This window comes from Prionailurus viverrinus, chromosome B2 (assembly GCF_022837055.1).
Source record: "Prionailurus viverrinus isolate Anna chromosome B2, UM_Priviv_1.0, whole genome shotgun sequence".
Taxonomy (NCBI): Eukaryota; Metazoa; Chordata; class Mammalia; order Carnivora; family Felidae; genus Prionailurus; species Prionailurus viverrinus.
Window position 1 is genome coordinate 20,953,197 of NC_062565.1, and position 144,179 is coordinate 21,097,375.

The window sequence follows — 144,179 nt, forward strand, 5'->3', positions numbered from 1 at the left end:
AGAATGAGACAGGAGACAAAATAAAATTTTGGAAGCTGGAAATGGACCTGTGGTAAATGACTTTGACTTGAAAAGCTGAACACTGAGCAAATGGGGAAAACTGAGAACAACTTGATTTAAGCCCAGAATCCTTAAAACACTCAGGAAATGGCAGCACCATTTCTGAGGTATCTCAGAAACCAGGGGTAAAGGAGATGTGACTCCCATCCTAGGGAGGATGAGGTGAAAGCTGTTTACGAAGCAGTTAATTAAATCCATAGATTCCCTCCCGCATTCCACGACTGCCTCTCCCCCACCGCAGTGTGAGGTGGGAGATCTGTCCTCAGGGGAAGGCAAAGAGAGGTTGTCTGATCTGGGAGACACCAGGTACAGTTAGGGGTGAGGAGACTCTCCTGAAGGGGGAAGATGACGTGAATGTTTACACACTGAGGAATAAGGCAGTTAAAGCCTCTACCTGTGCTAGGCTGGTTAACCAGGCTCTTGCCTCCCAGCAGGATGCTGGACTATCTATTGTGTGTGTGTGTGTGTGTGTGTGTGTGTGAGCACCAAGGCCACAAAACTGGGTCAAGACAGAATTTTTTTGTAAACTATATTGCAGAGATATGGAAGAAAGTATATTCATAAAAGAAGAATGGGATAATATGAAAAAGCTGCATTGAGAGGATTTTTAAAAAGATATTGGAAATTAAGACTTTTCAAAAATGCAAATTCGAGATAAAACTGGAAATCTCCCAGAGCAAAAAGACAAAAAGATGACAAATAAAACACGGAATTGGAGATCCAAGGCAGAAGAGAGGTGAGGGGAACCTCATGAGACAATGAAGAGAGAGCCCAGAATGACAGGTGTGCACCTGGGAGCTTTTGTGAAGATGAAGTTGATAGGATGTTTGATGGAAAGGAACATTTTGGGAAGGGATCTGGACAATTAGCAGAGAGTTTGGGATTGAATTAGTCATAGCCACACAGAAAAGGAGGCAATTTTTTTTTTTTTTTTTTTTTAAAGAAGAAGGGCACCTGGGTGGCTCCGTCGGTTAATGTCCGACTTCAGCTCAGGTTGTGATCTCGCAGTTTGTGGGCTCCAGCCCATTAGGTTCTGTGCTGACAGTTCAGAGCCTGGGGCCTGCTTTGGATTCTGTGTCTCCCTCTCACTCTGCCCCTCTCCCACTCATGCTCTGCCTGTCTCTGTCTCAAAAATAAACATTAAAAAATTTAAAAAAAAAAGAAGAAGATAGTTGTTAATATTGGGGAGGAAGATTTTTCCTATACCTTTTTAGATTCTTTTGGCTGGTCAAAGAATTACATTGGCATGAGATTAACCGGAGAAAATCAAATGTAATTACACTTATATGGTGAATCCATATAAACACTAGAGATTCCAAAGACAGGCAAAATGAGGTATATGTCATCCTGAACTAAGGAGAGGGGGCAGGAGTCTGGGATGAAAGAGTAAATGTTTGATAAGCAAATGTTTGCAGGGCCACTCAGAAACACTGGAACATAAGGAGGAGTTTTAACAGACTTTACTAAATTCCTTCCTTGTCTACTACACCTATTTTATATTATACTGTAGATATCTATGGTGATACTTCCCTTTCTGGAGCAGGTCCTCCATCTAAATTCTTCTAGACAGGGGAAAGGTCAAGGTTCTTCCTGAGCCTTCTGTTTCTTCAAAATACTGAGGCTAAAAGAATCTGCATGCCAAGGAGACACATTTGACGGTGGCAAATTTTGCTCTTCTACATTAATTTGGGGAAGAACTCATAGCTATAATGGTTCAGGATCTGCTCTGAACAGCAGAAGTCCCACTGGCGTAAATACTGAAACTGATGTGAAATACAACTAACTGACCTGGAGACAGGGGAGAAGAAAGGAAGTGTAAATGTGTGGGCTGGGGCTAAGGGAGGATTAGACCTAATTCTCGTCTTTCATAGAAGAAAAATAACTAATGCCTTAGTCTGGAAATGAAGCAATGGTAATACAATCTTGCTAATTGGAGATATAGAGGCAAATACGAAAGAACCAACTAAGAAACAACTAAAAAAACATAGCTGACACCAAAGGAGGAATAATTGGGGAGGGGGGAAGCATGGGGAAAGTGGTCTAAGACTATTTTCTGTGTAACTTGGTGACTTGACTTTTCAAAATAAATAATACATAAACTTGACAAAAAGGAAAACAATGAAATATGGGGATCTATTTGCAAGAGCAAAAAATGTTTACTCTAAACTGAAGCAACTTATTAATATAAAGTTTAGAATTTTTTAAGTAAAGAAAGAATCCACTGGCTAACACCAATGTGAGTCAAATTTCTCACCTTAAGCAGGTGGAATTATTCAATTTCTGTAAGCAATTCATGACACATTTTTGAAAGAATGGTAATACTGACATGAACTATCTGTAGGAAATGCAAGTTGTGCACACAGAAAGCATACTTTCTACCAGTGCTTTTTTTTAAATTTTTTTTTAATGTTTATTTATTTTTGAGACAGAGAGAGACAGCATGAATGGGGGAGGGGCAGAGAGAGAGGGAGACACAGAATCTGAAACGGACTCTGGGCTCTGAGCTGTCAGCACAGAGCCCGACGCAGGGCTCGAACTCACGGACCATGAGATCATGACCTAAGCCGAAGTCGGCCGCTCAACCGACTGAGCCACCCAGGCGCCCCTCTACCAGTGCTTTTTGCAGAACTAAAAGACATCTTTTAAAGGCCAATTTTCATATTTCAGTATATACATAAAATATGATAGCTTTTAGAAGGTTTCAACCTTGGGGGCACCTGGGTGGCTTAGTCACTTGAGCATCCTACTTCGGCTCAGGTCATGATCTCACGGTTTGTGAGTTCGAGCCCCACATCAGCTCGCTGCTGTCAGCACAGAGCCTGCTTTGGATCCTCTGTCCCCCTCTCTCTGCCCCTCTTCCACTTGTGCTCTCCCAAAAATAGAAAATAAATTTAATAAATAAAGAAGTTTCCAACCTTGAAAGAAAACTTCTCCCAGTGGAGGTAAAAACTGATTTCAGGCTTTCAGAGTTAGAAGGGCCAGACCATTTGAACCATGAGTCTCCCAGTCAGGATTTGGGAATCTTATGTCTTTGACCAAACTTTCTTTGAAGAACCTCAGAGCAAGCATGGTATACCAGTCATGCTCCAGAGCAGATGAAACTAAAGCTTTTCTTTTTTCCCTTTGGATACAGGTATTCTCAAGACTTACATGTTGTTTTTTGTTTGTTTGTTTGTTTGTTTTTAATTTTTTTTAACATTTATTTATTTTTGAGACAGGGAGAGACAGAGCATGAACAGGGGAGGGTCAGAGAGAGGGAGACACAGAATCTGAAACAGGCTCCAGGCTCTGAGCTGTCAGCACAGAGCCCGACGTGGGGCTCGAACTCACGGACCGTGAGATCATGACGTGAGCCGAAGTCGGCCGCTTAACCAACTGAGCCACCCAGGCGCCCCAAGACTTACATGTTAAACTGGGTTTTGGATTGATGGTCTCCCCTCCTCACACCCTACATTCATTGCCTTTAGTTCAGAGATGTCCAGTCTACCCCCACCAGCCATATTGTTACCACCTGTCTTTTCTGAGCACAGCCGTCACTCTCTGGCCTCTTCCCTTCCCATCCCCATGCTGCTCCCCACCCCCACACCCTGCAGACACACACCTGGCGTCTGGGACTATTTCTCAGACAAGTTGCTCATGGAACAAGATTGAGAAACTCTTTAAGATGATCTCCTTCCTTCTCCCTTAAACCTGAGACTTCCTCCAGAACCATAAGAATACAGTGCCAGTTCTGGGCTTTGTCTGCCTCCTCATATCCAGACCTGATAACTTTCTAATTCCTTAAGACTTAAAGCTCCCTCCACAAATTCGTAAGGGCTACTTGAAAGTCTCTGAACATCAGCATTCCATGTATGAGCCCAAGGGCCAAGCGCTCTTGTGTTTTCAGGGAGGTTTCATCATTTGGGAAGAAGATCTATGTTCCCTGCATGCCTATGTAAGTGATACATTCTTAAGGAATATCCAAGAGATACAGGGGAAAAAAATAACCAAAGAACTCCATTTCTTTACAATAGAAAATGTTTGAAGAAAGGATGGCCACAGCGTGGGGAAAGTGACCATGCCTGTTTCTTGAGGAGTTTGCACTTTGGAAATGAGACTAGAGATAACATGGCAGACAGAGGGGAGAGATAGAGGTTGCTCTCAGTCCAAACACGCTGGAGTCCTAGAAATGCATTCCTTCCTGGCTGTGGGAGTGAAAATGAGGGTAAGATGGCTGTCCTCTGAGTCAGCACACAGGGGCTTGGCTGGCTTCCGCTGTGTTCTGGAGTGGATTAATTGTGGAGTCTGCTAAACCAAGGCAGCTCCAAGCATTCGAGGGGGGTAGGGTGAGGTAGAATCCCCTACTTGACTGCACTGACCAGCTTGGAGGTTTCTTAGCAATGCTGAGTTCAATGTGTTCCTAAAGGCAACCCAAAGCTTTTCCTTCCCCAAGTGACCAAGGCACACACTGAGCAACATGTCACACGTGATAAGAACACAGAAACGGTTTTATCCAGGAACTGAATACTAACTGAACAACAACATTCTCCATCCTAGAATCCTGCTGGGCCGAACCGGGTCATCTGCAAATTTTGAAGTATCCCACCAAGGCTTGCTCACCTCCTCAAGCCCGATCTAGGCACTGATTCCACAGCCACCTCTCCAGGTGGCTGCCAGCTCAGGACAGGAACACCTTCGGAGTGCAGAGAAGTACATTCCTCCCCGCATAAATGGGTGCAGAGCGGATAACACAGTGTAGGACGGCGGAAGCGCTGACAGTTGTTTTTAGCATTGCTCATCCATCAAAAACTCTGTTGAAACCTACACTCAGTTCCTACCTTTCCTCTTCTTCCTGCCCCAAATGACTAACAATAGGAAGTGAGGCAAAACTTTTAGTGTCGGAATAAATGGGATTTTATTTTTAATGGAATATAAAATGGTTATACTCCCTGTAAACTTTTAAAGTCATCCCATCAGGAGGAAATGGTAAATTATATTACCCTCACTTTAAAATAATAAGTCAAATAATTCCCAACCCTAATAGCTACCTGTCTTAGTCTGTTTGGACTGCTCTAACAGAATACCATAGACAGGGTGTGGCTTATAGGCAATAGACATTTCTCACTGTTCTGGAGGCTGGGAAGTCCAAGATCTAGGTGCCCGCAGATTCAATGTCTGTCCATGGACCGCCATGTTCTCACTGTGTCGTCACGGTAGAAGGGGGCAGGAAGCTCTCTTTTGTAAGGGCACTAATCCCACACATGAGGGCTCTGTGACCTAATCACCTCCCAAAGCCTCCACCTTGTAATATCATCACAATGGGAGTTTGATATTGACATATGAATTTGGGGGGACACAAACATTCAGTCTATGGAACGTTCTTAGAAGAGTCTTACAAGGATTGATTAATTAACTGAGATACTATTAGTTTCTTCCTCTCGGTAGTCCAAAAGAACAGAAACATTTCCTTCAGCAAACCACTGGCATAGGTTTCTATGAAGACTGAATAAGAAGGGACCACTATCCTAACATGGTACCTGATATTTGGGATAATCATTTTGTGATAATCTTTTATTGTTTTGCCATAGTGAAAAAAATAATATATTAGAGTTGTGCATGATTTTAGACTTCATACCACTGTACTGTCTGTGTGATAATCCATCTGTGTGTATTCTTGTACCTCTTTCTTCATTTTTTTTTCTTTTTTTTAAGTTTATTTATTTTGAGAGAGAGCACAGAGAGAGGCAGAGAAAGAGGGAAAGAGAGAGAATCCCAAGCCGGCTCTGTGCTGTCAGTGTAGGCCCGACACGGGGCTCAATCTCACAAACCATGAGATCATGACCTGAGCCAAAACCAAGACTCAGACGCCTAACCAACAGAGCCACCCAGGAACCCCATCTCTTTGTTCACTTTCATGAGTGTCATATTGCATCATATGTGTAAGCCACTTTCCCCATTCTATTGCAGGAAGACATGAAGCTGCTTCTAGTTTAGGGTCATTACAAGCAATGGGTCAGGAACATTCTTATATATGGCTCCAGGAACACAAGTTTCTCTAGGGCAATGCCCTTTGGTAGAACTTTCTGCAATGATGGAAATGTTCTACATCTGTGTTGGCCAATTCAGTGGCCACCAGCCACATGTGGCTATTGGACACTGAAGTATGACCAGTCCCACTGAAGAACTTAATTTTTATTTATTTCATTTTACTTAATTTAAACTTAAATAGTCACCTGCAGCCTAGAGGCAACTATTGGACGGCACAAGTCAAAGAGATATACACAATAGTGGCATTTCATAGTGGTTCAGACCCTTAGCATGTCTGCACATCATTTCCAGAGCTTCCTTGTGGGGAAATAGGTTCAAGAATTCCTTATACTTTTATAAAAAGTTTAGACATTAAGTAGGAAAAAAAGCTTAGGGCGGAGAGCCGCCACCACAGGGCAAAAGCGCCCAAGGTTAGCTAGCGAGACATTATAATGGGATCACAAGTAACTTGTTATACCACCTGCAGGAAATTACTTTCCATCTGGCACCAATATACTATTGTCCTTTGATCACAAACTCCACCTGCCCCCCAGACCCTTTGCTTCTTACACACAAGTTAATGATTACTATCTGATTGTTTTCTTCACATTCACCACATGTGTAAGACACTGAAAGCTCAATAAATACAGAGACGAAACCCCCTGTTTGGGCCTCTTGGTCTCCTCCCGGACATTAGTCTCCCTTGTATTCAATTCTGCGTCTGCTCTCTTGGACAAGAGAGAACTCCAGACTCATAGTCTGCAACACTTCCTAACTGGTTTCCGTGCCATGACCCCTCTGCTTCCCAATCTATTCTGTGCCACGCTGCACTGAATCACCACTTCCGTTAGCTGGTTGCTCCAGCACTGTCACGGTCTGCCTGTGGGATGGGTGCAGGGTATACAACCCTCTGGTACTCAGGTCCATTGTTTCTGGAGTTCCTGAGACTTCAGTGAGGTGATGCATATGATGTCTTTGAGCAGCATACACAGTAAGTGCTCACTAAGTGGTCGCCAACATTACTCTAATGGCTTTACTGATTAAGTCAACATTTCTCCACTCAGAGAAGGCCTTTTCCAACATGGTTCCATCTTACTTCATGTGCCCTCGCTAGGCACACACTGTTGACTGCCTACCCAATGCCATTTCCTCTTTCCCCTTGAGAGAACCCCAAGTGCATCTCAGTAATACATCTTCCTCTGGGTGGTGGCCGTGTGCTTCAGGGGAAGTGGCCCATCCCTAATCCCAAGGGGAGAACCACAATTAGTCCTAGCCATCCTGGACCAGTCATTTGCAGTGCAATGCAATTTGCATGAAAATATGCAAGGAGACCTCTGATAGATGTATTCTTAGCTGATAAAAAGAATAACGGGGAGGGGTGTCCTTTTTTTCTACCTCTGGATATTGTCATGAGAATGCGATTGCTCTGGTGATGGCAGGATAGAGTACCATAAAGAACCGGGTCCTGGATGAAGACCTTGGACTGCCAAGTTATCCAGCCAGGATGGGCCTGCCTCTAAACATGGGTGTAAGATAATGCACTAGCCCTGTTCAGGGCTTCTTTTCAGCAGGTACACACCTGTTGTCATATTTGTTGTCAGCATATTGGAATACGTCTGTGCTGCTTTGTTAATAGCATTGTCCCGAGCCTCCTGAGTGTCTCAGTACCACCCCAGCCCCTCATTCCTCCCCTAGAATTTGCTAGGCTTTCCCTTATCCCTGCAAAATGGGTAAATACTGGCCATAGCAGAGGCCTCCAGGACCCTACTCCATCACCACAGCCAGGGGCCATTCTCGTTATAGTATTAAAATCCATGCTGAAACTGGTATAACGTTAAAAAATCAATTTTGTCTTTATTGTTTACACCACATGGGGCAGGGATTACTGTTACTTGCAACCCAAAGCATGCTAATGGACTCTTTCCTGCCAATCAGAGCAAGCCTTTCTAGGATGGCTCTTTGCCACGTAGCTCAGCTTTTCACCTTCCTACCCCCAAACTAACCCATCCCTTGATCTATTTCCAAGCCATACCCAACCACTCCAATCCGTACAGTTTGCTCCTCACTCCATACGCCTATAGCATATTGCCTATACCACACAATGTGGCTCTTAAAAAGGCTTGCATTATTTCCCAATTGTTCCCTGTAGGAGTACACATGCACGTGTGTGTTTTATTCCATAAGGAAACAGTAACATTAAGGGCAGGAGCTGAAGTATAACCCTTGTCTATCCCCCAGTAGCATAACATCTGTAAGCTTACGATGATATTTAAATTAGAAAAAGAAAGACTCCATGAATAATATGGCTACTGTTGATTCTCATTGGCTATTTATTCACAGGGGGCTTGTTTTTATTTTATATTTTTGGTGGGGGAATGGGCATTTGGAAAATAAATCTAAGGTATACAAGTCAAAATGGACTCTGAGCTCTCAAACCTCCCTTGTGACCTCAGTGCACATTTCATGTGGTCAAAGCCTCTCTAAGAATGCAATATGAAAGATCTATAAACCAGAGCCCAAGGAAGCCTCCAGATAGCGTTTCATTCTGTTGTTCTACTTAAACAAAACAAAACAAAACAAAACCCAACACCACAAAACCCAGAGCAGACTCGCAGGCAGCTAAGAGGCTTGTCAGGGATCTGGGGAACCAACCTTGGAGCAGCCTGGCTGTTCCCCTGGGTCGGCAGTCAAACCATTGCAACTTTGCCCTCAGAACTAGAGCAGAGTGCTGGCAATCACATCTACAGCTTTCTGCTTTCCCCTGGACTTCTTGGAACTGTGACCGAGAGCATCTAAAATCCCTTCAAGAACGGGCACCTGGGTGGCTCAGTCGGTTAAGCATCCGACTTCAGGTTGTGATCTCCCAGTGTGAGGGTTTGAGACCCACATCAGTCTCTCTGCTGTCAGCTTGGACCCTGCTTGGGATCCTCTGTCCCCTTCTCTCTGCCCCTCCCCCACTTGCTTGTGTGCTCTCTAACAATAAACATTAAAAAAAAGATTAAAGTGGGGAGTGGGGGAGAGGGGAAAATGGGTGATGATCATTGCGGGCACTTGTTGGGATGAGCACCAGGTGTTGTATGTAAGCCAATTTGACCATAAATTATATTTATTTAATTTGTATTTATTTATATAAAAATATAAAAAATAAACCATACTCCAACCTAGGGGGAAAAAAAGATTAAAATAAAATAAAATCCCTTCAAGAACAGGCCATGAGAAAGTGGACCTCGTTTCCACATCCAGGGCATAGATTCTGTGAGAGCCCTCCCCTAAGCTGGGGACAACAACCATGGCCAGGAGGAGCCCTGAGGCTCCTTCAAGTGCCTGGATCTCTGAACCTTCCTTGCCAGCTTCAAGGAGATGACCTGATTGATGGAGGGGAGCAGGAACACCAAGAGTGGCTGGAGAGGCCAGACTGCCAAAGCCAAGACTGCCTGATCCTCACCCACCCCCACCCACTTAGGGGGCAAGCCAAGCTGTGTGGGGCTGGCCTCTGTCTGCAGTCTGAATGTCCATAAGCACTGGCTGGGAGACCAGATGGATCCTGCACCACCAATTCACAGGCACTGGGAATCGCCCTCCTCACTGGCCCTTGTTGTCTGCAAACACATGGGTTTCCACTGTGCATGGGCGGTGCCTGGGCTGCCTCCATGTGACCATGGCACACGCCTGGGCAGTGCCCACGCCCGTCCTCCAACGGCAGTATCCAAAGCACCCCTAGTTCATCTGATTCTCCACTCCGCGCCCCCCCCCCCCCCCCCATCTCAAAACACATGGTTGTGGAAAACAGACTCCTGCACTCACTGGGCTGCTGATACCGGCTGGCACGTCACCCATCATGAGGGCCCAGGGGAGGTGGCTGGACCAGAGAGAGTCCACCAGGGCTGGGCCAGGACTCCCTTGGGCTTGAAGATTAGAAGCTGCTGAAATCTCAAACCCGAAATACAGCCATTCAGAGATCTTTTCTGCACTTGCCTTCTTGTCAGGGCTTGTTCTTTCTTTGTTACAAAAATGTTCTCCCTTTGTTAAGATGGTTGAAGGATTTTTTTCCCTTTTTTCTCCAGGACTGCCTTGTCTGCAGCAAGCTGGTCTAGTCAGAGAGCTAGATTTCCACCTTTGTGACACCTTTAGGAACTTGGATTCACTCTGAAGAGCTGTCCCCAGAGAATCCGATCTTCATTGCCCACCCCCTGACTCCAGAGGCAGGAGCATTTAAGCCCACAGTGGCCTATCCCAGGGACTCAGATCCACTCCCCAAGGTCTAAAGGATCTCTGAGAGCTGCTGGGATGGTGAATCCAGCTAATGCTCAGGACTGCTCACTGCCTTTTTGGTGAGGACACTTTCTGCCCTGGCAGGCACAGGCTAAAAGCAGCGAACATAATGTGTACTCATTCGTAAACTGGAGAAGAAACAGTGAAACTAGTTCAGGGTGGAAGGTGAAATCTTAACCAAAAGCGAGCTTTCCAACAAAAGGGAGAGCTACTGGCTTTCTTCCCTTCCACTGAGCTGAGCAATTACATGTGCCAGAACATAGCCATGACCTAAAACAAACAGCCAAAAAGCAAAACCAAAAGACAGCCAAAAGAACCCAACCCATGTCTCTACCGGAGAATCCTAATTAAAACCTGGCCTGCCTGCCCAGAGGAACTCTGGGGTCCCGAGGTGGAGTGACATCCATTGCTCAGTGATTCACAGCCTCAGCCCCACAGCCCACCCTATGGGATGAGCGCACACTCCTTCACCTAACTGGGAAGGCCAGCTTCTCCGAGTCAGGTGCTAGGTGTGGGTGCAAGCTCCCTGAAACAGCTCCACCTTGACCCGGGAGCAGCACACTGAGATCCCATGCCCCACATAGGGAGAGGTTTCCCAACAGGATGAGCAGGTCCTGAGAGCTAACCGACTCCTCCCGCTGTTTTAAGTGAGGGCAGGGCCGGCCCCAGGTAAAACTGTGAAGTCAGTAGTTTGACTTTTGGACTTCTCCACCCTCCCCGTTCTGCAGACTCCTCACTTCCCACCACACCCCTTTGGGCATCCCACTGCCCTCTACCTCATTCAGGTCTGCTCAACAGAAATTAGCCTTTTACAATTTGGGGTGAATATGTCTTGAAATAAAATGCCTCATCTGCTCTTAAAAACTTATTTCCAGGGGCGCCTGGGTGGCTCAGTCAGTTAAGCGTTCGACTTCAGCTCAGGTCATGATCTCGCGGTTCGTGGGTTCGAGCCCCACGTTGGGCTCTGAGCTGGCAGCTCGGAGCCTGGAGTCTGGTTCGGATTCTGTGTCTCCCTCTCTATCTGCCCCTCCCCTGCTCATGCTCTGTCTCTCTCTGTCTCAAAAATAAGACATTAAAAAAAAAATTTTTTTTTTTAATTTATTCCCAGAAGATGGTTGGTTGGTCAGTGATCCCCCCATATGTCAAGGGCTGTGCCATGGACTCCATGACCCCTTGCTCTGGAGTTCTTGGTTTTGAAGTTCCAAATTATCCTGTTTATAAAATAAAACATTCATTTTGGAAGAGGGTGACAGAGCAGTAATGTGGCGCTGCAAGTAAACTTGCATTCAAATTTCCTAGAATTCTGAGGGGAAACCGGCATTGATTATTTCCTACTTGTCAAGCATTGAACTTTCACTGACATTTGATTTCCATACCATCCTCATTTCAAATGAAGGAACAAGTTCAGAAAGTTCAGTTTGCCCATGTTGATCCCGATAGTGAACACTGGAGGTGGAATTAGAACCAGTCAGAATTTGTCTGACTTGTAAGTCCTGTACTTAGGGATGGAAGAGACCTTAGCAACCTCCTGGTCTAGCCTCCTCATTCTGGAGCTGAGGAGAAAAGGGCTTATGTCAAATGGCTTCCCCAAGCTCACTGATCCTCTGCCCAACAGCTCAGGAAATTCAGCCAGGCAACAAGTGTATGTATATATATATATCTGCCCATAGGTTTTTGCTATAATAACTTCTCCCTTCCTCCGAATGGCTTTGCTCTTTTTATTGACAGTATTGCAATGTGCTGCTTACTGAAACCATTTAAAAATTCTTCGTAGATGGGGTATAAATAAAATAAGAAGGAATATCAGATCCTGGACGAGAGTTCAGTTTCTTAATTTAAACGTGGGACCTTTTCAGTTACAGCATGTGGCCATCTACCAACACCTGCATAAGTGTTGACAATACTATACATGAAGTGGCTATCCTACACACACTGCGGCAGTCTTTTAGAACTTCATGTATGCTCCCCTAGTATAGTTCACATTTTCTAAGAAAAATCCTTACCCGGGGCGCCTGGGTGGCGCAGTCGGTTAAGCGTCCGACTTCAGCCAGGTCACGATCTCGCGGTCCGGGAGTTGGAGCCCCGCGTCAGGCTCTGGGCTGATGGCTCAGAGCCTGGAGCCTGTTTCCGATTCTGTGTCTCCCTCTCTCTCTGCCCCTTGCCTGTTCATGCTCTGTCTCTCTCTGTCCCAAAAATAAATAAACGTTGAAAAAAAAATTAAAAAAAAAAAAAAAAAAAAAAAATCCTTACCCTCTATCCTTCATTTTAAATGGAATGGCACCTTTTAGAAACCAAAGGAGAAAAGTGACCAATACTTATTATTTTTTTTTAATAAACATTTATTTTGAACTATGTGACTTACTACATTAATCCTCACTGCAGTATAATGGATACTATTATCTTACAATTTTCAAGCAAATATCCTGCCACACTGTCCTCACCAGCAACAGACTTTAAAACACAATTATGATGGAGGCATCTGGGTGGCTCAGTCAGTTAAGCATCTGACTTTGGCTCAGGTCATGATCTCATGGTTGGTGAGTTTGAGTCCTGCATCAGGCTCTGCGTTGACAGTGCAGAGCCTGCTTTGGATCCTGTCTCCCTCTCTGCCCCTCTCCAGCTCTCACACACACTGTCTCTCAGAAATAAACTTTAAAAAAAGTTAAAAAACAAAAACAATTATGATGGTCCACAAGGGAACCTCAGATTAAACATGGGCATGACTGCCTGGAATATTAATATTACTTGGTGGTCATTTAAAACTTCCCAAAAAAGTTTTTAGCAGGAATTTATTATTAACTAGAAAACAAAATTCACATGGATTTTTTTTTTTTTTTAAGCTAAAACAAGAGATTTGAAAGAAATGTCATGCCTGGAAATAGAGTGGAATGCAGTGTGGGGCCATGCTTTTCTGTCCCAGTGAGTACCTTCAGTAGAAAAGTTTGAGGAGTAAACTAACAAGCTAACAAAATACTGTTAGAAAAAACAAGTATTGGGGCACCTGGGTGGCTCAGTCAGTTAGGCGTCCAACTCTTGATTTCGGCTCAGGTCATGATCTCATGGTTTGTGGGATCGAGCCCCGCATCAGGCTCTGCGCCTGCAGAGTACAGAGCCTGCTTGGGATTCTGTCTCTCTCCCTCTCTCTCTGCTTATCTCCAGCACGTGCACACACACACTCTCTCAAAAATAAACGTTAGGGGCGCCTGGGTGGCGCAGTTGGTTAAGCGTCCGACTTCAGCCAGGTCACGATCTCGCGGTCCGTGAGTTCGAGCCCTGCATCAGGCTCTGGGCTGATGGCTCAGAGCCTGGAGCCTGTTTCCGATTCTGTGTCTCCCTCTCTCTCTGCCCCTCCCCCATTCATGCTCTGTCTCTCTCTGTCCCAAAAATAAATAAACGTTGAAAAAATAAATAAATAAAATAAACATTAAGAAAAAAAGAAAGAAACAAGTATTTAATGCCTCCTTATACTAATTTATTCTTATTTTATTTTATTTTTTTTTTTTTTTAATTTTTTTTTTTCAACGTTTATTTATTTTTGGGACAGAGAGAGACAGAGCATGAACGGGGGAGGGTCAGAGAGAGAGGGAGACACAGAATCAGAAACAGGTTCCAGGCTCTGAGCCATCAGCCCAGAGCCTGACGCGGGGCTCGAACTCACGGACCGCGAGATCGTGACCTGGCTGAAGTCGGACGCTTAACTGACTGCGCCACCCAGGCGCCCCACTAATTTATTCTTAAGAAGCCCCATTTTTCTCTCTTGTATATATTATCTATTATCTATATTTAAGCCAAATGGAATGGCAATTTTACCTTCAGAAGTAATAAATATTCCTGAATATGAAATTTTAAAAACATATTCATATACAAAATTTAGAATTGTCTACCCCACAAAAAATAGGTGCAATTAATTTTAATATATTTTCTTTATACTTATATGTTTAATATATTTATTAAATTATTAAAATATATTTAATATATTTTCCAATATAATGTAGTGCCCCTACCCCTTATCTAGGGGAATATATTCCAAGACCCCTAGTGGATGCCTGAAGCCACAGATACTACCAAACCCTGTATATATAATTTTTTCCTGCACATACACACATAGGATAGTTTAATTTATAAATTAGACACAGTAAGATTGACAAAAACTAATAATGTAGAATAATGATAACGTACTGTGACATAAGTTATGTGAATGTGGTCTCTCTCAAAATATCTTACTGTACTATACTCACCCTTCTTGGGATATTTGATGATAAAATGTCATGTGAGGAGATGAAGCAAGGTGAATGATGTAGGCACTGTGACTTAGTGCTAGGCTGCTGTTGACCTTCTGAGGATATATCAGAAAGAGGATCATCTGCTTCTGGACCACGGTTGACCACAGGTAACTGGAACCACCGGTAAGAGGGAGCTACCGCATGCAAAATATTATCATTGCAACATAGAATCAATATTAAAAAGTGACTAAGTTACTTGACATTCTTTTTTTCATATTAAGTTTTCAGAATCCAGTGTGTATTTTGCACTTTAACGATCCAGCCCAGCCACATGGCAAGGGCTCAGCAGTCACACGTGGCCTGTGGTTACCACCTGATGGCAGCTCTAGAATTCTGAGACCTCATCACTCAAACACTTTCACTTTCTAGAAGAAATTGAGGCCTAGAAAGAGAAAGTGAGTCTCAGCAAGTTAACAGCATGTCAGAGTCCCAATCTAAGGCTCTTCAAACATCTGTTTCTGTGTGACTGTTACTCTTTTCTTGAAGTATGTGTGCTGTTTTCAAGTAAAACAGCTCCTGATTAAATGAACTACAACTTCTGGAAAAATGTTATTGAGTTATTTCTCCAGGAGTTCTTTAAGAGGATTAGTTCAAAGATCTGCCACCAAACATGCATCTGCCAACAGGATCCATTCATTTAATCCTTTTCTAAGGGGAGCGTAGAGATGAACTTGACCAGTGTAGCAGAGTCTAAAAGTTCTGGCGATCAGCAGCCTAAATGGCCATTGATACAGCTTGTAGGACATGTTGATAATCAGAACTCAAGAGCACACCTCCCTCTAGAGGAGCAAACATTATTACAAGGACAATGAACACAAAATTAAAATGGCACACAGTAAGAAAAAGTTGCCTTGAGATTATGATTCATATAAAAAGCAAATCTGCCTTGAATGGTAACTGGCACCTTAAACCCATTTATTGTACCTTGAATAAACAAACTCTTTTAAGAGATGTAATTCTAGCCTGGTCCCTTGGTCTTTTTAAAATCACTGATGTGCTACACTTTTTAAAAATAATGGAATTGTAAAGAAGAAAATCTAAGACTACCTGGTCTGACTCCCTCAATCCACAGATGAAAAATCTCCCCCCAGAGGAAAGTGGCTTACCCACTCCTCCAGCCAAGAGAGAGATTGGGCTAGTGGCTCCTTTAGCCCCTCAAGCAAAGTTTGACAGTGTTTACATGCTGGGGGAGCAGGAGACAAGCTCCCAACATGACTGCCAATGTTGGTACCATTTAATGAAAAACCAGGTTAGGCAAGACCAAATATGTAGTCAACAATCATGCCAATCTCCTGGGGATGGGGTATTCTTTTATGCCCTGTTGAGGGAACTGATCAGGATGGTGCCTCACTGTGGTAGTTTCTGAGCTTCTCAAGTGAGCAGAGGTCTTGTTTAAACTCAGAACCATCCTCTATTTATTTATTTAATTAATTTATTTAGGTTCCATGCCCAACAGGGCTTGAACCCATGACCCTGTGATCAAGACATGCAGGGCGCACCTGGGTGGCTCGGTTGAGCATCCGACTTTCGGCTCAGGTCATGATCTCGCAGTTTGTGGGTTTGAGCCCTGCATCAGGCTCTATGCTGACAGCTCAGAGCCTGGAGCCTGCTTCAGATTGTGTGTGTGTCTCTCTCTCTGCCCCTCCCCTGCTCATGCTCTGTCTCTCTCTGTCTCAAAAATAAACATTTTTTTTAAAAATTAAAAAAAAAAAACAAAACTGAGCTGAGATCAAGAACTAGATGTTTAAGAGGAGGGGCCCAGATGGCAGAGCAGCATGGAAGTTTTCTGTTTCTCTCATCCCTAAAATGTAGCTAGATCAACACCAAACCATCTTGCACACCTAGAAAACTGATCTGAGGATTAACACAACAATCTGCACAACCTGAACCACAGAATTTGGCAGGTAGGTGGCACAGAGAGGTGAACTGGGGGAGAGAGAAGCCATGGAGGGTAGGGAGCTATTTTTGCTTGCAGAGAAAGGACAGACACAGAGGGGAGAGTACTGAAAAAGCACTGCCCCCCAAAGCAGCTGGAGAGAGAGAGAAAGAATGGAAACACCCATAAGGGACTAAACAAGAAAAGGAGAAAGGAGAGGGTTTAAATACCATTAGGACTCTATAAACAGGGCAGCACAGAGTCTGAAACTCTGCAGCTCAATACCTGGCGGAGTCCTAGTGGGAAGGGTGAATCCCCAGGAGCAGATAGTGAGGTCTGAGGGTTCCTCAGGCCATACAGGGAGAGGCAATTCCCCTGCTGAGAGGACATTTAGTAGAGGCTGTGCAGCCATCCCATAGGCAAAGGTTCCAGTGGGCCCCAGAAAAGTGCCATGTTTGCTGGTGTTGGTACAAGGACGTTAAGGGGGAAGATTGACACCAGATGTGTGTTGTGATTTACCATAATCCCTGAAATGCTGCTGCTACAAGATCCCTCGAACTTCTTCTGGGGTGGGCTGGCACCCAGCCACAGTCTCTGGGCATCTGTAGCAGCACAGTTGCACGAACATTCCTCAGGGCGGGCCGGCACCCAGCCGTTGCTCAACGAGACCCTCCCCCAGAGGGTCAGAGTAGGTCAAAGCTGCAGGGCCCTCAGAAGTGAAGGGTTTAGAAACACAGACCCATCTGAGATAATACTCAAGAGGGAGGTGCCACCTGGCAGGCTGATAAGTTGGTCACAGACAGTGTAGAAGTGGGAAGTGGATGGAAGCTAGAGACAAAGGAGAGGTACTTGATTGCCGGTTGGGGAGAGCACAGAGTTCTGATACTAGAGACTAGGTAGCCGGGTGATGACATTTTCACCCCTCTTGCGCATGCACCTACAAGCGTACATGCGTCACAGCAATTCAACCCAGTAAACTAAGCAGCAACATCTAGCAGAGAATGGAGCCGTTACATCAAGCTCTGTCCAGCTGTGCCAACCGTGCTCTAGAGGAACACAAGTCTCTCCGCCTGCTTAGTTTATGAACTATAAAGTACTTCATAGTTTGACTTCTAGGGGAAACTGGATGTAATTTCAATTGTATTTCATTCTGTTCACTGGTCCATCTATTCAATTTTTTGTCTTTTTCTTTTCGTTTCTTATTTGTGAATACATAAAGAGAAACTTATTTTTATTTTCCATTTTTTTTAAACGTTTATTTACTTTTGAGAGAGAGAGACAGACAGACAGAGCACGAGCGGGGGAGGGGCAGAGAAAGAGGGAGACACAGAATCCAAAACAGGCTCCAGGCTCCAAGCTGTCAGCACAGAGCCCGACACGGGGCTCAAACTCACAAACCGTGAGATCATGACCTGAGCCGAAGCCAGACACTCAACCAACTAAGCCACCCAGGTGCCCCTATTTTCCGTTTTATAAAAAGATTTTTATTTAATTTTTTATACTAAATTTATTTGTTTGTAAAATTTTTAATTCTATTTTGCTTTCATCATTTCATTTTATTCTATTTTATTGTATTTTTTTAAATTTCAAACATTTTCCTACTTTTTCTTTTCTTTCCCTTTTTTCTCTATTCTACCAAGTTTCTTTCAACAACCAGACCAAAACACACAGGCGGTAGCATCCTTTGCTTGATTGTTTTGTGTAGTTTTTAATTTTTATTTTATTTTATTAATTCTTTTTCTTCCTCCAAAATGATAAAACGAAGGAATTCACCCCAAAAGAAAGAACAGGAAGAAATGATAACCAGGGACTAAATCAACACAGATACAAGCAAGATGTCTGAACAAGAATTTAGAATCACGATATTAAGAATACTAGCTGTGTTGAAAAAAGTATAGAATCCCTTCCTGCAGAGATAAAAGAAGTAAAATCGAGTCAGGATGAAATTAAAAATGCTATAACTGAGATGCAATCTTGAATGGCTGCCATGGCTGCAAGGATGGATGAAGCAGAGCAGTGAATCAGCAACACAGAGGACAAACTTAAGATGAAGAGAGAGAAACAGGGGTAGAAGGTTTATGTAAGCAAACCAGAGCAGAAAACTTTCCTAATCTGGGGAAAGACACACACATCAAAATCCAGGAAGCACAGAGAACTCCCATTAGATTCAACAAAAACTGACCACTGACAAGGCATATCATAGTCAAATTCACAAAATACACAGACAAGTAAAGAATCATGAAAGCAGCAAGGGGAAAAAAAAGTCCTTAACCTACAAGGGAAGACAGATCAGGTTTGCAGCAGACCTAACCACAGAAACTTGGCAGGCCAGAAAGGAGTGGCAGGATATATTCAATGTGCTGAATCAGAAAGATTTGCAGCCAAGAGTTCTTTACCCAGCAAAGCTGTCATTCAAAATAGAAGAAGAGATAAAGAGTTTCCCAAACAAAAACTAAAGGACTTCATGACCACTAAACTAGCCCTGCAAAAAATTTTAAGGGGGACTCTCTGAGGGGAGAAAAGACAAAACAAAACAAAAAAGACCAAAAGCAATAAAGACTAGAAAGGACCAGACAACACGACCAGAAACTCCAACACTACAGGCAACACAATGGCAGTAAATTCATCATCTTTCAGTATTCACTCTAAATGTCAATGGACTAAACATTCCAATCAAAAGACAAAGGGTAAAAGAATGAATAAGAAACAAGATCCATCTATATGCTGTTTATAAGAGACCCATTTTAGACCTAAAGACACCTTCAGATTGAAAGTAAGGGTATGGAGAACCATCTATCATGCTACTGGTCGAAAGAAAGCTGGAGTAGCCATACTTATATCACACAATCTAGATTTTAAAATAAAGACTATAACAAGAGCTGAAGAAGGGCATTATATCATAATTAAGGGGTCTATCCAGCAAGAAGACCTAACAATTGTAAACATTTATGCCCCCAATGTGAGAGTACCCAAATATATAAATCAATTAATCACAAATATAAAGAAACTCATTGACAACAATACCATAACAGTAAGGGACTTCAACACCCCACTTACAGCAATAGATCATCTAAGCAGAAAATCAACAAGAAAACAATGGCTTTCAATCACACATTGGACAGGATGGACTTAACCAATATATTCAGAACATTTCATCCTAAAGTAGCAGAATACACATTCTTCTCGAGTATACATGGAACATCCTCCAGAACAGAACACATACTGGGACACAAATCAGCCCTCAACAAGTACAAAAAGATTAAGATCATACCATGCACGTTTTCAGATGACAACATTATGAAACTCGAAATCAACCACAAGAAAAAATTTGGAAAGACAACATATACTTGGAGACTAAAGAACATCCTAGCCAATGAATGGGCTAACCAAGAAGTTAAAGGGGAAATTAAAAAGTATATGGAAGTCAATGAAAATGTTAACACCACAGCCCAAAAACTCTGGGACACAGAAGGCAGTCATAAGAAGGAAGTATAGAGCAATCCAGGCCTTCATTAAGAAGGAAAAAAGGTCTCAGATATACAACCTAATCTCACACCTTAAAGAGCTGGGGAAAAAACCAGCAAATAAAACCCCAAACCAGCTGAAGATGGGAAATAATAAAGATTAGAGCAGAAATCAATGCTATCAAAATCAAAAAACCAGTAGAACAGATCAATGAAACCAGGAGCTGGTTCTTGGAAAGAATTAACAAAATTGATAAACCACTAGCCAGTTTGATCAAAAAGAAAAAGGAAGGGACCCAAATAAATACAATGAAGAATGAAAGAGGAGAGATCACAACCAACACCGCAGAAATACAAACAATAATAAGAGAATAAAACGAGCAATTATATGCCAATAAGTTGGGCAAACTGGAAGAAATGGACAATTGCTAGAAACATATAAACTACCAAAACTGAAATAAGAAGAAACAGAAAATTTGAACAGACCCATAACCAGTAAAGAAATTTGTATTAGTAATCAAAAATCTCCCAAAAAAGAAGAGTCCAGGACTGGATGGCTTTCCAGGGGAATTCTACCAAACATTTAAAGAACATTTAAAGAACATTCTTTTGAAGCTGTTCCAAAAAACAGAAATGGAGGGAAAACTGCCAAACCCATTCTATGAAGCCAGCATTATCTTGATTCCAAAACCAGACAAAGACCCCACTAAAAAGGAGAACTACAGACCAATTTCCCTGATGAACATGGATGCAAAAATCCCCAACAAGACACTAGCCAACCAATCCAACAATACATTAAAAGAATTATTCACCACGACCAAGTGGGATCCATACCTCGGATGCAGGGCTGGTTAAATATCCACAAAACAATCAATGTGATACATCACATCAATAAAAGGAAGGACAAGAACCACATGATCCTCTAAAAAGATGGAGAGAAAGCATGTGACAAAATACAGCATCCTTTCTTGATAAAAACTCTCAAGAAAGTAGGGATAGAAGGATCATACCTCAAGACCACAAAAGCCACGTATGAAAGACCCACCACTAATATCCTCAACGGGGAAAAACTGAGAGCTTTCCCCCTAAGGTCAGGAACGTGACAGGGATAGCCACTCTCACCACTGTTATTAAACACAGTATTGGAAGTCCTAGCCTCAGCAATCAGACAACACAAGAGAATAATAGCCATCCAAATCAGCAAGGAGGAAGTCAAACATTCACTCTTTGCAGATGACATGATACTCTATATGGACTGCTAGAATTGATCCATGAATTCAACAAATTCTCAGGATATAAAATCAATGCACAGAAATCTGTTGCATTTCTATACACTGATAATGAAACAACAGAAAGAGAAATCAAGGAATCAATCCCATTTACAATTGCACCAAAAACCATAAAATACCTAGGAATAAACCTAACCAAAGAAGTGAAAAATCTATATGCTGAAAACTTTAGTAAGCTCATGAAAAAACTGAAGACACAAAAAAGTGGAAAAATATTCCATGCTCATGGATTGTAAGAATAAATATTGTTAAAATGTTGATCCTACCCAAAGCAATCTACATATTCAATGCAATATATCAAAATAACACCAGCATTCTTCACAGAGCTAAAACAAACAATCCCAAAATGTGTATGGAACCAGAAAAGACCCCAAATAGCCAAAGCAATCTTGAAAAAGAAAACCAAAGCTGGAGGCATCACAATCCTAGACTTCAAGATGTGTTACAAAAATCACCAGGACAGTATGGTACTGGCACAAAAACAGATACTTAGAACAATGGAACAAAATAGAGAACCCAGAAATGGGCCCACAAATGTATGGCCAACTAATCTTCAACAAAGCAGGAAAGAATATCCAGTGGAATAAACACAGTGTCTTCAGCAAGTGGTGTTGGGACAACTGGACAGCAACATGCAGAAAAATGAACCGGGACCACTTTCTTGGAACTAGAGTGTATTATGTAAGCAAAATTAGAGAAAGACAAATATAACATGATTTCACTCATATGTAGAATTCAAGATACAAAACAGATGAACATAAGGGAAGGGAAGCAAAAATAATATAAAGACAGGGAGGGGGACAAAACATCAGAGACTCAAATACAGACAACAAACAGAGGGTTGCTGGAGGAGTTGTGGGCAGGGGGGTTGGGCTATATGAGTAAGGGGCATTAAGGAAGACACCTGTTGGGATGAGCACTGGGTGTTATACATAGGGGATGAACCACTGGAATCTACTCCTGAAATCATTATTGTACTATATGCTAACTTGGATACAAACTAAAAAAAAAAAAAAAAAAAAAAAGAGTTGGACACTTAAGTGACTAAGCCACCAAGGTACCCCTCAAGTCAGAACCATCTTTTAAAATAAATTTATCTTAAAAACTTTGTCTATTCAGTCTATATTTTAGAAAAGATGATAAAATGTGTAAACACAAACGTTGGTTTCAAAGATTCCCATTGTTACACATTGTGGTGATTGAAGAATTCATCAGTCAATCCAATTTTGGCTGAGCACTTTGGATAATGCTCAAATGGTGTCACATGGTCAAAGTCAAAATATCAATCTGGTTTAAAACCCATGAGTTCCAGGGACGCCTGGGTGGCTCAGTCGGTTAAGCGTCCAACTCTTGATTTCAGTTCAGGTCATGATCCCATGAACCGTGAGAATAAGCCCCAGCGTTGGCTCTGTGCTAACAGTGCAGGAACAGGCTTGGGATTCTCCCCCCACCCGACACCCCCGCCACTCCCCTGCTCTCATGCACACATGTTCTCTCTCAAATAAATATTAAAAACAAAAACCCATCAGTTCCACTGACTTGAGTGCCACAGGGGCAGTGCTATAGCCTACAGACAAAGCTCGGGTCAGCCACTTTAAAGTGGACACCGCTGGTCAGGGTAGGGCTAGAGAGGGTACAAAGAAGTCCACATCAACTTCTACTTTTCATTGTTATGAACATGAGGGGTGCATCCAATTGATGTAATACCCTCATTTTTGTTTAAGGAACACAACCTATCATTCACTTAAATATTTATGGAGCATTTACTATGTTTCAGACAGCATTCTAGGTGCTGGGATACAAAACTGAACAAAGGTAAAAATCCTTGCCCTTATGAAGCTTACATTCTAATCAGAGTTTTGGAAGTGAGCGAAGACACGTGATATACAGAAGTAAATTCAATATCCAAGTAAGTGAGTTAGAAGAGCTCTAGAAAAATAGTGCAAAGGTAATAAAGAATGTAGGGGCCTCAGGGAAGTGGGCAGACAGCCATGCCAAACAGTGGTTAGGACAGGGCACTCAGAAGGTGGCATCATATTTTAAAACAAGGATCAGGTTCAGCAGAACTAAAGGTTCCATCAGCCTTTGTTCTTTATACAGGTTCTCCAACTGCACCCTACTAGTGGCATCTGAATTTCAGACCCAAAAGTTCATTTCAAGTGACACCAAGCGAGTCCAGGACCAGTAGGCATCACGATTCTGCCTATACCGACTTTATTTGGCCCACATGGTTAAACCTTGATGCTCAGGCAAAAACAGTTACTTAAAAATAATAAGACAAGTATATAGACACTAAGTGACAAGCCCTGTTTTTAATATGCTTTAAATCATCTTAAAAAACACTTTTATGGAAACTTTTATACATAGAAATAGAGTAACACAATGAATCCTATACACCCATTACTCTCAGCTTTAGCACTCACTAATGTTCTGATCTTGTCTTGTCTACTGCAGGGATGGGGATAAAGATGGAGTATTTTCAAGCAATCCCAGACATCCTATTTGTCTGACCCATAAAGTCTTCAGTCCACACAGAGCACAATTTTTAAAATGGAACAATACCACCCTCATATCCAATAAAATTACAATTCCTTCCTATCATCATCGAATACCTACTCCATTTTAAATTTATTCTGTTTGCCTAACAAACAAACAAAAAAAGCCCATCTTCTTACAATTGATTTGGTCTAATCAGGATCCAAACGACGTCCCCAGCATTGGCATGCATGCCTCTTAGATTTCTTTCACTTTTTGCAACAGTTCTTCTTCCTTTTTCCCTGACAGATATTCTGACTCTGGATTTGGATGACTGATTCCTCCCAGCCTCAGTTAATCCAGCCCCTGTGTGCTGTGTATTTCCTATAACCGCTGACCACATCTGGAGACTACCTGGATTCAGGCTCAGTGGCTTCTGTAGGAGGCAAGATACTTCACAGGTGGCTGTGTTGCGCTTCTTCCTACTCCACAACAGGAGCGCCCACGTGTCTGGCTGTTCCACTTTCAGTGACTGAGCAATGGGTCTAGGCATTGAAGGCCTGATCCACCCCTCACCAAGCTCTCCTCAGCATCCTTCACAGGAACTCTGTGAGGTGGGCCCCACTACTATCTCCACAAAGGTCGCCGCATCTGTCTACTTCATGGCATCAGGTTCTGAGAACCTGAAGCCGCCAACACCACCAAGGCTTGGCCTGCACCTGAGCTCAAATAGATCCCTTCCCTTTCTAAGTCCTGAAACACTCCCACGGGGCCTTTCAGAACTCGTTGTCAGACACCAAGAGCCTTGTGTCCTCAGCATCTCCTCTGAGGGTTCCCTTTTACTTACTGCATTTAAACTCTGGCTCTCCTGGGGGCACTGCTCGACCTGCCACCCTTAGTTTCATGTCATCAGACACTGCTCACTTCCCCTCCAAGTGGCAAGCATCGGTGCCACGCCCTCCCTGGCTCACTTCCCTTCTCTCCCTGAAGACTGAAGGAGGGCTCCTACAGACACTCTAAAACTAGGCCTGTCCTAACACAGATGGCCCTGCCATGCCCTAGCCTCAGTTCCTTGGCCTTCCAGCCTTCAATGCTTTTGTCTGTTACCCTCCCGTGGCCACTCCCACCCATGGCTGCACCGCAGATATGTCCAAGGGCAACTTTCCATTAGTATGACCTTAAACATACCTTTCTCTGGCCTCCTCTGTTTTTCCAACTTCTGCACTCTAGTAGTATCGTGACTCCAACAATTCTTTGGCCCCAAGGACCTACCACTTTTTCAACGACAAATCTAGAACCCCATGATGGTCACATATAGTGGTTACACAGGTTAAAAATCTCATCCAAAGAGGATGAGGTTGATCAGCCTTTAAACAAAACTACTACTAAACAAACAAACAAAAACTACTAAGTAGCACTCATGAGACATGGAAGAGTCTCAGAGAGCTACAAGTAGCTCTGTTCACACACTAGATGACCCCCTTACCGTTCTGGGTGGCGGGAGGGGGAATGAGGACAAAGATTATGTGGCTGTGTGGTCACTCTAGCTGTAGGACAGCTACCTTCTCACACTCATGGCCTGCCAGCACTCAAAGCACGATGTGCAGTGACACAGAAGATGAAGGAAAGCTGAAAACCAAAGTCAAGAATTCCACCAATTCAGGTCTTGGTTCCTCAAATTCAAGTCCAGAGGTTTCCATAACACTATCAACTGGAACCAAGATGCATGGAGAACACAGGTGCAAGAAAGGCATCTTCTCCTTCGGAAACTAGCTTAGATGATTTGATACCCAGCATTCCAATTTGCCCTGGGGCATTTACAAAAGTCTTTATGTCTAAGGCAACACAAACCCAAAGGCTACAGAAGTTAAAAACTGCAACCAAAATGTAGGGACTGTGACAACTTAATCCGATTCAAAACACAGCATAAAGAGCTCTTGCTTAATGATTACCCATGGTTGAAAGCTGTGTCCATCTGATGTGCTCATAAAACATCTTCCTGGGAAACTATACTTTGAGGAGATGCTGATCAGTGCAACTCTTTCACCATGACAAAGTAACCCCCAGAAGTCAAGGTAGAACTCTGAACGGGCATGGTCTCTACTTACTGTGTGTATAAACAACTAAAAATTAGAAAACCTGTCAAGCTTTTGAAAACAAAAAGATTTTAATGTCCTCCTTTGGAGCCCATGACGTTTGAGATGTCCTTAAACCGAATTTTTTCTTTTACCAGGTTTTAGAACTTTTCAACTCTTCATTTGCCAATCCAAAAGACTAATGAGATCACAGCCACAAAACAGGATAGGCCCACTACCAAGAAACAGCAAGCTGCTCACACTGAATTCAACAGAACATTCTTGAAAAGGAGAGACCATCTGAAACAACCCTTTGTACCAAACCAAAACGTTTTCCAACCTCTTGAGTCCATCTTCATCAAGGAGAGAGAAAACTGAAGGAAATCTGATGCCAGCACAGAAACCTGGGTTTCCTACTTGTCAGACTGAGACAAATAGTGCCACCATAGTTCCTGTCTTTTTGCTGCAAGGCCGTGCTCAAATGCTGGAGCATCTGGGCCTGTGCAAGTTCTGGTCCCAAACTGCTTCATCACAGGAAGGATGACACCTAGAGTAGCCCTGGAGATAGCTGTGACTTTGTGCTTCAAAGAAATTATCCAAATTTCTCACAGTACACTTTTAGAAAGTACATTATTTGAAAGGATTAAGTATCAACAAAATATGACAGGAAATCAGATACACGTACAATTGACAAAATTATGTACCAGCCTTTGAGTCAAAGACCCAAACCTCATCCCTCCAGATGGAAAGTAACTGTACAACCAATAATCCATGGGCACTTAAAACCTGTCAGGCACTCAAAATTCAATTGCAACTGAAGTCAGCAAATAGCTCTAGAAGTCTGCCTAAGAAGAGACTCCTTCTAAGCCTTCTGGTGAGAAAGACAGGAATGGGGACATACAGTTTCAGACAAGTTTGCCAGGAATATTACCAGTGGCCCACAAATCCAAACAGGGAAACAGCCTATCAGCAAGACAGTTATTAGAAAAATGTTCCTCAAATTAGAATCTACTCCCCCCCTTGTTTAAAGTAGGTTCCATGCCCAGCGCGGGGCCCAAATTGGGGCTTGAACTCACGACCCTCATGCTTAACCAAGCTACCCAGACACCCCCTAGAATCTCCCTATAGTCCCAAATTTTGGTATTTTACAAGCCACTTCCTCCTGGAAGCAATGCAAATGAGAAGGAATTGTCCCTGTATCTTGCTGACACTACTTCTGCCCAAGAGAAATTGATTCCAAACTTCATAATTACATTAGATTCACCAAAAGATAGCACTGAGAAACTTGGCCCCTTCAAATACACCCTGTCAGAGAGTAAGACCAAACAAATACAACATAAGGAAGATCCTGAAGATAAAACCCTCAAAGGTGTATAGAATTGTTAAGTCTGTTTCTGGTTTCCCTTTGGTTAATTGTAGAATATTTTAGAGGGGCTGTTGTATTTCACTGAATTACATTTTGCATTTTGAACTTTTTGAAGTCAGGGAGAAGATCGTATGAACATAATAAATATGATCTAATATTTTAAAAGCTTAGTTGACCACCCCCACTAGCCCACCAACCTTCAAACAAGCAGGTGCAAGCTTCAGTTTAAGGTAAACTAAGCTTATTTGTAGCAACTGTTTCTGATGCAAGGGCTAAAACAGACATTTCTAACATAAAGTATATAGTAAAAAGTTAAAAATTAATTTCTTTTGACCTTTGTGCTTTGTTGCAATGTAAGCTTTTATCTCATCTCTTACCCCCAAAACCTGCTCCAGCCACATTCCTTCCCAACACAGGAAGTGGCAACTCTAACAGTCTCTCAGTTGCTTGGGTCACAAATCCTGAAGTCATCCCTCACTGTCTGTCACACGCCTGATACATACTCCCCTCAGCACATCAGGGTTGCTCCACTTTGTGTTACACCCAGAATCCCACTTCTCTCTCCAAGTCCACTGCTACCATCCTAGACCGAGTCATCACCATCGCTCACGTGGGCTACCACCGTAACCACCCACTGGTCTCCCACCCTTGCTTCCTACTCAGGACTCCACAGAGGCTAGAGAGATCAAGATCCTCCCAAAACCCAAGTCAGATCATATCCTTCCTCTGCTCAAAACCTTCTAATAGCCTGGCACCATCAGATCTCCTCTTTCTCAGTTATGGGAGTCTCTTGTTTCTAGAACTTTCAGGCACACTTCTGTCTCAAGGCCTTCCCACCTGTTGTGCCTGGAATACCCTTCTCTCTGAATATGCACACGACTCACATTCTTAAAGTATTTGCTCAAAGGTAGCTGCTTAGTGTGGACTGTTTGACAATGGCAGCCTCCTTCCTCCCCAGGAGTTCTCTCTTTTCTGCATCCTTTCTCTCCACAGAATTCACCACCTACTCAGACACTGTTTTTTATTTACTTGTTTAATGTTTTCCTTTCAAAATGTAAACTACCTGAAGGTAGTAATGTTTTGGTTTTGTTTACTTCTGTATCCCTAGCACCTGAGCCACTCAAATATTTGATGAGTGAATGAACAGGCCAAACAGCAGAGTGTGAAACAGCTTACGAACTGGGATGTCTGAACTCAAAAGAGTATCAGAGATGATGCATAAGTGCATCACAAATGAGCATCAATGCATACCTCACGGTCGTTAACAGTTGCAGTGAATGATTATGTCAACAGCCATGTGAATTCTCTTCGAAGGGAAACTCCCTTCTACAGAAACCGTGGCCCTGTGATCAAATGATTTCAGATGGGTCTCTGGCATGTACAAACAAAGCAAATACAATCTGCCAAGTCTGTCCAAAGTGCCTTTACACTTAAAGACGATTAGTGCTCATTACATTGTAACATTTATGATGCCTCAAAAAACACACTGCAGGAGAAAAAAATACATATAAAAATAAAATTGTACAAAGTTCTTCATATAGTTGCTTAAATAAATCCTCTGTCAATACCACACAGAGGCAGTGACTGGGTCTAGATAAGAGAGCTTAGAGCTTTTTACATAATTAGATGAGAACACGTAACTCCGTCTTCACGACACTGCCGTGATAACCTCAGTTAAAATCAGTAGCACGTCCTCAAGACGCAGCTCATAGCTCACAGCGTGGGTGAGAAAAGTGACAGATGGTAAATTACTCTTATGTTGTGGCGTTCTGATTCTATTTGCCCTTTTTCATCCTGGCAGTCTTCTCCTTTCTTTTTTTCACATGTTTTGGAATTTTGTTTTTTCTTTTCTCTCTCTGGGCTTCCTTGACCATCTTTTTTCTTTCCTGTAAAAAAACAAAAATAAACTAAAAGAACCTGCAGACTTCATTTGTTCAGGATATTAACTTTACTATTACAACTAAATAAAAAAATATATGTGAAAAGATAAAAGTGAATATAACTAGATGAAAATGATTATGATTTGGTAGTGAAATTTCATTCGAAATTTGTCTTTGGAGTTTCTTAACAGAAATTTGCGGGGCACTTGGGTGGCTCAGTTGGTTAAGTGTCTGACTCTTGATTTTGGCTCAGGTCATGATCTCCCGGGTTCCTGGGTTCGAACCCCACATCAGGCTCTGCTCTGACAGCATAGCACCTGCTTGGGATTCTCTCTCTCCCTCTCTCTCTGCCTCTCCCTCACACTCACTCTCTCTCTCAAAAATAAATAAACATTAAAAAAAAAACGGGGTGCCTGGGAGGCTCAGTCGGTTAAGCGTCCGACTTTGGCTCAGGTCATGATTTCACAGTTCGTGAGGTCAAGCCCTGCATCAGGCTCTGTGCTGACAGCTCAGAGCCTGGAGCCTGCTTCGAATTCTGTGTCTCTTTCTCTCTCTGTTCCTCTCCTGTTTACACTCTGTCTCTCTCTCAAAAATAAAGACTAAAAAAAAAAATAAAAACAAAAAACAAAAAACAACCCTGAAGACCGCCAGGTGCACCTAGATTAGTCAGTCGGTTAAGTGACTCTTAATTTCTGCTCAAGTCATGATCTCAGGATCCTGAGATCTATGCCCAGCATGGAGCCTGCTTAAGATTCCCTCCCTCCCACTCTCTGTCTCTTCCCCCCATCCTCAGCTCCTCTCCCACACCCTGTCTCGAAAAGAAAAGAAAAGAAAAGAAAAGAAAAGAAAAGAAAAGAAAAGAAAAGAAAAAAGAGAAGAGAAGAGAAGAAAAGAAAAGAAAAGAAAAGAAAAGAAAAGAAAAGAAAAGAAAAGAAAAAAGAAAGAAATTTGAAGACTGCCAAACAGAAATATCTGGGAGGATTATTAAATGTTTGCAATTAATTTTCTTCACAAGTTTCATACTCTAAGAGAAATAAAGGTTGGAAACAGACTAAGCATTTCTAGTAGACTGAAAGAGAAAATTCTGTGCACATGAGCTCGGTATGTCTCTCAGAAGTCTTAGGACCCACATGTTGTAAGGTTTAAAGGATCAAGCTAAGAATGAAGAGTAACATTTACACAGCAGTCATGTATCATTCAGTCAGTAGTGTCTCTTGTCCATGGCTAGGAGTGGAGTAAGTCTTTTAGATCCTGGCAACACTTGGCAGGGCTGCAAATCCCCTGTAAAATGGCGTTTCAATATTTCATCATGGGACAACTCCAACATCATTTGTATTTCAAGTGAATTACAATCATTTCTGATCAATGAATTCAGTGTCTCCTTCTCTCTAGGCAGTGCCCAGGGACCTCTTAAGAGCAGTCCAATCCCTAAACAGTGTGACTTCCAAAGGCAAAGTTCACACTTAGAAACTAGATCTACAACTGGAAGTACTTACTGATCAATACTATTTTCTGCCATCATAATCTAGATATGTGAACAAAGAGAAATGAGGCTGGCTTTGCTGCCACATTGAAGAACAAGGGAATCTGAGTTCTCACTAACCTTTTTATCAATTTCAGGGTCAGCAGTGGGTTTCCTGGAGCAGGCCTGGTCTCCCTGCTCTTCAGAGTCTGTGTCAGAACACTCAGAGCTTCCAGCATCATCTGAATCAGAACAAGCCTTTTCCTTAACTTGATCTTCCAGAAGTGCAGGAACCTTGAAAATATTACAAAACCATGTCATTTGAAACCACTTAGTTATCTATTGTTAAATGTGTTAAAGCCACAATTCAGATTTTTTAGCCTTGCAGATATACACTGAAAAACAACATCCTGTACTGAAGCATCGAAAACAACAGAACATCAGGGCAGAAGCTAGAAAACAGCCCATCTCGTGAGGCTCAAGAACATACCCAAATGAAGGAACTGGGGCTTTCCTGGGTGACTCAGATCAAAGACAGAACTGAGCTGGAATATCGAAAAATGTGAAATATAGATGGAAGTAAGAATTAAAAGATTTATTTGGATAATCTCACAGCTTTTTTCCTATGAATACGATTTCAAGCAACAATTTATTGTTAATCAAAAGGGAAAACAATATTTAAACAAGAGAGATTTTCTTTTCTGACATTTAGAAGTTTTAGCAGAAAGCATTTTTAAAGAACAAGAGGTTTTCTTTTTATAATAAAAAGTAAACTTTAAAAGGGAACTGTACAAAAAGGTTTCCTAGCCAGTTTTAACAAAATGTTCCTGGCCTGGAATTCATGGCACAACAGCCCTGTAACACTTGCTAGATATAACACACAGTGAGTATGTGAGTTTTCCTAATTTGATTCTTCCAAAAACAAACACACATCAAATTTTCAAAAAGCAAACTATGATCCTTCACATTTAAGCCTTTAGTTAAGAACATTAAAATAACAAGAACTGCCTTTATTTACTACTGCTTAATTAGAATTAACCTGCACCATCCTGAATGTAAAACAAAATAAAACAAGACTTTTCCAAGAAAAAACCCCTAAGGAATCCAGCAGTATAAGACTGCTAGACTCATGAGGAGATTGCTCTTCAACAGGTTATAAAGCAGTAGGAGACCAGATTCCATTGTGTTTGTTTTTTTTTAAAGCTGACTGTAAAAACATTAAGAAATACATGGCTATCATCAATAATTTCACAAATGAAGACCAGGATATAAAAAATATCACTGCCTCAGCAACAATAGAACAATTCGGAGGCAGAATGAGAAATAAACCGTAAATTCCCAAATTTCAGTCTTAGGGTTAAAAGAATGAACAGAAAAAAGGGCATTTCTGAAAATTCCCATGAACTTGGAAAGGATCTATACTAATATAATACCACTGTTAATTTAATTCTAGTATACATCAAGTTTTATACCCTCCAAAGGAGTATTCATGTAAGTGAACAGCAACACATGTTCTCATACCTTCTGAACTCCTGACAAATCTTTCTTCATTCCCGTAACAGTTTGGTACAGAATCTTATAACCAAAGAGACAAAAAAGAAGAGTCAACATAAACCTACGCTGTGAAGAACACACCCTGTAATATTATGGAAGAACGCTGGGAGCTGACCGGTACCTTCTGTGATTATTAAAAGGAGCCTAAAATTTATCTCCTCTTAACACACAGTTTATTCTTGGTGGGAATTATTCTTGCCCACCAAACATAAGAGACATGAGCAAACTCTGGCCCACAACCTGCCCACAACCTACCCACAGCCTGATGGTTTTTACAGATGAAACTCTGCCACCAACCTGATGACACAAAACTCTAACTCTAAATCTCAATTAAATGAAATGTATTCTCCTCCCCCAAATAACTCCATTCTTCTCTCATTAATAGGAATTGTGATTAGTAGGAATTGATTATTATTAAAGAGCTTTTAATTTCATCAATAAATACTTGGGGAAATTTTTTCTTTGTTATATAATGACCTACATAATAGTCTCCAATTTGCTTCCTGGCCTGCAAAGTCAAAAATATTTACTATCTGGCTTTTTCACAGAAAAAAAAAGGTTCCAGACCTTGAAACACATATGTTAACAGACCCACTATAATAATGATTTATAGCCTAGACTTATACAGATATCTTCAATTTTCTGCATCTATTGTCTATTGGACTCAAATGTGTCATTTTTTCACAAATGCCAGTGAACATCCTTTATATCCAATACACAGAAAGGACCTGTTAATGCAAAGGGAATTAGCCATCTCACTAGATTAGAAGCCAACAGTCAAGAGGCAGGTATGTGACAGTAGCTTCCTCTGTAAATTTGCTTGCTATATACAAATCAAGCTACTCACATTGTCTTGTTGGGCATTCATGGCCATATCCTCTTCCTTCAATTTCATCATTATATCCACATCCCTCTCGTAATTTTTTACTTCGTTCAAGGTTCTAGGAATGTATGCTCGCTTAAACACCTAACACACACGGAAAGTAAAACCAAAAGCGTTATTCACATGCTTCTCTCATTCACTGAGCATCCCACACCCGTCATGTCACAGAGGAACCTATCGTCATCTACAACACTGATTTTCAGCCAGGCTCTCTGCACACACTGGTGTTTACATCTGCTGTGTGGTGTGCCAAAAGGAATTTGTTACTAACAATAAAATATGAAATGATTTGAAGTTACCCTTAAAATAACACCTCTCTCCCTTCATTTGCATTCTCAAAAGCTTTTCTGAGTGGGAAAGGAAGGAATGGAGTTGCATTAGCAAGTGCTGCCCCTGGTTATGCCTTACAAAGGAACATGTTCTTACATAGAAATATTGTCTGTCCTGTGCTATGGTGAAAAGGGTTCAGAATTGGTGATAAATATAGGGTGCCTTATAGTCATCCATCACACTAATAGCTGTGAGAACATGGATCACACTCACAAAAAATCCACTGATCTTCAAGGCTAAAACAATTTTCTTTTTTACCATAAATATTTAAAATCTACAATGTTACTGAAATCAACATATAAATCATTTTAAAATTCACAGTCACGAACTGAAACAGGATTTTCCTTGAGTCAGATGTTTCAATAGCTTCTTTAAAAACGTGCTCTATCTCAAGTATTATATTCTCTGATTTCAAACTACGCTACAAACCTATTATAATCAAGAGAGTATAGCACTAGCACAAAAACAGACACATAGATCAAGGAAACAGAATAAATAAGCCAGAAATAAACCCATGCATATAAAATCAATGAATTTACAACAAAGGAGGTAAGAACACACAATGGGGAAAGGACAGTCTCTTCAACAAATGGTGGTGGGAAAACTGGAAGCCACATGCAAAAGAATGACACTGGACCACTTTCTTACACCATACACAAAAATAAACTCACAGTAGAGCCAAGACCTAAATGTATGACCCAAAACTATAAAACTCCTAAAAGAAAATAAAGGCAGTTAAAGTTAAACAACAGTGTTGGCAATATTTTTTGCATCTGTCTCCTCAGACAAGGGCAACAAAAGCAAAAATATGCAAATGGGACTGCATCAAACTTAAAAAGCTTTTTCACAGCAAACAAAGCCATCAACAAAACGGAAAGGCAGTCTACCGAATGGGAGAAAATATTTACAAATGATACATCTAATAAAGGGTTAATATCTAAAATATGTAAGGAACTCCTACAACTTACCACCAACAAAAAAACAATCTGATTTAAAAAATGGGCAGAGGACCTGAACAGAGATTTTTCCAAAGACACACAGATGGCCAACTTACCCATGAAAAGATGCTCAGGATCACTTATCATCAGGGAGATACAAATCTAAACCATAATGAGATATCACCTCACACCAGTCAGAATGGCTAGTATCAAAAATAAATCAGTATTGGCAAGGGTATAGAGAAAAGAGAACCCCCATGCACTGCTGGTGGGAATGCAAACTGGTGCAGCCACTATGGAAAACTATATGGAGGTTCCTCAAAAAATTAAAAACAGAACTACCATAAAATTCAGCAATTCTTCTGAGTATATAACCAAAGAAAATAAAAATACTAATTCAAAGAGACAGATGTACCCTATGTTCACTGAAGTATTATTTACAAAAGCCAAGATAAGGGAGTAACTTAAGTGTCCATCAACAAAGAAAATGGAGTGCATGTATGTATGTGGATACACATACACACACAGTAAAATGAAATTATTAGTAAAAAAAAAAAAAATGAAATCTTGTCATTTGTGATAACATGGACAGACCTCAAGAGTATTACATTAAGTGAAATAAAAGAGAGAGACAAATACTATAAGACTTCACCTATATGTGGATTCTAAAAAAAACAAAACAGAAACTGACTCATAATATAGAGAACAAGCTGGTGGTTGCCAGGTGGGGAGAGGATGAGGGGCAGAGCAAAATACGTGAACGGGATTAAGAGGTACAAACTTCCAGTTTTAAAATAAGTCACATATAAAATACAGCATAGGGAATACGGTCAATAATATTGTAATAACTATGTATGGTGACAGATGGGAACTAGACTTATTGTGGTGACCATTTAGTAATGTATATAAATGTTGAATCACTGTGCTGTACACCTGAAAGTAATATAATACTGCACGTCAATTATTCTTCAAGTAAATAAAGTTCTCTATCTAGAAAGATTGTCTCATAGGCTGCTGAGTGGAATGATGTAGTGAAATGTATTTATATAATCTGGCTCAGTTAAATTATGCACAAGGAAAACAGTCATTTGAAAACTGCTTCTCTCTTAAAATCAAGTTTGTGACCTAGCATGCCCTTAAAACAAACAAACAAAAAACAAAAACACAAACTAAACTCAGTGTTTCCTAAGCCTGTGAGTAGATAATAAATCTCACCTCTTCATCCACATGATCTTGGCTGGACCTTTCTTCCTTGGTCCTTTGAGATGCTATTTCCATGGCCTTGGAAAGAAATCAAAAGTTACTTTCCTTTATATTCAACCTATAGAAGATGCATCCATTTCTCAATTTTATATAAACCTGCTCTCATTTTTACCAATATCACCTCTACACTTCTGAAAGAAAAGACTCAGTGACCTCTAGTGATACAGGTTAGCTCTCTCAGTCAGACCTCACCAAAAAGGCTGTGGGAAGCTCACAAGTAACAGAATAAATCAAACTCATCTAGCCTCAGGGGATCCCCACCCCTTTCCTTAAGAGTAAAACTACTTTTCCTAATGTTTAAATGATTAGCAAAAACATTTACTAACAGAAAACTGAGACCCAAAGAATGAAAGACCTATTCTTTAATTCTTGAATAGTCAATGAAAGAAATGAAAGAGGAAAGGTGGATTGTCCTTTTGAGTATGTGTCTCTAATGCTGTGGGAGCATCAACCACCAAAGAAAGCTCTTTGAACAAACGATGACTGACACTAAGGTGACAGATTTTACAAGAGTCTTCTGGCTTGTAAAATTGGATTCGTTCTCTACTTAGAATATACAGGAAAGAGGAAAAAATTGTGGTACTAGCTTTTTTTGTTTTACATTCAGACACTAAAATTAGTGCTTAAGAGTTTAGAAATAAAAATGATACCATTTATCCAATTAATATATGCAATTGCTTAGTATGCACCAGTACTGACTGAGGTACAGGCAATACAAGAAGAGAACTCCTGTCCCTTAACAGTTCATGGTCTAGTAAAGGGTGACAACATTAAAAAGAACTTAATAACAGAATGCAGTACAACTACTTCTATTACAGGCTCACATAATATGGGAAATACACCCGTGGAAACAATGATTTTTGCCTGATTCCTCCTGGAGAAAGCTTTTTGAACTGAGCTCTAACATTCACTAGGCAGAGCAAAATGTGCAAAGGTAGAAATGGGAAGGCATTCCAAGGAAAGGGGAGAATACAAAAAGGGTATGACAAAACGTGGAAAACTGTTTCGGGGCATATATGCCATGTATTCAGTATTCTAAGATTTAGAGGCAACGAAAGTAAAAACAGATACACTGACACCAAAATCAAAAGGGTGTGACCAAGAGAGGGAAAAGGCAGCCCAAAGAATGGGAGAAAGTATCTATAAATCACACATCATCTGATAAGGGGTTACTATTCAGAATATATAAAGAACTCCTGTAACTCAACAACAAAAAACAATCCCATTTAAAAATGGGCAAAAAAATGGGGCGCCTGGGTGGTGCAGTCGGTTAAGCGTCCGACTTCAGCCAGGTCACGATCTCGCGGTCCGTGAGTTCGAGCCCTGCGTCAGGCTCTGGGCTGATGGCTCGGAGCCTGGAGCCTGTTTCCGATTCTGTGTCTCCCTCCCTCTCTCTCTGCCTCTCCCCCGTTCATGCTCTGTCTCTCTCTGTCCCAAAAATAAATAAAAACGTTGAAAAAAAAAAAATTAAAAATGGGCAAAAAAGTGGATGACATTTCCCCAAAGAAGATCTATAAATGCCAACAAGCATGTGAAAAGACAGATGCTCAACATCACTAATCATCAGGGAAATGCAAATTAACAACTATAAGACACCACCTCACACTCACCAGGACAGCTGTTCCAAAAACAGGAAAATACCAACAGGAAAACAAAACCAGAAAATGGCGAGGATGTGAGTACGTGGAGAAACTGGAATGCTTGCACAGTGTTGGGTGGCAATGTAAAATGGTATAGCCACTAAGGAAAACAGTATTAAAATTAAAAGCAGAATTACCATATAATGCAGCAATTCCACTTTTGGGTATACGCCCAAAAGAAATAAAAGCAGGGTCTTGAAGAGGTATTTGTGCACCCGTGTTCATAGCAGCATTATTCACAACAGCTGAAAGGTAGAAGCAACTCAAGTGTCCATCCACACACGAATGGATAAACAAAATGTGCTGCATGCCACGAATGAATCTTGAGGACATTATGCTAAGGGGATCAAGTCAGCCAGAAACAGAAACAAACAGCTTGATTCCACTTATGTGAGGTACCTAGAGTAGGCAACATCACAGACAGAAAGTAGGATGGGCTGTGGGAGGGAAGAAAGAGGAGTTAATGTTTAATGGGCACAGAGTTTCTATTTTGCACAAGGAGAAAAGTTCTGAGATGGACGGTGGCGGTGGCGGCACATCATTGTGCATGCACTTAAGTGACATGTACACTTAAAAATGGTTACAATGGCAAGTTTTATGCTATGTACGTTTTACCACACTTTCAAAAATTCTAGGATTCAGAAAGACTTCTGAGAAACAAGGGAAATACCAAAAGCGAACATGTCTCTTACTAAACATTCATGAACTTTGGCAGTCTATGTAATCCTGCCCAATGCTTCATGTCAAGAAACCTGGCTTTCTCATTGGCCTTTTACTGTACTTTTGATTCCCTATCTGTGAAATCAGAAGGAAAAGGTCTCAGGAAGCTGTCAAAATGAACATATGCTAAGCAACCTGAGTCCCTAGAAGCGCCATGTAAGTGCAAATTACTATTGCCATTTTCTGCCCTTTCCCTTCCTCGCCCCATCTCACCTTTGAGAGATAAGCATCTATGTTCTCATGTGTAATGGATGGATCTGTGACAAATTCAAAGAGTTCCCGCACAGTCATCACGGCAACGCTGTGCTTCAAAAAGAAATCTGTTGGAAGGAAAATATAATGATAGCTTTATGAGGGAAAAGGTTTATTCCAACTACTTTTCAGAGGAACAAAGAGATGAATAAAAATATACAATCTCCTAGCAAATGGTAATCGCTGTAACGAATGATTTAGGGCCATATCAACAGCTTAACAGTGCAAAACCACTATACAAACAAGCTGGCTGGAAACTCCAATTCCCACTCACCGTTGATATTGGCACAGTCTTTTCTCAAGAACTCCAAGGCATGTGGGTGGTCATGCTCCACGGACTGGGAAACATCAATGATGTACACACCTCCGCTATGGTACCTGTGGGCCAGACACACAGGGACTTGGATGCTACTACTTTCCTGCATTCCTTGCTTAAAAAATTCTACTTTAAAAGCAAGGGAAATAACCAATAAGATGAACAAGGTGGGTAAGGATAAGAGGCCGCTTGACTAACAAGAGATGAAAACCGAGAAAATTTCCAAAGTCCTAGAAGCCTGTTAATGATCAGATGGTCAATTCTGCGACTGAGGTCACCAGAGGCAGAGAACACATCCTATACTATGACCGCATGGAAGCCAACTTTAAAACTTTAAAATTTAAAAATGACTTCTTAAATTGGGATTTTATTTTTTTAAAGGACATGAAACACCACGCAGGTGGCTCCTAAAGGACAAAATGCACTCACAGCATGTTAAATTCACTGAGATCCGCGTGGACGAGTCTGGCGTCTTGATACATTCTTCTCACGAGTTGGATGACCTGCAGATACAACTCCCGAGCCTTGGATTCTGAGAGCTGGACGCTTTTCAACAGTGGCGCTGGCCTTGAATAAAAATCAAATGAACTAAGATAAAATGCCCCAGAACAAGTTTTCCTGCTTTAGACTACATTGCTACATGCACTTCTTTTCGACAACTCATCGCTGAACAATTTGGCTCATGACAGATGTACCATTTCAGCAAGCTGTCAAGAAACAGCTCTTGCAGCCTACTATACAAAACATTTCTCAGAAACAGGGTGAACTTTGTTATTCTGAAGCATTTGGGGACTTAAAAAAGGTAGAATAAATTAACTCTATGCACTCATACAGTAAAAAAAATCCTATCAAATACTTCAAGATAAAAGGAGCTATTTAAATGGGAAATATTTATACACTGTATACTTCAAAGCACTTAAAAATACCATTCTGAGCATGTAATTATTAGGCCTTCTACGTACTCACATGTCATCTTTACCAATGAAACCCATGACAAGAACATGACTTCTTAGCAGGATAGGTTCTGGGCATGGGATCTGTGCAGTGTTTAGCCTGTGATATTTAAACAGGTAAAAGGACAAGTGAGAAGGTGACACAGCATCTAAAGCAAATTATAATGGCTACAGAAGATTAGTATCACTGTTAGGAGGCAGCGCCAACATGTTTCAACTGTATTATTGTTTGTCATAAACTCTAGGGCCCCAGTGATTTTTAGGTGACACCATGATGCACGACCAAGAATGACACAACACTGGCAATTCAACTACTCACAGTCTCTAACATTCGGTCCCATTCCAGAGATGTTAACCTGTCAAATGTGCATCTCAGAACTGATGAGATACAGCAGGTATGTCTTTTCAGCTAACTAGCTAAACAATGATTAATAAAAACAGTTGGACTCAGGGTGCCTGGCTGGCTCAGTTGGTACAGCATGCGATTCTCAATCTCAGGGTCATGAGTTTGAGCCCCATGTTGGGCACAGAGTCTACTTACAAAACAAAACAAAACAAAACAAAACAAAACAAAACAAAACAAAACACGGTTGAACCCATACCTAACATCTAGCTAGCTAACTGAACACAGGAAGATTTCAGAAGGACTTTTAAAATAAGGATTTAATACTAAAGTATCCAATGTATGTTACCTCTGTATGGCACATACAAAGTTAAGTTATTTGAAAGAGAAAAAAATACTTCAAATTTTTTGAAAAACTTCACCTCAGCTAAGCAAGTTGCCTTCACTTGATATAAAAGGATCAGCACAAAGAATAATACATAAACATGTCCAAAACTGGATAGAAAGAGGAGGGGTGCCTGGGTGGCTCAGTTGGATAAGCATCTGACTTCAGCTCAGGTCATGACATTGTGGTTTGTGAGTTTGAGCCCCGTGTCGGGCTCTGTGCTGATAGCTCAGAGCCTGGAGCCTGCTTCAGATTCTGTCTCTCCCTCTTTCTCTGTCCCTCCCTTGTTCAGGCTCTCTCTGTCTCTCTCTCAAAAATAAACAAACATTAAAAATTTTTTTAAAAACAACTGGATAGAAATAAGAAAAAGAAACTATAATAGAGTTTAGGACCTAGCAAAACTGTCTAAACTCCAATACCTATGACAAAATAACCCATCAGTCTCACCACAAGATTGTGTTACTTCCCTGTTTAAAATCTTGCAACGGCCACTCTGGAAAACAGTATGGAGGTTCCTCAAAAAAGTAAAAATAGAACTACCCTACGACCCAGAAATTGCACTACTAGGTATTTATCCAAAGGATAAAAAAAAAAAATGCTGATTTGAAGGGGTACACGTACTCCAATGCTTACAGCAGCACTATCAACAATAGCCAAATTATGCAAAGAGCCCAAATGTCCATGAACAGATGAATGGATAAAGATACGATATATATAAAATGGAATACTACTCAGTGATGAAAAAGAATGAAATCTTGCCATTTGCAACAACGTAGATGGAACTAGAGTGTATTATGCTAAGCGAAATAAATCAGGCAGAGGAAGACAAATATATGATTTCATTCACATGTGAAATTTTAGAAACACAACAGATAAATATAGGGGAAGGGAAGGAAAAATAAGATAAAAACAGACAGATAAACCGTAAGATTCTTAAATACAGAGAACAAACTGAGGGTTGCCGGAGGGCACTGGGTGGGTGGATGGAGCCAAATGGGCAATGGTTATTAAGGGGGGCACTTGGGGTGAGCACTGGGTGTCACATGTAAGTGATGAATCACTGATTCTACTCCTGAAACTAATACTACGTTATATGTTAACTAACTTGAATTTACGTAAATAAATTAGGGGTGCTTGGGTGGCTCAGTCGGTTAAGCAACTGACTTCAGCTCACATCATGATCTCATGGTTTGTGAATTCAAGCCCCACATTGGACTCTCTGCTGTCAGCATAGAGCCTGCTTCAGATCAATCCTCTGTCTCCCTGTCTCTCTGCCTCTCCCCACTTGCGCTCTCACTCTCTCAAAAATAAACATTAAAAAAATAAATAAATAAAATAAAGTCCTGCAACAGCCCCCTATCATCCTTCGTATAAATTCTAAATGCTTTCACATGGCTACCAAGGTGCTTCAAACGACTCACCCTTGCTGAATAAATGTAAATTTTTCTATAACGGATTCTCAAAACAGAGAAGATAAGGTAGTTTCTATTTGCCCAGAAATTGGTTTCTTTTGCATACCTCAGATCTAACACAACTGAACAGCACTATGAGTCCCCACCTTTACACAGAACCACACTGGGATTTGTCAGCAAGAAGGAGCTGGGGCCAGTATGCCTGGCACAGCACAGACACCCTCCCTCGAGAGTCACCTGATTAAGTTCCTCATTTCTTTTTCTGCCCAAGTTTTCACCATCTTTCTGGGGTTTCCTTTACAATAGCCATGACGAAATCTTGAACAAGAAAAACACTTGTTATTGTAATCGTTCTATTATTCTAGTTTTTATTTTTTTAGGATATAGAAATCAGGCCACTAGAAAAAGAATCTGAGCTCACTCACCTGAACTCCCCGCTTACATACTTATCCCGATCTTTGAACACCAAAATAGAAGTTTTGTAAATTTTGATTGCTCTGCTGTCTCCATTTGCTGTGCTAGCGTGGTACACATTAGCCTATTTTGCATCAAAAACAAAATAAGTTTGTGTAAAATAACAAAAGTATTTTAATTTTCAACTGTTTGATTCTATCCTCAAAAGTCAAAAAAACAAAGTCAAGTGAACTGAAGTAGCATGTAGAAGAAATATCATCTTTTGAATACATCAATTAAAATATGAAACATCATACCAAAACGTAAAGTAGAGCTCCAATTTACATATAAGATCCAATTTATAATTAAGCATGAAGCAGTTTCAAACATCTTTGCATCTCAAGTATGTGAAAAATATTTCAAGACATTCTTACATCTCATGATTTATAAACTGAATTTTACTGAGGACTGCTTCCCATAGAATGAGTTGCTAATTTACAAATGCCATGTCTGTCTGTCTGTCTCCATATCCACGTACAAAGAAAAACAGAGAAAGAGATTTGCTCATCCACAGAAACTAGACTATAAGCCCCCCCTCCCATAGTAACTATGTGGCAAGGACTGGGGCCTGCAGTAATCTGACCACCTATGCCTACCCTGGGCACTACCTGGACTCAGTGATCCAGTACAGCAACAATAGTGAAAAGGCCGATTTATGTGCACAACTTCCTACCTAGCCATAAATATTAATAAAGCTGTTTTTACAAACACTAATTAAACTATCCTGACTTGTGCATGCTTTTTTTTTCTTTTCTTTTAAAGGCACCATTTATTTACTACGTGCCTTAGTTTCATTTGGTATCTGAAATAAGAAAACTAACATGAAAACATTCAGGCATCCAAAGAAAAGCTCACTTCTTTTCCCGTGCTAATGCAGCCATTTATCTCTGATATGATTCCTCTAGTCAACATCTTGAATAGTATCATTCGTGTTCTAGGATCCAACACCTAAAAAAATGCAAAAAATAGAAAGTTCAGAAAGATAGTATCAAGTATTTCTCATTGAAGCACCTGACCATTAATAAACTGAAGAGCTTAAATACTATGCTATTCTGGCTGACTGACAGTCTCAATTGTGGTGTTTTTATTTATTCTGATTTTTAGTAAATAAAATACGACACGAAGGCCAAAGGAACAAGAGACAAACCAACAAGTTCGTTCAGACACAGAAGTCAAAGTCTACCAAGTTCAACGGAAGCAGAAATGGACTCTAGACTGATATTAGCTAATATAATATATAACGCAAGCTGCATAGCAGTTTCACATTTTCTAGTCACACTAAAAGCAGCAAAAAGTAGCAGGTAAAATTAATTTTGATATACTTTATTTAATGCAATCTATCTAAAACACTATCAATTTCAACATGTAATCAATATAAAAAGTTATCAGTAAGAGATTTAACATTCTTTTTTTACACCAAGTCTTCAAAATCTGGTTTATGTTTATAGCACATGTCAATCCAGACTAGCTACGTTTCAAGTGCTCAGTGGTCACTGTACTGGATTTGCAACTTTAAACTGGGGTCAGCACCCTACAGCACAGAAGTCAAATCCAGGCCATGGCTTTTTTTTCTGCAGCCTGCAAGCTAGGAATGGTCTTTACATTTTAAAAGTTGCTTAAAAAAAAAAAATTGTGAGCCACAGTGCTTGAAGTATTTCTTATTTAACTCCTTATTTATTGATTATTAAAAAAAAATTGTTAATGTTTACTTTTGAGAGAAGAGTTAGAGCGTGAGCAGGGGAGGGGCAGAGAGGGAGGGAGACACAGAATCTGAAGCAGGCTCCAGGCTCTGAGCTGTCAGCACAGAGCCCGATGGGGGACCCACGGACCATGAGATCATGACCTGAGTAGAAGTCGGACACATAACCAACTGAGCCACCCAGGCACCCCATTTATTTTTTATTCGAGAGAGAGCGAGAACACGCGCACACATGAGTGGGTGGTTGGGGAGGCACGGGACAAGGGGGGCGAGGGAGAGAGAGAATCTCAAGCAGGATCTGCACTGAGTATGGAGCATGACCAATGTGGGCATAACCTGAGCTGAAATCAAGAGTTGGATGCTCAACCGAGCCACCCAGGCGCCCCTATTATTTAACCCTTTAAAGAAAGAGTCTGTGCACCTCTGCTATAGATGAGTAAATCAGGGAAAGGGTCTCTTTCAAAGTTAGAGCAATCTATCTTGAGTAAAAAGGATCCCAAAGTCCTCTTTAACAGAAAGCAAGGAATTTAAAGCCTGGTCTCATCCATCCCTGAACTCAACCAGCCAGATATTTACATGCAATTTCAAGGGACACTCACAGCAGCCCCTCCAGCTCCACAGAGAGAGACAGTGTGAAGTGGCCAAATCTAACTATACTTTAGGGTCTATCCTTCAGTGATGCAGCCACGGTCATACCAGAAACCTAGGGTTAATAAAAACAAAACAACCCTGGAAAGACTACAGGACAAAAAGCCAAACTGCAACTATGGCAACTAGAGAGGAATGAAAGGGAATTGGGCTAACAGGCCCTAACTGACATTCCCACTTCACTGCACAGGTCAGCAGAGGGAAGCAAAGTGCTGAGAATCCAGGCAGACACCTGTATGGCTGCAAAACTGGGAGGAAGCCAAGGCAGGGGCGTAGGAGGAGCAACGTACCAAAATGGCTTAAAAACAAAATAGGGGAGAGAAACAGGAGAATGGAATAAACTTTACAAACACATATTTAAAAAGACAGCTTAAGGGGCGCCTGGGTGGCGCAGTCGGTTAAGCGTCCGACTTCAGCCAGGTCACGATCTCACGGTCCGGGAGTTCGAGCCCCGCATCAGGCTCTGGGCTGATGGCTCAGAGCCTGGAGCCTGTTTCCGATTCTGTGTCTCCCTCTCTCTCTGCCCCTCCCCTGTTCATGCTTTGTCTCTCTCTGTCCCCCCAAAAAAAAAATAAATGTTGAAAAAAAAAATTTTAAAAAAAGACAGCTTAAGACCAAGATATACATTGTTTATTCAAAATTAATTTTGAAAAAGGGGGAAAAAAGGATTTATTGCCTTTGTTATTTTAGGGTGTTTGAAAATTATGGCTGCCTCACTTCTCTCAGCTGGACTATACACTTTGTTTTCAACCACACACACACAAAATAAATGAGAGGACAAGGAGGACACAGATCTCAGACCCACTCCTGCCCAACTACAGGTGGAATTCTTCAACTGCACAAATGGTTCTGGAGCTCAGGTTGGGTGTTACTCTGCTGGGGACTGAGGTGGCTAGTAGCAGGGGGTTCATATCTTATATCAAGGATCTGGGGATCACAGGGGCTACTATTCCAAAATGTTTGTGCCTCTGTGTAGGGGTGAGAAGGGTGGTAGATAGCAGTAGCAATGTTCTGACCCTTTTTACCACCTTCACGTCAAAAATCGGAGCCAATGCTAACATCCAATTCACAACTCTCTACATATGGGAAAATTAGGAAAAATTTCCCCCATTCTTGAACAGAAAGAGTAAAACCAGCATAATGTCTGAACCAAGTAAGGGATTTCTAGTGAAAATCTGAAGGCATTGCCCTATCCCTTCACTTTGTGACAGGTACCTTCTAATAAAGCTCACAAAATTCCTGCATATCTTGCTTAAGACAAAAGATTTCTGGACTTCCAGTAAATTCTGCATCCTCATAGAAGATGAAAACACCGCAAGGTGGCCACAGAGGGGCCATGACTCTAAGTTATCTATTATCAATAAAACAAAATGTAGACTTTTTTTTTTTAACGTTTATTTATTTTTGAGACAGAGAGAGACAGAGCATGAATGGGGGAGGGTCAGAGAGAGAGGGAGACACAGAATCTGAAACAGGCTCCAGGCTCTGAGCGGTCAGCACAGAGCCCGACGCAGGGCTCAAACTCACGGACCAAAGATCATGACCTGAGCTGAAGTCGGACGCTCAACCGACTGAGCCACCCAGGCGCCCCTCAAAATGTAGACTTCTAAACTCAAAACTAGAAGGAGTAATTTTAGGTAACATTAGCATTAAGCAAGAAGAATGAATGCAAACTATAATCCCAAGAGAAAAGAAGTGCTAATTTAAAATGAGAACTTATAGGGGCGCCTGGGTGGCGCAGTCGGTTAAGTGTCCGACTTCAGCCAGGTCACGATCTCGCGGTCCGAGAGTTCGAGCCCCGCGTCGGGCTCTGGGCTGATGGCTCAGAGCCTGGAGCCTGTTTCCGATTCTGTGTCTCCCTCTCTCTCTGCCCCTCCCCCGTTCATGCTCTGTCTCTCTCTGTCCCAAAAATAAATAAACGTTGAAAAAAAAAAATTTAAAAAAAAAAAATAAAATAAAAAATAAAATGAGAACTTATAATGCCTACTTAAAATGAAAGCACATTTAAATTGTACCTGTTCCACAGTTGCTCTGTCTGCCTTATCTTTGATGCGATACCTAACCAAAACCAAAAAAGAATGTGACATTCAAAATTCAGAAGCCAAAATAAAAAGTTCAAAATGTATCTCATCCCATAAAACTCCTAAGTAGGTACTTTCTTTAATAACCCATTTCAAAATCTCATTGTAGTTTCATTGCTCAATGTTGCTTCCTTTGTGTCCCCTTAATCATTAGTTCAGTTCCCTAGAGCAAAAGGAGCACATCTGCAGTAAGAAAAAATTATTCTATCCATATTTCAGAAGGATTAGATAAAGAGAGCAGCCGGGGTAAGGTGAACCATGCTGCAAAAAAGGAAACATTGGGTCTGTTAATATTGTCTTTCAATCTTTAATGATTCTATTAATCTAATGTGAGATTTAAAGTCATTTATATCACCTTCTCTTTAGAGTCCCTTTCTACAAAGACACGGGTTTTTGTCATCTAAAGACAGTTCTTGAGTTCTGCATTAAAATGCAGACTCTGACTGGCTTCAGTTCACACACTGATTCTATTAGCACACTAACCTCAACTCAAAGATTCAAACACAAAGATTCAGACACTTCTATGAAATAACAGATGACTATGGCAGTTCTCAAAAGGCTGGTATCTCTTGGGGATAGCAATAAACCAGAAGAAAAGTGATTTTTAGTCAGAAGAAAGTTGGTTTTTAAGTTCAAACACTGCTAGTTGTATAAACTTAATGTCATTTTCTACAATATGTCAATGCCCTAGTGTTTTTAGCATATAGAAGTTAGCTTGCACTTAAACAACTGGTTTTGAGAAGAATAAATAGAAATTGTTCTTATTAGATCACTATTTAATTTTAAATCTTCCCTTACATTTTTAAAAATATTTCATGGAGGGGTGCCTGGGTGGCTCGGTTGGTCGTGAGTTCAAGCTCCACACTGGGCATGGAGCCTACTTAAAAAAATTTAAAAATAATAAAATAAAAAATTAAAAACATTTCATGGAAGGGAAAAATTTTTAGTAAGTTTTTAAAAGGAAGCATTTTTACACTTTAACACTTAAGTTTAAACTGGAATCTACATTTTAGTTTACCATTACCCTCCCAAGAGCACATTGTGAATTTCACAAGATTATAGTTTGACCATTTAAAACTCACTTAATATTCTCAACTTACTAAGGAAAGGACACCCTCATTTAAGCTAAAAAGAAAAAGAAAATAACTGGTTTAATCATATAAAGAAATATCCTTTCCAAAAGAATTATAACCAAGATGCTCATTTGTCTAGAATTAGTCCCTATCCGCCATGTTTTATAGTTAAAATATTACTTACATATCTGCTTCCTTTTGTCTAGACTTCTCGGTGACTTTATTTATGACAGAATCAGTAACATTTAGCTTATCTAAAAATTTAAAAATCCACAATGTAAACAACAGTTAAGACAAAAAGACAACATTTGAATAGAATACTTTTTCCCTCTTCCTCCTCTATTTTCCAAATATTTTGTTACATATAGAGTATCTTTTAATGATGAAAAACTATTAATGTTTTTAGATGTTGAGCATGAAGTTGTGTCTCCTTAGTGACAAGTGTTGTCACTGTCATCATCACAGCTCTAATTTGAGCCACAGAAACCCAGATCCAGGAATCTCCGCAAAATCCTTTACCTGCATATGCTGAATTTCAGACACTTGTTAATATTTTATACAGCGAATTTGGGAATATAAACTGCTTGAATTCCAAGTTTAACTCTAAAAACTTCAGTTTCATTTCAAGTTATAGGTCAGTGATAGGATATGAGAGACACTGTGCTAGGTTTATAATGAATCAACTTCCACAAGACAAAGATGATCCTGCATTTTTTAAGAGGTGGTGGTTCAAATCAACATTCTGATTCCTTGCATTCAACAGCTCACTAAATGATTAATGCGTACATAAAAAGTGTCTAGTAAAACAAAATGTATTTATATTCAATATTCTAGCACAGTTGATACTTGAACATGTGTTTGAATTATGCAGATCTACTTATATACGGATTTTTCACAGTAGTGTACTGTACATGTATTTCTTATGACTTAACATTTTCATTTTCTTTTATCTAGTTTCCTTTATTGTAAGAACTTAGTATATAACATACATAACATATAAAATGTATTTATCAACTGTTTATGTGATCAGTGAGGCTTTTGGTCAACAGTGGGCTACTGGTAGTTAAGTTTTGAGGGAGTCAGAAGTTACACGTGGATTTTCAACTGCATGGAGTCAGCATCCCAACCCCCAAGTTCAAGGGTCAACGTATTTTCAACATTCTAGTCTGAGACAATGCTACTTTAATACAAAACAGATGAAAACTTGAACAGATATCTGTAAATTTATATTTTTACAGCAGAGGAGCAAACAGCTAAAAAAGCAGAAGCTGAAGTCTCTTCCTAAAGCCAGGTCTTTAAATACGGAGTTTTTATCTTCTCTAAACATTATTATTATTCAGCCAGTAACACTGAACACACTCATTTCTTGACCTAACAAAATTTATGACACTTCATGGCTTCTGAATAACTTCCTCATAGCCCAAATATATTTTATGAACTCACCTAGATTAATTTTATTCTCAAATTTCCGTAAGACCTTGTCTGCTGGAGTAGATATTTTGGCCAAATTGTAGTTGGAAGTCTGCTGATTTGTCTAGAAGAAATAAGTTCCAGAGTTGAAGGCACTAGTTATAAATACAGACCTAAGGTTAGTTATTACATGTCTTTCTCCTTAGCTAACAGTTAACTATCAGAGCATCAATACTTGAAGGAGTACCCTAAGAAAAGGTTAAGAATCAATCATGTTTGCTCAAGAAATTTTTTAAAAAGACATTTGAAATAGGACAAAGTTACTGGCTAAAATGAAGAGTCTGTATAATCTGTATTTTTTAACCTCCCTACAATGTATTCCTCATTATTATAAATAACAAATTGTAATTAAATCCATTTTTTTAATTCAACTGTTAATAGACTTAGAATTTGACAATGTTCATTTACCTCCAAAACGTATAATGAATGGCTAAGGCCAACATTAAACTGGTTCTAAGAATTTCATTTTGGGCCTATTGTCTCAAGAAAGGAAAGATCAGGCATGAGGCTTACCACTTACACTGGCGCTATACACAAACTAAAATAATAACAAAAAGAAAGAACCCTTATTCAAAGGGAGTATAGTACAGATAAAAAGGGCTCATAACAATGACTGATTTACTCCGCGTATCTCAGCTTGCAAGTGTGAGGCTGACTGCACAGACCTATGCTGTCTGTACAGACCTATTTAAAGTTTTCTACCAGATATAACTTTAAAAACATTTCTAAGTAGAGATTCACAGTAGAAAACACAGGTAAAATTTTAATCACCTACAATCCCAGCACCCAAAGATAATAGTTAACATTTAAGCATATACACTTGCCTTTTTTTCTATCTTTATTAAAAGAGAATAAACTCTATATTAAAATAGCTCAACGTCTCACCAAAACAGACAAGTGTGAAATTCATCTGGTTATTTTTAAAATGCACTCATTCTTATCCACAATATAGCAATCTTAATATTCAAAGAAATACTGTTGGTTTTTTCCCCCTCCATCTCTTTCAGAAATCTTTATGCTTTAGTAAGATGTACCATGTTAATCCTAAGGCTCTGCAAAATCCTGAAACAGAGTACTTCCAGTTGAGAAGCAGGCTCTGCAGTCTGATAACTTGTGCCCGGTACACAGTAGGTGATGGCAGATTCATGTCATTAATATAGTGTTCCACTGCAATGTATTTTATGGCTGCATAATATCCCATCGTGTGAAATCAGTCCCACAACAAATTTAGTCAAGCTTGTTTCCAGTGTTTCTCTATAAACAATACTGGAGAATCATTCTCATAACACCATTCTTGGCACAATCTTAAAAGAATTGCTGAATCAAAGCATTTATTTTATGTTTTAAAAGCTTTTATCACATACCAGTTTATCCTCTAAATAAGTACTTATTTACTCAATCAGCAATTATAGATTTTGCATCTTGGTCAGTTTCATAAGTGAAAAAACAGCATTTCTACATATTTAATCTGCATTTTTTAATTACTAAGGAAGCGGAACTTTCTCTCCATGTTTCCTAACCATTTGTAGTGAACTGCCTGTTTGTATCTTTTCCCATGCAGACTTTAAAGCTCCTAATCTTACCATAATTTAAATAGTTTTTAAAATGTACTATGAAAAGAACCTACATCCAGGAAATTATCAGAAATACAAAAAGGATGAAGAATAAAACTCGTTAAAGGTTGGGGCTACAGGGCAACATAACCTGAGGGAAATCTTCCAATTCAAGTCCAGAACAACAAAAAGTACTTTAAAAAAAGAAGACATAAATAACATAAAGATGTATACAATCATTTGTAAAATACCTGTGGGTTACTCCTTGCATTTGAGATACAACCTTTGGTGAGTTTTCCAACTCCATCATCCCAATCCCAGTCGTCTTCATCATACTCCTCCTCCTCTTCCTCCTCCTCCTCCTTCTCTTCCATATCACCTCCACCCATCTTCTCAGGCACATTCTTCTGCAGATCTTCAAACAGAATATCTTCCTCTCTGATGGTCCTTAGGTCAATGTTTTCACTAGAAATAACAATGTGCAGCATGTTTCCACATAACTCTAATTGGATTTATACATGCAGCTATTTGTGATATAACAGACTAAATTTATACCAATAAATCTAAAAGTTTTCCTCTCAACATTATCTCCCAATAAACTAAACTTAATACCAGGTTCTGTTTTTCAAAGTGTCATTCCCATTGTTTGCTTATTCTCCAGGTCCTACTAAAGAAAAAGTACATCAGGTGTTAAATCACTTCAGCCTTAATGAAGTCAGGATTTACATTGTCATTTTCTCTGCTGAATGAATGCACTCTGACCAGTACACCAGACCCAACTCCAGGAAAACCATTCACAGATATGTCTTAAGAGTCAATTGGGGGAAAGCTTTCTGACAAAATTTGGGACTAAGTCTAAAGCAGCCTTACCTTGAACTCAATACCACTCCAACAAAAGAAGCTGTATCAAGATTTGTGCTACACAAAGAACTTCAAATCACCCCTATTCATAAAAGGGAAGGAATGGTGAACATAAGCACCACAAATGAGTGGTGTAATTCAGAGCAGTCTGGGTGTAATTCAGTAAGAGAAGTGCTGATTGTCAAACCCAGAGATCAGGCCCAGAGTAAATGGAGCACAACCAATAGGGTGTTTTTCTGCCATGTGAAAATTCAGTGCTACCAGATCTTAGTTTTTCTTTTTTTCTTTTTTTTTTTTTTTTAATTTTTTTAACGTTTATTTATTTTTGAGACAGAGAGAGACAAAGCATGAACGGGGGAGGAGCAGAGAGAGAGGGAGACACAGACTCGGAAGCAGGCTCCAGGCTCTGGGCCATCAGCCCAGAGCCTGACGCGGGGCTCGAAGTCACGGACCGTGAGATCGTGACCTGAGCTGAAGTTGGACGCTTAACCGACTGAGCCACCCAGGTGCCCCAGATCTTAGTTTTTCAAGAGAAGCCAGAAGTGTGGACTTTTAAATCTCCCACTTAACTGGTACATTTAATTTTAACAAAACACTGTGCATACCAAACAAAATATGTCTGCAGGTCAGATTCAACAGAGGTCCCACCAGTTTTGATCACTCATGTAGAGAACAAACACAGGAACCACATAGAACCCTGATAATGTGAACTACCAGCTTAAAAACGGTCAGACAAGAATTCAGTAAATTCAGGTGATCAATCCTGATTATTAATTAGCCACAGCTCAAAAGGTTCCAAATCTCCATGGACATGGGTGGGAAGAGAATAATCATCAAACACCTGCTATTTACTACGATTTTGTAAACATAATCCTTAATTTGATCCTTTAATTGCCAACAATCTACTATGGCACATTAAAGTTATACCTCATTTGTTTGTTGTTTTTCTTTAATTTTTTTTTTAATGTTTCTTTATTTTTGAGACAGAGAGACAGAGCATGAACACGGGAGGGTCAGAGAGAGAGGAAGACACAGAATCTGAAACAGGCTCCGGGCTCCGAGCTGTCAGCACAGAGCCCGATGCGGGGCTCGAACTCACAGACTGCGAGATCATGACCTGAGCCAAAGTCGGACACTCAACCGACTGAGCCACCCAGGCGCCCCAAAGTTATAACTCATTTGTACCAGAACTTCTCAACCTTGGCTGGACAATTCTTTGCGGTGGGAGGTTGTTTTCTGCCTTGTAGAATTTTAGCAGCATCTTTGGCTTCTACCTACCCAATACATTATGCTCTCCCCCCACCTCCCAGTGGAGTGGACCCTGGAGTGTGGCAGGGTCACAAAGTCCATTGGCTTATCTTCACAATATCCAGTGATGGACGGTAAACCAGTGTATACCCATTACTGCCAACTATTTACCAGCCACACTGGGCTGTTTCTTCTTCCTACTTCTTCCCTAAAGCCTTTTACATGGTTATCTGGAAACATAAACCTGGAATGCATCTGAAATAAAATCTTCTTGTTTCTCTGACTAAATCTTATATAACCTTTCAGTATTAGATTATCATCATTTGGTCAGGAAAGTCTCCCATCTTCTTCACTCCTTTTTCCTTTGTACTACTTACCCAATTCTAATACAAATAATTTGTCCAATTATTTAATGTTTTCCCTCCTATCATGTAAGTTCTGTGTCAATCAGGGTGATGTTTACAATGTATCCCTACCCACTAACACTAGACCTGGCACACAGAAAATGATCAACGTATTTTTACTGGAAAAAAAAAATCTCCAAATGACTACTAAAATCTACATGTAATGAATCTTTATTGTGAATATAAAGTAAAAAACGTTTTCTTGGAATTCCAAAGGAACTCTTATGATTCATGTAGGAGTTATCCTGAAATCCTTTTGCCTCACATCCCACAGCCAATCTACCACCAAACCTTGTCACTTCTACCTCCAAAACATATCCCGTGACCCTATCTCTAGCTCCCCTCATGTTTGAACTGAATTACTTTATCACTTTTGAACTGCTTCCACTCATGCCCTCTACAACCATCCTCTCCATAACAGAGTAATTCCTTTAAATCATAAATCAGATTGTCATTCCCCTAGTAAAATCCCTCCTATGGCTTTCTGTTAAGACCTAGAATATCCCAACTGCTTATCATCCCTTATAAGGCTCTATATGATCTGGCCCCTTCTCACTTCTACATCATTACCTAGCCATCTTCTCAACTCCCTGTGCTGTGCTCTAGGTACACTGGCCTCTAGCCCTTTCTTTCACAGCCAAGAGTGATGCCAACGTTGGGCCTGTGCACTGTTGTCTCCTCTTCCTGAACTGCTGTTCCCTCTGCTCTTCCTGAGGTTAGTTCCACATGTGGACTTAACTCATCCCTGACACTGTCATTAGTCTACCAACTGATTTTAATTATTTGCATTGAGTATATTATCTGTGGGGTTTTTTTTGTTTGTTTATAAAATATCTCTATGTACTTAATTGTCTGCCCTCCTTCCCAAATAGAAGGTAAAATTCAAAGACTGCAGGGACTTAATCTTGTTCACCACCATCTCCCGCGCCGAGGACAAAACCTGGCCCACGACAGGTGCTCAAATATTTTTTGAACGCCAAATGCAGTTAAAGACTAAAAATCTACGTTTCCCAACCACTGTCTCCAACTCTGCCTCTCAGCGAGGCTAGCCAATCTGGAACTCCCTTGACAAGTGGCTTTCGTGAACTCTGGCGCAAAGTGGGATTAAAAGACCCGGCTGGCATGGAGAAAGAAGCAAAGGGCTGTGGAGAGACTACTCCGAATGAAATACCTGTCTCCCTCAAAAGCCCGAGGCTGCCCGCGGCGGCGGAGACAGCAGAATCCTTACGGAGTCTGTGTGCCCAAAGGGGCTCGCCCACCTGTCCGAGGAATCCGCGTCGTCGAACTGCCCGGGAACCACCCGACTCATCAGCAGCCGCCGGTAGTCCATGACGGAAGCGCGCAGAGCCTCGGCGCCCCTGGAGGCCGTCCGCCCCGCGCTGGGACGGAAACCGCACAGAGACAGCGCTACACGCAGCCCATCCAACCCCCTCTGGGCAGATGCCCGCCTATCAAACTGCTCAGAAGCTCCAACGCCAAAAGCGAACGCCACGTGCTAAGAGAGATAAGGACCTACAACCAGGACAGCTAGGACCGCCCTGACCGGAACTCCCGCCCGACCGGAAGTCTCAATCCTGCCGGAAGTCCCGCCCTTCCCCCGGCCGCGCCCCTGGGGCGTGGGGCGTCGCGCAGAGCGTGGGACCCCGCGTGGCGTCGTAGCGAGCCGAGACTGGCTAGGGCGGTGGGCGGGCGTCACACAGGGCCGTTCCAGCGCGCCCGTGTGCCAACTGCGAGTTTTTCAAAGCCTTCAGTGGATGAAGTCGTAAAGCGTTTTTCTTTCTCCCGCGAAACCCTGTGCGGAAGGTGGAAGCGCTAAATCCTTACAGCGGATCCAAGAAGCTATGGACCCTGAAAGTGAGCACACTTTTTAGACTTGAAAAGTTTGGTGCATTGTTTTGAGGGAAAATGAGAGGAGTGATTTTTAAAATGTTTGTCATACAACTGAGAGAATTTTAAAACTAGAATGTTGGTGGTAACTCCAAATGACGACCCTTTTAGCGCCCATCTTAAAACAGCTTTATAATGTTCCTGGAATATCTACCCAAACATCTGAATAAATACTTTAAAAATGTTGGCAAAGACCTGGTAAGGACAGGATGAAAGATGGAAAAAGTAAACCTAACTTTAAGTTGACAGATTGCGCCATGTGAACAAATTTATAAAAGTGTAAATGGAAGTTCTAGGTTCACCAACAAAGAAATTGAAGAAATAAGGGCCTTGAGTTTTTTTGCGTTTGGAAAACGAAGATTTTTCAGATTCCTTTCACCACAGCCTAGGCAGCATTTATGTGTTCCGAAGGTGGAAAAGGTGAGCATAAAGTTAGGCCTTTCACTAAGCCCGACTAGCCTGCTTGTCTTACTGGCTTTTTATACTTCAGACGATGGCATGGCTTTGGGAAAACAAATCAAGCCTCAATAAATTGTTCATTAATTCGATAATTCAATAAAATAATCCGGGAAAATAGGTAGCAACTGTAAATTGAGAAGTTTTAATAGAAATAAAATCTTTGGACTGCAGGATTCATTTGATCAGTATTTACTCTGTGAACAACATTGCTGTTTGCAGCGGTGATTACTGGAAAATCATGAATGGACTCTTCTGGAGGCATTTATAATCTGTAAATACTAACACCCTTGAAAGGGTGGTAAAAGCTAAAACGGTAAAACAAATAGGTGCTGAATTGTAGAGATTTCCCATGTTGCAGGAATTTTTTAGATAGATGAATGGGTATATAGGAAGGCTTTAGGAGAGAGAAGCATTTGCCAGGTCAGACTGAAATAGTAAGGAGTATGATCTGACTAGAGCAGGCGAGTATTGGATAGGTAATGTGGGTCCAGGCTATGGGAGTCCTAGAAAGTCCAGCAGAAGAACTTGGACTCCAGGTGATTGGACATCCTGTCCACTACCATCCCCAACCTGAGGAAGTCATGAGAGTATGGGCCTGTGTGATGGCGCGAGTAGTAGAAAGAAAGCATGGGTTACAAAAAACATTTTTAAAAGAGAAATGGACGGGACTTGGTAATTGGATGGCTCATAATGATGCACTAGAAGGATACCAAAGGCATCTCCAAGTTTTCAAACCCAGTTGCCTAAGAGAATGGGTGTGGCATAGGGAAGTGGGGGAAACGGATTTACATTGTTGGATTTGACTTGATAATGAGATAATAGAAAGTACCAAGTAAATAGAAAAACAGTATTTTGTGGAACCTAATAGTTCTCTGATAATATTTTGTAAATATCTTTTGATTAAGTAACTGAGAGTTCCCTTCACTTTGAGTCCCAAGTCTTCTAGGGAATTATTGGATAGTAGCCACACATATCGACTTGTTTTTGTCCAAATCAGTATTTGCACTATACAAAGTGACCATGGTATACTCAGACTAAAAAAAATTTTTTTCTAATAACTTGACCAATGACATTTTAAAATTTAGGACACTGAACTTTGCTGCTTTCTTAATGTGAGAAGGCATGGGGGACAAAGCTCTCTGTTCACATATACTAATAAACATTAAAATTGTGGGTTTTTTTTAAAGAAGACTTTCATCATTCACCAGTTAGGAACAAGGATTATCAAAAAGTTTGCTCATCACCTTCAGATCCTGTGCATTTTGAAGTGGATGCTTCTCATGAAAAATTAGAAAGCAACTTGGAAGCGGATGCCAGGAATGTCAGCAGTCTTTGTCAAGACTTAACTTGCTCAGATTCTCCCTTCTATATGGATACCAGCAGTACCAATTCAGACTTGCCTCAGGTGTGCATTACTTGTAAGTTCTAGGAGGTATAGATGTATTCGGCTTTCACGTTGTCTTCCTCTGAAAATGTCCTCAAAAATACGAAAAACACTAAAAGAATCTCCAGTGGAGGCTCAAAGGAGGGGAATACACGGTCTAGTTTTCCCAAAGGTAGAACGTTACAAATAGAGCATTAAACCTGATCCTTTCTAGCCTCCACACAAAGTCCTAAGCATGCAGCCAGGGGGACATGGCCACAACAACTGGGTCACAGAGGCAGGAAAAGAGCCCAACGGGCCAGACATCTGGTCTTGAGCATGTTCTAATATGTCAGCATGCAAATGATTTAGATGTCATTCATCATGGTATTGACAGAGCCCTGCATGTAAATGACTTTATCTTAATGACAATTACAAGTGTCCTTTCTCATAAACTAAAAAAAAATTATACTGTCCCAAATTGTGATGAATGTTTAACAATTACTAGCAGGAGTGTAGGGAAATAATAGGAATGAATTATTTTGTGCCATATGTAATTGCCTTTTTATAGTTTGAAAATGGACAAATATTGACAATTTCATGTGGGCTAACCCATAAATTGGCATAAACTGTCTAAAGGGCTATTTAGTGGGGTGGCTGGGTGGCTCAGTTGGTTAAGTGTCTGACTTTTGATTTCAGCTCAGGTCATGATCTCCTGGTTTGTGGGATCACAGAGACTGCTTGGGATTCTCTCTCTCCCTCTCTCTGTGCCCTTCCCTGCAGACATGTGCATGCACAGGCGCTCTCTGTCTCTGTCTCTGTCTCTCTCTCTCTCTCTCAAAATAAATAAAAACAAAACAAACTGAAGAAACACATCTTTAAAAAAAATAAAGGGCCATTTAGTGAGAGGAAATTGCATTTTATTTTTAATTCTATCTCAAGGAAGTATGCAAATGAGCTATGTGCAGGATTACCTATAATAAATAAACATCAGGGGTGCCTGACTGGTTCAGTTTGAAGAGCATGTGACTCTTGATCTCTGGGTTGTAAGTTCAAGCACCATACTGGGTGTAGAGATTATAAATAAACAAGTAAACTTTCATGAAAGGCATTATTTAAACACTAGAAGCAACCAAATTTTTACCAATAGGAACCTAGTTAGATGATTGCACAGATGTACAGTAGATATGTAAACCTTAAATATGATAATACAGACACACAGTTGACCCCTGAACAATGCAGCACTTAGGAGTACTGACTCCCCTCATAGTTGAAAAGCTTCATATGACTTGTGACTCCCCCAAAAGTTAACTAATTGCCTACTACGACTAGAAGCCTTACCAATAACAGTCAATTAACACATATTTTGTGTATTATCTTTATTATATACTGGAAAGAAATGTGATTTAGAAAATCATTAGGAGAATAAAATACACTTATAGTACTATACTGTATTTATAAGAAAATCTGTGTGAGTGGACCCGGGAAGTTCAAACCCATGTTGTTGAGGGGTCAACTGTATATTCGGTGACATAGAAAAATGATCACATTGCTTCTCACTGGATAGTGGGCTTTTGAGTGTTTTTTACTTTCTCTCTTTTTTAAAATGTTCAAGATTATTTTCATAATGATAACTTTTATCATATTTTCATTTATTTTTTTAAGTTTATTTACTTTGAGAGTGCATGTGTGTGCATGTGCATGCAAGTGGGGGAGGAGCAGAGAGAAAGAGGGGGAGAGAGAGAGAGAGAGAGAATCCCTAGCAGGCTCAGCACTGATGCAGGCTCCAACTCACAAACTGCCAGATCATGACCTAAGCCAAAGTTAGAGGCTTAACCAACTGAACCACCCAGGTGGCCCCTTTCATATTTCATTTTAAAAGAAAATTTCATCATAGTATTACAGTGTTAGTCAAAGTCTAACATAATATATATATCAAATTGTAAAGAATGAATCTCCTAAATTATGTAAGAGGTTCTCTGTCTTGGAACTCATGGAGTATTTTATTCTTTATAAAGAATTTATAAACCAAAGGAACAACAAGCATATTTTAAAGACAGTATTATCATAGAAGGCTAGAGTTAGAGGTAATCTCTGAAATTCAACGAGTAGTGGAGTTCCAAGAAGTTTATGTAAATATAAGATCAATACATGTGAATAGTACTATTTTTTTTAAAGGATATTCTTCTTGGGGCGCCTGGGTGGCTCAGTCGGTTGAGCGTCCGACTTCAGCTCAGGTCACGATCTCACAGTCTGTGAGTTCAAGCCCTGCGTCGGGCTCTGTGTTGACAGCTTGGAGCCTGGAGCTCTGTGTTGACAGCTTGTAGCCTGGAGCCTGGAGGGATTCTGTGTCTCCCTCTCTCTCTGCCCCTTCCCCGCTCATGCTCTGTCTCTCTCTGTCTCAAAAATAAGTAAAACCATTTAATAAATAAATAAATAAATAAATAAATAAATAAATAAATAAATAAAGGATATTCTTCTTGATATGTTTAAAATCTTAAAATCTAATTAGCAGGAATGGTCTAAATTAGCAAGAAGTCTAAAAAAATGTTTATAAAATATAACTCAGTTTTTATCATACTCTTTAGGTACCTTCAATAAGTGGAACAATGTTATAAAAAGCATGATTGAATAGAAGCTTGTAACCAGCTGACTTTAGTAGGAGATACAAATTTTTTAGAGCATCATTTGTCTTACATGCCTGGTACACTGTTCATATTGAAACCAATGTTTTCCTCAAACATTTAAAATATTACTTAACAAAACCTTTCCTTTAGATAACATTGAGATAACTTTGAGAATAAGTCTTACATGAATTTTTATAGATTTTTATCTATTGGAAATCAGATTTCACCTCATTACTGGAACCCACCCTGTATCTTCACTGTTAAAAGACTTAAATGACAACTACCCTAATAGATCTTTAGACCAGATTTAACAGACTCCAAAGGATTATCAGAGATTTATACATTATTATATGCTCATGTTTGTGGTACCACGATTTGACTTACAAAAAAAACTAAAATATTAAAATAGCAAGATACTTGCTTAACGTCATTTAATATCGTGACTCCCTTAGCATGGTTTTACTTTTTAGTAAAGGAGCTCAGATGTACAGTAGGGAAGGATACTGGAAAGTACATTCTACCCATGCAACAAAAAATACTAAGAGAAAAGTTACATAGCAATGTACATACACATTTAGAAGAAGCTTCTGATGTTTGTTTAAAGTATTAACACTAATGCCTTTTTTATTATTAATACAGAATGAAATAAAGAATGTAAAAAGGGAAGATGAGTCTAAACTCACACTTGCTGAAGAAATTTATAGCACACTAGATGACCAGTTAGGTGGTGAGTATCTCTTTGTTGGCAATACACAGAGAAACAAGATTTGTGTGTGTACGTGTCCTGTGATAACAGCAATAATAATAATAGCCATGTGCTATAATATACACTTTATATGCATGATCACACTCCACAAACAATCCTATGAAATAGGTTTTTTTTTTTTTCTTTTTGAATAAGGGTTGTTTGTATCTACCCAGATGAGAAGCATGAGGCCCAGAGAGTAACATGAGAAGTACAAACCATTAGCAACACATTTGACTATCTTAAAATAAAAAATAATTTCTATATGACCAAATTATAACCAACAAAATTAAAAAAAAAAAAAAAACAAGACACAGACTAAAAACACATGCAATGTATACATTGACAAGATTAGTATCCAAAATAAAGAACTCCGATAAGAAAAAGACCCCTAGAGCTTGATAGACAAACAGGCCAAGTGTACGTATTAGCTTGCTGGAGCTGCCATAACAAAACTCCACAGATCGGGTGACTTCAACTACGGAAATTTATTTTCTCACAGTTCTGGAGTCTGGAAGTCCAAGATCAAGGTGTCAGAAGAGTTGGTTTATCCTGAGGCCTCCCAGATGTCCTTTCTTCCTTATAAGAACACCAGTCATATTGTATTAGGGCCCCACTTTTATGACCTCATTTAACCTTAATTACCTCTTTATAGGTCCTATCTCCAAATACAGTCACACTGTAAGATGCTGGGGGTTAAGCCTTCAGCATGTGATTTTTGGGGAGATTAAATTGAGGCCATAACAGTATCTAACAGGCAGATCACAGAAAAGGAAACCTGCAAAACTATTCAAATGACCACAAAATACCATTTAATGCATACCAGTTTAATATGCGTTGGAGGGACATAGTAGAGCAGATAAACTTCTATGCTCTTGTTGGAAGTATAAATTGGTACAGCTACTTTGGAGGGTAATTTTGCAATGTCTAGTGAAGTTGAAGGTAACATTTTCTATAATCCAGTGATTCTACTTTGAGGTATGTATATCCAGAACCTAGACAAAAATTCTTAGTGTACAAGGAAACATGTATAAGGATGTTTACTGAAGGTTGTTTTTAACAGCAAAATTAGAAACATATCTAACAAAAAGGGATTTAAGTGTAGTCCTTCAGTAAAATGAACCAAATCACAGATATTTACATGGCTAAGTCTGAAAAGCAAAATTTTAAGTGAAATAAAGACTTTTGTATGGATATAAATATATATATATATATATATATATATATACATTTTATGTCTAATATATATGTTACAAATGTAATTTGAGTCTGTTTACATACAATTTTAAAGCACGGAAAATAGTACTGTACTGCATATCACCCAGGTGCTGCGTGACATTTTGAAATATTTAGGAAGCTGTGACACTGGACATCTGTTGGACTCCACAAACTACCAGCTTAAGATAGTTTACTATTTCAGTGTAAAACCATACTATAACCCTTTCTATAAAGTATTATTTGCAAAGCTGGGTCTTTGCAGGTTGCTGTGATAAAAAGCAAGTATTGTACAAAAATCAATGTAGAATAGAAAGTGATGGTTGGCATTGTCCTATCTGATTCCAAGATTTGAGACATGTGATACCCAGTAGTGCATCCAAGTAGTAAGTTCAATTGTATGAGAATAAAATAAAGCATTACATTTTTCTTTCAGTTTGTGTGTAATTTTCAAACATCTAAGTGGTTGAGACAAATACTGAAGTTGAGCTTCACTACTTCATAAATGGAACTGTTAGGTATTTCTTTCCAATTCTTGGAAGTTGATATATATTGTTTAAGGTACATAATTGAGTAATGAAAGCAGAAAAATATGGGTGGAAAGAATAAATACATACCAGCTTTCGTAGTTATCTCTCAAGAAGGGGAAAGGAGGGAATTTAGATAGAAGGAGGCATCATTAATTAGTTTTGTAACATTTTATTGCCTATTTGCTTCTGATTTTTATCTTTTTAATTTTTAAAATGTTTATTTTGAGGGAGGGGGAGAAAGAGTGATGGAATGCTGAGCATGAGTGGGGGAGGGGCAGAGAGAGAGAGGGAGAGAGAGAATCCCAAGCAGGCTCCACAGTGTCAGCCCAGAGCTCAACTTGGGGCTCAAACCCTAAGATAATGACCTGAGCCCAAACTAAGAGCTGGACGTTTAACCAACTGAACCACCCAGGCATCTCTACTTCTGATTTTTAAAAATTTCTTGGGGCACCTGGGTGGCTCAGTCAGTTAAGCATCCGACTTCAGCTCAGGTCATGATCTTGCAGTTTGAGAGTTCAAGCCCTTCACTGGGCTCTGTGCTGACAGCTCGGAGTCTGGAGCCTGCTTTGGATTCTGTGTCTCCTCCTCTGTCTTCCCTACTCATGCTCTGTCTCTCAATAATAAATAAACGTTAAAAAAATTTTTTTAAATGTCTTAAGTCTGGATAACTTGTCATGTTGACAAACACAGCATTTAGAAATAGTGTTCTAGAATCCCAGGTGCACCGCCTACCCAACCTGTGACATTAGGCAAGTAAGTGACTTAACATCTCTTATGTCTCAGTTTCATTATCTGTAAAACAGGGATAATAACAGTGCCTGGCTCAGGGGATTGCTGTGAGATTAACCAAGTTTATGTGTGTTTGTTATTATACTGTTCATTGTGCTTTTGTATTCTTTGGACACATAATCAAAACATTTTAGAATTACAGTACAACAAAAGAATTTTGAAGATATCTTGGAATTTGTTGTAATGGCATTTGACCAGAATGATGTACAAACTTTTTTGGTAGCAGTCATTTGAGAACTTCTGGTCTCCATGTAAAAAGTAGTTTATTTTGTTTGCTAGCACTAAGTCATGCTGAAATACACTCAATAAAAAAATGTTGACATAAATATAATTTTAAAAAGACTCCCAACAGTTTATTTCATAAATGTAAATATAACTGTTAGCATATAAATGTATGGACAGCTAATTCTTATTTCCATCTTTCTCTTTCTAATGAGATTTCAACATTGGAAATGACTCACAGAATGTACTACCTCAACTAGTTGACCCCAGCATTTCTTCCTTCAGACAATTTGAACCCATTTGCAAATTTCATCACACAGAAGCATTTAGTAATGAAATGATAACATTTCAAAATCTGAAAGAAGGCTTACCTTATACAGTACAACCCGAAATGCAAATTCATGTGTATTATTGTGCAAAAGACACTAATATAAAGGAAGTTTCATTTAAGGAAGAAAATTCACTGGGAACTAGCACTTCTACAAATGAAGAGCAATTTGCTCATAAATGTGTCATACAACCTTCTAGAAGTCCACCTGTAGTCCACGGCAGCGGAGAGACAGTGAAATTCATGGAAATGTCACTGGCTAAAAGTGCTGCCACGGAATCTGCCCTCAAACCTAGTCAACCTCAGAGCTTCTGGTATGAGGAAAATGTACCCAGTGATGTTGACAAACCGTTTTACAAAGAGAACGGCTTTAACCAGCTTGATCTGAAAGCTAATTATGCAACAGAAAAGGTAAATTTTGGGGTGGTCAATATAGCTTGTGGAGTATTAAAATATGTGCTTTCAAAAAAAACCCCCAAAACTATGTATATAATTTTAGACTTTTCCAAGTACCACTAAATAATCTAATAATCAGCAAGAGGGACATTGCTTCTCTGGGGAAAATACCTTCTGAGATCTTAATCAATTTAGAAACAGATTTTTCTATTAAAATTATGTCCATACATGGAGATTAGCCCTACTGAATGGTCATGTCTTTGAGGACCAAGGCTCTGTCTTACTCATCCTTTTATGTGTCTTAGCATCTACATGGTGCCTTGGCTTTTATATTTGTGAATCAAATTGGCTGGAACTCAAGGTTTACAGTAAGAAAAAGATTGAGAAGAGGAAGAAGGATGGAGGTATTAAGTTATTTGACAGGAAAATCTTAAAATTTTTCTATCATGAGGGATTTCAGTTAACAAGTATAAAATGTTAGTTTTTCTACCAAAGTGAAAATACTAATTTGTCTTTTGACTTATTGATTCTAGGCATACATGTAGTATCCTAAGAACACTGAAGATGCCACTAGTATAAATTCTATGTGCTCTCTGAAAATTTTTTAAAAGTAATATAATGGTATAGGCAAATATAATCCAAGAATAGTAAAAATAATACCTTTTTATTTTAAGTCTGATGAGAAAAGCTATGACTATTTTTCATTTACAAGTATGAGCAGTTTTTTTGTTCATTTATTTGGAAGCATTATTTAAAAGAGAACTTTATTTCCCTGTATTGATTCTGGAAAATGGCATTTAAAAAATCTGCTTAATTAGCATTTCTCAAGATTGCTCCTTCCTATTTCCACTGCATTTAGTCATTTTTTCAGTCAATAAATACTTTCTGGAACCTATTCTGTGCTAGGCTCTATGCTATGTGTTGATTATATAATGGTTTTAAAGAATGTGGTTTTTGTCCTCATGAAAGTAACGCCTTAGTAGAGGAGACTCACATTAAAGAATCACACAAATAAATGTGAACTTTCAACTATGATAAGGCTCTAAGTGGTTACATATAAAGTGTATGTAAAGTGTAGATAACGTGCTATAGTATTACATATAAACTGTAAGCTGCAAGGATGGTAAGAGCTGTGAATAAAATGACAGGAGTCTTACTGTCCTAGTCAGCGAGTTTGGGGGAGGCTTCTGGAAGTAGTGGTCATTGAGCTGAGCTCTGAAGGATAAGTTAGGAGTTAAGGAACTGTGGGTGGGAGAGTATTCCATGCAGAAGTAACATGTGGAAAACCCTGTGGCTTCAGGGAACATGGCACCCACTAGTAGCTGACAGAAGCCTGGATTGAAGGAGGCATGTAGTAGATGAGGACGAAAGGTAGCCTTAGGCAGCAAGACCAGATAGTAGAACCTGTAGGCCTCTGTAGGGATAGTTGTTTTTATCCCAGAATGATAGTAAACCATTAAAAGAGAGGTCCAGTGACACCTGAGTGGCTCAGTCAGTTAAGCTTCCGACTTCAGCTCAGGTCATTATCTGGCAGGTTCATGAGTTCTAGCCCTGCATAGGGCTCAGTGCTGACAGCTCAGAACCTAGAGCCTGCTTCAAATTCTGTTGTCTCCCTCTCTCTCTGCCCTCCCGGGCTCACACACTCTCTCTCTCAAAAATGAATAAACATTAAAAAAAAAATATCTCTAAGTCTAGGAAGACTTAGAGGTCTTAGACTCTAGGTCCAATATCTCTAAGTTCTAGGAAGTTATACAGCCCACCCTTGCAAATATCTTTTACAGGATTTTTAATGTCATATTCATTTCAGTATTTTCTTACTACAACTTATTGTCCTTTGAAAAAGCCCCTAAAACCTGTGTTGTGGGCAGAAAGTCAATGGCAAAACATGTTCATCTGACATTCTTACATTCACAGGAGTCATAGCAATGAGATAATGGTTTAGCAGGCAATAAAAGTAGTTTTCATTCAGGGGAGCCTGGGTGGCTTAGTCGGTTAAGCACCCAGCTCTTGATTTCAGCTCAGGTCATGATCTCACGGTTGTGGGATCGAGCCCTGCATTGAGCTCTGCACTGAGCCTCATGCCTGCTTAGGATTTTCTCTTTCCCTCTCTGTTCCCCCTCCCCCATGTGTCTGTTCCCTGTCTCAAAAATAAATAACAGCATTTTTTATTTTTTATTTTTTATTTTTTAATGTTTATTTTTGAGAGAGACAAAGTGTGAGTAGGCAAGGAGCAGACAGAGAAAGGGAGACACAGAATCCAAAGCAGGCTCTAGGCTCTGAACTGTCAGCACAGAGCCCGATGTGGGGCTTGAACTCACAAACTGTGAGATCATGACCTGAGCTGAAGCCAGACATTTAACCGACTGAGCCACCCAGGCACCCCAAATAAATAAATAAACATTAAAAGAAAGAGGTAGTCTTCATTTTCAGAAGAGGCCTCACAGACTGTAGGGTAATTGATAAATTTGTTTTAATTCATTTGAAGTCAAAGAAAGTACATGTGTTCAGAAAATTTCGCACCATAGAAAGTGGTCAGAGTATCAAAGCTGAGTTTTTCTTTTGTAAAAGTAAATATGATACCTATCATATACCTACTCTTTGTGCTCTGCTATCGGTGCTATATATATACTTAGCAGTTAATACCTAAGTATGTTTGTTAAATAGGTATTATTGGAAGTGGATATTATCATTGTTAGAGCTGAGAAAACCAAACTAGGGACCTAGGACTTAAGGCCAGCTCTGATTTCAAAATTTATGATCTTTATACTCTTTTTCACTTATTTTATTTACTATAAGATTTCAGTGTCTTCAAAAAGAATCCAGAGTTTCGGAGCTATTCCTGAGATGCCAATCAGTCACCAAAAGGAAGTCACAGTGGAGGACATGGACAGACCAGGGACTGTCTCATATTGGTCTCCTGCAGTCATTTCTTGGAGTAGTGGAGCATCTCAGGAGGACAGCAAGGCACCTGACATGGAGCAGAGTTTGGAGAGCTTACAACCTCTGGAAGAGGACATGGCTTTAAATGAAGTCTTACGGAAATTAAAACATACTAACAAAAGGCAGCAAACTCTGATCCAAGACCTGCAGTGTAGTAACAAGTATTTAGAGAAGAAGGTCGAAGAGCTCCAGAGGCAGACTACCAAGCAGCAGGTGTTCGTTGACATAAATAAGCTAAAGGAAAAGATGGAAGAACTAATTGAAGACAAATACAGAGTGATGCTAGAGAAGAATGATACTGAGAAGACACTGCAGAACTTGCACGAGGTTTTGACTAACACCCAAAAACATCTCCAGGAATCTAGGAATGAAAAGGAAACCTTACAGCTCGAGCTTAAGAAGGTCAAGGGCAATTATGTTCACCTACAGGAAAGGTACATGACTGAAATGCAACAGAAAGATAAAACTGTAAGTCAGTGCATGGAGATGAACACAACCTTAAGTAAGAAAGAAGAAGAGGTAGAGAGGCTGAAGCAGCTCAAGGGAGAATTGGAAAAGGCCACCACTTCTGCTTTGGACTTGTTGAAAAGGGAAAAGAAGACCCGAGAGCACGAGTTCCTGTCTTTACGGGAGGAATTTCAGAAACATGAAAAGAAGAACCTGGAAGAACGACAGAAACTGAAATCAAGACTGGAGAAACTGCTCACTCAAGTTAATAATTTACAGTTCATATCTGAGAATGAGAAGGGGAAGAATGCCAAACTGAAGCAGCAGGTCATCTCAGTAAAACAAGAAAATGTGAGGCTACAGCAGCAGATTGCAGGGAGCGAGGAGCAAAATTATGCCCCTCGGTTTGAGACGGCTCATTTAAAGGAGGACTCTGGGGAGGCAGTGGAGGCAGATATCACAAAGGTATTGTCACAAATTCAGAATCTCTAATGCAGAATTTCAGGAGTTTCTAACAGTCTGCTCATGCATATTTAGATGCAGCACTTTGTCAGCAGAAAGAATTATTGACAACGACAAAAAAAGGGAGAGTGGAAAAGGTACCACAGATTTGGAGAAGCTTCTCCGGTTCTTGGGTACTCACATTAAAGACAGCTACTTCTTGGATACTCACCTAAAGAGGCTATTTCTGGCCTCTTGTGACTATTTTGGTAGAGATGAAAATTAACATGGGAATTTTCTGGGTACCTATGACCAATCATCTGAAGTATCCTTTGAGAAAGGGTTTTCTACGTGGGGATCTCTATGTTTTCATGTCACTTCTGCCTATTCAATGATAAAACTAAATAACGCAATTACGTATTTGGTTTACAAAGTAAAACAAAACTATATTATATCACATATTAATTTTATGAAAGTATACACTTTTTGATTGAGGTGTAATTGACCCATAACATCAGTTTCCAGTTTACAACATAATTCGTTATTTGTACGTGTTGGAAAGAGATCACCACAATAAATCTAGTTAACATCTGTTAAAAATAACATGAAAGCCTCATAACAGTACATTTGGAGAGGCTGTAATTTTGTATTCTATGCAGTTCAAATGACTTGGTAGACAAGAACCTGGAAGCATGTCCTGGAAGTGATCATTTTCATAAGCCAGAGCACATCTATTTCAGTTTTGAAGGCTTGTCTTGAGATGTTTATAGTATAGGGGCACCTGCATGGCTTAGTTGGTTAAACATCCAACTCTTGATTTTGGCTCAGGTAGGATCTCACGGTTGGCAAGATAAAGCCCCAAGTTGGGCTCTACACTGACAGCACGGAACCTGCTTGGGATTCTCTCTCTCTCTGCCCCTCCCATGTGCATTCTCTCTCTCTCAAAATTAATAAACTTAAAAATATTATTTATAGTACAGCCTTATTAATTCTGACTATTTAGAAAGAAGGCTAATCTGGGGGCACCTGGGTGGTTCAGTTGGTTAAGCGTCTGACTTCAGCTCAGGTCATGATCTCACAGTTCGTGGGTTTGAACCCTGCATCGGGTTCTGTGCTGACAGCTTGGAGCCTGGAGCCTGCTTTGGATTCTCTGTCTCCCTCTGCCCCTCCCCTGCTTCTGTTCTCTCTCTCTCAAAAATAAACATTAAAAACTTTTTTAGAAGAAGGCTAATTTTTTTAATGATTCTTAGGAAAATATTGTCTTATACTTAAAAAATTCTCTCTGTGATCTTTTCTCCAGAAAGAAGTTAGGATTTTCTATGCCAGTGGTTCTCAAGCTTTAGCATTCATCAGCATTAGGTGTGAAAATGCAGATTGCTGGGGCCCACCTCAGCATTTCTGATTCAGTAGGTGTTCAGGGAGGAGGGTGGTGCTGAGAATGTGCATTTCTTTTTTTTTAAATTTTTTTTTCAACGTTTTTATTTTTATTTTTGGGACAGAGACAGAGCATGAACGGGGGTGGGGCAGAGAGAGAGGGAGACACAGAATCGGAAACAGGCTCCAGGCTCTGAGCCATCAGCCCAGAGCCCGATGCAGGTCTCAAACTCACGGACCGCGAGATCGTGACCTGGCTGAAGTCAGACGCTTAACCGACTGCGCCACCCAGGCGCCCCAAGAGAATGTGCATTTCTAAGAAGATCCCAAGTCTCACCCATGCTGCTGGTCCCAGGGTCACACTTTGAGAACTACTAACCTAAGCAGAGATGACCTTAAGTTTAGCTGCTAACCAAATCATGACAAATTTTGAATTGGTAAACTCTGAATAAGTTAGTACAACTGTACAGAGGTATATCACAGTATATATTTTTTTTTCTTGAATTTTCTTTAAAAAAAAAAAAAAAAGTAGTGGTGCCTGGGTGGCTCATTTGGTTAAGGGTCTGACTTAGGCTCAGTTCATGATCTTGCAGTTTGTGAGTTCCAGCCCCACATTGAGCTCACTGCTGTCAGCCTGTTAGCCCAGAGATCGTCTGCCCCTCCTCTGCTCATGCTCTCCCCCAAATAAATATTTTTTTTTAAAAAGGAAAGTTCTTTGTTTTATCTTGACTAATCAATTTCTTTAATATCCCTAAGTCATCCTTACTCTGCTTTTAGTTTTGCTTTTCATGAACTCTAGGTCTGTTTTCTCAAAAGTGTGGTCTGGGAATGTCCATGAGATCAAAAGTATTTTCATAGTAATAGGAAGATGTTATGCCCTTGCCAGTCTCATTTTTTTCACAAGTGCTCCCAGTGGCATTTTCTAGAAACTGTTGATCATTGCTTTTATGGCTGCTCAATGTGTGAAACAGATGTAAGAATCATGCTGTCTTCTATGAAGTCAGCATTATAGATACTTACAAAAATGTAAAAGATGCCACTCTTTCCACTAATTTTTTCCTTTGGAAAATGTGGTAATTTCATATTAAAATTGTTATTTATGTTGACACAAAGGATTTATTGTTATTTGAATAGATTAGTAAAAATTTTTATTTTATTTTTTTAATGTTTATTTTTGAGAAGGAGAGAGAGAGAGAGAGAGAGAGAACATGAGAGAGAGAGAACATGCACACAGAGAGTGGGGGAGGGGCAGAGAGGGGAGACACAGAATCCAAAGCAGGCTCTGGGCTCTGAGCTGTCAGCCTAGAGCCTGACATGGGGCTCAAACTCATGAACTGTGAGATCATGACTTGAGCCAAAGTCGGATGCTCAACCAACTGAACCACCCAGGTGACCCAGTAAACATAATTTTTAAATGTTCTTAGTCATAATTTCTTTTTTTTTAAAGTTTATTATTTTGAGAGAAAGCATGTGCATACACACGCACCAGTGGGGGAGAGGCAGAGAGAGAAAGGAGAGGGAAAGAATCCCAAAAAGGCTCTGCACTGTCAGTGTGGAGTCCAACATGGGGCTCGATCCCACCAACCTGAGCCAAAGTCTGGAGTGGGACGCTTAATCAACTGAGCCACCCAGGCACCCCCTCAGTCATAATTTCTAATACAAAAAATATTGATAGATATAACCCATATAAACAAAAGGCTTTTGGAATTCTTATTAATTTTTGAATCTATAAAGGGGTCCTGAGAATCAGAAGTTTGAGAACCACAGCTCATAATTTTGTTTTTTTTAAATATTAACATTTATCTCCAATTTCGTTTGTTTTTAATTTTAGAAAGAGAGCATGAGCAAGTGGGGAAGAGGGACAGAGGGAAAGAAAGACTCTTAACCGGACACAGGGCTCGATCCCACAACCCTGGGATTATGACCTGAGCCTCAGACACTCAACCAGCTGAGCCACTCAGGTGTCCCACTATCTCTTCAAATTTAAATTTGAGTGCCATGTTGTTAGGGCTGCTCAAAGTTTTAAAGAGTGGTATTTAATTCAGAATTCTACTTAAAGAGCAATCCAGACTCTCTGTCTTTATTGTAACACTTCTGAATTGTGTACACAAAGGATGCAAAGATGATACATTCTAATTTGTTCCTGAATTGCTCACCTTGTGAAGAAGAAAGCCTGAATCCCCCAGATGTGAAAAGAACCTCTCAGCTGGTCTCCAAACTTCACAGTCTTCTGGCTCTGGTCATAGGACTTCTCACATGTCAGGTAATTTAAAAAATTCATATTTTTTATTGGGGAAGGAAGAAATATAGAAGTTGGACTAAACCAAAGAAGCAATATAAAGCATTGGAGTTAAGTCATGGGAGAAAAAAATGGAAGACAAAATTCAGACCTCCTCCTGCTTCTTTTTATCTTTCTTTAACACCTAATTCCCACAAGTAAAATAATATAATCAGATACAAGATAAAGGCACCAGAGAAAACCTTTTATTCGGTACTTCTTACACGTCATGGAAACTCTATCAGAGTGATAGTCTTGTTCTCTGGTTCAGTTGGTGCCTAGTGATTAGTGAGTGTTCCCATCATGGAGCTGTTTGCCCAATCTAAAATTTAGCTTTTGGGCAGGGGGAGAGCAGTGGGGAGTTGTATACATTAGTGGAATGAAGAATGAAATTAGTGTAGGTGAGTTTAAATTCTGACTTCACCACTTTCTGGCTCTGTGACTTGGCCCAAGTGACTTTGCCTTTCTCAGCCTCAGTTTCTGCATTGTAAGTAGGGGAAATGATACTTTCCCCTGCCCTGGGAGGTTACAAGCACTACATTTAATGAGAGATGAGAGTACAGAGCATAACATTTGATAGCTTCTCAAATGAGCTAGCTGTCTTTCTTCCTCTTCATTATTGTCCATTTCTTTGATCTTGGGTGTAGTCATCAGAGCCCAAATTGGGGGGCATGGTCTGTGATGTTCCTGATCCAACACAACCCTTATTTCTATTGTGTTTTAGCTAAAGTTTGTTGAATGCTAGCATTTATTTAATGCTAGACACTGAGCTGAGCATTTTATGTAGAGATCACAAAGTGGCAGCATACAGACTATATCCACCTAACGTTTTGTTTTTATATATGTGACTCTGAATGTGGCACAGACTCTCCTTAGCTGCAAACTTTTCCAGCCTACTTTGTTCCTTCAAACATTTGCTTACTTACTGTAAGGCTTGGCTTTCCACCATGTCATTGGAGGCTGCTTCTCCACCACACCTCCCCATGAAGAGTGTATCCTCATCCCTCTTGTTGGTGGATGTCATCCCACACCAAATATTATCTGTTTGCTTATTCTGTGTCTCCCACCCCCACCAGAGTGGAAGGCTTCAACATCAGAAACGTGGTATGTTGTATGCCCCGTATCTAATTCTGATGAAGCCCTTAATCAGCACTCAACAAATATTTGTTGACTTTCCAACCTGTCCTTGGAGGCATTTAAATTTACTGTCCCTGCCTTTCATGGGTTATCTCATCCAATCCTTATGTCAGTCTTTATATTCTCAGGCTTAAAAAAAAAATGGAAACAAAACATGGAAAAACAAACTGAGACTTAGAACTGTAGGGTGTCTTGTCCAAAGTCTTACATAGGGTTAAGCGACAGAACTCAGATACAAACTCGGGCAGTCTGACTCATGCACACAGTTTTGGCCCTGAGGTTATACATACAAATACCTTCATTATAGGCACCTAGAGCTTCAGTATTGTTGGGGATGTCTGATTACTCTGCTGTTAGATATAGCAATTTGGCTGAAATTTGGATTTGTAAACTGACCGGGCTACGCTAACAGGAGATGTTCACCTTATTATAGGTGAGTATTAACTTCCCAGAGATTATACCAATCTGTCCCAATAACCACTTACATACAAGTGTGAATCTATAAGAATTCTTTCTTATAACCCTTTATTAGGTGTCTTATGGATGAGTAATTGAGTTCAATATTATTTTATCTCTTTTGGTTTGGTCAGGTATTATGGAATTTTGTGTGTGTGTGTGTGTGTGTGTTTTCTGTCCTTCTTTTAGCTTTAATGAAAACTTTTTAATATAGCTTCTCAAACTATTACCCTTTAGGACATTACTACTACTGATGCTGAATATTTCAAAGATTGTGAGAAAATTAGTGATATAATGCTACAAAAACTGAAGCACTTCCATCTTAAAAAGAAAAATTTAGATAAAAAGGTACTGTATTTATTCTTTATTCTAAAACCTGTATCATTTTTGGTGAAAATAATAGTCAAAGAGAAAGGTAACATAAAACTCTCCAAATTTTGATTTTTTTAAAAGAATCGTTTTGGAGGACCAGATTAGTTTTACTATGGCCCTAACTAAGGAGATACATTGTTCAACAATTGGCTTGTTTTATAACTTAAGTTTGTATTACAAAATATTATTCATCTACCAAAAAAAGGTATGATTATTTTTTCCACTTTTGCATGGCACTACTGATTCTTTTTTTTTTTTTAATGTTTATTTTTGAGACAGAGAGAGAATGAGCACAAGCCAGGGAGGGGCAGAGAGAGGGAGAGAGACACAGAATCCGAAGCAGGTTCCAGGCTCTGAGCTGTCAGCACAGAGCCCTATGTGAGGCTCAGACTCAAACCACGCGATTGTGACCTGAGCCGAAGTCAGATACTTAACCGACTGGGCCACTCAGGCGTCCCAGCACTACAGATTCCTGAAGAACAGTGTATTTTGATATCCCGATAGCGGTTTCAAACTTTATCACTTGGAATAGTGGGTACATTGAAAACCAGTCATTTTATTTTTCAAGTGGCGCAAGCATAAGGGAAGAGGTTCCTGGAATTTCTTCAATTATTCTTTTCTTGGTATAGTGGTACAGCGATGGAGGAACAGATTAAGAGAGTAAGTTAAATGGGGAGGGTAATACCAGGATGTTAACTTCTGCCCGTTTTCATATGAGAAGAAAACAGAAGTGACAAGTTTATCAGCTAACGGAATAAAAATATACTCAAGTATGGGATCTTGGATTGTAGTAACAAACTCAGTCCTATATTATCAGGAAATTACTTCTCTGAACTGGTGTGGGTAGAAATTTATGCAGGTATTCTGGGGAGTCTCTTTGTCTTCTAGTTCACCTGTAGAGAAAAGGATCAAGGAATAACAGATATGCAGAGAAACAGATACATCCTCCATTTTTTAAGCCACCCTTCAAAAATAGGCCCCATTGATGGGGCACCTGGACGGCTCTGTTGGGTAAGCATCCGACTTCAGCTCAGGTCGTGATCTCACGGTTTGTGAGCTCGAACCCCGCGTCGGGCTCTGTGCTGACAGCTCAGAGCCTACAGCCTGCTTCGGATTCTGTATCTCCCTGTCTCTCTGCCCCTTCCCCACTTATGCTCTGTCTCTCTCTGTCTCTCAAAAATAAATAAATAAATAAATGTAAAAAAAAAAAAATAGGCCCCATTGAGGGTTGGAGCAGGATGTTACAAAAATACAATGTCAGGTGTTTGTGTTCTTTTGGTAAATTTACTGAAATATTGGCAGGTGAAATGATGTGGTGTCTGTGATTTGACTTAGTGAAGGGGAGGATTGGAGTGGGGAAGACATGGTTGGGAATATAAATGATACAAGATTGGCTGCTAACCATCAATAGTCGAAGTTGGGTGATAATTAAATGAAGGTTCGTTCAAGTTTTTTCTCTATTTATATTGGAAATTGCTCATAATAATAATTCTGTGCTTCATAGTTTACCTCACTGATTTTCACAGAAGTTTGAATTTTGAAGATTAAGAGTTATTGTTATTATACTGAAGGAACAAATTAACAAATAAGAAATGATTATAAATTACACCTAGGAAAAATTGGTAGTTTCTTTTTTTCCTTTAAAGAATTCTGATAGCCTGGTTGTAAAAACAACTGAATATTGGCATAAGCTCCCAGAGATTCCCAAGCCCACCCTCAGGTTCATTGATTGGTAGGACCCGTGGGACTCTGCATAGAGTCATACTCGAGGCTCTGTTTCACAGTGAGGGGATACAGAGCAAAGTCAGCGCCTGGAAAAGGTGCTTGGGGCAAAGTCTAGAGGAAAACAGATTCAAGCTGCCAAGAGTTCCTTCTCAGTGGAGTCACGCAAAATGCACTTCATTTTCCCAGCAATGAGCTGTGACAATATATGTGAAGTTTTTACCAGGGAAGCTCATTAGAGACCCAGCACGCAGGATTTTTATTGGGGGCTGCTCACATAAGCACCTCTGACTAGCACATACTAAAATTCCAGACCGTCCAGAAGGAAAGAGGTGTTCAGTAAACACTATATCTTTGTACAGATAGATGAGGCACAATGAGCTGTTCATATTACGGAACAATGGAAATCCTCCTGCAATCCAAGTTTCCAGTCCCCGAGGGAGCAATCTGACTAGCAGGCCTTTCTAAGGAGAGCAGTCTCAGATCTGCTGTGTGATCGCTTTTCTGTACATGAGCTGTAAAAACAGTAGATCTTTGGAGACCAGGGATTAGATGGTGCATGATTTGATGATTTTATTATAAATGTTATAGAATGTAGTTTTTTTTTTTTTTAATTTTTTTTTTTCAACGTTTATTTATTTTTGGGACAGAGAGAGACAGAGCATGAACGGGGGAGGGGCAGAGAGAGAAGGAGACACAGAATCGGAAACAGGCTCCAGGCTCTGAGCCATCAGCCCAGAGCCTGACGCGGGGCTCGAACTCACGGACTGTGAGATCGTGACCTGGCTGAAGTCGGACGCTTAACCGACTGCGCCACCCAGGCGCCCCTGAATGTAGTTTTATTTTGTCTTCTTTTCTGAAATGTAAAATGCTTTTCTTCTTAGCTACTGAAACATAAAGACAGAATCACAGCTTTTAGAGAGTTGATTACTAATGAAAAAGCATTTCAAGATCGAGTTACTGAGGTGAGTGTAATATTTACTGTGCACTGTCCTTAACATACAAAAATACAATTTCAGATATTTATGTTCTTCTGGGAAATGTGTTGAAATCCTCCCAGCTGTATGTTCTATACATCTATGATTCTAGCCATTGAAGGTCTCTTTGATTGTTAAACTTATAAAGTATTTATTGTCAAATTTTCGAAGGAATGTGGAAGTGTTGGAAGTGAGCACAAATGTATGTAATCTCAGGTTACAGGCTTTGATTCAGATGAAACCAAGAATGTTGGAGATGTACCTATCTTACTGGGAGCCAAACGGAATAAGTACCACAGTCTGAATGAAGAGCTTGATTGCTTGGTAAGAAAGATCTTTTGTTGGTTTGCTATCCTTTTTATCCATAGCACCATTTTATGGACAAGTTTAAGAAACTATCAACCTTCGGGGCGCCTGAGTGGCTTTGTTGGTTAAGTGTCCAACATCAGCTCAGGTCATGATCTCACCGTTCATGAGTTCAAGCCCTGCATAGGGCTCTGTGCTAACAGCTCCGAGCCTGGAGCCTGCTTCGGATTCTGTGTCTCCCTCTCTCTCTGCCCCTCCCCCACTCATGCTCTGTCTCTCTCAAAAATAAATAAACATTAAAAAAATTTTTTTAATTAAATAAATAAAGGATTCTTTGAATCAAACTTAAAAAAAACTATCAACCTTCAAAAACTTTGTTCATTAAAATGGTCTTACACTGGCACTGTGGCAGTATTATTTGACCACAAGAGTATAGAATTGAAGTTTGTACTTTCAGGTTTTGAAATTTTACATATTGTCCTACCTGATACTGTTTAAAGTAATCAGATTTATTTTTTCAAAATGCAGAAATAAAAAAACATGTGCGGGGCGCCTGGGTGGCGCATTCAGTTAAGCGTCCGACTTCAGCCAGGTCACGATCTCGCAGTCCGTGAGTTCGAGCCCCGCGTCGGGCTCTGGGCTGATGGCTCAGAGCCTGGAGCCTGTTTCTGATTCTGTGTCTCCCTCTCTCTCTGCCCCTCCCCCGTTCATGCTCTGTCTCTCTCTGTCCCAAAAATAAATAAACGTTGAAAAAAAATTTTTTAAAAAAAAACATGTGCTATTTTTCACAGCGATTGAAGCACATTTATATTTTTGCACATTATTTATTTTAGTAATCTCTACACCCAACATGGGGCTCGAACTCACAGTCCTGAGATCAAGGGCTACATGCTTTTCTGACTGAGTCAGCCAGACACCCCACTACCATTATTTTTATATTAGTATATCAATAGCTGTTTATAACAACTATGATTTAGGAGTACTTTGGGAAATAGTTCTTATAGTTTACTTTAGATGCCATCTAAAGATGAAGGCATCACCACAGAAAAGAAGTAGTAATTATGTGACTTAAGGGAGGTGTTAGCTAATGTGGTGGCGATAATCATTTTGCAATATAGAAGTGTATCAAACGAACATGTTGTACACCTTAAACTTACACAGTATTATATGTCAGTTATATCTCAATAAAGCTAGAAAAAAATAAAGTTAAAACATGAAAAATATGTTATAAGAAAGTGAAAATGTGAGGTGCCTGGGTGGCTCAGTCAGTTAAGTGTCCAACTCTTGATTTCCGCTCAGGTCATGATCTCACAATTTGTGAGCTCAAGGCCCGTGTCAGGCTTTGCACTGACAGCAAGGAGCCTGTTTAGGACTCTCTCTCTCTCTCTGTCTCTCTGCCTCTCCCCTGGTCACACTCACTCTCTCTCTCAAAAATAAATACATAAACTTAAAAAAAAAAAAAAGTGAAAATGTGATCTTGGTATCTAGATAGTTACAGAATTACAATCCAATTGGATTTTACTATAATGAAAAGGTGATTAATTAATGTAATTTGTTTTTTAATAGTGATTAATTAGAGAAGTCTATAATATTTCTAAATTATTAAAAATTGGCATTCTGCACTAAATTCATAGCATAACCATTCATCTTTAAGAGAGAAGAAAAAGTCCAATGGGCTCAAAAGTTTCTTGTAATTCATTAACTTTTTAATTTAATAAGTTATTATTGACTTCCCAGAAAAGGCTAAAAGATGTAGTCACTCTGGAGACAGAGAGCTAAATCAAACATGGTGCCCACTTCTTTTTGTTTTAATTTAGTGTTTGTTTTTGAGAGAGAGAGAGCATAAGCAAAGGAGGGAGGGCAGAGAGAGGAAGACACAGAATCTGAAGCAGGTTCTAGACCCTGAGCTGTCAGCACAAAGCCCAGTGCAGGGCTCGAACTTACAAACCGTGAGATCATGACCTGAGCCGAAGTTGGACACTTAACTGATTGAGCCACCCAGGCAACCCCCTGATGTCCACTTCTAACATAAATAACTATTCATAAGGGGTAATGGAGAATTTTTTTAAGTTTATTTATTTTGAGAGAGAGCACAGAGAGAGGCAGAGAGAGAGGGGGAGAGAAAGAATCCCAAGCAGGCTCCACACTGACAGGGCAGAGCCCAACATGGGGCTCAAACTCACGAACCATGAGATCATGACCTGAGCTGAAATCAAGAGTTGGGCGCTTCACCGACTGAGCCACCAAGGCGCCCCAAAGGAGAAATTTCTTAAAAAGTGATACAGTGACCAGCATCTGTCAGAGGCCGTGTTTGTTGAATGAGGAGTTCAGAGGAGGACCAGATGCTGTCCAGGTGGAGGAGTCATGGAACACCTCGTGAAGGAGAATGGCTGGTTATGTCCGACCATAGAGGGATGAGAGCAGACCCTCAGTAAGTTCATTAGTAGTTTCTCTGCTTCAGCATAGAAGATACTGCGAGTGAACTTCATGTTCCCAGCAGTGGGAAGCTGGGAAGGAGAAAGAGCACACAACTGGAAGCATGTCAGATACATGATGTCATTTTTTTTTTTAACGTTTATTTATTTTTGAGACAGAGAGAGACAGAGCATGAATGGGGGAGGGTCAGAGAGAGAGGGAGACACAGAATCTGAAACAGGCTCCAGGTTCTGAGTTATCAGCACAGAGCCCGATACGGGGTTCGAACTCACGGACTGCGAGATCATGACCTGAGCCAAAGTCGGACGCTTAACCGACTGAGCCATCCAGGCGCCTCACAATGTCATTTTTAAAGTGTGCTGTGGCCTACTTGTGCAAACTGTGTCTCAGACCAAATAATTGATGAGGAAGGGACAACTCTTCACTGGAAAAGTAAGCTATTAAAAGCGGAAGAGAAGAGGCATCTTTTCCTAGCATTTCTAATGGCTGCTAAAACCCTACATTCAAGACTGAGGTGGGGTGCCTGGGTGGCTCAGTTGGTTGAGCGTCCAACTTCAGCTCAGGTCATGATCTTGCAGTTCATGGGTTCAAGCCCCGCATCGGGCTCTGTGCTGACAGCTCAGGGCCTGGAGTCTGCTTCCAATTCTGTGTCTCCCTCTCTCTCTGCCTCTCCCCTGCTTATGCTGTCTCTCTTTCTCTCTCAAAAATAAATAAACATGAAAAAAATTGTTTAAAAGACTGAAGGGGAACTTTCAGTGAATGGGTCAGACTGACAACCACCTGAGCCTGCTGATTAATGTCAACCTCACTAAAGGGGAGACGCACATGCCTGTGCCCCGTGACATGCCACAGGAAGGACACACACAGCAGCATCTATGAAGCCTTTTCAGCAAAACAGCTGGGTCCGAAAGCAGCTTTCTAGACCTAACTACCTTGACAGTAGATAAAGAGATGAATTAAATGACACCATGATAACAAATGCAGAATGTGAAAAACTCTCATCAGTCAACACTGGACACAGGGAAGGGAAGGAAGTGAAAGAATAACGATTATAGACTAAAGGAGTTTGGAGACAAGAAACTAATCAACCAAATGCAGTGAGTGTGTGACACCCATGTATACAGGTCCTGATTTGAACAAACCCACTATGAAAAGGTATTTGTGAGGGGCTCCCAGTAACAGCTCAGAGCCTGGAGCCTACTTCAGATTCTGTGCCTCCCCCTGTTTCTACCCTTCCCCTGCTCACACTCTGTCTCTCTCTGTCTCTCAATAATAAATAAATGTTAAAAAAATTTTTTTAAATAAAAGGTATTTGTGAGATAGTAGCAGAAAAATCAACACAGTCTAGGTATAATATTAAGAAGTTATTGTTAATTTTACTAAATGAAATAGTGATATCACTGTGTTTTTAAAGCCCTGATCTGTTAGTGATACATATTGAAAAGTATGTGTGAATGAATTAATAGGATGTCTAGGTTTGCTTTAAAATACCCTAGGAATAGACACTTGGGTATCTCAGTTGTTTAAGCGTCTGATTTCGGCTCAGGTCATGATCTCACGGTTTGTGAGTTTGAGCCCCACGTCAGGGTCTGCACTGGTGGTGCACAGCCTGCTTGGGATTCTCTTTCTCCCCCTCTCCCTCCACCCCTCCCCAACTTGTGTGCACATGTTATCTCTTTCTCAAAAATAAATAATAAACTTTAAGAATAACCTAGGGGGGCCTGGGTGGCTCAGTTGGTTGGGAGTCCAACTTCGGCTCAGGTCATGATCTTGCCCATAAGTTCTAGTCCCAGATCTGGCTCTGTGCTGACAGCTCAGAACCTGGGGCCTGTTTCAGATTCTGTGTCTCCCTCTCTCTCTTTGCACCTGCCCAACTGGCGCTCTCAAAAATAAACAAACATTAAAAAAAAGTTCTTAAATATTCCAGGGAAATGAAAAGGTGGCCAAGTTGGGATGGTGGGAGGTTGAAAACGGATGAAAAAACAATGGAAAATGTTGATAAGTTGTTGAAGTTAAGTGCTGGGAACATGGAGGTTCATTTATACTAGTCTCTCTACTTTTGTATGTGTTTGGAATTTTCCCAAATAAAGAGTTTTAGTTGTGTTCTTTGTTTTTGAAGTGCAGAAGTATGCTCCAAGAGGCTCATTTCTCATTCTCTAAGGAACTCTAGGCCAGCAAGACTTGGTCTGCTGGAGCTAAATTTGAGGCTCATACCTCCTCTCCTCCTTTGTCTTGTGCTTCTCTTGTGGCCCTTCTGACCCCTTGCTTTTGGTTCTTCTTCACAATTCTGATCCTCTTGTTGCTCGTTTCACCTCCTGACCTCTTCCATCTTGAGACCGCGTTCTTGACCCCAGCTTTGCCTACTGACTGGCTCTAGCACTGTGGTTGTTTAACTGTCAAGTACAAAATGTATCCTGATCCTAGAAGCCCTTGATAAGGTACACCAAAGGTGGGGAATTAGTCAGAGGGAACAGACAGGCATCTAGTTAACAGTGCTGAAGTTCAGGGGTGCCTGGGTGGACCCAGTTGGTGAAGTTTCCTATCTGACTCTTGATTTTGGCTCAGGTCATGAGTTCAAGTTCATGAGATCAAACCCTGAATCAGGCTCTGCGCTGACTGTGCAGAGGCTGCTTGGGATTCTCTGTCTTCTTCTCTCTCTCTCTGTCCCTCCCTCCCTCAAAATAAATAAATAAACTTTAAAAAAAAAAACAGTGATGGGGCACCTGAGTGGCTCAGTTGGTTGAGAGCCCGACTTCGGCTCAGGTCATGATCTCATGGTTCGTGGGTTCAAGCCCCGCATGGGGCTCTGTGCTGACAGCTCAGAGCCTGGAGCCTGCTTCTGATTCTGTGTCTCTCTCTCTCTCTGCCCCTCCCCTACTCGTGCTCTGTCTCTCTCTTTCTCTCAAAAATAAATAAATATTAAAAAAAAAACAGTGATGAATTTTAGGGTTCAAGTTAGGCTAGTTGTAATGATTCTTCAGGGTCCTCCTAGATCCCATCTTCAGTAAAATAGGAATGTTTTTTTTTTTTAAGTTTATTTATTTTTAAGGAGGGGGAGGGGCAGAGGGCAAGGGAGAGAGAATCCCAAGCCTACTCCATGCTGTCAGCACAGAGCCCAAGGCAGGGCTTGATCTCACAAACCATGAAATCACGACCTGAGCCAAAATCAAGAGTCAGACACTTAACTGCCTGAGCCATTTTAGTGCCCCCAAAATCTTTTTATAAAAATAAAATACTTTTACACCAGTATTATAGAAGATATCCTTTTTTTTTAAGTTTACTTATTTATTTTGAGAGAAAGTGTGAGCAGAGAGAGAGAGAATCCCAAGCAGGCTCTGTGCTCTCAGCACAACAGAGGGCTTAATCCCATCAACTGTGAGATTATGACTTGAGCCGAAATCAAGAGTCAAATGCTTAACTGAGCCACCCAGGTGCCCCTAGAAGATATCCTGTAACCATAATTATATAATAGTTGAAGACTAAGAACTGAAATACTATTCTAAAACATCCCACTTTACTGTAACACTCACTGTATTAGATGAAACGTTAATTTATTCTTTTGGTAGTCTTAAAAGTTAGAAGTTTATTTCTTCTCAAGGAAATGCTCAGAAAGTAGCAAATTCGCTTCATTTTCATATTCATCTTCTATAGTCCTAAAAATAGGGAAACAAATATTATATAAGGCATAAAACTACTACTCTAGGAAAACTTTTCTAAGTAAGCCAAAAGAAAACGGTCACAACCCAATGTCATATGGTTCCTCTGAACTATTAAATATACCCACCAGTTCCTGGATTTGGATACAGTATATCCTTGAGTAAACCTTACAGTTTGTGGGCCTCTCTGCCACTTAACCACCAACCTCCTGAGGAAGATTCTGGGCTCACTGGAACTCAGGTCACACAGATGGGCGGGCTATCCAGTTGGGCGGAACACTTGCTCCTCAGTTTCCACAGGAAGATATCGACCTTACCATCTGTTTCCTTGCCCTCTCCAGCACCCAGGGCATTCATGGGATACTCTGCTCCCTTTCCTCATCTTTCTGGTTTTGATTTTCCTAAATCCTATTGTGAAGCCAGTGCAAGAAGCAATACTTGCACGACAGATCCTGGTTGCAGGATATAACATCAGTCTATTTGTTGACCAACCTAGAACTTAAGAACTCTTCCATCTCTGAAGAATTATCTGTGCAGCCCTGTCATTCCTCCCAGAGCAATCCACAGTAGAAAATCCATTTCACTTCTTGGTCAAATACACATATACCCCACGCACAGAAGAAACACTGGGTTTTTATTGTTCTGTTCTATTCCATTTTTGTGCATGTTGGTCATAAATTCATTTCACTGCTTAATGAGTCACAACCTGGATCATGATTATTAGCAGAAAGCTGCTGGGGCGCCTGGGTGGCGCAGTCGGTTAAGCGTCCGACTTCAGCCAGGTCACGATCTCGTGGTCCGTGAGTTCGAGCCCCGCGTCGGGCTCTGGGCTGATGGCTCAGAGCCTGGAGCCTGCTTCCGATTCTGTGTCTCCCTCTCTCTGCCCCTCCCCCGTTCATGCTCTGTCTCTCTCTGACCCAAAAATAAATAAACGTTGAAAAAAAAATTTTAAAAAAAGAAAGCTGCTGCTTGAAACATGTTGTCTTGGCCCTCCAAAAGGATTGCTTTTACCAGGTTGTGTTTCGTGTTATGCCCTTAACAATCCTAGGAAACCTCTTTCTCTATTTGTTACAGAGAGATTATTGTTTCACTTAGTGCCACGTGGATGAGAACTTCCTTTGAGGCCTCAGGCCTACTAGGAAAAACTTCTCTTTAGAAACAGGTGTGTTTTCATCACACGAATAATGCAAATCATGTAACTGGCCATATGTCAGTTTTGCTTTAGCTGCCAGGAAGTTCAGTATCAAATGCATGGCTCTGTAGTGCAGGTTTTAACTGTCTTCATGTATGCATCTTGTTCTTCACTTGTTCTGTACATTCTGATTTAATTGCATTTAACTTATATTTTACTATATGTATTCAATCTCAAAACCATGTAAAGAATTGGGAAATCAATCAATCAGCCAGCCTTCAGATGTCCCAGTCTCCTAGGCCATTCATAAAAATGACGGATATATTTACGATCATGGTTAAACGTTATTTCTACCTTGACACACTTTCTCTGTAAGTTGACAGCAGCAGAGCATAAGACAATCCCATTTGAGGAAAAAGTGTTAGTGTAAGCAAAAAAAAAAAAATTTTTTTTTTCTTAGGAAACCTGGAAGTATGAACTATGTAGAACCAAATAGCTTGACTGTATTACCAGGCCACTTGTACCTCTCATCATAGAAGGCCTCAGTGATCCTCGCACAGGTGTGTGGGAGGCACAGCAATGGCCACCCAACACGGCAACAGAGATTTTGTGTCGCTTAATGAAATAAAAAATCTAGGCACTTAGAGTAAAAGGGACTTGGTAGCTGTGATTAAATCAAGGAAACGTCTGTGGAGATAGATGATTAAATCAAGGTCCTTGGGATGTGGAGGTGGATTATCCTGGATTATCAGGATGGGCCCAATCTAATCTCATGCATCTAGCCATGTCTGAGAGAGCTACAACCTTGAAGAATGTTAGAGATGCAACGTGCTGGCTTTGAGGATGAGGGAAGGAGACCACAAGCCAAGTGACGTGGGCAGCATTTAAAAGCTGGAAAATCTCCCCTAAAGCCTTCAGAAAGGAACACAGCCCTGCTGACACTTTGACCTTAGCCAAATGAGATCCCTGCCAGACTTCTAACCTACAGAAATGAAAGATAATAAATTTCTGTTGTTTTAAGCCACTTAGGTTTGTGGCTATTTGTTACAGCAGTAATAAAAAGCTAATACAAGAGGTATTGATGTTATTTTGGGGGGGGGGTGGATTTCAGTGCCTCATAATATATTAGGGCAAGTTAATATATTATTAACTTGGAACTATGTCCATAAATCTAGAACACAGGGGGACTGTAAAGGGGACCCAACCCAGGAAATCTTCCTCGGGAGGACTTTATAACTGAGCAGTAACACCTGGTCCGAGGGAACCTCATCCAGCACCACCAGCCAGCTGGCTTCTTCACCTCTCAGTACCTGTGTCCACACAGCATGGAAAGCAGCTTTCCAGGAAGACTTCCTCCTCTACTCTGGCCAAGTGTATAGGGCCTGTGAATAGGGCCAGACACAGGTACTCTTCCTCTGCCTAGCTCAGCCCTACCCTGGGAGTCTGCCTCTTTGAGATCATTGGCAAGGCCCCTCGCCACTGCTGTAGGTCTGCATTTGCACCACATGCTCCAGCACACGTGGGCAGACCCCACAGGAAGGGAGGTGCTGGGGAAATGAGAGAGCATGCCCCTGCAATGCTGTCAGCCCTCGAGCACCCTCCAGATACTTCTTATCTCCACTTATGCAAGGGCTCTGATGCGATCTTAAAAAGTATTTATTTTAAATATTTCACACCAAACTAATATAATAAATAACCCTGTATGTACCACCCAGGTAAAGAAATGAAACGTGAATATAGTTGAAGCCCCCTGTGGCTGTCTCCAGTTGCATTTTCGTCCCCTCCACCCAGTGGTAACCATTATCCTGAATTTAATGTTTACCTTGACCATGCAGGTCTGTATTTCCTGCATATATATGTATCTTTAAACAATGTGCAGTATTGTTTTGTATATCTTTTATTATTTTACATATCTTTTTTATTGTACATCCTTTTCTAAGTTTTTTGGCCTCAATCCTGTAACTGTAAGGTTCTTTTTTTTTTGTGATAGATGTAGCTGCATTTACCCATTTTCACTCCTATGTAGTATTTTAACATATGAATAAATCATAGCTCACACTAGAACGTTTCAGATATACTGAGTCTTTGTCCACAAACCTTTGCAGAGTTGAAATCATAATGTCTATATACTATTGAATTTTAATTGATATATCACACATTTTTATATGCTACTATACTATCCTTATAGATTGTATATAGATTATATATAATTCTCAATGGCTGCATAATATTCCATAGAGTGAAAATACAATAATCTTTTAGCCATTCCCCTTATTAGATGATTGAGTTCTTTCTGCTTTTATGGAGAGGCTTTTCATTTGTGATTATTTCCTTAGAATAAATTATTGAAGTGGCATTACTGCTTTTAAAGCTATAAATATGCATGTGAATCTTTATGTACATAATCAAATGAATTTCAAAAGACTAACTTTACCTTACAGATATCAGTGTGTTAATGGTGCTATTTCATCAAATATTACCACTTGAAATGTTTCTAACAATTGACCTTTTAGTTTATACTTGTAGTAAGATGAAACATTTTTTAACATACTGTTTTTACAATTGTGTGTGGGGGACAGTCTCACCTGCAGATTTTAATATATACAGAGTTTAACAACTCTCTTTTAACAGAGATTTTAACATATGCATTATATTTTAAAGAATAATAATTGTGATAGAATAAATAACATCCTGTTATATGCAGATTCCAAACTGCTTTCCAAGACAAAGTTTTAAATGTTATTGTATATATTCCTAGGCCTGATAACCATCTAAAGATTTTTTTGCTTTTTATTCAATTTCATGTGTCCCCAAATCTGATTTCTCTTCTACCTTCACCTAGTTATGGAGACTGACCAGGGAGGGTGGGAGGGGTGGGGAGCAGGGGGAGGAGTTTCCCCATGAGGGCTGAGATCCTCACTGGGCGCAACAAAGGATGCCAAAATCAAAGGACTAAACAAGGCCAAAAACCATGCAGGAATGTCATGGGAAAGACCTAGAAGGGAAGCCACAAGAATCATCGACCAGATAGGAGGATGGGGTGGAGGTGTGGTGGCACCAGGTACAGTACCTATGGATCCAGAAATCTAGGGCCAGATAGAATAGAGCCAAGTGAAACCTCTTCTCTGTGAACCATGTGGTGAATGGGAGCTCTATCATCGGTTTGACTCACAGTGGTCTAGATCTCCTGCTATTTTAAGCCAAGTGCATAGATAGTCACTTTACTACTCTTCAGTTTCTCATACTTCATCCAAATCTACTTTCTTTTAGTGGAGACTTCAAGTGGGTTCAGGTTAGCATTCAGCTCAGAAGTGCTACAGTGTCTCTGAGACATCAAGGAAAAGACACATTAAAGGACACCTTTCATTAATATTATTCAAATATCACATTCAAGGTTATCTCATGGTATCTTCCTTTACAAAAGAAAAATGTTACCACCACTCCATCCTTTATTATTTAAATATTACTTTACATATACTTTTTGGTATGCTTTCATGAAAATGTTTTAGACTTTTTCAGTGATTCAATTCTGTCTTCTAAAATTTTTCTTTTTTTTTTTAAAGCTTATTTGAGAGAGAGAGAGAGAGAGAGAGAGAGAGAGAGAGAGAGAGAGAGAGAATGTGCATTCAGGGGAGGGGCAGAGAGGGAGAGAGAGAATCCTGAGCAGGCTCCGCACTCTTAGCACAGAGCCCAGTGTAGGACTCCATCTCATGAATTGTGAGATCATGACCTGAGCTGAAATCAAGAGTTGGATGCTTAACCAACTGAGCCATTCAGGTGCCCCTAAAATATTTCTATTTTGAAATTTCTTTTAAACTCTAAAATTTGAGCTTTTAATGAAAAGACAAGCAATGGACTGGGAGAAATTTATTATTTTTGAGAGAGAGAGAGTGTGGGGGAGGAGCAGAGAAAGAGGGAAACAGGGGATCCAAAGCAGGCTCCATGTAAAGCCTGTTGTAGGCCTTGAACTCATGAACCATGAGATTATGGCCTGAACTTAAGTCAGATGCATAACCAACTGGGCTACCCAGGTGCCCAACAAATCAAAGATTTGATAGAGGACTTGTATCTAGAATATGTAAAGCACCAGGGTGCCCAAGTGGCTCAGTTGGTTAAGCGTCCAACTTGGGCTCAGGTCATGATCTAATGTTGGTGGGTTTGAGCCCCGCATCAGGCTCCATGCTGACAGTGTGGAACCTGCTTGGGATTCTCTTTCTTCCCTTCTCTCTCTGCGCCTCCCCCACTCATGCTTTCTCTCTCTCAAATAAATTAACTTAAAAAAGAAAACTTAAAAACATATGTAAGGCACCCTCAAACTCTATAAGAAGAAAATAACCCAATTTATTTAAAAAAATTTTTTTTTAACGTTTATTTATTTTTGAGACAGAGAGAGACAGAGCATGAACGGGGGAGGGGCAGAGGGAGAGGGAGATACAGAATCGGAAGCAGGCTCCAGGCTCTGAGCCATCAGCCCAGAGCCAGACGCGGGGCTCGAACTCAACGGATGGCAAGATCGTGACCTGAGCTGAAGTTGGACGCTTAACCAACTGAGCCACCCAGGCGCCCCGAAAATAACCCAACTTAAAAAGTGGGCAAAAAGGTTTTAATAGACGCTTCACTAAAAGGATACATGGATAGCAAATAAATATGTGAAAAGATACTCAACATCATTGAGATGCACATTAAAACCACAATGAATACCACTACATAACCCATTATAGTGTCTGTTAAAAAGACTGACCACACCACGGATTGATGAGTACGTGGAACAACTACAAGTCTCGTATGCGGCTGATGGGAATGTAAAATGGTACAGCCACTTTGGAAAACATTTTGGCAGTTTATTAAAAAGCTAAACATACACCTGCCATTGGTCTACTCTTAGGTATTTACCCAAGAGAAATGAAAGCATATGTTTCTACAAAGATTTGGATGTGAAAGTTCCTAGCAGCTTTATTTATAATCAAAAACTGACAGCAACTCAAATGTCTAGCAACAGATGAATGGATAAAAAAATTGTGGTATGTCCACATGATGGAATACTACTCAGCAAGGAAAAAGGGATGAACTACTGATACACATGCAACCTAGATGAAGCTCAAAATTGTGTGGAGAAGAGCCAGACAAGAGTAAATACTGTTTGCTTCTATTCTATAAAACTCTAGAAAATACAGACCAGTCAATAGTGACAGAAAGCAGATGGGTATTTGCCAGGGCTCACATAGAGTGGGGAGTCAGGGAAGACAGGCAGACAAGAAAGAGGAATTACCAAAAGGCAATAGGAGGAGCAGTGATGGATATGTTCATTATATTGATTGTGGTGATGGCTTCATGGTTGTATATATATGTGAAAACAGCAAACTGTACTCTTTAAATATGTGCAATTTAGGGCCACCCAGCTAGCTTGGTCAGTTAAGCGTCTAACTCTTGATCTTGGCTTGGGTCATGATCTCATGTTTCATGGGATCAGGTGCCATGTCAGGCTCCATGCTGATAGGATGGTGCCTGCTTGGGATTCTCTTTCCTTCTGTCTGCCCCTACTCCAATCATACATGCACACTCTCTCTCTCTCTCTCTCTCTCTCTCTCTCTCTCTCAAAATGGGTAAATAAAAATGAATAATAAATGTTTAATAAAATATATTTAATAAATTGAATAAAATTGTTTAATAAAAATGTGTTGTCATATGTCAATAATACTTTTTTTAATTTTTTTAACATTTATTTATTTTTGAGAGGTAGAGAGAGAGAACAAGTATGGGAGGGGCAGAGAGAGAGGGAGACACAGAACTTGAAGCAGGCTCCAGGCTCTGAGTTGTCAGCACAGAGTCCCACATGGGGCTTGAACTCACAGACGGTGAGATCATGACCTGAGCCAAAGTCAGACCCTTAACCAACTGAGCCACCCAGGCGCCCCTCAATAATACTCTTAAAGCAGTTAAACTTTACACACACTTCAGCAGAAACTTAAAATTTTGATTCCTTTTCACTGTAATCCAAAAAAACTGCTTTACGAGAGCTATTCCTTCACCTCTAAAACAAATATTTTTTAAGGAACATTTTGCTCTTATTTCTTTAATCTGAGGTTAGCAAATTTAAAAAATTCAGTCAGCAGATTTAAAAGAGTTATTACTTTGATCTTGAAAGCCATTAAAGAAATCCAAAACGTGCCATGAAGTCTAGAAATGAAAAACAGAAGTGAGAAAGAATTCCACATTGCTTTAGTTAGAGGTCACGAGATACCTGAAGCTCCAGGTGAGGAGTGCAGGGAAGGAATAGAATGGGAAAAGCCAAGCCCTATGCTAATAGTTGATCAATACTGATTTTAGTTTTCCCCACTTCTAGACCTATCCTTTCAAAAACTTTTAGATTCTCTTCCCCTTGATTCCATCTGTTAAGCTGAGATCATAATATCTGTACTCCCTACCTTAAATAACGTATGTAGTCAGAAGAATAGGACCATTAATTTGGTATTGTCCCCATTTATTTACATAAGAGAGTAAGAGAGTGGCTATTCCCACAGCAAATTTGTTTTGCTGTTGCTTCTCCTATGGGATTTCACTACAGACATGTAAGTATATCTAAAACATTAGAAGGTTGATGGCCATTTTGGGGGCACCTGGGTGGCTCAGTCGGTTAAGTGTCCAACTTCGGCTCAGGTCATGATCTCAGGGTCTGTGAGTTCAAGCTCCACATCAGGCTCTAGGCCGACAGCCCAGGGCCTGGAGCCTGCGTTGGATTCTGTGTCTCCTTCTCTCTCTGCCTCTCCCCCACTTGTGCTTTCTCTCTTTCTCTGTCTCTCTCTCTAAAAATAAACATTAAATTTTTGGTAGTTTTTTGTGTGTAAAACATTAGACCTTAGGTCAGAACATGACATACATTGAGCTGAGCCTTTTTAAAAACTTGGTGTCATTTATGCAAGTTGAGACTATGTATCAAACCTGAAAATGCATCATCAGGGACATCAGTGCTTTACTTCAGATGGGAGCAAATATATCAATGCACTGGTTATAAATGGAAAGAGGATAATGAAGATTTTGGGCAGATGTTCGTTTTCACTAACAAATGTTCAATTATTTGCAAAGGTCTTTCATAATGTTAAATTGGAGGAAGTTATAATTGTGAGTATAAAATTATAAAATTATCATTTCTGTTCCTCTGTTATAAATGCAATCTAACTAGGATTAGTGTCTATTAATTCACTTGTGATACAGCTTGGTTTAAGAGAATCTTGGAATAAGGGCACCTGGGTGGCTCAGTGGATTAAGTGTCCAACTCTTGGCTCAGGTCACGATCTCACAGTTGTGAGTTCAAGCCCTACGGTTCAGCGCTGACAGTGCTGAGCCTACTTGGGATTCTCTCACTCTCTCCCTCTTTCTCTGCCCCTCCCCCACTAGTGCTATCTCTCTCTCAAAAACAAATAAACTTAAAAAAAAAGAGAGAATCTTGAAATAAAGTATAGGCTACTGTTCTCATTAGTTCTCAGCAACCATGTGTGGTTTTCATGGCAGTTTCCAGGTTAGTATTTTTACTGATGTTTCTCCATAGATCACAAAATTAGGAAATCTTCTAGAGACAAAAGAAGACCATTGCAACAGACTCATTGAAGAAAATGACAAATATCAAAGATACGTAGGCAACTTAATAAATAAGGTACAAATGTTCTTATAGAAATATTTGTCTTTAAAAACTATGCCAAATATTAAAATAATAGAATTTTAGTGCTACAAAGGATCTGAAGAATGATGGAACACATTTATATTGATTCTTTTCACTTCATAATGACATTATAAAATGCTCCCATCAGCCTTTTAGCTGACATCTAACAAAGAACATTCTGTGTATCTATCCCCTGCTGTTGGCAATTTTAGGTCTTAGTATTATGACTTCATTTTGAGGGTAATTGTAGATCTTTTCAACTTAACATTCTAGTTTACCTTCTGAAAACTGCATTAACTTTAACCAAACAGGCTCTAACCCTTAGCTGATACATCTACCACTTGTGTGGAAGACAACTGGATTATAGTTGACTCACTACAGTTGTCCAGTTTCTGACACTTCACTCTTTCTGCACGATGAATAGGTACTTTATGATTCTATTTCTATTCATATTCCTGATTTCAAACTGTAAGGAAGATGTTTTGCCTACTGTAAAGCTATTGATGAAATTCACATAATTGAACTTCAACTGAAGAGATTTTTATAAAAGCAAATATAAACAAAAATAAAAATTCTAGAATTTATCATAGAATAATTTTTTGGCTTATTTTTTTCAAGGTTACATCATATGAAGAAATTATCAAATGTGCTGACCAAAGGCTTGAGATATCCCACTCCCATATTGTACAGTAAGTTGAAAAAAGCTTAGTTTTTAATTTTGTAAACATTTACCGGTATTTTATTTTGCTCTCTGGCTTACCAAGTTTATTTTTTTAGGCTCCTAGAAAGAGGAAAAATGTGAAGTTTTTATAAATAAAGGCCATTCTTCAATCAAATAGTCTGCTCAATGTCTGACTACTTGAATAACCAGATTTTCATCTTCTTTTCTCAGAGCTCCCTTTGATTTCAGGGAGGGGGGCGGTGACAAACTTAGTGAGAAACATCCAAAAATTTCAGGAGCTATTCCATGGTGTTCAGGTAAAATAACCTTGCAATGCTTAATGCTTAGACTTTATTCACAAAAAGTTTTGAATGCACACCAAATGAAACATACATGTATATATATATCAAGTGCCAACTAAACTCTCTCATGAGAATGAGATTCAGCTTGAGGCGTCTGGGTGGCTCAGTCAGTTGAGCGTCCTACCCTTGATTTTGGCTCGGGTCATGATCCCAGGGTCATAGGATGGAGCCCCACATCAGGCTCCACTCTGAGCACAGAGTCTGCTTAAGATTCTCTCTCTCCACCTCTGGTACTCTCTCTCTCTCTAAAAAAAATAAAAATAAAAATAAAAAATAAGGTGCACCTGGGTGGCTCAGTCAGTTAAGCGTCTGACTTTGGCTCAGGTCATGATCTCACAGTCTGTGAGTTCAAGCCTCACATCAGGCTCTGTGCTGACAGCTCAGAGCCTGGAGCCTGGAGCCTGTTCGAATTCTGTGTCTGTCTCTCTGCCTGTCCCCTGCTCACTCATGTGCGCTGTCTCTCTCTCTCAAAAGTAAATAAGCATTTATAAATAAATAAATAAAATTCTGCAAATTTTTTTCACTTATTATCTTCATTTCTCATATGCTGTTTCTTCATCCTTCCCCCAATTTCATTTATACTGTGCTGGCTATCACTAAGCTTAAGCAAAAGGTCTTACATAGAAGGCACATAGAAGGCACATTCTTACATAGAAGGCACACCCCACATGTGAACTTTATATAGGGCTAACTCACCACAAGATAACTAACTGAAAGACAGTTCGGGTATTTGTACCTTGGGAAGTTTGTTTTTGTTTCTTATTATTGTATCTAAGCAGAATGAATGTTAAAACAATTTTCCCATTTTTCAGACTGACATTGACAAATTTTAAATTTGAAAGAGGAAAGGAGTGTTAATTATACACTGAAGACAAGTAAAATAAGACTCCTCCTGAGCTTGTAACCAAGAAAACTCAGCCAATGTTCAAACATCATGGGCTCATGAAATATAGATAACAAATAACCTAATATTTCTAAACCAATATCAAACCATCACTCTGGCCACATTTCTTTGCCCCAGTCATTTTTAAAGTTCAAATTTTTTTGAACTTACATTTCAGAAAAGTGACTGATCCACTTTGTGGCCAAGAAGAGATTTGAGGGGCACCTGGATGGCTCAGTCAGTTAAGCATCTGATTCTTGATCTCGGCTTAGGTCATGATCTCACAGTTGATGAGTTCGAGCCCCACACTCTTCACTGACAATGTGAAGCCTGCTTGGGATTCTCTGTCTCTCCCCTCTGCCTCTGCCCCTACCCTGCTTGCTCTCTCTCAAATAAACTTAAAAAAATTTTTTTTAAAGAAGAGATTTGGGGTGCTTGGGTGGCTTAGTCAGTTGAGCGTCTGACCTCGGCTCAGGTCATGATCTCACGATCTGTGAGTTCAAGCCCCGCGTTGCGCTCTGTGCTGACAGCTCAGAGCCTGGAGCCTGCATAGGATTCTGTGTCTCCCTTTCTCTCTGCCCCTCCCCCATTCATGCTCTGTCTCTCTCTGTCTCAGAAATAAATAAACATTTAAAAAAATAAATAAAAAATAAAAAGAGATTTGACATCTGGGTTCTATAAATTTTACTAAAATGGTTGTCAACTGTGGATGCTTATTAAAATTCCCTTGAATGCTTTTTAAAAATATCACAGTGCCAGACTCTACTCGCAGATGCAGTAAACTAAAATAACAAGTGGGTTCTGGGCATCAGTGTATTTCAAAAGCTGTCCAGGTGATTCTAATGTCTGGACAGTTCAAGAACCACTGCCAGATATCATGTGAGTTGATTTGCTTTAAGTGATAAGAATCATCATTTTTTTAAATCAAATATAGTCTCTTACATTCATGAAAGCAGTTTTTTTTAATTATCATGAATTAGCTTTGATCTTTAAAAATATTTTTTGATGCTTTTATTTATTTTTGAGACAGAGAGAAAGCACAAGCTGGGGAGGGACAGAGAGAGAGGGAGACAGGAACCGAAGCAGCCTCTGCACTGACAACAGATATCCTGGTGAACTTATGTGAGATCATGACCTGAGCAGAAGTTGGATGCTTAACTGACTGAGCCACCCAGATGCCCTAGTTTTGATCTTTTTAAAAGGTGTACGCTACATCAAAAATTATCAAATACATCATTAGAGCAATGTTTCTTTAAGGTGGTGCTATTCTGTTAAAATTTAGCAGTGTTTGAAGTATCTTTAAATATTTTCACTGGATATACTGTAAGTTTTCAATTTACATGCCTTGAATTCTAGAAGCAGCTGCTTGCTTATAAAAGCCGTTAATGACACTTGATTTTTCTAAAAGACTAAATAAAAGAAGGAACTTGGTGAGATCCATTTTGCGCATGCAGCCAGAGTAATCTTTCTGAAATATAAATCAATCTGATCATGCCTCTTAAAACACTTTTAGTGATTTCTTCCACCACTTTTAGATAAAAGAAAAATCCTTAACATGACCTAAAATTTTCTTCACAATGTCGTTTCTGCCTGCCTCTCCAGTCTCATCTCCGCACTCCCTGCATTGCCTTCAGCCACACTGGAGATGTTATAGCTTCTCGAATGCATCACATTCCCTTTGGCCTCATAACTTTAGCATAGGCTGTTCCACCTGGAACACTAAGGCTACCTGCACCTCAGTTATCTCCTACTGTTCTTAAAATCTCCACCCAAATGCCCTTTCCTCAGAGGTATATTCACTGTCTTCCCAGTCTGAGTAAGGCAGCTTTTCCATAATGCTACAGAGATTCAAGTAACCAAGCATCTGTCTCCCTAACACTGCTTTCCCTGTAATACCTGTGGCCAGATCAGTTTCAGGTATAAAAGTACTGCTCCATATATTCCTGGTTCAGGGACAGTTTTCTATGGAATTTTAGACTTGTTCTCTGTACCCTCCTCCCCATCACATCTATGACAACATCTTGGTGAGAGGTAGATCCTCTCACAAAAATATCCCAGTTCAGGGTGCCTGGGTGGCTCAGTTGGTTGTTAGGCTCAGGTCATGATCTCATGTTTCATGGGTTCGAGCCCCACATGAGGCTCTGTGCTGACAGCTCAGAACCTGGAGCCTGCTTTGGATTCTGTCTCTCTCTCTCTCTCTGCCCCTCCCCCCCCACCAAATAAATAAACATAAGCAAAAATTTTTTTAATATCCTGGTTTAACATACAGATGGCCAACAGGTACATGAAAAGATGCTCATGTCACTAATCATCATACAAATCAGAACCACAAGGAGAAGACACCTCACACCTGTTAGAATGGCTATTAACAAGACTAGAAATAACAAGTATTGGCTAAGATGTGAAAGAAAGGCAACTCTCATGCACTATTGGTGGGAATGTAAACTGGTGCAGCCACTGTGGAAAGCAGTATGGAGGTTCCTCAAAAAATTAAAGATACCACTACCATATGATCCAGCAATTCTACTTCTAGGTATTTATCTGAAGAAAATGAAAATCACTGCAGCAGTATTTACAATAGTCAAGGTATGGAAACAACTGAAGTATCCATTGATGACTGAAAAGGAAAAGAAAATGTGATGTACGTATGCAATGGAATATTATTCAGCCATAAAAAGGAAGGAATTCTACCATTTGTGACAACATGGATGGACCTTGAAATGCTAAATGAAATAAGTCAGAGAAAGACAAATACCATATGATCTCACGTATATGTGGAATCTAAAAACTAAAACAAAACAAGCTCATAGATACAGAGAACAGATTAGTGGTTGTCACAGGTAGGGGGTTGGGGGGGGGGTGGTGAAATGGGTAAAGGGGGTTAAAAGGTACAAACTTCCAGTTATAAAATAAGTCATGGGGGTGTCATGTACAGCATGGTGACTGTAGTTAATAATACCATGTTGCATATTTGGAAGTTGCCAAGAGGGTAAATCTTAAAATTTCTCATCACAAGAAAAAAATTTTGTAACTCTATATGGTAACAGATGGCAACTAGACTTATTGTGGTGATCATTTCACAATATATACAAATATTAAAGCATTATGCTGAACATTTGAAACTAAAATGAAGTTTTATGTCAATTATATCTCTCTAAAAATTATTTTAAAAGCCACAAATTAGATAGCACTATTTCAAAGTGCATTAAACCCTTGAAGAGCCTCCCCTCACCCTTAATATAAATGCAAACTCTCCACTACAGCTGCTAAAACCCTGCATTTTTTTTTACCTCATACTCTTTCTCCCACCTCATCTTGGTCTCTCCTTACCTATTCCTTGTAGTTGCTAGAACTTGGCAAGACTTGTCTGTCTCAGGGCATTCACACTTGCTCTTTCTTCTGCCTAGAATGTTTTCCCCTGACCTGACATTTTGCCCTTCTCAACCTTTAGTCTCTGTTCAAATGTCACCTCCTCAGAGACCTTCTATGACCACACTATCTAATGTGACCCTTCTTCCAGTCCCTCTGTATCACAGAAATACATACATACATAATACATGCTCAATGAACAGGACAGACAGTAGACTGGTCACTGAATAAGAAAGAATAAGTGAGTTAGAAGAGAAAAAAATGCATACACTGTATTACACAAACGCATATGAAATAAAGGTCAAGTGAAACTGCTCAGAGGAATAAGATCCAAACTACCTGGAATTTCAGAAAAAGAGAATGGAATGGTGGAGAATAAACTATGGAGGATTTTTCAGAACAGGATAATGTAAAGAAACCAAGACCTAGAAATGTTGTTGTAAAATTAAAGAACACTAGATAAGAAGAGGGGATCTTAAAACCAGGCTTAAGAGAAATGACCTTATCTGCAAATGCAAACCAGCTTGACTGACCTCTGTCCTGTGGATAGCAACAACAAAAGCCAGAAGAGAGTGGAATACTGTCTGTGAAGTGCTGATAAGAGTCACTGCCAACCTAGAATGTTTTATCCACTTGAACTCTTGAAGAAATGCAGATAAGATACAGAAACTTCAGACAAAAACATAGATCATTTCTTGACAATAAGACTTTACTGCTAGAAACTTCAAAATGAAATGAAAACAGAGAAATGACAGCAGGTGCAGCAGAGATTAATTAAGGAGATATTATAATAAAAACTTTATACCAATGATTTTGAAAAATTAGATGAAATGGAGAGTTTATACAAAAAATATTAAAAGCAAACAAGGACAGCCTGAGAAGCATAAATGATAAATTAATTTCATCATAAACATAGATACAAAACTTCTCAACAAAAATAAACAAACTGAATCCAGCAATGAAAAGAACAACAATGCTTCCTGAGCAAATTGAATTTATCACAGCAATGAAACATTAAAAACTCTATTAATAAAATCCACCACATTAACTGATTAAAGGAGAAAATAGCATTTCAATAGGCTCAGAAATTCTACAGCAGTATACATTAAAAATATTTTTGTACAGCTCATGACAAAAATACAAATAAGGGAATCTTGTACTTTTTTTTTAAGTTTATTTTTATTTATTTTGAGGGAGACAGAGACAGCATGAGTGGGGGAGGGTCAGAGAGAGAGAAGACAGAGAATCCCAAGCAGGCCTTGTGCTGCCAGTGCAGAGCCCGACACGGGGCTCAAACTCACAAAACCACAAGATCATGACCTGAGCCAAAACCAACAGCTGGCCGCTCAATCGACTGAGCCACCCAGGCACCCCAGGAATCTTCTACTTTTTGATTAAGGGTATGTTCCCATCCCATGCCCTCCCAAAACCCAAAGCCAATATAATAACCAATTGAAACACTGTAAGTATTTCTTGCATCTGAAAATCAGGAACAAGATAAATAAACCCATTGGTGTTGCCAATTCTATGTAGTAATATGCTGGCAGTCCCCACCAACATCCTAAGAAGAGAGAAAGAAATTGAAATTGTGAATATTAGTATAAAAGTAACAAAATTGTCATTATTTTCCAATGATATATTTGCCTACCCAGAAAGCCCAAAATAATCTACAGATGAATTATTGATATTTACAAATGACTTTAGCAAAATTGACAATCATGAAAAACTTCTAAAGTCAATTTAATTTCTTTACACTATAAATAAACTAAATAAAATTTTAAAGTCTATATATAATAGCAAACAAAAGTTCCCTACAAAAAATGTCCATGAACTTTGGAAAGAAATTTTTGTCCTTATTGGAAGATTAAAGAATACATAAGTAAGTGGAGTGCAATAAAATATTCATGGAGTAATGAATAGAAAGCTTTAATAATTAAAAAAAAAAAATCAGGGCACCTGGTGGTACAGTCCATTAAGTGTCCAACTCTTGACTTTGGTTTGAGTTCAAGCCTTGCATCAGGCTCTGTGCTGATAGCAGCGGGCTCTGTGCTGATAGCACAGATCCCCTCCCTCTCTCTCTGCCCCTCCCCCGCTCATGCTGTGTGTGTGTGTGTGTGTGTGTGTGTGTGTGTGTGTGTGTGTCTCAAACATAAATAAACATTTAAAAAAGTTTAAAAAGATAAATAAAATTCATATGGAAATTCAAAGGGCCACAGAATGGTCAAAAGAACTTTGAGAAAGAAGGACAAAATTGGGGGAAAACCTGATTTTAAGACTTTCTGTGAAGCTACAATAATCAAAACAGTGTGGCATTGACGTTAAAATAGGAAAAAAGATCAATTGAACAGAATATGGAATCTAGATACAAACCCACACATATATGGGTGACTGATGTCTCATAAAGGTGCAGACGTGATGAAGTAGAGAAAAGATTGTTTTGACACATATGGTGCTGAAATACTTGAATATTCATTTGTTTAGAAAGAAAAACTTTGGGGCGCTTGGGTGGCTCAATGGGTTAAATGTCCTACTTCAACTCAGGTCATGATCTCATAGTTTGTGGGTTCTCATGTCGGGCTCTGTGCTGACAGCTCAGAGTCTGGAGCCTGCTTCTGATTCTGTGTCTTTCTCTGTCTTTGCCCCTCTCTGTCTCTCTCTTTCTCTCTCTCAAAAATAAATTTAAAAAAAACTTAAAAAACAGAAAAACTTTAATTTATACCTTGTACTACAGCCAGAAAAAATTCAAAATGCATATTAGATCTAAATTTAAGAGCTAAAACTATAAAACTTCTAGAAGAAATATAGAAGAAAATGCCTCTAACCTTAGGTTAGGCAATGATTTAGAAAAGACACTAAATCCATTAAAGAAAATTTGAGGGGCACCTAGGTGGCTCAGTCGGTTAAGCATCCGACTTTAGCTCAGGTCATGATCTCGTGGCTTGTGAGTTTGAGCCCCACATTGGGCTCTGTGCTGACAGCTCAGAGCCTGGAGCCTGCTTCCAATTCTGTGTCTCCCTATCTCTCTGCCCCTCCCTCACTCATGCTCTGTCAAGAATAAATAAACATTAAAAAAATTTTTTTAATAAAATTTGATAATTGGATTTCCTCAAAATTAAAAATTTCTTAGGAAAAAAAAATCCTAAAACTTATATAGAATCACAAAAGACCTTGAATAGCCTAAAGCAAATGTTGAGAAAGAAAAACAAAGCAGGAGACATCACACTTTCTGATTTCAAGCTATATTTATAAAGTGATAGTAACCAAAACAACATGGTACTGGAATAAAAACAGACACATAGACCAATGGAACAGGACCAAGGGCCCAGAAATAAACTCATACATTTACAGTCAACTAATATTTGATAAAGGAGCCAAGAATATTTAATGGAGAAAAGACAGTCTCTTCAATAAATGGTGCTTAGAAATTGGATATTCACATGTAAAAGAATAAACTAGAACACTCCTTTCCACCATTCAAAAAAAGAACTTGAAATGGATTAAAGACATAAATGAAAGACTGAGAACCATGAAACTCCTAAGAAAAAAGATAGCTTAAAAAGCTCCTGGACAGGGACGCCTGGGTGGCTCAGTCGGTTAAGTGTCCAATTTCGGCTCAGGTCATGATCTCACAGTTTGTGAGTTGGAGCCCCACATCAGGCTCACTGCTGTCAGCACGGAGCCCACTTTGGATCCTCTGTCTCCCTCTCTCTCTGTCCTTCCCCCCTTGCACTCTTTCAAAAATAAATAAAACATTAAAAAAAATTAAAAACAAAAAGCTCCTTGACATGGGTCTTGATTTTTTTAGATGTGACACCTAAAGCACAGGCAACAAAGTAAAAAAATAAAGAAGTGGGACTACAGCACACTAAAAACTCCGCATGATAAAAGAAATAACAAAATGAAAAGACAACCTGCAAAATGGTAGAAATATTTGTAAATCATATACCTTATAAGGGGTTAAAATCTAAAATATGTAGAGAACTCATACAACTTAATAACAGGAAAACAAACAATCCAATTTTAAAATGAGCAAAGGACCTGAATAGGCATTTTTCCAAAGAAGATATTCAAATGGCCAACAGGTACAGGAAAGCATGCTCAACATTACTAATCATCAGGGAAATGCAAAATCAAAACCACAATGAGATATGCCTTCATACCTGTTACAATGGCTATCATCAAAAAGACAAGAGATAACAGGTGTTAGCAAGGAGACAGAGACAAGGGACACTTATGCACTGTTGGTGGGAATATAAATTGGTGCATCCACTATAGAAAACAGTGTAGAGGTTCCTTAAAATATTAAAAATAGAACTACCACATGATCTACAAATTCCATGTCCTGGTGTTTATCCAAAGAAAATGAAAACACTCAAAAATATATATGTATCTTTATGTTTATTGCAGCATTATTTACAATAGTTAAGGTATGGAAGCAATCTAAGTGTCCATAGATGAATGAATGGATAAAGAAAATGTGTTATGTACGCGCACATGCACACACACACACACACAGAAGAATACTATTCAGTAATAAACAAGAAGAAAATCCTGCCATTTGCAACAACATGGATGAAACTTGAGGGCATTATGCTAAGTGAAATAAGTCAGAAAAAGACAAATACTATGTGATATCACTTATATGTGAAATCTGAAAAACAAAATAAAAGAAAACCCAAACCCATAGAAAAAGAGATCAGATTTGTAATTAACAGTGGTGGGGGATGTGAGGAGGCATGAGAATTAGGTGGAGGTAGTCAAAAGGTACAAATTTCCAGTTATAAGATATGTAAGTACTTGGGATGAAATGTAAAACATGATGACTATAGTTGAACATTGCTGTATGGTATATTTTAAAGTCCCTAAGAGTAAATTATAAAATTTTCATCACAGGAAAAAAACTTTTACTCTTTTTTAAAAGTTTATTTAATCTGAAAGAGAGAAACAGCATACATGCCAGAGAATGGGAGAGGGGCAGAGGGAGAGAGAGAGAAAATCTTAAGTAGGCTCCATACCCAGCACAGAGCCCAAGATGGGGCTCGATGCAGGGCTCTATCTCACGACCATGAGATCAGGACTTGAGCCCAGATCAGAAGTCGGACACTTAACCAACTGAGCCACCCAGTTGCCGCTATTTTCTCTTTATTTTTCATGTATTGATATGAGATGATGGTTGTTGACTAAACTTATTGCCGTTGTGGGGAAATAGGTTCTACTTACATAAATGGGTTAGAAAAAAGCTTAAGGTGGAAAGCCACCACCATGGGGCAAAAGCACTCGAGATTAGGTAGTGAGATATTGTAATGGGATCATGAGTACTTTCCATTCTGACACCAATATACTATTGTACTTTGATCACAAACTCCACTTGCCCTCAAGATCCTTTGCTTACACACAAGTTAATGATTACTATCTGATTTTCTTCCATTCACCATGTGTGTAAGATCTTGTTTTCTTCACATTCGCCACATGGGTAATATCTTGTTTTCTCCACGTTCACCATGTGGGTAATATGTTGTGAACTCAAATACGGAGACGAAACCCCTGTTTGGGGCTCTTGTCTCCTCCCAGACATTAGCCTCTCACATATTCAATTCTGCATCCACTGTCTTGCTGGACAAGAGAGAACTCCAGGCTCATAGTCTGCAACATGTGGTAACCATTTCACAGTATGTATAAATCAAGTCATTATGCTGTGCACCTTAAACTTACATAGTGCTATGTATGTGTCATTGTGTCTCAATGAAACAAAAAAAAAAAAATTAAGCTTCTGCTCTTCAGGAGACAGATAGAGGAATGAAAAGACAAGCCACAGTCTGAAAGAACACATTTGCAAGTCTTATATCTGATAGAGAACTTTTATCCAGAATATATAACAAATCTCAAAACTCAGTAGTAAGAAAACAACCCAATTAAAATGGCAAAGATTTGAACAGATACTTCACCAAGAAGATATATGGATGATGAAGAAGCACATGGAAAGATACTCAACATCATTAAAAGACAAAACCACAATGAATAACTCTACACAACTACTGGAAGTTTTCAAAGACTGACTATACAAAGTATTGGCAAGGATGTGGAGCAGCTGACCAGCTCAGACCATCCCAGTGGGAATGGAATATGACACAAGCCACTTTAGAAGCAGTCTGGCAGCTTCTTACAAAGTTACACAGACACTACTGTATGATTCAGCACTCCTATGTGTTGATCCAAATGAGGAGGAGATGACAATATTAAATAGGCCCCCTGTTTACAAACAGCTTGAGTTTATCATGGTTCATTATTAGAGAAAATGCCATGGAATAAGTCTTTGTATTTCTAGACTTGTGTACACACAAAGATGACTGTGCATGCCAGCTTTATTTGTAATAGCCCAGAGCTGAAAACAACCCATATGTCCCTCAAATGGTAAAATGATAAATTGTAGAATAGCCACACAGTAGAATACTACTCAGTGATTAAAAAAAAAGAGAAAATGAATGAACTCTTGGTACATGGCAACAACATGGATCAATGTCAAAATAATTGGACTGAATGTGAGATTCCATTATATAAAATTCTAGGTGATGGAAAGTAACCCATAGTGAGAGAAAGCAGGTCAGTGGTTGTCTGGGGACTTGGGGGCAAGGAGGAATGGGAGTGAGGGATTACACAAGTACATGAGCAAAATTTTGAAGATGATGGATATGTTCACTATGTTCACTGTGATTATTGTTCTCTGGGTGAATATATATGTCAAACATCAAACTGCATGTTAAATTTGTGCAGTTCATTATATGTCAGTTATACATTAATAAAGATGTTTAAAAAACAAAGAACAAACGCCAGTGCTAACACAGACTTTACAATGGGTAAGTCTGACTTCCACTCCCAAGCAGGGACATCATGCCATCTGTTGGCTTGGTCCAGTTAGCACTTTCATTCTGCTGGATGTTGCTGCTCTGCTTGCTTGGCTTTCTGCATGAGCTGCCAGTGTCCTTCAAGGGAGGATATCACTTCCCCCATGGAAACCAATGACTCCATCTACCTGGCCTTAGGTTGTGACTTTTTGTCCTCAGCTCTATGCACAGGAGCACTGTGTATAAGTACATTACATTGGTGCTTGCAGCACACTTAGAAGAACTTTTCACTCTCTCTCCTTTTTTACTTCTTTTTTTTTAAATCTTAAAAAAAATTGTTTTTAATGTTTATTTTTGAGACAGAGAGACAGAGCATGAGCATGAGCATGAGCAGGGGAGGGGCAGAGAGAGAGGGAGACACAGAATCCGAAGTAGGTTCCAGGTGTCAGCAGAAAGCTGAATGCAGGGCTCAAACCCACAAACCGTGAGATCATGACCTGAGCTGAAGTCAGACGCTTAACCTACTCAGCCCCTTTAGTCTCTCTCCTTGAGTATCCTTTTCCTCCACGACTTGGGCTGTTGTTTGTGAGCTCTAGAAAGACAAAGATTTATTCCATGGCATTTTCTCTAATAATGAAGCATGACAGACTCAAGCTGTTTGTAAACAGAGGACCTATTTAATATTTCCATCCCCTCCTGGATGGACAACATCTCCCCTTTAATCTTTGAAAACAAAAGCCTGATATCTCTGGACAATAATGCAGAGGTTTCAGAATGACACCCCATGAGGCATATCCCAAGGCAGATATGTTTTGTTTGGTCCATCTAATGTTTAAAGTATTTTTGAAATATTGCTAATATTTAAAAAGGAAGATTTCCTGTAAAGATTTAGATTTCCGTCTCTTCTTTAAAATTAAGATCTGACGTCATTACTGCAACATTCCCACATGGCAACATCAGGCAACATCAGCCAAGTAGCAACTTTGTCCTTTAGGCAGGGAATGAGTATGATTCCCTCCCAATCAGATGGGGGCCCCCAAATGTGGGGCGACCAGACTGAGTGGAAGCCAGTGGCCTGGGAAATGAAAGAATTCACCTGAGGCAGAACAAAGGCGATAGAAGTTTATTGAATACACCGAAGGGAGCAGTGGGCAGGACAGCAAAGGAGAGACTGACTGACTGCCACAAGGTAGTGGGTGGGGACTGTATTTAAAGAGGGAAGGTGAGGTGGTATGGTGACCAATGGAATTTTCCCTTTTTTGGAACTGTGCCTGGCTGTAAGTAACCCATTGGTCAGCTAGGGCTTATGGATATTTTGAGGTAGGCTGCCTGATGGGCCGAGTCTGTATTCAGCCAGGAGGTTGGGGTCACTGTGGGCCCTTTTGCCTTGATCAAGTTTTCATGGCTCAAGTCTGTTACTTAAAAGTGACCTCTACAATAGGGGCAAATGCTCTCTGGTTTGTCCAAATCCCCACTTAGCTGGCTTTACTCAGTTCACATACTTGCTTGACTCTTCCATAGGCATTTGAGGTAATGACTTCTGCAAGAGAATTTTCTATCCTCCACAGATCTGTTTACTCTCCATAGTAGCCTGAAAAACAGCTTCCCAAAGACATCCAAATCCCATTCCCTGGAACTTGTGAATGTGCCCTCGTATGGCAAAAGAGACTTTGCAGGTGTGATTAAATGAAGGATCTTGAGATGGTGAGATTACCCTGCATTATTCGGGCGAGCCCTAAATGCAGTCCCAATTGTTGTTACAAGAGGGAGGCAGAGAGAGTGAAGTTTGATGACAGAAGATGGCAATGTGATCAAGCAGCAGGAAGAGTAAAGGCCATGTGCCGAGGAACCAGGAGCCAAGGAATTAGGACAGAGGCCAGAGAGAGGGAAAAGGCAAGGCAAAGAAGGCTCTTTCTGAGCCCCTGGAGGGAGCACATCCTTGCTGACACTCTGACTTTAGCCCAGTGTATCTGATTTCAGACTTCTGACCTCCTGAACCGTGGGAGAATAAAGGTGTGTTTTTCAAGCCTCCAGCTTTGTAGTCATTTGCTGCAGCAGCCACAGGAAACTAATAAACTGTCCCTGAATGGGAAAGGGAGTTTGGGAAGAGACTACTTTAATTGAATTTGCCCTCCTAAAGGCAAGAAGGGAACCTGCTTGTACCTCTCTTGCTAAAAGCCATAAAAGTAGAACACAAGTAAATCTCTAACAGGCCACCTGCATGCTGTGATCCTTCCTACGACACTATTACACATTTCCCCCATGTTAAAGCAGTTCACAGCTCAAGGGTTGTGCTCTTAAAAAAATTTTTCTTTTGAATGTTTGTTTATTTTTGAGAGAGAAAGAGAGAGCACAAGAAGGGGAAGGTCAGAGAGACAGCGGGGCAGAAGATCTGAAGAGGGCTCTGCACTGACAGCAGTGAGCCCGATGTGGGGCTTAAACCCACAAACTACAAGATCATGACCCGAGCCAAAGTCAGACGCTCAATCTCTCAATCGACTGAACCATCCAGGCGCCCCCAGGGGCTGTGTTTTTAACATGTTATTCCCAGGATCATGTTGAGTTTCCTTGAGCAAAGGGATCAGTTCTCTCACTGTCTGTGTAAATGAATAGAACGTCTGTCACTTTATAGGTTTACTACTATCTACTTTCCTTCTTCACTACTGGAACCTATAAAGGAAGAAATTAAATAATTTGAGTTGCTAGGAAAGAATCCCAAATTCTCATACGGTGAGGTGGATGGATGATACACAGGGAGCTAGATCACCACTTATATTTATCGTCTCAAATCCCCTAGTGAGTCCAACAAAATATTAGTTTAGAAGAGTCAGTTTTAGTCATAAAATCCAATTGTTTCTTCCTTCAGTTTAGAAAAGAGAAATAAACATCTGGAAGATTTAATTAGGAGGCCCAGAGAGAAAGCAAGAAAATCAAGGTAAGTTTTCTCTTTGTTTCTAAATAATAATGTCTTTAACTTTAAAACATAAGTCTAATGAATAATACATTTAAAAAACTTTTTTTTCCTTTTCTTAATTTAAGATACACTATATGCAAGTGCTTGGTATTTTGCCTGGCATAAAATAGTTGGTTGATAAATGTTTTTTGTAGAACTTGAATTGGAAAGCCAGAATACCTGCCCTCATGGAACTTACAATCACCTCTAAGGAAGATGATATAAAGATATGAGCTAATATTGTGTCTGCACCAAAACAGCTTACATATATATCTTATGACCAGATTTTCTTACACTAATATTAAATCTTATAATACATACATTATTTCTGTAATTTTGATGCTACAAGGTATATGCACAAGCCCTATGGGGTTGATTAAGACCATAGCAGGATATTAAAATGGGATTCTTCATGGCCTAGTCCCTGAGGTGCTAAAAAAACAGTTATCAGTTCTCAAAGTGAGAGTGAGTTTCCCCATGTGCAGAGTTTCTGAAGGAAATTGCAAAGAACTGCTTTCAGAACTCCTATCTCTTGGCCAGATCCAATGTATAAAAAGTGTGGAGAGTGGGGAAGACTGGAAAAGAAATTTCTTTGAATCCATCATATTGTGAGCTCCCATTGCCCCCAAGTAATTCTACCTCTTTTGCTTAAAGCCTGGTGTGGGGGTTTCCAGAAGATCAACTTGAGAGCTTTGATATGCATGCCCTAAAAGTTGGGAAACAGAACACCAGTGACACACCATGCCTGAGATAACTAAAGCAAGCTGTGGCAGATCCACAGAGGGGCTGTGATGGGGTGGCCTGTTCTCTCTGAGCTCGTCAGCAGGACAAAAGATGTGTGTGATAGTTTCTTAAGAACCAGACAGGAGAGAGTTGAGTTATCTTGGGCTCTGCCCAAAGCTGCCTGGAGGGCTACCAGCACCAAGAGGCCAGAAGGGAATGCCAGATTTTTAGAGGCTGATGGAGTATCAGGTGACAACCAGAAGGGAGATGCATCGGCTTTGGTCAAGGGAACTGTAGGACAGAGGTCCCTAGCAGTGGCAAGCTCCACAGATGCAGTCAGCTTAGCCACTACAAGCCCAGAGACTGAAGTCACCATACCAAGTAAAAATGTCCCAGCACCTTACTTCTCCTCCCTCCTCCTGCAAATGGAGGAGATGGTGAGTGAAGAGGGAGCAGAAATTGACCCTCAATGGCAGGTGATGCTCCCAACTACATGCCTTAGCTTGGCAAGGGGGAGGAGAAGTCCTACTTTTGAATGAAGATTAAAGGATTAATATGCAAGACCGGACATTCTGCTTACTGAATTGAGATTGTGTTCGTGCCCCACAATGAGGACTGACCTCACCTTAGAGTTAGCCAACGACATCACTGGGCCAGCTGCATATTCAGCCAATGGCAAAGGAAAAGCTTTCTTGAGTGAGGAAAGTCCAAAGCAGAAATGGGAAGCAGATATTAAAGTTGAGTTTTGACTATGTCATGAGTCACGAATGTTCAGCATACCATTTGCAATACAACTATGTTTTGAGAATTAAAACCCCTTAGCAGATTATCCTACTATTTGCAAAGTGATAGGTTAACTATGATTTTTCCCCCTAATATGAAAGAATACAATCTGATGCCTGGCATATTACAGATGCCCTATAGTTGCTAATTTAAACTGAATATGAATCTTCTCTGAATTGCTGTCAGAAACTGTGGAATATTTTTCCCATCCTTATTTTAAAATAAGAAAATTCACATATAAATTCACAGATTTCACTAGTGCAGCTAGTTGTTTATTTAGCCTATTTTCACAGTGGATTTGAGGCCCATTTGTGTAAACTTCGAATGGCCTTTGAAGCCAGGGGATGAGCTGGAGTAGAAGAGCCCTTTCCAGCTGGTCAAGGCTGTTTCTTAGAAAACTGGAGACTTACAGGAGCCTTCAGCCACCACCGTCCTTGAAGCTTCCCCTCAGCATGGGGAACATGCTTTAGACCACCTCTGCACTGCCTCAGAATTGTGGTGCTCCTGTCGCTGACTGTCTTCAGTAGTGGAAAGAGTGGGAAATTCGGAGATAAAAGCGAGCACATTAATAGTTTCAGATGTCTTTTTTTTTTTTTTTTGCTTCTAGTTCTTCATCATTTTCAAGAGCCAGAATCTTATCCTAAAGAAGTCCATGAGAATGTTAAAACACAACAAGACTGTGGCTCAATATTTTTATTTAATTGCAATGAGACTGATCCATGTATTACACACTGAAAACCTTTCTCTGAATCGTTTTGGTGCTCATAGTTCTATCCTAAATGGCAATTTCTCCTTGAAAGTGAAGGCAAGAACATATTAAATAATGGCATACTTGTTCACTAGGGTCTCTATTTTAGCCCACCACTTTTTTTTTTTAACGTTATTCTCTATCTCCTACAGACCAAGAAGATTAGAATATCATCCAAAGTCCTTGACCGTGGTAGGTCATACTGATGATCACTATAAAGAATGTTCTGTTTCCATGTAATTTGACCGTAGCACAAGATTAAATAGGAGTTCCTAAAGTTACATTTCAGTAATGTTCAGTGTCGCTTTCCTTTCTGTCCTCAGATGAGGCCTCTTTGACCTCTGATCATCATACATCCTGTAACTGGGAACCTTCCTTCTGAAATTTTCCTTGTATTCATCCTCTTCACTGCATCCCTACAGCCACTGCCACATGTCAGGCCCTCATCATTTCTCATCCGCCCTATGACAGTCATCTCCTACTTGTTTCTGCCTCCAGCTTGGCACCCCTTCCTTCCATCCTCCACAGAGTAGACAGAGTGATCTTTCAGAAGCAAAAAGGATGATGCCCCTTCCCTACATAAAACCCCTCAGTGGTTCCCACTTGCATTCTGGATCAAATCGAGCTCCCTAGCACAGCATGTAAGGTCCTCTGTGATCTGGCCCTCACCCTCCTATCCAGCTTTCTCATTCACTGCTTCCTCCTTGTCACCATACACCAAACCACATCTAACCACTTGTCATTTTCCAAACATGCTGTTATTTTTATGCCTTTCTGGTATGGCCCATGCATCTTCCCCTGCCAGGAATGTTCTCTCTCAATTCCTTTTCTCCTCTTACTTCAGTTCCCACCTCACAGACTTATAGACCAGTTTAAGCTCCATCTCCTGTATAAAGCCTCTCCTGCCTTGTATCCCACATGCAACTGACTGGCTTCCTACCACGTGCCCACACTGTCCCCTTTGATAAAACAGCACCTGCAACATTTCATTACTGTTCTCTACTTGCACACCCCTTAACTTGACTAGAACCCTTTTAGTGCAGGGATTGTCTCATATTCATTTTGGTATCCCCCAGCACCTATCCCCTAATAGGTACTAAATAGAAGGGGGTGTTAGGCAGACTCAGGACCCAGGACCAATGCTACCCATGGTGGAGTAATTCCTAATATAAGATGTAGCCACTGGTGCCCTTGTCCTACTCCAGGCCAAGGGTATGTATTCATGAAAACCTGTGGCCTATTTGTGATATAGCTTTGTGGAAGAGGGGTATAGTCAAGGGCATGTCTGTATATGCTCCACTGAGACCCAGCTGTTCTAATAGTGGAGTTATGAGAATACCTTAATATTTACATTCTTGTTTCTATTCCTTTTTCTTCATTCTGCCAGCTGGCAACCAAACCAAGGAAGATGAAACTCAACCACCCTTGTTCCTTGCCATGTTCCTTAATGAGAAAAAGGTTGAAACAAACAAAAATATTTATTAAAATATAGTATTGGTGTTATCTGTGAAGTTTATCCATCTACAGGCTGTACTACTTTTCCATATGTATATAAGAATTAGCTGTTTATGCAGTAAGAATTGTATATATAATTAAGAATGCCATATGTAATCAAGAATCAGCTGTCCTGTCACTGAATGCCTGTGTTTCCTAAAAACTTGATACATTTTTTTTCCTTTCATTTTTAGATGCCAGATATTTTAGAAGGAAATAGAAATTATTTAAATTAAATAGGATTGAAGATTAAACATTAATCATTTTCATCAACCAGTCCAGGAGCACAGTCATTACTAAGTATAGTAACCAGATCAATCATACAAATGATACATTAAAATCTGTATAAAAGATGAAATTATACATCCTAAAAATTGTGATTACTTTTCTTCTAATTTATTCCTGCGAACGACAAAACATATTTACTTTAACATAAACAGAGGAACAAGTGGCTTCTTTTGCAAATGTCTATTTTCATTCACACAATATCACTTCCATATTATCAAGCCTTTAATGACACATAAAAACAGTAATGTATCTCATTCCAACTTTTTGTTTCTGCCTGTAGGACATCGTTTTTCTCTTCCGGCAGGCAAGCTCTTCCTACTACCAACCAAATTTTAAGACACTAATTCTGAAATCCTTTGGAATTAAAACACAGATGAAAGGGGAGGACTGGTCCTTTGAGACCTAACTCATAATTTCTACTTTAATGTAGTTTTGAGGAATTAGTTCTGAATTTAAACAAAGGAACCAGAGACAGCTGATTTTGTGAGATATATCAGAAAAACAAATGTGCCTACATGCATATTATCCTTTTGCTAAATCCCAGAACCAGGATGGAGATGTAGCTGTTGAATCAACTATTGGAAGGAAGAAATTATGTTAGCTTGCTGAAATTAGTTTTGCACTGAAATTACTCAGGTAAGTACAAGAGAAGAATATATGGAGAATATATATCTGCACTTGAAGGAAGTGCTGAATAAATAAAAGCTATTATTATTGTTGTTATTTTTGCTGAGGAATTCTGTAAGACAGATCTTATGTGAATTTTGAAACAGAAATTTTAACTTCTCGAATTCAAAAAGTTGCAATACCATTTAAGACAAATGATGAAAAATGCACAGAAAAATGCAGCTGTGACAGTGTTGTGTTTCAGAAAATTAAGCATTGAAAGTTTTGGAAATGATTCCAGTTTTAAAAAGAGATATTGTTTCCCTGGAGGATCCCCTCCAGGGAAAATTAAAAACATGACAGGAGAAAGACAAATATTAACATAAAGATGGCTAATGCAGTTCTGCAATCTGTACACAACTGTGATGAAACTTTTGGAAAGGAGGGATTAACATAGGCTGTCTGCAAACAGGAGCGTGTGCCTAAGCACCACATTTGCCATGTATGTTATTAGGCATTTATGATATTTTACCTGCAGGTTGTCTCAAAATGAATGTGCCTCCTTTGGTGCATGACTGAAGGATGCTGAGTCTAAGCCTGTACTTCTTTCAGTAAACATTTAGTGACTTTCAATAAACTGTGTGACAGCCTCTATGTTAGATGCCAAGGACACAAAGAAAAATCAGGCAAGGGAGGACTACATAATCCAAAGGAGATAGATACACTGTTCTAGAGTGGGGTGCAGGTGTAACTGTCCAGGGTACGCTAGAAGCATAGATGAAACGACCCAGGACTATGTCAGGGAAATTCAGGACACCTGAGCCAGATCTGTCCCTGACTGGACATTCCCCAGACAGATAGAAGGGGAAAACAACAGCACAGTCAAAGCACAGAGGCATGATAGGCTCTATTACATCCCATGAACCACAAGTCATGTCTAAAACCCACATTCTTCATATGGCAGGAGGCGAAGATGGTCATGAATAGCATTGTATGCCTGGCCAAAAAATCTGAACTTTATCCTTATGAAATCTCAAGCTCCAAAAGCTTTAAAGTAGAGGAATGATGTGGTCATATATGCATTTTGAAAGATCACCTTAAAAGTGATGTAAAGGGTAGGTTGATGGTGGGTGATGCTATAATCAGAAGTACCTGTTAGGGGCACCTGGGTGGCTAAGTCAGTTGAGCGTCCGACTTTGGCTCAGGTCATGATCTCACAGTTCATGGTTTGAGCCCCATGTTGGGCTCTTTGCTGACAGCTCAGAGCCTGGAGCCTGCTTCCAATTCTGTGTCGCCCTCTCTCTGCCTGCCCCCCGCCCCCAGCCCCCGTCATGCACACTTGCTCACTCTCTCTCTCAAAAATAAATAAACGTTTTAAAAATAATAAAATAATAAAAGATTGTGACATTGGCCTATAGAAATAAAACTCTGGGTATGAGCAAGTGGCATATGTAATTCCGGAAGCTCCACTCTGAAATATTTACAAAGGACTCTAGGAGTCAGTATGAATTCATAATTGTACCTCTGGTGTACTTGGTGAAACTGAACATAGATCCTCCCATATTTAGCAAGGCCAACCTTGCATGAAGAACAATTAGAGCATAGTTTTTAAGAAATTCCAGTGAGCACGATATGGTGAAAAATTCAATGGCACTAATGTACACTTGAGGGTCCTTATAATAAATGGGGCCAAGGTCAACAAAGATGTTCTGAGAAGAGAATTTCTGTGATTTCACAGCACAACCACTCTACTGATGAATTCCACTTCCATTTGGACTAGAGGATTTGAACATCCCTATCAGAGACCTTTGGTACTCGGAGAATAGGGTCTAGGAAGAAGTCAGTTCCCTCTCTCCCATGTCTCTCGTTTACTCTGATGCTACTACCACACAACACTCTGACACCAGATGTGTGGTGTTTTTTCACACACCAAGCATCCGACAGCAATTCTCTGTGACATCCGCTGGGTGTCCTACAATTTAAATCAATTCTGACACTCCCCACCTGGAGGTAGCATCAGACTCCACAGGGTAAGGGCTCAGTCTCACAAGACTGCCCTCACTCCACAGCAGATGCCTATCACTAGTCCATGTGATGACCAGCTATAAATCAGAGGTTCCGACAAACCCCTCCTCAGGTTTGATTAATTTGCTAGAGCACCTCACAGAACTTAGGGAAACACTTACCTTTAACAGTTTATAAAAGGATACAGATGAAAAACCAGACTAAGAGTTACACAGGATGAGGTCTTGGGAGGATCCTGAGTGCTCTGTCCCCATGGAGTTGGGGTGTGTTCCCTTCCTGGTATTTGGAGGTATTCGTCAACTGAGAAATTCATTGAATCCTATCCTTTTGGGATTTTTATGGAGGTGTCCTCATGTAGCCATGACTTATCATTAAATCCATGTCCAATCCTTTTCCTCTTTCTGGAAAATAGACAGTAGAGCTGAAAATTCCAACTTCCTAATCATGGTCTGGTCTTTCCAGTGACCAGCCCCCAGCCAGGAGTCATCCAGAGCTCACAGAGTTGCCTCGTTAGAACAAAAGATGCCCCTAATGCTGTTCTCACTTAGGAATTGACAAAAGCTTTAGGTGCTCTATGACAGGAACTGGGGCAGAGACCAGTATATATATTTTCTTCTATCTCACAAATAGGTATAAAAACTACAGTACATAAATACATGAGGAATTACTACAACTAATATATCTTTTTAATATACTCTTCCCTTTATTGAGGGATGATCTACATACTGTAAAAGACACCTATTTTAAGTGTAGAACTCAGTGATTTTACAAAGTAAATGTACAGTCATGCAATAATCCCCATAATCTAGTTTTAGAATATTTCCATCTCACACACCCCAAATCTCCTCTAGCCTACTGGCAGCCAATCACTGCTTTCACCCCCAATTTCTTCAGGATTCTGGTCAGTCTTGTTCTTGGGAAACATACAAGAGAAGGGTTAGTACGACAAACTGTGATCAGCTGCTGTGTCTGAACATGAGGCATTAAGGCTGCTACTTGGTTACTTTCTTGGTATTTCACTGTCATCTGCCATGACCCATCTAGTTCTTGTAGGGGCCAGCTGGCAAATTAAATTGGAATTTGATGGAGACCACCACCCTATGAGAGTGGCACACACCTCTACCATTCCCTTGGGATGTGGGTGTGCTTTTAATTTACTATCTCCATTGGGAAGGAGAGTAGTAGTGGCAGCTTGAGAAGCTTCCACTGAGCCCTTCACACTCTTAATACTCTTGATAGCTCCCCAAGGAACCAATGTAAGGGTTCTTTCAACCACCAAGTATGTCCATTCCATCTGTACTTTCAGGGACCAGATATGGTGGGTCTGATAACCTGAAGAATCCACTGTTGGCTGGACCCAGGATGAGACTCCATTTATTGCCTGGCTCCTTTATACTCCTACTCTAAAAGGGGGCCATGTTGGCATGTTAGATCCTGGATATAACATCAGTTCAGACCTTGTGTCCAAGAATCCTCCAAAGGCCTGGGTGTTCCCCTTTCCTCAATGTGTGATTACTGTGAGTAAATGTCCATCCTTTGAAGAAGGATGGGGGATTCACAACTGAATGGCAACTATTGTGGGGTTTCAGGACTCCCCATCATAGTACCCTGGCTTCTCTGCAGTTACTGGGTTCTGGAATTGAAAACCAGCTCAGGCGTAGCTGAGGAGGGGACCATGACTTTTTCCTGGGTGACTGCCCTCAACACCCTCCCAATCTTTCTTGATTTCTTTAATTGTATAAATTAACACTAAGTTGAGTGCCCACGTATCTTATTAACCATTGCCGTGGCTCTCTCCAGGTTACTCCTCCTGCTCGTTCTCCAGTCCTCTCCCTATCAGACTTTGCAGCTCATGGTGACGGTGATAACTGAGCCCACCCTGTTGGATGGTTAAGGGGTGCCATCTGGTCTTTGTTCTCATCCACTCATCCTCATTGCTATCAGCCAGTTCTGTAACAGCATCCTTTACCCTCAGCCTGGGCTACAGAGGACAACCCACCACTGGCCTCAGTGAGGCTGGAACCCTTCTTGCCTCTGCATTCCTCATTGCTTTGGTAGATGGAGTGTCCTCCAGGCCCTCTCCCAGAATGTGAGCTGGTGAGTCTTCCAGCCTTACATAGTACATCCATTCCAACAGGCTTACGTTTAGGAGCCAGGCAGAGGAGGAGGGGCCGGTGAGGTGGAAAGAGAACTAGGAGAGTAAGGTTGTCACTGAGTCTAGAGAAACAAGTGTGAAAGAAGCGGGGAATGGGGCTCAGATGAGGACTTTGGGGTTTAGCAAGATGGAGATGTTTTACTGTTGAAAAGAAAAAGCCCAGTTGGAATAGGTGGAGAAGAAAGTTGAAAGGTGAGCTAGTGAAGTTTTACTGTGTCAGAAAGCAGGGAAATGAGGCTGTTGCTGAAGGGGAACAGGGGCCACAGGGAGTTTTGTTTTTTAACTTGGGCGATATTACCATATGTTTGTATGTTCATGGGAGCAATGGATTGGAGAAGTACAAATGTATTATGAGGTAGAAAAGAGAGGGCTATCTTTGAAATACACATTTTTGAGCAGGGGATAGGATGCGCACCACAAATGGTGGATGCCCTTGGTGGGCCTATAAATATTTTTGTTGTAACAGAAAGGAGGGCAGAGCCTAGGTGTACAGAAGGACATAAGTGGAGGGTTTTGTGGACAATGATCAGGTGATTGTGCTTTTGTCTGTCCATTCTTTTCAAGGCAATATGAGCTGGGGAGGTCTGTGAATTGTGCAGAAAGAGAACCAGATGGGAAGAGCAGCTGGGAGAGAATGTAGGACCTCCTCCTAAGTTAGGAGAGCTTGGAGAGCCATGACTTCTTTGTGTGTGTGTGTGTGTGTGTGTGTGTGTGTGTGTGTGTGTATTTTAAATGTTTATTTTTGAGAGAGAGCATGAGCAGGGGAAGGGCAGAGAGAGGGGCAGACACAGAATCTGAAGCAGGCTCCAGGCTCTGGGCTGTCAGCACAGAGCCCGATGTGGGGCTCAAACCCACAAACTGTGAGATCATGACCTGAGCCGAAGTCAGACGCTTAACTAACTGAGCCACCCAGGTGCCCCAGAGCCACAACTCCTACGAAAGCTTTCCTTATTTTCTGTTTCTTTTTCCTGTCATGTCCCCTTTTCATAAGGAATTTCTTTCAGAGGTAAAGTATAGCACAAAAAGCCCAATTCTTTTCTTTAGCCCTTGCTAGGTGAAGTCTTTGCTTGCATGTAATGAACACAACATTTTTTTTTTGCTTGATGTTTTTTCATTTCCTATTAAGCCTACAATTAAACTTCAGTTGCAAATTTGTGGAGAACAGATGTCACTGGTAACAATACAACAAATTCAACAAATATTTTCTGTGTTATCACGGAGTGTACTCTTCTGTAACCGTGACGCCTAGGCACACTGATCCCTGGCCTCAAGATGTTTAAAGACAAGACACATAATAAATTATATATTGTGTTGAAGGTAGTAAGCACGTGAGTGAAGAATAGAGAGAAGGAAATAGGCAGTGGGGGAGAGGGGGAGGGAAGGCTGGAGGGTTGCGATTTTAAATTAGGAGGTGAAGGTAAGCCCTCAAGGTAACCGCTGAGCAAGAGTTTAAGGGACAGGAGGAAGTTCCTCAGCTATGTGGTAACCTGGAGAAATATAACACAGAACAAAAACTGGTGCTTAATGAGCCCATTTGCCAAAGAGGCTGAAGGAACACTTAAGTAATCAGAGGAAGAGAAGGCTCTGCTTTTGCAAATTCTAAGGGAATACAATGACCAAAGGAGAAAATCAACTGTGGATCTGCCTGAGCTGTAGGAAGAGAATAACCAGGATGTGGTATATTCCTGGAAAATGAGTATCTTCAGACAGGTGCAGAGGTGAGAGAAAAAGAGAACGTGGGGAAATATTTGGAAAGACCTAAATAAATTAGTAGATACTTTCTTTCTTTCTTTGTTTTTTTTTTTTAATTAAGATTTTTAAAGTAATCTCAGTACCCAATATGGGGCTCAAACTCACAGTCCCAAGATCAAGAGTCACACATGCTCTACTGAATGACCCAGCCAGGTGCCCTTAAATTAGGAGACAGATTCTTAATTCCATAAATCAAGGATTGGAACCAGCTAAGGGGGAGAGCTCTGGGTGGGCACTATGGGAAATCTGCTTATTATTGGGAGAATGTAGATCATAACACAGGATTTGTAAGCACCAAGATCAGGGTAGGTATTTTACTTCCCTGATCCACAGGCAACTACTTTTTATTTTTGATGTTTATTTATTTATTTTGTGAGCTATAGAGAGCTCGCAGGGGAGGGGCAGAGAGAGGGAGACAGAGAATTCCAAGCAGGCTCCGCACCCTCAGCTTGGAGTCCAAGGCGGGGCTGGAACTCACAAACTGTGAGACCATAACCTGAACGGAAACCAAGAGTTGGATGCTCAACACTGAGCCACTCAGGCACCCCAGCTACTTTTTATTTTAATACTAACTGGGCAGTCACATAGGTTTCTTTGTTTTCTGTTTGTATGTTTTTATTTTTCCTAAATTCTGCATATAAGTCACTTCCAGGATAGGCACACTTTGTCTCTGATGAGTATTAGGTAGCTGGCTGCCTGAAGTTCAAGTCCCAAATAATATCAATTAGTAATCATTTAATACCTGGTGTAGCAGTCCTAGTTTAAGACTGAACTGGATTATCCTCACCGGTTCAGGCTACTGTCTAAACACGTCCTGAGAACTGGAGACAGACCTACTAGGAATCTTGTTTGAGTTGTAATGAGACTCCTCCCCATGGGAAATCAGTCCTCTGAAGGGAAATGAGAGTCAGTGAGACATCCTTGGTCCAGTGAGGAGACAAGAGGTGATTTTGAGTACTGTACATAATGCCTATACCTTCTGTTACACGGCTCACATTGGATTCATTCTGGTACGAGGAGAGAGCAGCAAGTTAAATAGAAGGATTGTCAGAAACCTGTCACACATCAGGAACTCAGAAAAGGCCTGATTTGAAACTCAGGGAACAGAAGGTGCCTCACGGTTGGGAAGGAGAGTCTTCCCGTGCCAGTAGAGTACTCGCAAGGTTCAGCCACAAAGTGTTGACAGTGGCCTTGGTGGCGTTGGCAGAGTGGCAGCTTTGGCAGCGGAGCACAGAAATGGAGGCAGCAGCAGAGTGGGAGAATGCCCTCTCAGGGAGTGCCTCACTTCTACCAGGTGCCTTAGCCATGTTAAAAAACCAAAATTGAACCAAGTAAATGTGAAGATCTAACTGGCTCTTTTAAGCGACTCATGAATTGGGCAGCATTTCACCTAGCAAGTAGAGGGCAGCTCCAAGGAGTTGTACAAAAGGGAAGGTTTTTATAGGAAGGAGGGTGGGGCCAGAAGTTATTAGCAAAAGAAAAGAAAGGGTTGTTTCAGGCCTGGTCACCTGCCCTTAGGGGGAAGGACAGGGTGTCTTATTAGGTTGATTACCTTACTTTCTTTTGGGAGATAGAAAAGGGCCCATGTGACGAGATGCCTCATTGATGCTGATCAGAAAATTCGTGACTGACTGGTTATGACTATTTTTGGGAGAAGTTGACACCGCAGTTAAGTAGCATATCAAGTCCAGATTTGGTGTTTTGGCCTAAATGATGCCATTTTGGGCCTGTGATTTTCTTTGTGACAGCAGTGGCGGCAGTGGCACTGGTGGCCTGGTGGAGTGGAGTGGGGCTGAGCTGCTTGAGCTCAGCACAGTCAGGCTGTGATTTTAGTAGACAGAATTAATGGCAACAGCAGCCACAAACTGCTTTTACAGGGGCCCCAGGGCAAAGAGGCCTTGAGCAGAGCCAATGCAGGAGCAGAACAGCAGATGGTCCTAGGCCATGGAGCAGGAATCTGGACTCAGCCTGCCAGGTTCAAATCTTGCATCTGCCATTGACCAGCCTTTAAGCTCTGGGTAAATTACTAACACTTCTGTGTCTCCGTTTTCTTCTCAGTGAATAATATCCAGCTCATAGGGATTTTTAGAGATTACTGAGATTATAATGAAAGCACAGCTCTAGGAAATAGTGATTGGAAATAATAAGCAGGCAACAAAGGTTAACTTATTTGTTTCATCATCTATAGGACATCTCACATGGATTCAATCCACTAATACTTCATATTCACATTGTTTAATTGCATGAAATACCAGATTATTGGTAACAACCCAACTGGATGAGGAAACTGAAGGACACTGAACAGCCATTGCTGCCTCTATTTTATATTTACCAAATGTTTACCATATGCCAGGCACTGTTGTAGGTGATTTATGATTCTGGAATGTCAAGTAAGAATTTAAGAACTGTCAAAAAAAAAAAAAAAAGAATTTAAGAACTGTCACTATTTAACCATAGATGAGGTTGTGGGCAGATAGGGGGCAAGATCTTTCAGTGTATATTTTAATGCTTTTTGGTTTTTTTTTTAACAATTATATATTACAGAACATATTTCTGCTTTTCAGTGCCACATACGGGCACTTCATGTTCCTTGTAGCACTGTAATTTAAAATTATACGACGACTATCGCGCGCTGGGCACCAGGCGGAACGTCACTCAAACGAAGTAACTACTTGCGACGCTAATTAATTGGGACCAACGGACAAGCAGGGTGGAGCGGGCAACAAACCACTGGTAGCCAGCCCGCGTCTAACGCGGGAGGCAGACTTTCTCGGGAACGTCAGAGGCCGCCGGCAACCCGTCACGTGACTCCTGGGGCTGCCCGTGCTCCCCACCTTTCCGAGCCAAGCAGCCACGTTGGCGGCGTTCCTGGGCCAGAAGAGGGGGCGTGGCGAGGGCCCTTGCGTGATACGTGCCCCGCCCCCTGCCGGAGCCCGGATGAAGAGTAACGCCATTACCGCCGGAGCCGCGGAGAGCACTGGCGGGCGGTGACTGGTTACCGGACCGGCCGCGCCATGAGAGTCCTCTCCCGCCTGCTTCTGCTTCTCTTGCTTGTGTTTCCCGCCACCCTCTTGCTCCGAGGCGGCCCTGGAGGTGAGGCGAGGGAGTAGGTGGCGGGTCTTGGCCGGGAAGGAGACGAGACGCCACCGACCGCAAGTTTGAAGCTGGAGGCGGCAGCGGCTCCTGGGTCCAGCGTGCGTCCCGCCACCCTCTCCCTACCCCTTCCCCGACCCCCGGCCAGTAGTAGGGGGTCTCAGCGCGCGCGGGCTGAGTCCCGCTGGGGCCTCCGCCTCTTGCGTGCGGAGCGCGGGGCAGTGCCGGGCGACCTTGCTTGGTGGCCGCCCGCAGCCTTGGGCTTCTCCTCTGGCCCGGGACCCGCGCCTGCAGCTGTGGCCGGAGTTGGTGGGTCCTCGGCTTGGGGGAAGGAGGCGAAGGGGCAGTGGGCACAGCTGCACCCCGAGCGCGCTCTGCAGCCCGTTGTATTTCTTCTGGCCGCCTCCGCTCCACCCCCATCCGCTCTGGGCTGACGTGTCTTTAGCTTCCACGCTGGGAGCCCTCCATTCATTTGCTGAAACCCTTGGTCTCTACACACCTAAACTCTTAGAGCATCTTTTTTTTCTGGCCATCTCCCTGTTTATCAGCACTCGGTCCGTCCGTGTTACCAGGAGTCTTCATTTCAGAAGAACTCCACATGTTCGCCTTCATTGTCCACCCCTTACTCCCAGGCCGAACGAGGAATTCCTATTACTTGAGCCCTCGGTTTTCTTCTCCTATCTATCGTTTTTCTGTTAACTGTTTTTTGTTCTGTGGGCAACAGCGCTTTGCTCTTGGCGGTGGGGGGTGGGGAATCTAATTCGACACGATACGTTTATTTCGGCTTATTCTTTCCAACAGTTAACCTGGTGTGGAAATAACTTAGCAGAACATTAATGATGTGGAAACTTGGCTTTTTGCCCTGGTTCTATCAGGAACTTCAGTTTTCTAATCTGTAAAATTCAGTCTGACTGAAAGATTACTGGAATTCCTTTCATTCTGTAAGTTCGAGCAAGCTGTGTGGCAAAATGAATGATAGTGCCAGGTACCCATGAGTGGTTTTGCAAAGAACAGTGAGGTGACTGGCTTCTATTTAGTGGATAGAAAACCAAGTGAGAGAATTACCCAAACCTGTTAATGAAATCATTTGCGGGTGTAAAGAGGGATTCTTTTCCTTTATGAGTGGCTTGCTGGTCTGTGCTCACTTGGCTTTTTAAAGAAAAGTAGACGATTGTACTTGATTCGAATCTAGGTGTATTTTTTCAGATTTTAAAACATTTTCATCTTTAAGAAACATCAATTCATATCTAAAGCCAACTGGATATCTTTAAGCATTTTTTGTGAGGAATGGTCTTTCAAAGGATGTTTTCTCTTCATTTTTCCAATTGAAAATGGCTAGACTTTTAGGCACAAGATTGTTACTGGTTAACATTAATATCTACTGAAATGTAGGGTGCAAGTTCATTATGTATATTGAGAAGTCTTGAAATTTAAGTACAGCTTAAAATTGTGTGAGCATAGGTATTTTTCTTACTGGTTTTAGAAAATGACTTGTAAATTATGAATGTACTATTTGAGTCTTTCTTCAGCAAACAGTAGAAGCTATTTTTCACAATGTGTTCGCAATGTGTGGATCAGTGTTCTTTAGTATTTTAAATAAATCTTAACCAGTAAGAACTAAAGGAAGTGGAAAAAACTTAAAATGCATAGTCCTTAGTATGTACTGTTTTTCTTGGGTATTGCAGCATCTACATATGCTTCCTTTCCCACATTTTTCCCTCTACTGAACTGCCACATCATCATTTTTTTTCTGAGGAAAGTTGGAAGAATCACTAGGACTTGGGAATTCTTTTTTGAGATCTTGCCTGAGATAGATTTAATGTGACTTATTTAGAGAACTTTTGTCTATAAAATTATAATTTCTTGGCCTTACAGTTATGCTTAATTTTTAAGTGTACGGAAAATAAAAAAGTACTTGAACATCTTTGAAGGTATATGCAGAAATAAATGCATGCTTTCAAGGCTATGAGCCCTGAAGTTATCAGTGCAGTTTTCATTAAATCATATGCATTTTATGCAAGCTAGTTTTTACCATGGATGCCATACAAATGTATGTTCCTTGAAATTACATGCTATCAAGTTCTAAAAGTTAGAACTGTAGTCAAGTTTAATAACAAATGTTTCTTGCCTAGTTATTGAGAGTGCTATTTTCCTTTAGACCTGAGCAGGGTTTTTGTTTGTATGGTTAATGACAGGGATTAAATTTTGGAGCTTTTTACATTTATCTTTGTATGTACGTACGTACGTATGTATGTATTTATGAGAGCACTAGCGGGGGAGAGGATCAGAGGGAGAAGGAATCTCAGGCTTGATCCCACGACCCTGGGATCCTGACCTAATCTGAAATCAAGAGAGGCTCAACCGACTGAGCCACTCAGCCTCCTGGAGCTTCTTTAAAACAAACTTGCTTCAGGGGCGCCTGGGTGGCGCAGTCTTAAGCGTCCGACTTCAGCCAGGTCACGATCTCGCGGTCCGGGAGTTCGAGCCCCGCGTCAGGCTCTGGGCTGATGGCTCGGAGCCTGGAGCCTGTTTCCGATTCTGTGTCTCCCTCTCTCTCTGCCCCTCCCCCGTTCATGCTCTGTCTCTCTCTGTCCCAAAAATAAATAAAAACGTTGAAAAAAAATTTAAAAAAACAAACAAACTTGCTTCAAGTTTTTTATTTGAGCCTCCAGCCATCTTTAGTTTCCCTTCATTTTCCTAACAATTAGATGCTTTTTAAAATTAAACAGCATTTCCCATTAAAATTAACATATAGTTGGTAAGACAGTCAATAAGATAAAATCATGAATCATCTAGATGCATTGTAATTTGTCATCATTCAAGTGAACTGAGAGATTGAGTTACTCCAAGGGGGAAAGTGTGTTGCCTATACCTGGGATTAAAAAACATTGGTTTGCCAGGGGTAAAGGTTAACTGTTTGTTTTGTATTTTATTGTTAGGCTCATTAGCTGAGGCTCAAGATCTTACAGAAGATGAAGAAACGGTAGAAGATTCAATAATTGAAGATGAAGATGATGAAGCAGAGGTGGAAGAAGATGAACCCACAGATTTGGTTAGTGTTCTATACAATGTAACTCATGTATATGTCATTTCTAGAATTTATCCTTTTATAGACAAATTTGATATTAACATTCTTGCTTTTAGAGGCTTGTAAATGTGATCAAAGTGGATTGAAGTTGGGAGAATGGGGCCAGTCATTGAGGATGGATTATAAATATTTTCTTGCACAAGGAAGGAGACATGAAACAAAGAACAATTAAGATCATATGATTGTGAGTCTATGAGGGTAATAGTATAGTGGGAATAGCACTGGACCAGTGTTGATAGATTTGGGATGCATCTACTTAGCTTTTTGACCTTGAGTAGCTTTTCTCTCTGGATTTCATTTGCCTCTTCTTTCCTTCATTCAGTAAGCAACTATTTACTGAGTCCCTACTATGTGCTAGGCACTGTTCTTGGTGTGAGGATAGGCCAGATATTTTCTCTGCTATCGTGGAGTTTCTGTTTTTGGGGCGGTATGTGTGTATTTTGCTGGCAGGAAGTGAGGAGCAGGCAGTAAACAGTATATAAAATGTGTCCTGTGAAGAGGAAGGGGTTTAGAGAAGATGTCTTGAAAGTCCTCTAGTTCTGAGACTTATTCTAAAATTATAGTATGACAGTAAGAATGTTAGGCTAAAATCAAGATTATTGCTGCATGCTTCTAGCTAATTTCATTTTCTCTCTTGGACTACTATAATTTATCCTACACATTTTTTTTTTTCTTTACTACTTTTAAACCCCAAAATTGGTCCTCTTCACAGTCTTAGCAACACATTGCCTTCAGTGTCAGAAAGCGAAGGCTATCAGGTGCAAACGCTGTCAAATTTTCTACTTCTAAATATGTTACTCATTCTTTCTACATTTTCCTTAAAAATTAGTTGTCTTTACTGTCTTCTAAGGCTAGCCCTACCACCTGTGTTCTTGTCTCCCTGTCGTCCTGTGGGATTTTGTATTATTCTGTAATTTCACATGTTGTTCCTTCTTAGTGACTTGTTTCTTTCAAACTGTATATGCATATACAGTACTTACGTACTCCACTTTGTATTCTCCACTTTAAGTTGCTACACATTTTATCTTTACCAGCACATTTCTTGAAAGAGTAAATGTGTAGTTTTACTATGTATCTAGTAAAACTGTTCTTGCTAAGTCACTACTGACCTAATTGTGAAATTCCTGGTCTGTTTTTCATTGTTTTCCTGTTCAAACTCTTAGCATTTGCAGAGTAGAGTATCCTTTTCTTCAGTCCCTTCATGTTGGCTTCTGTGGTACCCTCCCCCTTTAGTTTCCTCTGCCCATCTTCTGCTGCTTGGTCTTTCCACTATCTTCTCTCCCCTGCTTATCCCCATAATGTTAATGAAACCTGTGGTTTCAGGGCTCCTGGGTGGCTCAGTTGGTTGAGCGTCCAACTTCGGCCTAGGTCATGATCTCATGGTTTGTGGGTTCGAGCCCTGTGTAGGGCTCTGCACTGATAGCTTGGACCCTAGAGCCTGTTTCGCATTCTGCCTCCCTGTCTCTCTGCCCCTCCCCACTTGTGCGTGCACTCTCAAAAATAAATAAATAAACATTAAAAAAAACCCTGTGGTTTCAACCAACACCATCTTTAACTGACAACCTTCAGACCTTGTCTCTAACCACTTACCTTACTAAACTCCATACCTTTATTTCCAGCTCTTTGCCAGTTAGCACCATCTGGATATTCCATTAGTACCTCAAATTTTATTTATTTATTTATTTTTTAAAATACTTATTTATTTATTTTTGAGAGAGAGAGAGACAGACAGACAGACAGACAGAGAGACAGAGTGTGAGCAAGGGTAGGGGCAGAGAGAGGGAGACACAGAATCTTAAGCCGGCTCCAGGCTCTGAGCTGATAGTACAGAGCCCAATGCAGGGCTCCAACCCACAAACCGTGAAATTGTGACCTGAGCCGAAGTCGGAAGCCCAATCAACTAGCCACCAATGCGCCCCTTAGTACCTCAGATTTTATATGTCCAAAATGGAATTCAACTTTTAGCATTCATCCCACCTCCATAAATTATTTACTGTTTTGATATGGCTCAGTGATTCAAGCTCTTGCCTTATTACTTCCATTTCTTTTTATCCCACAACTCATTAAATCATACCTTCAGGGTGATTTGTCTTAACTTTCTCTAGCATACCCTTTCCTCCATAATACAGTTTTAGGGTTCCTGCCTTCTTGTCTCTGGTCTCTTTTCTCAAAGGTGGAAATTCACTAACTCTTACTAAATTAGTGGTATCATTAAGGATACTTAAAATATACCATTATACAATTGCATAGTCCTCAAACAAATTTTTGAGTGCCTTCTCTTGAGTACCAACTGGCTGTGGAGAATTTTTTTTTAAGTGTAAGACAGTCTTTGCCCTTGACGTCTGTCTATTGGGGGAGAGAGTGTTTTACATAAATGGAAGGCAAAATGCCAGTAAACAGTGGTGCCCTTAAGCATCTCAATTTATTAAGGGCCTGAATATTTCAAATATATGAATATCTTTGTAATTCTCATTGATGCTTGGAGAAGGACTGCACTGAGGATTAAAATTGTAAATTAAAATTAGTTCATATTTTCTATCACCTTTGTTGAGACCTAATTTACGTATCATGGTAGTCTCTTTTAAACATGCAATTCAGTGATCTTTAGTAAATACTAAGGTGAGTAGTTCTGAGTTTTAGGACATTTCCATCATCCCAATATAATCCTTCCTTTCCTTTCCTTTCCTTTCCTTTCCTTTTCTTTTCTTTTCTTTTCTTTTCCCTTTTCCTTTCTTTTCTTTTCTTTACCATTTTTACCAAGTTGTGTGATGTCTTCTCAGAGGAAAATTGTTCTCTTAATCAGGATAGAAATCACTCCAAGGGTGAGGACAAGGTGCTCAAGAACAGAAGTCTGACAAAAGGGCTACAGGCCAAGTCTAGTGGTCTTTATTCTTTTACATAATTGTCTGTGGCTGCGTTTATGCTGCAGCCTCAGAGTTGAGTAGTTGCCCGAGGGACCTCATGGTTCTCAAAGCCAAAAATACTTGATATCTGGGTCCATGGGTTGGTGCCACTTTCAGAGTATTGTTTCCTCCACCCATGTTGTGGGAGGATGGGGCAGGTAGCTGGGGAAGACTAAGTTTGAGACTTTTTCCTATAAGGTAGTATTCCTGGTATTTAAATTAAGGGGGAAAATGAATACTATTTGTTTTAACTAGAATGTAAAATGTTCCTTTGACAGACACATTTTAAGCTTTTTTCAAACTTTACAAAGTTTACCAACCCATGCTTTAGAACCTTGAAGCTTGAAGTGTGGTTTGAGTACGTGAAGCTTGGCATTTCCTGGGTGCTATTAGAAATACAGAATTTCTGGGGCACCTGGGTGGCTCAGTCAGTTAAGAGTATGACTTTGGCTCAGGTCATGATCTCACAGTTTGTGAGCTCAAGCCCTACAAGCTGTGCTGACAGCTCTGAGCCTGGAGCTTGCTTCTGTTTCTGTGTCTTCCTCTCTCTGCCCCTCCCCTGCTTATGCTCTGTCTCTGAAAAATAAATAAATGTAAAAAAAATTTTGGGGGAAAAAAAAATACTGAATTTCCAGCTTTCCCTAGAGTTATATCAGATCTGCATAAAATCTCCAGGGGATTGGTATGCACTTTACTTTTTGAGATGTAAATTTTATTTTAACTGATGAGATACACTGAAATTCATTCACTACTAATCCCAAGAAAGCCTCAGAGAAGCAGTCTTTTGTGCTAAATCTAGTGAAGTCATTTTTTTAAAGTCATTATTTAATTTTTTAATGATGTATTTTTACCCCATAATTACTTTTTAATGTTGTTTTTCTTAGGCTGAAGATAAAGAAGAAGAAGATGTATCTGGCGAACCTGAAGCTTCACCAAGTGCAGATACAACAATCTTGTTTGTGAAAGGAGAAGGTAATAGAGAAATGTTAGTTTTAATTCAGACATAGGAATTTTTCAGATGACAAGCTCACTTTACTTGGGAAGCAGAGATGCTTAAGATCTTTATTATTTTCCTCTCTTAGATTACAAATAAGTATGTAAATACATATTTCCAAACAAGTTTTCCTATATGTGTGAATAGCCATATCTGTAAGGTAGTATTCTTGGCATTTAAACTAAGGGGGAAAATAAATACTATCCATTTTAACTAGAAGTTAAATGTCCTTTTGAAAGCTACTGTTTTAAAACTTTTTTCAAACTGCCACAGTAAACTAACTCATATCTTGAGTGTAAATATTAGTGAAATATTAAATCTGTACTATTAGGCCTTGATTAGAGCCTAGGTTTCAGTAAAAGAAAATACATATAATGTCTTAGGTTTATTGAGGGCTATATGGCAGACACTGTTCTCAGTACTTTGTGTGTATTATTTAATCCATATGAGGATAGTTACTACTGTTCAGTAGAGAGTCTAGAGAGGTGAGGAACTTGTCCAGGATGACTCAGCTGGTAAATAGATTGTGAAGACAGACCCAGATTTGTCTGTCCCAAAGCCTCTGCTAAACTGGGTGAAACTCAGCTCTGTAGACCACAATGTAATCATCGAAGACTTCTTTTTTGAAATTATTAATTATCTTGGTCTTCTCAAGTTTTGTTTTATTCTCACCTACATTCCAATTTTATGCCTCCAATAGGTATGATATGAATAAGAGATTCCCCCCTTCTCCTTTTTTTGTAGCTGTCTCCTGGGGTCTCACCTTCAAATTTGTGTTTTGAGTGATTGCTCAAAGTGGATATGGGTTACCTGGTTCGTTTTTGGTTTTTTCTCAGTATTTTAACAGATACTACAATTTTCAGGTGAATCTCTTAGGCCTATCTTTCTGTCATTCTTCTGTTATTTGCACAGATAATAGATACTGAGTTGAAGGTGATTTCAAGACAGATAGTCACACGGCAGCATAATCTTAACTGCTAAAAGTACACATCTCTTTCTTAGACCACATGATGTGCAAGTGATGTAGTCTGACATTGAGATACTCCATTCAGTTCTTAAGTTGGAACGCTGGAGCACAGACAAGGGTTGCAGTTTATACATCAACTGTAATCTGTTACTAGTTAGTAGGGGGCTGGAGTGAGCTACTAAAACAGATTCTGAAACCAGATCCATGTGTGGGAGAGGGTGCCCAGATCCTTATAATGTCTCTTCGTGTCCTTTGAATGTTTTCTAATCTTCTGGTTTCTTTTTTTGTTTCTTAGATTTTCCAGCAAATAACATTGTGAAATTCCTAGTAGGCTTTACAAACAAGGGTACAGAAGATTTTATCGTTGAGTCTTTAGATGCCTCGTTCCGTTATCCTCAGGACTACCAATTTTATATCCAGAATTTCACAGCTCTTCCTCTGAACACTGTAGTACCGCCCCAGAGACAGGCGACTTTTGAGTACTCCTTCATTCCTGCAGAGCCCATGGGTGGACGACCCTTTGGTCTAGTCATCAATCTAAACTACAAAGATCTGAACGTAAGGCCTTCTAAACCTTTTTTTTTTTTTTTAAGTTAGAGATGGAGGAGGACAGTTGACATTGTTTAATGAATACTCTTATTCATCTAAGTGCCTGTTTTGTAGTTGGAACTGTGATGGGCAAGAGGGAGGCAAAAATAAATTACACATGTTTGTCTTCAAGTCTAGAATCCAGTGGGGGCAGATGGATGTAAACAGGTGATATCACAGCATTTATAAATGATACATAGTGAGGGATGGGTGTAAAGTGCCGTAGTATGAAAGTGGATGTGACTTGAGCTAGATGTTAAAAGGAAAAGGAGCAGTAAGCCATACAGTGGAGTCTGCTTCGTATTCAGATGTTAATATGTGTTAAGTAATCTATTTTGTACTTCCTTTTATTGCTTGCATTTTGCCCATTTTACTGCTTTTATTTGTAAGTGAAGGTCTTTCTGTAACTGTTTTTCCATCATTTTATACCCTCATAGATAAAAACATAACCAAATATTTTTAGGATAGTTAGAGCAGTGAGGTTTATGGTTTATGAGAACCAAATAGTCTAATATGCTCTGTTGTCTTTTTTGTGGTTTTTAATATACACATTGTATATCCAAAGAATTAATGAGAGAAGGCCACTAGAATTTTACTGCTGAGAGTTGACTTCTAGGTGCCAACTATTATGTCCTTTAGATGAGAGCACATCTAAACCATTCCCTTCTCAAAGTTTTCAAAGAGGTAAATTTCATCCTCTCCTGGAAGCTTACTCAACCTTTTCATCGCATAGTGTCAACATGTTCACTCATGTCTGAGATCAATTTGTCATGCTGCCATTAAGTTTTCTGTTTTTCTTTAAATTACTTAGTGGGAAGGGTTTTTCATCCTTCAAAATAATGTATTAAGCTTCCTCAGCTTCATAGTTAAACAGTTTGAATAATTATATATTTTGTCTTGTTTTTGAGCACACATGTACATAGTTTCAGTTCCAGTTTGAATGTTAGTTTGTATCCTCAATGTATTCTGATTGCTGGAATTGTCATTGGAGCCATGTGGATGGAAAGATCTTGAAGTAAAACTTAAATAATTACAGTTTAGCAATAAGTGACAGTTTTGAGAAAGTAATGCCTTGTTGTGAAGCATCAAATGCTGAAAACATCTAAGTATTGTCCCAGTGACTATGATGAATTTGAAAACTGAAGTGTGAAACTGACAAAATTATTCCAAGACCACAACATAAACATGCTTTGATACTGCAGATCATGTTTATTGTAAATTGATTTCCAGTTCATTGTGAATTTAGAGCATGGATTTGACTCCTGTTCAAATCTAGTTCTTAAAATCCGCTACTCTACATTTTCATGCTGTTCCCTTCTTTGGAGGATTCTGTACAACAGAAGTTATGGCTTCTAGTTAATGGGTGTTCTGTGGGGTTTTTTTTGCTTTCTGCACATTTGTCTCCTTTTTACTTTACTTCCCTGTTTTCTCACACCTTTCCCCTTCTCTGCCCTCATGAAAGTGGAGGACAACTTTAGCAAGGTTTTTTATTTTGTAGAAGAAAGTAATACAATGTTGAGTCTCTGAGCTAAGTGATGAGAAAGCTGTTTCTTTATCTGTTGGGGATTCTTCTAAGAAATTGTACAACCTTTTATTTTTTTCAATGAATTTCACATTTTTGTGATTTATTTTATTAATAGGGCAATGTATTCCAAGATGCTGTCTTCAATCAAACAGTTACGATTATTGAAAGAGAGGATGGATTAGATGGAGAAACGTAAGTGAAAGTTGCAATGTGTAGGTAGATCTTGATCTCACATGTCAGGCCTGGAAAGCTTGCTCCTGTCAACATTTGTTTTAATAGCGAAAATGGACCTATAAATTTTGTGAAATCTATATCTTAGGTGGTTCTTATAACTATTAACAGAGAGGAAGGATGGTTGAAACTGATAAAAAAAAAACTGTTTTAAAAAAGATAGCTGGCTTTCTGAACATCCCTTCTCCTAAATTCTTTTCTACCCCATGCTCATAAGCTGATCACCAGCCTCATCTAAGTTACATACCTCTTAAATTGCTATTAAAATATATAAATTAGAAGATGTTATTATCTTGGAAACTGTGTTCTTCATGAATAATGATGAGTCATTTATACTGTATACATATATGTAATTGAGCAAAAGCAATTTTTAAATCAAATTATGCCAAATAATATTTGAGGGAGACAAAAGCTAATATAATTATCTTAACTAACTGAGCTTGAGCTTGAGTATGACAAATAATAAAGTAATATTATTTATTTTAGATCAGATACTTGGTTTTTTTTTTTGACTAATTGTTCTTAAAGATAAAAGTAAATTTGTGGAATTTACTACCTAGATATAAATTGAATATAAAATATTTTCTTCCTTTGCCCCATAAGTTATTTGGAAAACTTATATTGTGTTAGAATTACAACTGTAATTAGTTGTGCTATTGTTTGAGATAAAGCAGAATTCTAGTTTTAATTAGTTGTGTTTCTTATGAATTAAAGCCAGTTTGTTTTTTCTCCTTTTATATCAGAATCTTTATGTATATGTTCCTTGCTGGTCTTGGGCTGTTGGTGGTTGTTGGCCTTCATCAACTCCTAGAATCTAGAAAGGTAATTCTAGATGAATGACTCTTACAGTCGTACATCAAAAGTTGTTATATACTGAGCATATTCTAGTTATTTGTGGCTTCTTGCTATCATTCTAAGTTTGTGTATTTACAGGTTTGTTGCACCTTAAAAAATTTTTTTTTTATTGTTTATTTTTTGAGAGCAAGCATGAGTGGGGGAGGGGCTGAGAGACGACAGGAGAGAGAGAATCCCAGGCAGGCTCTGCACTGTCAGCACAGAGCCCGATGTGGGGCTCGAACTCAAAAACTATGACCTGAGCTGAGATCAAGAGTCAGGTGCTTAACCAACTGAACCACCCAGGCATCCCTGTTGTACCTTTTTAAAATAAAACTGGGACACCTGGGTGGCTCATTTAAGTGTCCAACTCTTGATTTTGGCTCAGGTTACCATCTCATGGTTCTTCGTGAGATTGAGCCCCATGTCTGGCTCTGCACTGGCAGAGCCTGCTCGGAATTCTCTCTGTCTCCCTTTCCGTCCCTCCCCTGCTCACATGTGCCCTCTCTCTTTTTCTGTCTCAAAATAAACATTAAAAAAAAAAATAAACTGAAGATGAGACCTTGGATATGTGACTGATTTGTTTAGACTTTCATATACATACAGTTAGCATCTTTGGCTACACCCTCCAGAATGATCTTTACCTTCTTGTTGTAATTCTAAATCGTGCTAGAATTTTATTCTTTAAACTCAGTAAGATTTCATTGTTCTGTTTACTATGCTTTTTCATGGATTTGTTACTTGTGAGCAACACAGATTTTAGATTTGCTTTAATACTCTTAACTGTAAGGATAGCAATTACCTAAGTCTTTTCATTTGAAAAAGGAAGATTGAATTTGGCTGTATTCTGTCTGGCTTCTGCTTTCTTGTTAAGGTACTAAAGTGGCAGCACTGAAGCGCCTGCTATAATCTTGGTTTTTCTTTCTCTGGATACAGTAGCTAATTCCATCACTGTATCTTTAGCTCCCTGTCCTCCCTGCAAAAAACCAGAGCAACCCATATTATTGCTCTCAATGAAAAGTATAACACGATTTGTGTCAGAGACAGTAAGTACTTGCTCTTTAAAAGAAATACTGGGGCGCCTGGGTGATGCAGTCGGTTAAGCGACCAACTTGACCTCGGCTCAGGTCACAATCTCACGGTTCATGAGTTCGAACCCCGCATCAAGCATCTGAGCTGATGGCACAGAGCCTGCTTGGGGTTCTGTCTCTTCTTCTCTCTGTCCCTCCCCTACTTGTACACTCCGACACACACGTTTTCTCTCTTAGTGAATAAACTTGAAAAAAATACAATGTTCTTTATTTTAAAAATAATAAAAAAAATAAAAGAAATACTTGGAGGGCACCTGGGTGACTCATTTGGTTAAGCTTGGCTCAGGTCATGATCTCATGGTTGTGGGTACTGTGTCGGACGCGGTGCCTGCTTTGGAATCTCTGTCTCCTCCTCTATCTGCCTCTTCCCCCCTCCCTGCCAAAACAAACATTTAGGATAAAAAATAGAAGAGAAATACACAGGGCACCTGGGTGGCTCATCGGTTAAGCGTCTGACTCTTGATTTCAGCTCAGGTCATGATCTCGTGGTTTTAAGAGTTTGAGCTCCACGTTGAGCTCCATGTTGGCCATGTAGAACCTGCTTGGGATTTTCTCTCTCTCCCTCTCTCTCTGCCCCTCCTGTGAGCTCTCGCTCTCTCAAATAAATAAACTTAAAAAAAAAGACATGGGGCCCCTGGGTGGCTCAGTCAGTTAAGCACCTGACTTCAGCTCAGGTCATGATCTCACGGTTCATGAGAGCACAGCTCACGCTGGGCTGTGTGCTGACAGCTCAGCCTGGAGCCTGCTTCAGATTCTGTCTCCCTCTCTCTCTGCCCTCCTCTGCCCACACCCTGTCTCTTGGTCTCTCAAAAATGAATAAATGTTAAAAAAAAGTTTGTTTGTTTTTTTTAAAGAGAAATACTTAGTGCTCAAGTGTTAATTTCCATAACTTTCTTTCCCACGTTTTCATGATAGCATTTTTGCTATAAATTTGTGTATTAGGTATAATGGCATCTTTAATTTTTTTTTTTTTTATTTGGATGAAGCCATTTGTTAGTTACCTTTCTGTGTATATAGTCTGGTTTCTGGACTGTATAACTAATACTCTTATGTAAATGGCTAGGTTTTTTTGTTTGTTTTAAGAGCAAGACTAAAGAAGGAATTGAATCACTTTCTTCCAAACAGTTTTGCTGCAAGTACTCCAGGGACAAAGTTTGAGGTTGTTGTTGGCTTAAATGAGATTTTATGTTCTTGTTTTGTTTTACCTGTGCCGTCTGTTTAAAAAGTGTGTTTAGGTAACAATGCAGCAATCTGCCTGCCTACATTGAATGTTTTAGTAATTATCTTGAATTTTGTTTGATGTAGAAAACTTATTCTTTAAAGTTCGTTTCCCAAAGAGAAAGAAAAATTGTATAAATAGAAGTTCTTGCTTGGTCCACCAGTTGTATAACAACATATGAAGCTTTATAGCAGAGGAAAAGGTCTTTAAAACCTGAAAACAAATAACTGTTGCAAAGATTTATTACTTATAATTTATTCTTTTTTTTTTTTTAATGTTTTATTTATTTTTGAGAGAGTGTACACACACACATGGGCGGAGGAGGGGCAGAGTGAGAGGGAGACAGGATCTGAAGAGGGCTCTGTGCTGACAGCAGAGAGCCCTGTGCAGGGCTTGAACTCACAAACTGCGATTGTGACCTGAGCCGAAGTCAAACACTTAACCCATTGAGCCACCCAACCCCCCCCCCTTATTGTTTATTCTTTATAATTAGTGTTAGACATGACTTTTCTCTTTTAATTAATAAAATACTTAAGTAAGGGTATGTTTTTAAAACTATTTGTTTAAGATATATAAATTAGATAACTTAATAGGTCTTTTTAAAATTACTGTGAACAACATAATAGAACTTCTTTAAAATGATGTTTTTATGGTTTTTTAGCGCAAGAGACCCATACAGAAGGTAGAAATGGGTACATCAAGTCAGAATGATGTTGACATGAGTTGGATTCCTCAGGAAACTTTGAATCAGATCAGTAAGTACTCTTATAAATGTGGCTGGAAATTTTTTCTCTTAAATGGAAATCAAATTAAGTATTTTAGATTTAAAAACACTTGGTCAATTCTACTTAACACTCGTCTTTTCCATTGCTTGTATAGAATCTCGTATAATATGATTAGTAAACACTTAAAAATTTTTTTTCTGAGTAGTATTTTTATGCTTTAATTTAGAATGCTTCCATATCTGCAGTTTAATCTACAAATGTGTGAATTCTCTGTATTCCTAATCTTTTCCTATCTCTTTTTTTCTGTTGCTTCAGTGCAGAGTAGAAGAGGTGAGGCAATTAATTTTTTTAATGGTGTTTGCTATGTATAGTTTTGGGGAGGTTGTATAGCATATGAATACAGTACATTTAATGAGTAATGGAACAGTTTTTTATAGCACTATATTTATTAGAAAAACTACCCACTGCAGTTTGAAAGAATAAACCTAAAATATTGCTTGGTGGTTTACCTAACATATTTCAGCTTTATCACATATGCAATTAGTTAAAATATTAATCTTTATAGATATTTTTTCTTCAGCTGTGAATGGGCTTTTAAAAAAAATTTATTGTAAAAGTAGTATGGCTTCATATTAAGAACATTATAATAATAGAGGCATCTGGGTGGCTCAGTTGGTTAAGCATCTGACTCTTGATTTCGGCTCTGCTCATGATCTCACGGTTGGTGAGTTTGAGCTTCACATCGGGCCCTGCAATGTGGAGCCTGCTTGGGATTCTCTCTCTCCCCACCCCCCTGTGCCCCTACCCTGCTCACGTTCTTTCAAAATAAATAAACTTAAGAAATTAAAACAAAACAAAAACAGTACAGAATGAAAAACTGAGATCACCTTCTCACTCCACTAATTTCTTTTTCTTTTTCTACAAGCAATTGTTATTCTAAGTATTTTCTGTACATTTACCAGTGCATATGGCTATTGTTTCTGTGAATATTGTACACAGATGGCATAATGCTACGTGCACTGTACTAGAATCCCAAGTTTTCGTATGTTGGATATTTTTTTTTATGATACTTCTTTACCTCATTGTTTTTAACAGCTGGATAGCATTCCTTTATATAAATGTGTCATGATAAATTAAACTTGTTCTCTGTTGAAGGATGTTTTAATTCCAGATTTTCATTCTTAATTTAAAACTATAATGAATATTTTTATATAAATTTATGGGATAATTTATCATTTTTTTTAAGTTGAGGTAATTGACATACAACATTATATTAGATTCAGATGTACAATGTAGTGATTCACTATTTGTATATATTGTGAAATGATCACAGTAAGTCTTGTTACTGGCCCCACACAGTTAAAAGTCTTTTTTTTCTTGTGATAAGAACTTTTAAGATGTTTAAATATACAATACAGTATTAATGACTATAGACACCATGGTATCCATTATACCCCCATAACTTATTTTATAAAGCTGAAAGTTTGTGCCTTTTGACCCTCTTCTTTCACCTACCCCGCTATCTGGGATAGATAATTCCTTAAAAGTAGAATAGTTAGGTCTAAGATTATATACATTTTTTTTAATGGAGAAAGCTCTTTCCCTCCCAAAAGATAGCGTCCGTTTATGTTCTCAGCAATGTACAACATTGCCTATTTCTTTTCTACTCTCACGAGTCTTTCTCAGGCATTAAATATTATCAGATGTTTTAATCTGGTGGTATGATACAAAATGGGATCATTGTTTTTCATTGACAATTAAGAATGAGATTTGAGGGGCACCTGGGTGGCTCAGTCGGTTAAGCGTCTGACTTCGGCTCAGGTCATGATCTCACAGTTAGTGAGTTCGAGCCCTGCATCAGGCTTTGTGCTAACAGCTTAGAGCCTGGAACCTGCTTCAGATTCTGTGTCTCCCTCTCTCTCTCTGCCCCTCCCTGCTCGCTCTCGCACGCTGTCTCTCTCTCTCTCTCTCTCTCTCTCTCTCTCTCAAAAATGATAAACATTAAAAAAATTAATAAAAATTAAAAAGTAAGATTTGACTTCTTTATACATATATAGCCACTTATTTTTTTTGTGAATGAGCTATTTGTGTCCTTCCTGGATTTACAAATTGAATTGTTTTCATGTGTATTACTTTCAGGGAACGTTCTCTATTGAAACATAATTATGGTAGGGTAGGTGCTTTATTAAAAGTGGGTACAAAGTAACAGCATAGGAGGGGCTTTCATTCTCTAGGAGAGAGTAGGAGAATCATTCATAAAAGTTGACTTTTGACCAACCAGAGTCTTGAGTTAGATGAGAAGGAATCTTCAGAGTTTTATGTGCTATGCCAAGGATTTGGCTTTTCTTCTTGGTAAAAGGCAGCCATCAGATAATTTGAAGCAGAGAAATAAACATTTATATTTTTAAAAGAAATTGTAATAGTTTTGTGGTGTATAGTTTAGCAAACAGGAACTACTAGAAGTAGGGATACCGGTTAGGTGAATTCCGTAAAACATTTGAGAAATCCTTAGGGCCTAAGCTAAAGCAGTAGTGATGCAGAGTAAAATAAACTGGAAAGATATTTCAGAATTGGAGGGAATTGGCCTTTGGGTGACTTTTTGGATGTTTTAGGGAGGAAGGAGGAAAAAGTACTTGTGAGTTTTAGGCATCTGGGTGGAAGATGATCCCATTAATGTTAGGGAATATAGGAAGAGCAGTGAACATGCATGAGGGGTGAGGAGTTGGAACTAGATCTGTTGAGTGTGTTATCCAGTAAGCTATTTGAAAGTTGTATTTAGAGCACAGGTGGATCAAGATTTGGAGATGTTGATGGGTGCCTGGCTGGCTCAATAGGTGGAGCATGCAGCTCTTGATCTCAGGGTTGTAAGTTTGAGCCTCATGTTGGGTGTAGAGATTACTTAAAAATCTTAAGACAGGTGCCTGGGTGGCTCAGTCTGTTAAACATTCTACTCCTGATTTCTGCTCAGGCCATGATCTCATGGTTCCTGAGTTCAAGCCCTGCAACAGGCTCAGCACTGAGAGTGCTGAGCCTGCTTGGGATTCCCTCTTCCTCCCTCTCCCTCTCGTCTCCCTCTCCCTCTCATCCCCCTCTCCCTCTCATCCCCCTCGTCCCCCTCATCTCCCCCTCGTCTCCCCCTCGTCTCCCCCTCGTCTCCCCCTCGTCTCCCCCTCGTCTCCCCTTCGTCTCCCCCTCGTCTCTCCCTCGTCCCCCCCTCGCCCCCCCCCTTCCCCCCTCACCCCCCTCGCCTCCCTCCCCCTCTCAAAAATGAGTAAACTTGAAAATAAAGTCTTAGAAAAAAGATTTGAAGTCATTGAATATATAGCATAGGTGGTAGCTGAGGTCCCATGAAATAATGTCTTTAAATTTAAATAAATCTTTAGATAATCTTTTCTCTTTAAGGACAAATTTTCCCCATTATCCTGACATTCGTTATAGCAAAAGATGGAATTGGGTTGTACAGTAGACTGTGGTATCTTTATAATGCATCAGAATTACTTGTAAAGTCTGGTATGTTAAAATACAGGCTCTTCAAAAGTAATTAAATTTTAAGTGTCTTACATGGAATTAGCTGAAACTAATTTGAAAAGTATTAAAAGTTATAATTAAAAACTAAAGTCACCGTAACAGCTGTGGAGCCACCTCTCCAAAAGAATTCTTTCATGACAAATAGATTGGGAGAGTTAGTTTTATAATATCTTTCTTCCTGACATTATTATTCATGAGCTTTAAAGCTGAGAATGATTATACTTCAAATCATTGATAATTGTATTTTAATCAGCAAGTGTCAAGTATTTAGTCTTTCACAATACTCTGCTAGCTCATGAGTGGTATGTTGAAAAGAATATTACTGTTTTTTCAGAAGTTTACATTTCTACTTGAAAATAAAGCACACGTATGAAATATTTGAGTAATCCAAGGTAGTATATGATATGTGCTAGAAGGAGTTACATGGTACAGACAACTTACAAGTTAGGAAAGAGGACCATATTAGAATCTAGGGAAACCTTGTTGAAGGAAAGAATTGAACTGTTGAGTGCCTCCTTGTACTGGGCATTCACTCTGCAAGGTGAGGTGCTATCCCTCTATTTACTGATGAGACACTGTTACTGAGGAAAAGTAACCTGCCAAGATCCACAGCTGGATTTGTCTCATTCTGAAGCCCACGTACTTTTTCAGGAAGACTTAATACTCGAAGATGGGTAGAGTTGGGACGTCTAGGTGGCTCAGTTAAGCATCCAACTGCAGCTCATGATCTCACGGTTTGTGAGTTCAAGCCCCAACTGTGCTGACAGCTCAGAGGCTGGAGCCTGCTCTGGATTCTGTGTCTGCTTCTCTCTTTGCCCCCCCACTGCTTGTGCACGTTTTTTCTCTCTCTTTTTCTAAAAAATAAACATTAGAAAAAAATATTAAAAATAAATATATAAATAAAAATTTAAAAGGTGGGTAGAGTTAAAGTCACTAAATATTTTTTAGTACTTGTCTTTCTTCCTCAAAATCTGATTGTCCAGCTGAGTTTGTTTTAGGACCACGTCTTACTACCAAAAGACACTTGTATTATTCCTTCTCTTTTTCTTTTATTATTTATTTCTAAAAACAAAAATAACCCTTTTTAGTGTTTTTTTTTTTTAAGTTTTCATTGTTGTTTTTGGGGGTTTTGTTTGTTTGTTTGTTTACTAATTTCTACACCCAACATGAGACTTGAACTCACGACTCAGATCAAGAATTGCATGCTCTTCTGACTGAACCAGCCCAGGGCATCCCAATTATTTGCCCTTTTAGAGTGCAGGTTGTTATTTTGTTTGTTTGTTTTCTATACAGATACAGTGACACACACTACCTCAAAAAAAATTTCAGTTTGCAAAGAAATAACCTTTTCCTGACAGAAATAACATCACATTTAAAGAATTATGAATTACTTTATTAATAATCATGTTGAAATTTCTTCAGTTGTTTCAAAAATACCTTTTATAGCTGGTTTTCCAATATAGGATGATGCATTGCATCTGTTTGTTCTGTTTCTTAAGTCCTTTTTAATTTATAGCAGCTCAAGAGATGGCCGCTTGTCCTCTGGAAAAGGACTTCTCACACTTTATTTTTTAAAATTTTTTAAAGTTTATTTATTTTGAGAGAGAGAGAGTAAGCATGTGAGCAGGGGAGGGGCAGAGAGAGAGGGAGAGAGAGAATCCCAAGCAGACTCCATGCTGTCAGCCCAAAGCCAGGGCTTCCCAAATTTTGTGTGCAAGATCACTTGAAAATCTTATGCAGTTTTGGATTCAGTTGTTCTACGGTGGGGCCTAAATGTCAGTGTTCTAATAGGCTCCCAGATGATGCCAGTGCTGCTGACCCATTGATCACACTGAGGGAATGAGACTCTAAAAAATCCCTTGTTCCAGATTTCTCTGATTGTTTTCTCCTGGTGTGTTTTAGCTAACATTTCTTTTAACTTGGAAGACTATAGGTTTGATTAGATTTAAATTAATCATTTTTGGCTGATATGTCATAACTTAAAAGTACTTTTCCCCATATCACATCAAGAAACCGTATCTGATTAGTGATGCTAAACTGAGCACTAGATTAGGGTGGTAGCCACATGATCGTTCCATGTAACCAGGATCGGATAGGTCTTTTTTGCTTGCAACCTAGAAGTTACCTGTATACTATCACTTTGACACGCACCAATGTCCAGTTCTCTAAACCATTCACCATTTGATATTCCTTTCCTGAACCAGTAATGTTTCAGAAGTTGTGATGATTTTTAATTGAAATTTGTTTAATTTTTACTAACTGCTATTGTTTTGTAAAGTAAAGCTTTCTTTCATCAACTGGGACTTTTTGGTTACCTTAAAAGGACAATTCCTATTGAAAAAGCAGGCTAAACGCTTAATTCTTATCTTTATTTTCCAATTTTCAAAGAGTTGGTTTAAAAGCCACCCAAATGGTGACAGATGAGTTTTTCCTAATTCTCTCCTTTTTGACTATCATGTATAGACTCGGTTTTTCATAGAATCTGTGGATTTTAGTCAACTGTATTCTTTTTGATGCTCAAATTGTTAGAGGTTTGACTACTGGTTGCCTTTTTGAACTACCTCCAATCTTACCCTTTTGAACTTTGATCCCTTACTTGTTGGCTCAAGAAGATAATCTAGACATTTTGTACTTTCTCTACCTTAGGCGTGGAGCAAGCTGTTTCCCCAAGAACCCCTGGATGATACTTAAAAATGAAAATCTGGACATTAGGGATGTCCTTGACATTGGATGACATGGTTTCTAGGCCCATTCTGTGAACTGAGCTAGAAAATATCTATCTTTTCAAATCCCCAAATCATATTGATATTTTCAGTTCAATTTTAATATTTTTTTTACTTAATTTTGTATGCTTGTATTTCTCTTATACTTGGTTCTTACAGCAATAGTTCTCAAACTGTAGCCCTCCGCAGAACCACCTGAATTGCCTCTTCCCCTTGCTAGGCCCCACCCCCTAGAGTTTCCAATTGAGTAGGTCTGGGGTGAGGCCCAAGAATTTGCATATCTGTATTTTCAGGTGACTTCGAAGCTACTGGTCCAGACCATACTTTGAGAGCCACTCTTAGAACATGCTTTTCTCATACTTTGAGAGCCACTCTTAGAACATGGCGTTTCTCAGAGTAAAGGGGTTGAGACAAATGGAAGATACTTTAGGTTGAAAAAATAGCCATTTCTTTCAGAGATGGTACATGTACTTTGCATATTTGAGGATAAAATGGAGAACACCAAGAGAAACTTTGAAGATCATGGAGCAGGAGGTGTGCATGGAAGCAGAAGGTCTCTCAAGCTTTGAGGAATTACCTTTGGGGAGTGGTAGTGTGAGGGCAAGCGAGTGTAAGGGGCCAGCATTTATTTTGGAAGATTTTTCTCCATCTCACCAGAACATAAAGGAAAGAGAGGTGTGGTTTTAAACAATTTGAGCCTGTTCCTAATAAGGTTTTTTTTTTTCTTTATAATTTTTTTAACGTTTATTCATTTCTGAGAGAGCACAAGTAGGGGAGTGGCAGAGAGAGAGGGAGACACAGAATTGGAAGCAGGCTCCAGGCACTGAGCTGTCAGCACAGAGCCCAATGAGGGGCTGGAATCCAGAAACTGCAAAATCATGACCTGAGCCAAAGTTGGATGGTTAACCGACTGAGCCACTCAGGTGCCCCTAATAAGTTTTTTTATGAAGGGCAGGGTGGGCATTTTCAGATCAGGCCCATTTACTGAATATCATTAACATATTTTAGTGTTTTTTGTTTTTTCAGTTAACTGATTTTTTCATATACTTTAGGTTTTACTCTTAAAAGCTAAAATATTTTGATCTTAAATATTTTGTTGGATTTTTAAAAATAGTTTTTTAGGGAGGGTTGTAAGAGGGGGGTGTTTTTTCTTTGATGGCTGAAAAGCATCATTATACACATTAGTTACTGTTTTTTAGTGAAGTAAAATGCTGCTCTCTAGGCCGTTGAGGTATTTGGAGCCATTTTCCCAAAAGCTGAATGTTTTTAGGCCACTATCTTAACTCTGTTTCTCATTTATATGCTTCTTTTTAAATTTTTCGTTAATGTTATTTATTTTTGAGAGAAGGCTAGTGGGGGAGGGGCAGAGAGAGAGAGAGGAAGACACAGAATTCAAAGCAGGCTCCAGGCTCTGAGCTGTCAGCACAGCCCAACGCGGGGCTCGAACCCACAAATGGTTTGATTATGACCGTAGCTGAAGTCGGATGCTTAACAAACTAAGCCACCTAGGCACCCTCTCATTTATCTGCCTCTTAACTTTGATGTGCTAGGTAGGTGATGGAGGTCTTTAGACTTGAGACTCCATTAAGCTGAGTTGGCTGCCTTACTGGAGTCAGATTGTTGTGTGTTGAAATAGGCATTGCAGTTCCTCTGAGGCACTTTTTCCTGTATTCTCATATTTAAAACCCTGCTGCAGGTGGTTGAAATTGTTGGAAGTCAGTAATCACCACTTCACATCTGCATAGTAACAGCTGTATTTGCACAGATGGCTGTTAGATTCTAAAGTACTTTTTGAATCCTCAACTGTCACATTCAGCATATTGTTTATTTTAAAATATTATCTAGGGGTTCATGGGTGGCTCAGTTCTTTAAGCATCTGACTTCAGCTCAGGTCATGATCTCACAGTTCGTGAATTCAAGCCCCACGTCGGGGTATGTGCTGACAACTCAGAGCCTGGAGCCTGCTTCAGATTCATTCATTCATTCTCTCTCTCTCTCTCTCTCTCTCTCTCTCTCTCTCTCTCTCTCCCCGCCCCCCCCCCACCTCTCTCTCTCTCTTTCCCCCTCCCCTGCTCGCACTCTCTCTCTCAAAAATAAATTTAAAAAAGAAACATAAAATATTATCTAGTAATTGGTCAGTTGTCTGAAGGCAGTAGTTTAGTCTGACCTTTCTGAAATCTGATGAAAGTTGTAGACTTCTTCAGAAAAATGCTTCTGTGCTCAGTTTTAGGTGAGTTGAGCCTCCCCAAATGCATCATTAACTAACCTGTTTTAATAAAGTACTGAGATCAGTTTTCACGGGATTTGTAGACTCAGTCTTAATATTTCATAGTCATTAACATTTAAGCACATTTTAGAAAAAATTTAGTTGCTAAATATTCTTGATAAACATTTACTATATATTTTTAAAATATGGTTATGGTGATCTGGTAATTTTAGAAAATAAAAATTAAGATATTGTAGGTGGATTTTTTTTTTCATACCATTCTTCATGAGATGCTTACAAATGAACCCCATACTTTGGTGTTAAATACCTTTTTTTTTTTTAAGCTGTAAAAATAATTATAATTTGTAACATATTCCCCAAAGAGCTTATCTTCCTAATATGTAAAGGGCTCCTAGAAAATAAAAAGAGTAGTGGTCAGAGAGAAGACAGCTTTTTTAAAGAAACATAGGTGATGCTTACTGGTTGGACATAGAGAGACACCACCAATTTAGCTATTGTTTAGTAGACTCCACTAAGAATCTAATGTAAGAGATAAAGAGAGGGATGCCTGGGTGGCTCAGTCAGTTAAGTGTCCAACTCTTGATTCTGGTTCAGGTCATGATCTCACAGTTTGTGAGTTCTAGCCCTGCATCAGGCTCTGTACTGGCAGTGTAAAGCCTGCTTGGGCTTCCCTCTTTCCCTCTCTCTCTGCCCCTCCCCCCCCCCCCCCCCCCAATGTGCACACCTGCTCTCAGAGTAAATTAACATTGTAAAAAAGGAGATAAAGAGAAAAAAGTACAAAGATAATACTTAGGTCTGCATGATGGTTTTGGTATTGATCATCTGTCTAAAAATTTCCTTTAATCTGCTGCTGCTTCCAGGAAAATGTATGAAATTGCCAAAAATTATGCAAACTGCATGGCTGCATTTATAAATATTAATTTGTAACCAATATACATGTTTTTGAGCTGCAAACTTCATACTTCTTATAGTACTTCTAAAGTGTTTACTTATGCATGTATAAGCATATTCATTGTAGAGTTTAAGAAGATTATACTTGGTGGCTTCAGTATTCTAGTAACCAGGATTAGGTCTTTTGCCATCCTGATTGCGTGAAGTTTTGTTTTAATTGAGTTACTTCTTGAAGGATTATCTTAAAGGTTATTTTAAAAACCTATACTAGATAAGAAGCATTTATTATTAGGGTATTTTTGCGTGTGTGTGTGTGTGTTTTCTTTTTTTAACTTAGTGGTAAAGCTGAAGGAAAATGCTTTTTAAAGGTCTTTTGAATCCATTGTACTTAAAATAAGCAAGTTAAAAACTTTCTCTTTTCTTCCAGATAAAGCTTCACCAAGAAGGTTGCCCAGGAAACGGGCACAGAAGAGATCAGTGGGATCTGATGAGTAAATGTTCCTTTGTGCAACAATTCAGTCTTTACTTAACCTGCCCTAATGTTTTTCGGCCTGATGGGAATTAGTGCAGAGAAGCCATATCACCATAGAAGGCAACTACTACTTATGTGTGGACTGAGCAATCAGAGTCTGTGGCGATAATATTACTGAAAATGCACTGCATTCATTTTTCTAAAGTAACAAATTTGGTTTTTTTTAAGCCATTAAAATCTATGTGTGTGCGTGTGTATGTATGTGAGCAGTTGGTCTTACCAGAATCATTGTTGAACTACCTGAAGCATGCCTTTAGAATACTGAATATAATGATGTTGTCTCTTTTTGACATTTTCTGATATTTCCCCCCAAAACTTAATGAATATTTGTCCAATATGATTGTAGATGTCCTGCTTTTAGACTGTTTTAAAGGAAACTGTTTTTTAGAATTGCTCAAATCCCAGTTGATGGCACAAATTACTGTTTTGTTCTTGTTGCTGTTTTACAACTAGTATTCTAAAGGCACACACAGGAGTAGCTGCTTTTTAGCAATAGA

At 39.9% G+C, this 144,179-nt stretch overlaps 3 protein-coding genes and 1 non-coding gene across 21 annotated transcripts in view; 3 read left to right on the forward strand and 1 right to left on the reverse strand.

Moving 5' to 3' along the window:
- Positions 1-23,851: 23,851 nt before the first annotated feature.
- Positions 23,852-54,541, reverse strand: RIOK1 (RIO kinase 1). 2 transcript variants are annotated; one of them, XM_047858759.1, is made up of 17 exons: positions 54,247-54,541; positions 50,726-50,939; positions 48,895-48,985; positions 47,636-47,705; positions 46,313-46,355; positions 42,806-42,898; positions 41,923-42,035; positions 41,735-41,815; positions 39,371-39,457; positions 38,834-38,971; positions 38,363-38,466; positions 38,050-38,156; positions 35,429-35,494; positions 32,910-33,029; positions 32,030-32,083; positions 30,650-30,802; positions 23,852-29,052 (listed from the first exon to the last, which is right to left on the reverse strand). In XM_047858759.1, exons 1-17 carry the CDS (start codon positions 54,315-54,317, stop codon positions 28,942-28,944), a joined length of 1,716 nt encoding a protein of 571 aa, XP_047714715.1. In that variant the 5' UTR covers positions 54,318-54,541; the 3' UTR covers positions 23,852-28,941. The 2 variants fall into 2 exon arrangements, with proteins under 2 accessions (XP_047714715.1, XP_047714717.1); XM_047858761.1 differs by having other exon boundaries at positions 54,159-54,297.
- On the forward strand, positions 39,812-39,884 carry TRNAE-CUC (transfer RNA glutamic acid (anticodon CUC)). The gene has a single exon. It is a non-coding gene; the product is annotated as a tRNA-Glu (tRNA).
- A 52-nt stretch (positions 54,542-54,593) lies between the features above and the next one.
- CAGE1 (cancer antigen 1) lies at positions 54,594-110,077 on the forward strand. Of its 17 annotated transcripts, none has more exons than XM_047859160.1 (14): positions 54,594-54,841; positions 56,521-56,738; positions 59,963-60,050; positions 63,040-63,563; positions 66,345-67,400; positions 70,864-71,013; positions 72,859-72,969; positions 75,600-75,680; positions 75,909-76,016; positions 90,769-90,873; positions 91,498-91,568; positions 105,863-105,931; positions 108,356-108,395; positions 109,591-110,077. In XM_047859160.1, the coding sequence occupies exons 1-14, from the start codon at positions 54,829-54,831 to the stop codon at positions 109,693-109,695; spliced, it is 2,739 nt and encodes a 912-aa protein (XP_047715116.1). In that variant the 5' UTR covers positions 54,594-54,828; the 3' UTR covers positions 109,696-110,077. The 17 variants fall into 17 exon arrangements, with proteins under 17 accessions (XP_047715116.1, XP_047715117.1, XP_047715121.1 ...); XM_047859161.1 differs by having other exon boundaries at positions 56,524-56,738; XM_047859165.1 differs by having other exon boundaries at positions 56,584-56,738.
- Positions 110,078-119,440: 9,363 nt separating this feature from the next.
- Positions 119,441-144,179, forward strand: part of SSR1 (signal sequence receptor subunit 1) — a 26,503-nt gene continuing 1,764 nt past the window's right edge. The window contains exons 1-8 of the mRNA XM_047859327.1: positions 119,441-119,616; positions 122,556-122,668; positions 126,492-126,579; positions 127,864-128,126; positions 129,797-129,873; positions 130,656-130,734; positions 133,718-133,811; positions 143,578-144,179. The exon at positions 143,578-144,179 is cut by the window's right edge and continues 1,764 nt beyond it. Coding sequence (XP_047715283.1) covers positions 119,538-119,616; positions 122,556-122,668; positions 126,492-126,579; positions 127,864-128,126; positions 129,797-129,873; positions 130,656-130,734; positions 133,718-133,811; positions 143,578-143,645 — 861 coding nt within the window. The 5' untranslated portion in view covers positions 119,441-119,537 and the 3' untranslated portion in view covers positions 143,646-144,179. The remainder of the gene's footprint in view (positions 119,617-122,555; positions 122,669-126,491; positions 126,580-127,863; positions 128,127-129,796; positions 129,874-130,655; positions 130,735-133,717; positions 133,812-143,577) is intronic.

Excerpts from the sequence above, each read along its gene's own strand:
- RIOK1 (XM_047858759.1), bottom strand. The coding sequence starts at position 54,317 with ATGGACTACCGGCGGCTGCTGATGAGTCGGGTGGTTCCCGGGCAGTTC. Across the intron at positions 39,458-41,734 it reads GAAATGAGGAACTTAATCAG|GCTAAACACTGCACAGATCC; the intron begins GTGACTCTCGAG and ends TAAATATCACAG. Across the intron at positions 38,467-38,833 it reads CTCAGTGAATTTAACATGCT|GTACCATAGCGGAGGTGTGT; the intron begins GTGAGTGCATTT and ends TCTGGCCCACAG.
- CAGE1 (XM_047859157.1), top strand. The coding sequence starts at position 55,273 with ATGTGTTCCGAAGGTGGAAAAG. Across the intron at positions 56,739-59,962 it reads CCAATTCAGACTTGCCTCAG|AATGAAATAAAGAATGTAAA; the intron begins GTGTGCATTACT and ends TTATTAATACAG. Across the intron at positions 108,396-109,590 it reads ATCCAAAGTCCTTGACCGTG|CTGGCAACCAAACCAAGGAA; the intron begins GTAGGTCATACT and ends TCATTCTGCCAG.